Source organism: Perognathus longimembris, chromosome 1 (assembly GCF_023159225.1).
Source record: "Perognathus longimembris pacificus isolate PPM17 chromosome 1, ASM2315922v1, whole genome shotgun sequence".
Taxonomy (NCBI): domain Eukaryota; kingdom Metazoa; phylum Chordata; class Mammalia; order Rodentia; family Heteromyidae; genus Perognathus; species Perognathus longimembris.
In genome coordinates, this window is record NC_063161.1 from 55,903,949 (window position 1) to 56,046,982 (window position 143,034).

General features: G+C 47.3%; 2 protein-coding genes across 8 annotated transcripts in view; both read left to right on the forward strand.

Annotated features, from left to right (window-relative positions):
• Positions 1–40,723: 40,723 nt before the first annotated feature.
• Vdr (vitamin D receptor) lies at positions 40,724–99,623 on the forward strand. Its single transcript, XM_048365660.1, has 10 exons — positions 40,724–41,303; positions 66,506–66,583; positions 68,323–68,470; positions 79,010–79,140; positions 86,408–86,592; positions 87,177–87,288; positions 89,785–89,956; positions 96,675–96,826; positions 97,042–97,158; positions 98,715–99,623. The coding sequence occupies exons 1-10, from the start codon at positions 41,288–41,290 to the stop codon at positions 98,972–98,974; spliced, it is 1,371 nt and encodes a 456-aa protein (XP_048221617.1). The 5' UTR covers positions 40,724–41,287; the 3' UTR covers positions 98,975–99,623.
• Positions 99,624–130,244: 30,621 nt separating this feature from the next.
• Positions 130,245–143,034, forward strand: part of Hdac7 (histone deacetylase 7) — a 44,047-nt gene continuing 31,257 nt past the window's right edge. For 3 of the 7 annotated variants that reach the window (XR_007213721.1, XM_048365672.1, XM_048365685.1), the window contains exon 1: positions 130,693–130,888. Coding sequence is in view for 5 of the 7 variants with exons in the window: in XM_048365672.1 (XP_048221629.1) it covers positions 130,870–130,888 (19 nt within the window). In the remaining 2 variants the exon portion in view is untranslated. Of the gene's footprint in view, positions 130,376–130,690; positions 130,889–142,993 lie in introns of those variants that run through there. The other 4 variants (XM_048365703.1, XM_048365694.1, XM_048365730.1 and 1 more) reach the window with 4 other exon arrangements.

The following is a 143,034-nucleotide window of genomic DNA, read 5'->3' on the forward strand; positions in this document are numbered from 1 at the left end:
GCTATCTCCAGGTGACATGAGGCTATGTAAATAAAGAGTTACTATACTGTATTGTTGAGGAAATGATGGTAAAAGTCAAAACCTTCATATGTTTAATTTAGACATTTTTTATCTTTTTTTTTTTGGCCAGTCCTGGGCCTTGGACTCAGGGCCTGAGCACTGTCCCTGGCTTCTTCCCGCTCAAGGCTAGCACTCTGCCACTTGAGCCACAGCGCCGCTTCTGGCCGTTTTCTGTATATGTGGTGCTGGGGAATCGAACCTAGGGCCTCCTGTATCCAAGGCCGGCACTCTTGCCACTAGGCTATATCCCCAGCCCTAATTTAGACATTTTTTAATACACACATTCAAATGCAATTGTCACTCAGCCACATGAGTTCTAAGGATTCAACCAATCTCAAATCCAAAAATATGTTTTTGGCGGGGGAGGGGAAGTACAGAGGAGTGTGTGTGTGTGTGTGAATGATGCCTTGCAGAAAAGACTGTGAGACTCTTATTTCCAATTAACCACCTGTAACCAGCTGTAGCTCAAGTGGTAGAGCACTAGCCTTGATCAAAAAAAGCTCACGTGCCTAGGCCCTGTGTTCAAGCCCAAGGACCAGAGTTTGTTTTGTTTTTTGCCCATCCTGGCGCCTGGACTCAGGCCCTGAGCACTGTTCCTGGCTTCTTTTTGCTCAAGGCTAGCACTCTGCCACATGAGCCACAGCGCCACTTCTGGCCATTTTCTATATATATGTGATGCTGGGGAATCGAACCCAGAGCTTCATGTATATAAGGCAAGCACTCCACAGCCCCAGGACCAGAGGTTTAAAAACCACACACACACACACACACACACACACACACACACACACACACACACTGGAAATGGAGATGTAGTTCAAGTGGTAGAGCACCAGCTTAGAGCAAAAATGCTAATCAAGGGTGTGAGGGCTTTGAGTTCGAGCCCCAATAGTGGCACAAATTACATATATTTCTGAACTGCACATGTGTAGACTTTTTTTTTGTAACGACTCCCTAAACATTTACAGTAAAACATCTATTAACATAGTGTTTACTTTGGGCGCTGTAGGTATGCTAGAGATTATTTGAAGTCCATGGGGAGATGTACCAAGGTTATACACAAACACTGGGCCACTTTCCCTAAGAGGACTCAGCACCCTTGGGCCTGGTGTTCTTGCAGGTGGAGTGTTAAACCCAGCCCCCTAGGAAAGCAAGGGCCACCTTGGCATTTCCCTAATGGGATCTTTGCCTCCCTTGCCTGACAGTATGGAGACCATGGCAGCTTGCATGGAGTCTGTCCAGACCACAGTGGTCCAGTCCCTGACTACTGTTGTAGGGTGGTATATAGTATATGAGTCTTTCTCTTCTGTGTGCCTCAGTTTCCTCCTTTAAAAGGTGTGTCTGTGGGGGGGGTGTAAATAATCACACCTTACTCATAAGGTTGACAAGAACTTTAAGTCACCATATGTAAAAATAAGTCACTGCTTAGAACAGAACTTCCATTGGTCTAAACCTTCTCTAACAGATAGGCACCAATGGCTCACTCCTGTAATCCTAGCTACTCAGGAGGCTGATATCTGAGCATTGCAGTTCAAAGCCAGCCCGGGCAAGAAAGTCCATGAGTCTATTATCTCCAATAAAATACTCAGAAAGAGCCAAGTGGTAGAGTGCTAGCCTTGAGCACAGAGCGGCTCAGAGATAGAGCCTAGACCCTGAGTTCAAGCCCCAGGACTGACACAAATAAGTAAATAAATCTTCCCATTGGAATCACTAGGGCAATTGTACCTGTGTCTTACCTTCTCATGTAGCCCTGATGAATCCTTTGTGTCCTCCATGGCCCCCCACGGTCCCCCTGCTGTGTGGCATCTCTACTGACTGCTGGGGGGAGGAGGCAGGGTCTGAGCGCCCCCTGAAGGCCCCTTCTCAGCTGCTGTCTGCATGGCTAAGGTTCTTCCTCCCACAGCCAGCCTGAGCCCCAGCAATTTTCCCTGGCAGCTCCCACGTTCTGGACTAACTTTAGGGTTGGTTTCCAGCTGTGGTTGGATTTTTTTCTGTTTGAAAACATATTTTAAGCAGCTGGTGGGGAAAGGGGTGGAGAGGTGGGGAAAGAATAATAAATAAGCATGTGAAAGGAAGACTGTCTACATGGCTTTGAGTTATCACTGCCCGCAGCGTGGTCTCTGGGCTTTGCCAAGTGGTCAGGGAGGGGACACTCTGGTGGCTTTAAAGGCCAGAAAAGAAGACACTGTGCCCCTCATAAGCACCTCTAGTTCTGGCTTTCAAAGTATGCTCCATTTGGACTCTGAGCATACAAGATATAGACCCACAGGAGAGAAGTAGGCTTGAGAGAGGCAGGATTGAGGTTAGACACCAGAAAGAATTTCCTACTATCAGAATCTATTCATATAATCACCTTGATTTTACAAATCCAGACTGTCTTTTTCTAGAGAATTCATCTTGCTTCTCTGCTGCAGTTGTTTATGGCCTCAGACAACCCTGGACCCAGTCCAGGGAGTCTTCATTCACCTTACCAGCATGTAACTTCCCTTTCTCCTCCTTCACTTCCCAGGTTTATCTGCTTCCTTCTTCTCACCCTGGCACTGTTCTTCATCCCTCAGAAGGAGACTTCCCCCTCAAACTCCCCCAGAGTGAGCCCTCCAGAGCAGACAGGCCATAGACACCCCCCACCCCAGGTCAGTGCTGCCCTACGCTGGCTGGACTAGACAGTGGACACAGAGGCCCACTGAAAATTTAGGACAGGAGAGAAGCCAAGTCACAGAGTCAAACAGAAGCCGAGTCAGAGAGACAGGGAGAAAGGAAGGAATGTAAGGCAAAGGAATGAAGGTCACCAGCATGGTGACATTCCTGTGGCCTCTGATGGCTGGGTGGGCTGAGCCCTGAGGGCTGCCTGGTGCCAGTGTGGGGGGCCCAGCGTGGGGTCTTGGGCCTGGAAATAGGGTGGGCCTGCTCTCTACATCCTAATTTCTCCAGGAGACTCCACTTTGGTGAGCGGAGACAAGAAACTGAGGCCCTGGGTGCAAGCCAGGCCCTAGGAGCCTTGAGGAACAGCTGGTGTCCATTTAGAGGAGCCTGCAGTGGTGTGGGGGTGAAAGAGAACCCCCTAGCAAGCAAGGGGGATACCAGTGGACCACCAGGTGCTGAGCCTGGGGATTATCATGAGAAAGTGGCCATACCGTTGGAAAATACTGGGGAGAGGGAGCTCATGGTGTTGCAAGGATGCTGGGAGGAGAGGAAGATGACCCCAAACAGGAAGTCAGGGTGGAAGATGGGCCTGATTTCCCAGAAGTCTGAAGTGGGAAGAGCCCCGGGGAAGCCAATGCTGTTTTGATTGACAGCCTTCTTCCAAGTGTTCCACACCCCTCAGGGCACCTCTGCCCTGCCAGGCAACCTCCAGCAAGAAAAACAGCAGACTGAATTTATAACTGGTATCTGGACTTCATAGATCCTTGCCCCCTAGCTCACTGAAGCCACAACCCTCCACTCTCCATTTTCCCTGAGAAAGAAGATAAAATCAGGAGTGCCAGAGGCTTCTCAGAAAGTACATAAATGACACTATGCCTTCTCAATACTTTTTTTTTAATATTTAGAGTAGGCAAGAAAATGTCTCACATATGTATCATATTTTCTGGTACTGTGAAACAGCACATACATATACATTACATGTATTCATGCATGCATACAGTTAATCACAAATCAAACACCTGCTTCCACTACCCAGGTCAAGATAGAATATTACCTGCATCCCAGAAGTTCCCGTGTCCTCTGCTCTTGAAAGAAGAGGTGTTCTGACATCTGTGACCATCATTTCCTTGTTTATCTCCCAAAGCATTTGGAACTCCTTAGCTCTTATCCACTTTGGATTTCACAATAATCTTATGATTCCCATATTACAGATGAAAAAACTGAGGCTCAGAAAGGTTAATATGCCTAGTCCAAGGCCAGAAACAGAATCATAGGAATAGCTGACCTTCTAGGGTAGTTCCTTGGTCAAACCTGAACCCATAAGAAACTCTGGAACAACCCCAGCACTAGGAAGAGGTACTCCAGTGTCCTAGAGAAGGGAGAAGTCACCCCCCTGGCCAGGCTTGTAACTCCTACAGGGAATTGTTGGCTGTTCTGACTCTTGAGGGCCCTGCTTTGTGAGTACCTGGCAAGAGGTGAGAGATGGATTGGAGGTGGGGAAGCAAGAGAAGCTGGGGCTAATTTGGGATGGGATTGGTTCCTAGAGAGCTTGGGGCCTAGACTGCTACAATCCAAGGGAACTGAGAACAGTGGATATGCACCTGAGCCAGGTGTTGTCCAAGTGTTGCCAGCTCTACCAGGTGTGCCATCCTTGGCAGACCAGGTGTGCTTGAGGTGAGCGTGTGTGGGTGTGCCGAGCTCTACCTACAGACTCAAATTGTTCTGAACCATCTCCCTCACCACCTCTTTTGAATGAATATAAAACCCACAGTACTATGTTTAAAAATTCACACGTAAAAGTCTTTAGGCCCATTATTTAGGCACACATCTCCAAATGTAGAATATTAAGCTTACTGATTTTACCAAAAAGATATTAAAATCTAAAAAATTTTATTTATTTATTTATTTATTTTTGCCAGTCCAGGGGCTAGTGCTCAGGGCCTGAGCACTGTCCCTGGCTTCTTTTTGCTCAAGGCTAGAACTCTACCACTTGAGCCACAGCACCACTTCTGGCGTTTTCTATATATGTGGTGGTCAGGAATCACACCCAGGGCTTTCTGTATGTGAGGCAAGCACTCTACCACTAGGCCATATTCTCAGCCTAAAATCTACAACTTTTTTGCTCACTTACTATGTTTATTCTCATTCCCATTAGAATGAATAGATTCGTTTCACTTTTTTTGTTCTTTTTATGTGTGCCAGTATTGGGGCTTAAACTCAGGGCCTGGATGTTTTCTGTTAGCTTTTTCACTCAGTGTTACTACCACTTGAGCCACAGCTCAACTTTTGGCTTTTTGGGTGGTTAATTGGAGATAAATATTATGAACCTTCCTATGGGAGCTGACTTTGAACCATGATCCTCAGATCTCAACCTCCTGAGTAGCTAGGATTACAAGCGTGAGCCACCTATGCCAGGCTCTTGTTCCACTTTTAACAGCTGGAGGCACTCTGTTATAAGGGTGTGCTACTGTGTGTTTAGTGGGGTGGACACACCACCCTCTGCAGCCCCCTATTCTCTCAGAAGCAGAGGCAAGAGGAAGAGGGAGGAAGGACAGACTGGCTGCAGAATTTCAGCTCCCCTTGACCAGGGAGCCCAGTGCCAGCTGCCCTTTGGCCTCTCGCAAAGGGTTGCAAGCTCTCTGCCCTCTCACCACCCCTACAACTCCACCCACCACAAATCCACACCTTCTTCACCATGTCTCCTGTTCTCTGCCCTTCTCCCTCTTCAATCTTGACTGCCAAGTTTGGGGTGGGGGATTCTGCTGGGTTAGCTCCCTGGCATCTGAGGCCGATTTCAAGGACTCAGGAGGAAGTGAGGCTTGAGAGACCTGGAGTCAGAAGTTTGTGCCCACACAGCCTACCTGGCAAGTGAGCATAGCCTTCTGCCCAGGCTGACCCAGGGGGAGGAGCTATGCTAATAAGGGGCAGGCATTGCCACGCCCAGAAAGCAGTTTCTTGCCTCCTACAGGGCACTAGGGGTGGAGATTGTAGCACAGAGTCTCCGCCCCTGCTACCAATGTCATGGAAAATTTGAAGCCTTGATCTTTGTTCTTGATGACTCCTCCCTGATTTTTATAACTGGAATCTTTCCCTATGTCTTTGTTTTCATCATCCTGGGAGGTGTTGATGGAGGGGAGGGGAGTTGGCTGAGTCAGCAGCTGGGGGTAGGAACTTGGTACTTCCTTGGACCAAGATGACCTCTCCCCACTCCTCCCCTCCTCACCTCATCCCTCCCTTCCCTCTCCTCTCCTTCCCTCCCCCTCTCACACACACCCATCTACAACCAGCACTTCTACAGAAGAGGCCCTGGGAGGGAAGCAGGATGGGAGTGGGGATAGGAGGTGGAGGTTGGGGTGGGGGGACACAATCTTGACTGTCCTTCCTGGGTCAGCTGCCTCCTCTTACCCTGGATCGAGCCCCAAGTTACAGAGCCCAGCACCGGTATTCCAGGCACCTCCAGTTCCCCTAGTGCCCACAGTGACAGTTCCCATCTGCCTTTTCCCTTTGCTTTGGGCTAGCTATACCTAGTGACCTGAGACTCCAGTCCCAAGTTTGTGGTAAGGAAAGAACTCTGTGAGGGTGCTCTCCATCCCCGCCCCCAAGCTGGCCTCTCTTTTTGTGTTCTCCTCCCACCCCCATTTCTCCTTCATGGCCACAGTTCACAGAAACTTCTCAGGTCAGTGACTCTCACCTTCCTTTCCTGCTCAGGAGAACAGGGCCAACCTTGCTTCCCTGGCCTGGCACCTTCATTCTTTCTGGAGCAGCAGGGGAGGGCAGGCAGGTGAGGGGGTGCTAAACCTGGAGGTAGGTCTTCCAGCCGGCATCCTGGCACCCTCCCCTCTGGGGAGCCAGGGAACCTGAGAGGAAGCCTGGCAAGGTCCCAGGAGCCCCAGCCCCAGCCAGGCACCAGTGGCTCACACCTGTAATTCTAGCTACACCAGAGGCTGAGATCTGATGATTGCAGTTTGAAGCCAGCTGGAGCAGGCAAGCTCCTGAGACTCTTTTCTCCAATTAACGGCCAAAAGGCTGAAAGTGGAGCTGTGGCTCTAGAATGTGAGGCCCTGAGTTCCAGCCCCAAATGGTCAAATATATGCATACACAAGTCCCAGCCACATTTGGCGGAGGGGGGGCGGGGAGGAAAGATGTGGAAGCAAACAGCAGGAAGGCCCAGACTATCTCAAAAAAACAACACCCATGACAAAGGGTAAACAAAGGCAGCAGTGGTGCTCACTGGATACTATGTTGAAAATGAACTCTACAACTTGTGGAAGGAGTTGGGAGGGGAAAACTGGGAAAGAGTGAGAGGGAAGGGGTAACATTATCCAAAAAGAAATGTATCCTTTACTTATGTAACTGTAACCCCTCTGTATATAATCTTTATAATAACTATAAAATTTTAAAAAAATAAGCCACCTAAGGTGGGCTGATAGCATCATAGGTGTTGTTAGGAAATCTGCTCACTCTAGGAGAAACTTATCATCTGGTGCCTGTATTTGGGGGCCGGTGTAGATTCCAGCCTTCTAACTCCAGGAGAGGGAGGTTAGAGAGTGGGGGGCCAGGATCTCCTGATTCCTGAGAGTACAGGTAAGCTGCAACTGGCTAGCCATTGTAATCAAGCAGCGAGAGGAAGGTAGGCTTGAAGAATAGGGGAAATACCTCTAGATTTCCCTGTACTCCAGCTTATTATGTGGCTGGAGTCTGGCAGGGCCCTGCTTTGTCCATCTGTTTGTCTGTGTGGGGCTCAGTGTGTAGTCTAGAGAAGACAATGGGCCATGAGCAGAGGAACTAGAACTTGCTGGCCTGGTGACTGAGCCTTTCCTTGGAGATGCTCTGCTCACCAGGAACCATTGATTCTAGCTGTTGACCCGAGAAACTGACAAGAGCCGTCCCAGGCCCCTGTAAGGCCCCTCCACATCCGATCCACATGGCTGCCCAAGCAGGATGGGTTATTATTGTTTCTTCAGATCTTACCAGTGCCTTGTCTGCCCTCTCCAGGAGTTACTCAGTTACCAGGGTTGGTTTTCTATTTCCAGGGCAAAGGCATGCTTCCCCAACCTGAAGCCCTGACACGTTCCTTGCATCTAGCCTGAAGAGGGGCCTGAGTGCTCGATTGAAACCTGCCATCACAACAAACTACAGACCGCCTTTTCATGCGTCGGAAATGAACAATGTCAATGGGCATCTTATATTTTATATATGGGGGGGATGGTGTGGGAGAGGGTCCTAGTCATGGCTGTAGTGCGTGTGGGTCAGATGGAGAAAAGCATGCCAAAGCGTGGCTCCCGTGGGCAGCCCTCTCGGGGAAGGCCAGAGAGGAAGGGGGTGAAGAGCAATCTCAGAGAGACACTAGGTAAGGAAGTAGGGAGTTGGGCCCTGGGGTGGGGTGGAGACTTAGTCCCTGTCCTTCTGAGGTCACAGACAGTTCCAGTTGCTTCCTTCTCTCACCTTTTGTTCTTATTATTTTCCATGCCAGTCCTGGAGCTTAAACTCAGGACCTGAGCATAGTCCCTGAACTTTTTTGCTCAAGGCTAACACTACCACTTGAGCCATAACTCCCAGCCTTTTGGTGATTAACTGGAGATAAGAATCTCATGGACTTTCCTTCCCAGAGCTGGCTTTGAACTGGGATTCTCAGATCGCAGCCTCCTGAGTGGCTAGGATTCTAGTCATGAGCCACCAGCCCAGATGCTTCCTTCTCTTTTGACTTGTCAAATGTAGCTTGTGTCAGTGTACGTTTATTGGATGCCCTAGGGCATGCTGAGCACTATGCCAAGAGCTAAGAGTGTGGAAATGAGCGACATTTGTCCCTCCCCTCAGGTGCTCAGTGCCTGAGTTCTGAGACACCATGCTGCTGGGAGGAAAATCTTCACCTCATTCCCCCCATCCCTACCCCTGACACAAAGCTGGGTGCTTCCGTACTCATATAACCCACAAGGTACAATTACATTGGCCACTTCTCAAACAAGGAAACAGATGTGCAGAATGGCTGATCATGTAGTAAAGATCACATAGGAAGTAAGCCGTGGAGCTGGGATTTAGCCTATTTCCCGATTCTTTAGAGAAGTCGATCCATCGGCAGGATCAGAGATGTCAGAGTTGTCTGGTGGGGTTGGAGGAGATGAATGGAAGCAAGACTTTCCAGGGGCTGGGAATATGGCCTAGTGGCAAGAGCGCTTGCCTTGTATACATGAAGCTCTGGGTTCAATTCCCCAGCACCACATATATAGAAAATGGCCAGAAGTGGCACTGTGGCTCAAGTGGCAGAGTGCTAGCCTTGAGCAAGAAGCAGCCAGGGACAGTGCTTAGGCCCTGAGTCTAAGGCCCAGGACTGGCAAAAAAAAGACTTTCCAAAACATTCCCAGCCAAGGAGGCTGAGATCTGAGGATCCAAATTCAAAGCCAGCCTGGCTAGGCAAGTCCATGAGACTCTTATTTCCAATTACCCACCAAAAAGCCAGGAGTAGAGCTGTGACTAAAATAGTATGGTACGGCCTTGAGCAATAAATTTGCAGGGACAGTGCCCAGGCTCTGAGTTCAAGCCCCAGGACCAGCAACAACAAAAATTTATATGTGTGTGTGTGTGTGTGTGTGTGTGTGTGTGTATGTATGTATATATATGGTGTGTAGTTGTTACAATAATTATATATAATATTATGTATATTACATATTGTTATATACGTGTGGTTGTTATATCCAAGAATTTTCAGAGGAGGGCTGGTTAGCTTAACAGTAGATTGGATGAGGCAGAAATAATGAGCTCAAATAGAATATGGTTGGAATATGGACAGAGAGAACAGTTTAAAGACTTTTTTTTTATCTTCTGTTGATACTAGGGCTTGAACTCAGGGCCTGGGTGCTATCTCTTAGCTTTTTGCTCAAGACCGATGCTCTATCACTTGAGCTACACCTTCACTCCCACCTTTTCCATGGCTCAATGGAAATAAGAGTCTCATGGACTTTTTTTGCCCAGGTTGACTTAGAATCATGATACTTTTCAGATCTTGGCCTCCTGAGTAGCTAGGATTACAGGCATGAGCCACCAGCTTCAGCTGAGTAGTCTTAAGACTTTTAAGGAACAAGACTCTGCAAGTTGACATTCTGAGCCCTTCTACTATGAACTGCACTTTCAGATGTTTCCAAATATAGCAACAGTCTACACTCAATGGACTTTCACTTACCTTGGTGAGTAATGTTTTAAAGAGATTATCAAGGAATATGAATTCCATGCTTACATTTGTAAGTTGAAAGGGGCAATGCCTACAAGACATAAGACACTATGAGGGCTGGGAATATGGCCTAGTGGTAGAGTGCTTGCCTTGCATACATGAAGCCCTGGGTTCGATTCCTCAGCACTACATACATATATATCCAGAAGTAGCTTTGTGGCTCAAGTGGTAGAGTGCTTGCCTTGAGCAAAAAAGTAAGCCAGGGCCAGTGCTCAGGCCCTGAGTCCAAGCCCCAGGACTGGCAAAAAAGAAAAGAAAAGGAAAAAAAGACACTATGAAAGAGAGAAAATTCCAAGAAGCAGAAACTCATAGCACAGTGACTGGAAAAAAAAAAAAAAAGAAGGAAGTGCAACCCCACCCCCATCCAAAGTATTCCTAGAGATGTTAGGGGGAAATAGGAGGAATGTGGGAGTTCCTATTACACTCCAAAAGCCCACAGGAAACACATGTGTGTGATCATATTCACACATGTATTTCCTTCTCTTTCCTAAATTGTGACACAAGCAGAGACATGGCAAGTCAGGTGGACTTGATAAGTGAAGACCACCAAGCTAGAATATTTACATACAAAAATCTAACATTTGCAAGTTATATCTAAATTACAAACATATATGACAGCATATACAGAGTCATATACGTGTATATAGAAACCAATTGACCCAAATATGGTACACATGGGGGAGGATTGCAGTGGTATAACTCTTTTGAATGATTAACTTACAGTTTAATAAAATAAAAACCAGAAAGCTGAAACATGTTTTTACCAAGGAGGAGGGGTACCCAAAAGGGAGGGAGACACAAATAAAGAGAGGAAGGGTGGGATAATACTGTTATAATATTTGATGTACATACGTGGAAATAGAACCAGGTAACTTGAGGGTGTGAGTGGAGTTGGGAGAGATGAGGGAGAAGGATAAGAGGGGTAACATTGATCAAGATGCAGCCAGCCAAAGGTCGCTCATGCCTGTAATCCTGGCTACTCAGGAGGCTGACATATGAGGATCAGGATTTGAAGTCAGCCTAGGGAACGAAAGTCTGTGCGACATTTTATCTCCAATTACTTACCAGGAAGCTGAAAGTAGAGGCGCAGCTCACATGGTAGAATACTAGGCTTGAGCAGATAAAGCTAAAGGATGGTGCCCAGGTTCTGAGTTTAAGTCCCAGTAGCAATGAACACGTACACACTTGTACACATGCACACACACACACACACAAATAACAAACATTGTACCTACAAACTGTTACTGAATTTTAAGGAAGCATGCTAATGTTTGATTGGAAACAAACTTTACTTGATTTCAAAAAACCTGAAAAATATATATAATACTTAAGTATAATAATTTTTAAAAAATCTACTGCTTGTAAAGGAAATGCAAATAAAAACAACCCTGAGATACCACCTCACTCCAGTTAGAATGGCCTATACTCTGAACTTAGGCAACAAAAAATGCTGGAGGGGGTGCGGGGAAAGAGAAACCCTCCTCCATTGTTGGTGGGAGTACAAATTAGTACAACCAATTTGGAGAACAGTATGGCGGTTTCTCAAAAAGCTCAACATAGACCTACCCTATGATCCAGCCATACCATTCCTAGACATTTATCCTGAACAACAGATCCAAGATATCAAAAAGACATCTGCACTTCCATGTTTATCTCTGCACAATTCACAATAGCCAAAATATGGAAACAACCCAGATGCCCCTCCACAGATGAATGGATCCAAAAAATATGGTACCTATACACAATGGAATACTACATAGCGATTAGGAATGGTGAAATATTGTTATTCGCAGGGAAATGGTCAGAACTTGAACAAATAATGTTGAGCGAGACAAGCCTAGAACACAGAAAACAAAGGGGCATGATCTCCATGATATATGACTGTTAAGGTGGGGGGAGAGGGAGACGGTAGAGACCAGGTCTGTGAAACCAAAAACTTCCCACAGGTTTGGGTCAGCGACCCTACACTATGTAACTAAAACCAAACAACTACTCAACATATAAAAGTCAAAAATTGACCTCTCGGGGCTGGGGATATGGCCTAGTGGCGAGAGAGCTTGCCTCGTATACATGAGGCCCTGGGTTCGATTCCCCAGCACCACATATACAGAAAACGGCCAGAAGTGGTGCTGTGGCTCAAGTGGCAGAGTGCTAGCCTTGAGCAAAAAGGAAGCCAGGGACAGTGCTCAGGCCCTGAGTCCAAGGCCCAGGACTGGCCAAAAAAAAAAAAAAAATTGACCTGTCAGTGGATCACAATAGCTCAAAAGCTATGTATGTACGTTCATATATGACTATTGTTGACACATTGTCTATTGTCAATGTTACATTTAAAGCCCTAGGCGAATTTTCTTTGGCGTAGGCCACATGGCTATTGTATATGTTCTTGGCACATTGTATATTGTATATATGTCTACCGACCTAGGGAAGGGAAAGAAAAACAGGATGTAAGATATCACAAGTAATGTACACACTGCCCTACTATGTAACTGTACCCTTTTTGCACAACACCTTGTCAAAAAAAACTTTTCTTTAATTAATAAATAAATTACAAAAAAATCTACTGCTTGCCTAAATCATCTGATTTGGCCACCTTTACTTAGTAAATTAATCAGAAAATTGCCCAAGTCTTGAACTTGCACTGGGTAAGCACACTTTTAGGGTGGCCTATATCCTTGCAGATACAAAGATATGGCCCCAAACCTTATTATTAAGTATATCTCTTCACATATTATTACATCTAATATGTATTCGCAACCAACTCAGGGATGGTCCCAGATTATCTGGGATTCATCTTTCACATCAGCTGATTTTCTGCTGCTACTGCCTGTCACGTGGCTGCCCAAATATGAAAAACAGAAAGACAGCATGCTAGACACTGCTGGGATTGCCTCTGCTGTATTTTTTTTTGCATTCTCTATTAACATGTGCTCCAAAAATGAGATATGTTTGTCATTAGCCTAAATTACAGTGCCAAGGAAAGAGCCCTGCATATGAACAATAAAAGCAAACAAATGGTGAAAGGGCATGTATTACTGGAATCTTTTGTGTCAAAAGAATGATTTTTTTTGCCTTCTATCTGCATGGGGCTTGCTGTACGCATTATCTTTGTCACCATTTGTGCTATGATGGCACACATCTAGGTGTTTCTGAGAAGTCTCTTCCAGCTCTAACATACTGTGATGGCAGGCTAGGGGTGATGATACAGGTCTTGGGAGGCAGAGAAAAGGAGATCAGCCTGTGGCCAGCTCAGGTAAAGTCAGTAGGAAATCCTACCTAGGAAAAAAATACTCAAAAAACCAAAAACAAAATGAACAAACAAACAAAAAAACCCTAAAAAGTGAAAGCTCTGGGACTAGTAGAGTGCTTACTTTCCTAGAAAGCTGAAAGTCTTGAGTACTATCCTCTGCCCAAGAGATTGGCCCTGAGTCCAATCTCTCTGCAGAGAGAAAAAGAAGAGGAGAGAAGTGGAGGGGAAGGGAGGAAGGGAAAGGAAGGGAATAAAATACCGAAATAGCTCCAGAATGTATCACTCAAGTAGATCATTGGGTACAAATGAATCTGATATGGGGGGGTGGGGTGGGGAGTGTCTGGCAGACTTTAATGTGCACACCAAACATGAACTGTCAGGGATCTTGTTAAAATGCAAATTCTGGTTCACTAGGTTCAGGTTTGAGGTTCTGAATTTCCAAGAAGCTGCTGGTTCATGAACCATACAAGCAAAGACATAAAGTACACCAGTCCTGGCATTCCAAGACCCAAGTCTGTCACATAGTTTCTTATCTTTGCTGAAGCTCAGTTTCTTCTTTGGCAACACAGTAATAGTCTTCAAGACCCACTTTTTCAGAGGCTGTCATGAGGCCCCTAGGAGATCATGTATTTGATACAATACAGTATCTCAAACATGTTTATTAGCATTGTTTTGGGGTTGCTGGACTTTGCTCCTGAGCAGGCACTGCTGACCTAGCTAGTAGGACTGATGGACTGATAGCGACTCACATCCTTCCTTCTGTGGAACACTAAGCAAGAAGCAGTCTCCCTGGAAGCTGTTATTTGTGTGGCTAGATGTCTCATGTCTCCTCCTCTGGCCTCTGATTGCTAGTCTGCGTGTGCTCCTGGCCCTGACCCAGGCGGGCCTTATGGCTCCCAGCTGTGCCTGGGTATGGGGACACATTTCTCTTTCTGCCAGCCTATGAGCTCTCCCTTCAGCTCATTCACCACAGGCTCAGGGCTGGCCCTGGCTGGAACTCTGCACCCAGCACTTCCCCTCTTCCACAGGCAGTTGTCACCCTTATGCCCCCTGCCCAGCTGCCCTCAGCCTACTCAGCCCACCCCACCGGAGGGGAATTCATGTGGAGTTAGCAGTGGCTGGGCAGGTCAAGTTGGGAATCAGAACTGCAAGGGCCTTGGTGCCTGAGAGGCAGCATTTGAGGGGAGTCTGGTTCTCAGCTGGATGTGAAAACCTGGTCTTGTTCCTGATCTTGGTCCTGATCTGCTTCAGGGTGTTCATGGAGGCTGAGAACAATGCTTCTGAGCTCATGGCCTGAGGTGAAAATCAGATGGGCCTGGCTTTCTGGGCCCTGTAAAAGCATGCACACCAGTTACCATCATAATGAACCAGGGGATCTCAACCTGCTTCCAAGCCTCAACACCATGGCAGACGATGCTCATGTGTGGGATACAATGTCCATGTGTCCTGCGCAATGTACACCTGCTACCTCTGCAGCTACAACTCTATCCTTTCTCTGTCTGTCTGTCTGTCAGTTTGCCTGTCTGTCTCATGCCAGTAGTGGGGCTTGAACTCAGAGCCATGGAGTTATCCCTCAGCTTTTTCACTCAAGGCTAGCATTCTACCATTTGAGCTATAGCTCCACTTCAGACTTCTTGTTTTCTGGATAATTCGAGATAAGAGTTTCATGGACTTTTGTGCCTGCATTGGCTTTGAACTACAATCTTCAGATCTCAGCCTCTTGAATAGCTAGGATAATAGATGTGAACAAATCTTATCTAGATAAATGAGAGAAGCATTACTATAGGAATAATCTTGATTTGGTCTCATTGTTATTTGTGTGTGTGTGTGTGTGTGCGTGTGTGTGTGTGTATGTGCGTGTATCTGTATATCTGAACTTTAGTCATTTGCTTAACATCAGTAACAATGATACTTGCAAAGTCCCCATCATGACAGTCCTCAAAATCAACCCCATCCCCTGGCTGTGTTACTCAAGTTCCCTGGGTCCCCAGACTTCATCCACATCTTATTTATCTTTGCATCTTCCACAATTGTTATCCTGGCACATAGTAAATATTCAGCCAGGTACCAGTGGTTCATTCCTGTAATCTTAGCTACTCACGAAGCTGAGATCTGAGGAATCTCGGTTCAAAGTCAGCCCAGACAAGAAAGTCCATGAGACTCCACTCCAACTAACCAGCAAAAATCCAGATGTGGAGCTGTGACTTGAGTGGTAGAGTACCAGCAATAAAAAGCTCAGGGAAAAGTACTCAAGCCTTGAGTCAAGCCCTAGGACACACACACACACACACACACACACACACACACACTGAACTTAACTGGGGAGATGGTATCACTTCTGGAATTCTCAGCCTGATGAGTTAGGGTAGGAAACTAGAGGTAATGTGTCCATGGTCTGGGAACAATGCCCTGAAAAGTAGCCTTTAGGTTCCCTCACTTATCAGGAAGTGGCAGGGAGTGTAATGTGGGTGTGTCCAAGGTGGTCCCATGAGGCCTTGCCAGCAAAGGAGGGCATACATGTTCTCAATGTGCTTTTCTTTCTGACTCAGCCACAGGGGACTCTACTAGGGCCTAATCAGATGCCAGGTAATGCCCAGGAATGGGAGGAATTTGAGTACTGTTGATGATGGCATCTTGGAGAGTAACATTGGGGCCATTGCTACCACCTTACTTTCGTTGAACTGACCAACTCATCAGAGACCCTCCTCGGGAGCAGGAAGGCTTGGAAGCCTTCTTACTTGTGAGAAATGGCAGAAAATACTATATTTTCTTAGTAATAGAGGATTCTCAGAAACTAAACAATCTCATTAAAATCCCATTATGTCCATTGCCAGGTGCTGGTGATTCATGCTTGCAATCCTAGTTTCTCTGATGGCTTGTAGTTTGAGGACTGCAGTTCAAAGCCAGCTGAGGCAGAAAAGTTTGTGAGACTCTTATCTCCCATTACCCAGCAAAAAGCCAGAAATGGAGGAGTGGCTCAATTGGTAGAGCTCCAGCCTTGAGCAGAAAAAGTCAAGTGATTGAGAGACTCAGGGTAAAAAAAGAAAAACAAATACAAAAGCAATACTTGCAAAAAAAAAAAAAGTCAAGTGAGAGCATGAGGCCCCAGGACCAGCACTATATGTATACATATACGTGCATCTATATATATACACATGTAGATATGCACATGCCTGGACATATATGTACCTGTATTCACATGTACATGTGTAGTTTTATAAACACATATATAAATGCATGTGTGCAGATATCAACACATACATCCATATATAGTTATTCAGTGGTCACATGTGAAACATTAAATCAATTTCTACACAATTTCCTGTACACAATTATCTTAATTTTTAGTACTTAAGAACAAGGTAAAGGCAGAAATCATGGTGATCCCAGCTGTAAGACACCTGATATTGCTTAAGCTAAGAGATAAAAGCTTACAACCAGAGTGGAGGCTCTTTAGCCCTCATATCTGAAACAGGAACTGAGCACATCTTTACCTGGTGACTTCCTCCTTTAGTTCCAGTTCATCCTAAGCAGGTCATGCAGCATCAACAGGTCAACATTGGCCTGGATGGATAGAGCTCGAAATTGCCAACATGGTCAGCCCCGGAAACAGGACAGGATGGGACCATGGGCAGGTGCCAACGTCCACAGCATAGGGTGGCATGTGCTTCAGTTCTAAGATCCGTGTGTGTGTGTGTGTGTGTGTGTGTGTGTGTGTGTGCCAGTCCTGGGGCTTGAACTCAGGATCTTGATGCTACTCTTGAACTCTTTTTTTTTTGCCCAAGACTAGTACTTTACCACTTGAGCCATAACTCTACTTCCAGCTTTTTCATGGTGAACTGGAGCTAAGAGTCTCATAGAGTTTCTTTGCTAGGCTGACTTTGAACTATGATCCTCAGATCTCAGCCTCCTGAGTAGCTAGGATTATAGGCATGAGCCACAGACTCTGCACCCCTGTTTCTCATTGCCTGGCTGAGAAAAAACCCAGGGTTGGTAGGCTTTTGGGAATGTAGAGGTGTCTCTACCCTCCCCCTTGGCTTGCCTTGGTCCTTTCTCCTCATATGGGAGTAGGAAGGGGAGTTGGGAGCACTGAGGACACCCAGTTCTCAGAGAGCACCCAGGTAGCAGTGCCACCTGAGGTAAGCAAACAGCTCAGGAAGAAAGTCTCCGGCAGTGCTGTGTGGGTGCGTCCCTTCCTCCCCGGCAGTTAGAGTAATTGGGCCGATTACTGATTACCACCATGGCAGGTGAGCTGTGCAATTGTGCTTGGAGTATACTGGGAAGGGGGTGGGGTGCAAGACCTGAACCTACTGAAATGAGTTTAAAACAATCCAAAGCTGGCTTTATTGTCAGGGAACTTTCCTGTGTGTGGTGCTTTGGGGAGGCAGGATCTGCTCCTGGGACACCCTGAGGTCTGGGGTTTGGGGGCTAGGACAAAGATGGAGGGTTTGACATCTGTCAGAGAATCCCATCTTTTTGTGTGCCAGTCCTGGAGCTGAAACTCAGGGCTTAAGGTGCTGTCCCGGAGCTTTTGTGTGCAAGGCTAGCTTTCTACCACTTGAGCCACAGCTCTACTTCTGGCTTTTTGGGGCAGTTAGTTGGAGGTAAGAGTCTCCCAGATTTTCCTGCCTGGACTGGATTTGAACTGGGATCCTCTGATCTCAGCCTCCTGAGTAGCTAGGATTACAGGCATGAGCCACTGGCCCCAACTTTTGGTCATTTGCTTATAGGGGAGGAGGGTTTCCCCTTGCAGATAGTAATATGTTAATAAAGCCTAAGTCAAACAGTCTGTCTTTGGACATCCAATCAGGGATGGTCTGGTGATGGCTATCCGTCCTTGTTCAGGTCCTAGCTACCCACCTCCCACCCCTGCCTGTTCAAATGGAAAGGTCTTTCTGAGGGCCCCATGCCAGGCAGGTGGGTGGCAACACTCCCTGGGGAACCTTGAAGGAACTGGATGGCCTGAGCAACGATACCACTGTGTTCATCTTGCTTGCGGGTTCCAAAGGCTGCAGACACTGCAAGGCATCGGGGCTATGGGCTCAGCTCCCCACCCCCGCAGCTGGCCATGTCAACCTGGCCTTCTTACTCCATCCTGGTCTCCCTGTGTCTGGGGACCATCTAAAAGAAAGCCTGATGGTGCAAAATCCAAGCCAAATCTCTTACTGTGGAGATTTCTCCCCCACCCCCCAGCTTCACATGGAGATTGGGCCATGGGCAGAGTAAACAAATGGAGAGTCAGTGTCCTGTGCCAGGCCACACAGAATCTTCTGGAAGGAGGGGAGACTGAGGGGGCCCTCAGAGGATGTGCCCTTGGCCCTTTGGGATTATAGTCTGCCCTATCTTTTCTCCCAATTGTGGGTCTGATGCTGAAAGTCCCACAGAATAAGAGAGGCCTCACCCTTGTGAGCCAGGGGCTGGGTCAGCTTTTTCAGTGGGTTGAGAGGAGGCAGAGGGTTGTCTAGACTGGACAACAGAGCTTCATGGGATATGTGGTAAGTGTGGTTACTCAAGGGCTCCACGTGTCCTGATGGGCCTGACTCTATAGTTCTTGTCCAGTATTATCTTCAAAGTGTCCGATTGCTCAGAAGTGTTCCTAGAACCTTGCCGAGAGTCTGTGGTTCACACCTGTAATCTTAGCTACACAGGAGGGTGAGATCTGAGGATCATAGTGTGAAGCCAGCCTGGGCAGGAAAGTCTGTGAGATGCATCTCCAATTAACCAGCAAGACATCAGAAGTGGAGGTGTGGCTCACGTGGTAGAGTGCTAGCCTGAAGCAAAAAAGCTAAGAGATACCTTCTAGGCCCTGAATTCCAGCCCTAGTACTGGCAAATAAATAAATGAATAAATAAATCAATACTTAAGATCTTCCTAAGGAGCCTAATTTGGGAAAAGAATGTCCTTATTTAAATCTGGAAAAAAAAAACCTGTGATTCTTGCTGTTCTAGTAAATTTATCAATCCCCTATAATTTTCTTGACCCCAAAGATAACAAGCTGGGTTCTTAAAGAAGGACTCAACCACATCCTTCCCCTGTGCAATCTCCTTCCTGCCCTTCTCCCTGCGTCCCCAGCCGCACAGCCTGGACGGACGCGGTCAGTCAGCCCACAATTCCAGTCCTGGCTTCCCACTACTCTGAGAATGTGGACCCTAACTAGTTCTGACTCCTGTCTCTGGGAAGCCCCTAAGGTCTCTGGGCTGGATGCTGCCACAATGGCATTTGATATCCCCAAGTTCGTTCCCAAACCCTCTCCTCTAGTGGGAGGTGACTATATTCATACAAGGTCCTTTGAGTTGGAGGGTAAGGATGTGAGCTTTTGTTGCCATGGGAACCTTTACCTTTCCTCCTCACCCCCCTTGGTCTCCAGGGGCAAGGGAATAGTCCTGGTGAATGTCCTATGGTTAAGCACAGTCCTGACGAGTCCACACATGGCTCAGGTCATGGCAAAGCTCACATTATGGCAAAGCAATGAGCCTCTTGGCTTTCTTCTTTTTTTCTTTCTTTGTGCCAGTCCTGGGGCTTCAACTCATAGCTTGGGTGCTGTTCTTGAGCTTTTTTTGTTCAGTCTAATGCTCTACCACTTGAGCCACAGTTCCATTTCCCACTTTTTTTTTTTTTTTTTTTGTTAGCTCATTGGAGATAAGAGACTTTCCTACCTCGGCTGGCTATGAATTACAACCCTCTGATCTCAGCCTCCCAAGTAGCTAGGATTACCGGCATGAGCCCCTGGTGCCCAGCTTGGCTACCTTATATGCAGGTTATTCTCTGCTCTTCACTCCTGTTTCCCCTAGATCCACTCCAACTTTCCCTGGTCTGTTCTCTACACCAAGAGGCTGTCTCCACTAGAAGTGTCTCCCTAGGCTCTCTTGCTAGATGGCTTCTAATTGGGCCCAGAAGGGGACCTGCATTTCTAGGATCTAAGGGTGCAGGGGTATGGGGGAGGTGGAGAGACAAAGGCACAGAGAGAGGGACAGAGACAGTCAGAGACTGAGATCACACATCTCCTTCATCAGAGTCTCTCCATATGAACACCGTGCTGAATTAGAATTTCTTCTAAGGTCCGGATAGACACCACTCACCTCCTTTGTTTCTCAGATAGCACATTTTTGTTGTTGTTGTTTTTGAGCTGAACTGGGCTGGCATTAAGGACCTGGGTGCTTTCCCCGAGCTTCTGTGCTCAAAGCTAACATTCTACTCCTTGAGCCAGAGCTCCACTTCTGGCTTTTGGTGTTTGAAGGAGAGAAGAGTGTTATGAACTTACTCTCCTGCCTGCGCTGGCTTTACTTATTTTTTTTTAATTGTAAAAGTGATGTGCAGAGGGGTTACAGTTACACAAGTCAGGTAGTGAGTACATTTCATTTTGAACAGTGTTACCTCTTCCCTCATTTTCTCTCAGTTTTTCCCTCCTGGCTTCCACGCCCACAAGTTGTATAGTTCATTGTCAACACAGTGTCTAGTGAGTATCACTGCTGCATGTGTTCACCATTAGGAAGTGGCCCTGTGGCTCAAGTGGTAGAGCACTAGCATTGAGCACAAAGAGGCTCAGGAACGGGTGCCCAGGCCCTGAGTTCAAGCCTCAGGATTGGCAGAAAAAAAAAGAAAGAAACCTTGGCTGGCTTAAAAAAATATATTGTCAAAGTAATGTGTACAGAAGGGTTGCAGTTTCATATGTAAAGCAGTGAGAACATTTCTTATCAAACTTTTAACCTCCTCCTTTGTTTTTCTCCCACCTTCCACCACCCCCCAGATGTACAGTTGGTTTACAGCATATTATCCTGTAAGTATTGCTGTTGCGGGGCTGGGAATGTGGCTTAGCGGTAAGGTGCTTGCCTTGAATGCATGAAGCCCTGGGTTCGATTCCTCAAACAGAAAAAGTCAGAAGTGGCACTGTGGCTCAAGTGGTAGAGTATTAGCCTTGAGCAAAGAGAAGCCAGGGACAGTGCTCAGGCCCTGAGTCCAAGCCCCAGGACTGGCAAAAAACAAACAAACAACTATTGCTGTTGCCTTTTACTTCTCGTCTCTTCATTTTGGTGTTCCCCTTCCCTAGTTCTGATAAACGTACATACAATACCCAGTGTACTCGGCTGGCTTTAAACTGTAAGCCTCAGATCTCTGCTGCCTCAGTAGCTAGGATTGAACCATTGGCAGGTGTGAACCATTAGGTGTGAACCATTGGCAGCTCTCCTGCTGCACTTTTATGACCAATAGGATCCTTAGGTTGGAGCTCAAAGCTTCCTTATCATCGCTGCCTAATGAGACACCCAGGATGTGGTCCACTGCAAGAAGCCATTCCCTTTCTCTTCATCACTGGCCAGCTCTTTCTTAAGCACCTAGTGGTGATCCCGTTGGTGAACTTGAACATGAGGATCTTGTCAAGGTCACAGTCACACAGCTGTGTCTTCCCACCACAGTTAATGTCTTGCTACATCGTCAGGGATCCTGAGTATCCTCATACAGGAAGGGAAACAGTTCTAAGCTCAACAAAGTAGCAATGACATGAAATAGCAAAGAAAGGAAAGAATATTTGGTGGTGGGGGTGGGGGAAGAGGGAGAGAAAATATGAACATCCCTGATTGTAGTGAAATAAGAGGATCTTTCCCATGGTGGGTAGGAGAGTGAAGGTAGGCACTAGGTAGAGAGGACACAGAGCTTAGTATTCAGGAATAAAAACCAAACTCTTCGACTTGTAGACCAGCCACTCCTTCCCAGTCTGGCTCAGACTCAGCTTTCTAAGCTTTGTATGCCATCCCCTTGGCACTCATGCACCCCAAGTTCTCTCCTCTAAGGTCTCCAAGAACTGCCTATCATGGTGTTCATGCTCTGAATAGAAAATGCTCCTTTGTATTAAGCCATAGAAATTGCTTTAAACAACACCCCTGTGTTATCTCCCTGTTGTGTAGGTCAGAAGTCCACACTGGCTCTGCTGGGCATCAGACAAGGCCAAAATCAATGCAGAGACCAGGTGGGCTCTTATCTGAAGGCTCTGGAACAGAATCTACTTCCAAGCTTGCCAGCCATCAGCACTTCTCTTTAATAACTAATAAATAATAGATAAATATGGCCCCTTCCACCTGCAAGTCAGAAATGACACATGAGCCCTTCTCGGGCCTACTCCTCTGTCGTCATCAGCCAGGTGAACTGCCGTGCTTCTGTAGGCTCATGATTAGATTAGGCTCAACTGGATGATTTCCCTTCTCCCCTGTAATCAGGATGGTGACATGGAACTGGATGAGAGTTCAAGGGAGCATTTAAAATCCTGCATACCACACAGTTTCTCTCTGTTCTGTAAAAACCGTCTTCACAACAACTATCAGTTCTTCTGGCACTTCAGACACTTGATTAGACTTCCTTGCCAGTAGTGGTGCTCGAACTCAGAGCCTCAAGCTCTTGCTCAGCTATTTTATTCAAGGTTGGTGTTCTACTACTTGAATCATAAGCTTTACTTCTGGTTTGTTTTTTTTTTTGCTAGTTAATTGGAAATCAAAGTCTCTGGGATTTGACTACCAGGATTTGCTTTGAACTGTGATCCTCAGATCACAGCCACCTGAGTAGCTACGATTATTGGTGTGAGTCACCAGCCCCTGACATCTCATTGGACGTCTTATGATCCTGTATTAGTGAGCTCATTGAGGACAGGAATTGTGTTTTATTCACTATTGTACCTCTTATTTCATGAATGCCTTTCACTAAGTGGCTGTGCAAAAAACATTTGTTAAAAGATGGGAAGAAAAGAAGGAAGGAAAGAAGGAAGGAAGGAAGGAAAAGAAATGAAGAGGTTATATATCTTCATGACAAACAAGTTAAAGAAACCTTATTTGAAGGATCCCATGTATATAAAGCTATTAGGGGTACTCAGGTCATTTTTTAAGTTTCTTTTTCCTTTTCTTTGTTCTTTTTATTTTGACTCTTCAAAGTTTATTTGGACATTTTTCATACTTTGCATTTGTTTACTAGCCCCCCAAAACAAGAGCTAATGCTTTATACCTTTGCTTTCCAGCAAAGCATATGGTCTAGACAGCAAAAGAATCAGTTCAAGCTGGGCACTGGTAGCTGGTGCATGTAATCCTAGTTACTGAGGAGGCTGAAGTCTAAGGATCCTTGTTCAAAGCCAGGAAAGCCCATGAGACTCTTATCTCCAATTAAACACAAAAAAGCTGAAGTGGAGGTGTCGCTGAGTTGGTAGAGCAGCAGCCTTGAGCAAAAATGGTATGAGACAGTGCCAAGGCCCTGAGTTCAAGTCCCAACCCTGGCCTTCCCCGCCAAAGCCTTCTTCCAAACCTCCCTCACCCACCCCAAGTTCCCATCTCCTCTGTCCCTGTTCACAGTTTCTTGCCCCTCTTTCCAGAGAACAAGTTTTATGGGGCCTGCCTTTTAAACATTTCAGCAGAGCTATCATACTTAGGCAGCGAGTTCACAGTTTAATTGAGGCCTTATTCTTGTAAAGATCATTTTTATTTCCTTCGAACTATTAAGCCAATTTAAAAGCATTTCACAAAACTATGTTTCAAGTAAATGAAAGTAGTGAACTTGTTTGCAGTTCATCCAAGATGAAGAGGAGTTATAATTTTAATTCCCTCAGACAGCAACCACCTCTCTTTTTCTACTAGGCCCTTCTTGTTCCTCTGAAAATTTCGCCTCTTCCCAGATAAAAGCAGGTAAGAAGGTTCAGTAAGACATTTGCAAAGAGGTATCAATATTTTCCCCAGACAGATAATGAGTGAACAAAACAATCTCTCGCCCTACCTTCTGCCCTGAAAGAATGCAGCAAGAAGGCAATTACTGAGTCATTTTCATAGGAAACAGTGAAAATGTCACAGGCACAAAAGAACATTCTGGCTACTTGTATTCTAATTCACTCGTTAGGATGTAATTTAGAGCATTTAGTGAAGTTGTTTTACTGAGCATGGGCAAGTTTTCTGTTCATAAAGCCTCAGCAGAGTCAGGTGCTAGTGGTTCATGCCTGTAATCCTAGCTATTTGGGAGAGGCTGAGTTCAAGAGGATGGTGGTTTGAGGCCAGCCTGGGCAGAAACACCAGTGTTCTTCTTAACTAGCTGAGTGTAGTGTCATCCTCACTATGTGGAAGGCTGAGATTGAGAGAACTGTAGTTCTAAGTCAGCCTGGCCAGAAAAGTTTGTGAAATTCTTTTCTCTAATGAACTAGCAAAAAGCTAAAAGTGGAGATGTGGCTCAAGTGGTAGAGTGTCAGCTGTGAGTGGAAAAGTTGAGTGAAAGATTGAGGTCCTGAGTTCAAGCCTCAGTAGTGGCACACACACACACACACACACACACACACACACACACACACACACACACACACACTGAGGGGAGGAACTGGAGACATGGCTCAGCAGTATAGTACCTATGCAGCAAGCACAAAGATCCTGAGTTCAAATTCTACTACCATTAAAAACAAAACAGAAAATAAAAAAATAAAAATAAAAACAAGTGGCAGCAACAACAACCAACATACTATAAAGCCTTCACAGAAATAAATGAGTCTAATGTTAGGAACAAATGGACTGAGAAATACCTTAATTCAACTATATATCCTAAAAGAAATATCACATAAGTTTTGAGTCAATCCCGCCTGGGCCAAGGTCTCAACCTACTTATTACTTTAAGGGTCATTTCTATCCTCGTTTTTATTATCCATCCACCTTCACTCTGTAGCCAGGATATTTCTGACTCTATAACTCACTACACTGGCTCCCAGACAGAACCTAAAATTTGTTTACATATAAAATCTACAGCAAAATCTCCCAAAGCATGAGCAATGTTAAAATTTTCACCAGATGCTTCAGGGGTGTTTCTGATAGGTTTGGGGAAACCTGCATGCCACGTTTCTGGCTTAAAAAGTTCCAGTACAGTTTCACACACAAAACGTCTTGAGAAGTCCTGCATTGAAGAGATCTACTTAATGTTGGTCAGTTAGTCAAATGCATTTCAGTGACTACTAGGTAACAGGTATAATTCTTAGTATCAAAGCAGTAGCAGTGAGTAGGCTAGATAAATGGCTTTTGATTTTGATTAAAGCGCAGATCATAGCCATGTAAACCTTACAATTTCAGATGACATTAAAGATTAGCATAAAGAATGATGTGGTAGGTGTAGCTACTTCAGATAGGTGCCACGTCAGCTAGGGTCTCTCTGGATGAGACATTTGATCTGAAACCTCAATTACAAGAAGCCAACTGTGAGGACAGGGAGAGAACCCATACCATAGAACTAGTAAAAGTCCATCTTCTCAGGTAGGCATCAATTTTTTATGTTTGGGGAGAAATCAGAGATAGTGAAGGGTAGCAGGTATGGTTTAGTACCAGTTACTCTCGAGGCATAGGTAGAAGGATCATTGTCTGAAGCTGGTCCTGGGCAAAAGGCACAAAATTCTTTCTAAAGCAAAAAGGGCTCAGAGCATGCCTCAAGTGGTAGAGTACTTTCCTAGCAAGCATTAGATCCTGAGTTAAAACCCCAGTGCCACCATTAAAAAAAACACAAAATGGTAAGGAGGGCCAGATCATCCAAGATCTTGTCAGCTGCAGCATGACATTTATTTTATCCACCAGCATTCCCCAAATTTAGTTAGTCACAGACCTTTTATTTCCCCCAGTATAAAAATGTTTATTAGCAAGCTGGGCACTGGTTGGTCATTCTTGTAATCCTAGCTACTCTGGAGGTTGAGATCTGAGCATTATGGTTCAAAACTAGCATAAAGAGGAAAGGCTTTAAGATGTTTATCTCCAATTAATCAGCAAAAATCTAGAAATGGAGCTGTGGCTCAAGCGGTAGAGTACCAGTCTTGAGCAAATAAAGAAAAAAGAAAAAAAAGCTAAGCTACAGCACCTAGGCCCTGAGTTCAAGTTCCAGGAGTAGTGTGCACATGTGCATTCCAAAGAACCCTTTTGCAGTATATCACAGTTTGCGAAGCACAGGCAAAGATCACTCCTCTGAGAAGAATTGCGTTCTAACTGGTTAAACAGATTAAAGTCCTGGTACAAAACCTCAGATCTCAGCTAGCAGATGGCAGAGTACTTTCCTTTCCTCATTTGATTTCCATTCCAAATCATAAAACATGCCCTAGCACGCAAAAGCTATTTTCCCAGTTTGCAAAGGTTATTCATGTCAATTACTGTTTTTATAAGTTTCAAATATTTTATAGCCTATTTGCGTCTTGACTGTTGGCTTTATTATTACATGCTAAGTTTCAAAATCTGTAGGCTTGAATGGCAGGAAGGAAAGGCAAACAAATCAAGATCCCCATGTGTAGATAAGGAAGCAAGGCCATGAAGGCTCTACTTGTTATCATAGAGTTAAAAATTAAGGTCATTATTGGGCTTTGAGACTCATTCCTATAATCCTTGCTACTTAGGAGACCTAAGGCTCTCAGTTTGAAGTCAGCTTGGCAAGACTCTTATTTCCAATAAACCAGCAAAAAGCAGGAAGTGAGGCTGCTGGATCAAGTGGTAGAATACTGTCTCTTTGCTTTTTGCTCAAGGCTGTCACTCTACCTCTTGAGCCATAGCTCTGTTTCTAAAATTTTGGCTGATCAATTGGAGATAAGAGTCTCACAGACTTTCCTCAGCCTTGAGCAGGAAATGCTAAGGGAAAGTGTGAGGTGCTTGCACACAGACACACACACACACACAGACACACACACAGACACACCCCAAATAAAAATAAAGGCCTATCTCTACAGAGAGATTTCAATGGTGTGTGTGAGCCTGATAAAAAAGGAATTGAAATCAGAAATTAGGAAGAACCTCAAGACTAGCAGAACTTGGGACTGCGAGGAGTTACTGAGAAATTGTGTCAAATGTTCTGAGCATCTCGATGACTCCTCATGGGTGGTGGAGATGCTAAGCTCACTTCCTGGAATCTCATTTTGATTCAAGGCCACAAAAGTGAAGGGCAGGAGGGTAAAAAAATGAGATGAATGGGGGCTGGGAATATGGCCTAATGGCAAGAGCCTCCTACACATGAAGCTCTCAGTTCGATTCCCCAGCACCACATATATGGAAAACGGCCAGAAGGGGCGCTGTGGCTCAGGTGGCAGAGTGCTAGCCTTGAGCGGGTAGAAGCCAGGGACAGTGCTCAGGCCCTGAGTCCAAGGCCCAGGACTGGCCAAAAATAAAAAATAAATAAAAAATATGAGGTGAATGGATAATTTCACACTGTAGGAAATTTAACAAGAAATAGTGTCGCTGTGATAGTGAACTCAACTACCAAGCCAATCATTCATAACTAAGACAGAACAAGAGCTGGGCACTGGTAGCTCATGCTTGTAATCCTAGCTACTCAAGAGGCTGAGATCTAATAATCATGGTTCAAATCCAGCCTGGGCAGGAAAGTCTATGAGACTCTTATCTCCAATTAACCACACACACACAAAAAAAGCCAGAAGTGGAGCTGTAGCTAGCAAAATGAAGCCCAGGGACAGTGCCTAAACCCTGAGTTCAAGTCCCAGGACCAGCACAATAAACAAAAAAAGTAATAATAACTAATTAGAACTAAAGCACTTGCCTAGCAAGAACCCCTGTACCACAAAAAACCCTCAAAAAAGCCAAAACAAAATAGAACAAAATAAATAAATACCCTGATATTATTTCCTGCATTGCAGACAACTGCTAAGTATATCCTCTGTTATTAATTAGTTATTATTAGGTTTTTCTTTTTGTTGTTGTTGCTTTTTCTTTTGACGGTCCTGGGGCTTTAACTCAAGGCCTGAACACTATCCCTGAGCCTCTTTGTGCTCAAGACTACCACTTGAGCCACAGCACTACTTGTGGCTTTTTCTGATAAGAGTCTCATGGACTTTCCTGCCCAGGCTGGATTTGAACTGTGATCCTCAGATCTCAGCCTCTTGAGTAGCCAGGATTAGTGGTATGCGCCACTGCCTCCTGGCTTTATTTCCTTTATGTGTGCCAGTTCTGAGTCTTGTACTCAGGGCCTGGGCACTATTGCTGAGCTTTTGTGCTCAAGGCTAGTGATTTGAGCACTTGAGTCAAAACTCTACTTCTGGCTTTTTACTGATTAATTTGAGATATGATTCTCATAGACTTCCTTCTCAGGTTGGCTTTGAGCCATGATTCTCAGATCTCAGCCTCCTGAGTAACTAGAATTACAGGTATGAGCCACCAGTACCCAGCCCCCCACGCTCCGCCTCCCTCCCCCTAGGATCTTGAACTCTTTGTTGATGACTGTTGTGCTATTCAGCAATATTCTTTTTTTTTAATTAGCATGTCATGCAATATTTATTTATTTTGAGACAGGATCTTGCTATAGAGCCTATGTCAACCTCAAATTCAGTTTAGCCCAAATTGGCATCAAATTTGTAACCTGCCTTCTTTAGGTTTTTTGTTTTGTTTTGTTCTGTTTTGTTTTTGCCAGTCCTGGAGCTTCCACTCCAGACCTGAGCACTGTCCCTGGCTTCTTATTGCTCAAGGCTAGCACTCTACCTCTTGAGACACAGCGCCACATCTGGCTTTTTCTGTTTATGTGGTGCTGAGGAATCGAACCCAGGGCTTCATGCATGGTAGACAAGCCACATTCCCAGCCTCTTCTTTAGATTTCTTTTTTAACCCGTCTTGAGGCTTGAACTCAGGGCCTGAGCACTGTCCCTGGCTTCTTTTTGCTCAAAGCTAGCACTCTACCACTTGAGCCACTTCTGGTTTTTTCTGTTTATGTGGTGCTGATGAATTGAACCCAGGGCTTCATGTATACAAGGCAAGCACTCTTGCCACTAGGCCATATTCCCAGCCCTTTAGCAATATTCTTAATTCTCCTTCTCTGGACCTGTGGAGGATTGGCCTTCAATGATTCCTGAAGTTAGTCATGTGACTTGCTGCTGGTGGCTCATGCCTATATTCCTTGCTACTCAGAAGGCTGAACTATGAGGATTGCCCTTCAAAGCCAGCCTGGGCAGGAAAGTCTGTGAGACTCTTATCTTCAATCAACCACCAGAAAACCAGAAGTGGAGCTGTGGTTCAAAGTGGTAGAGTGCTACCCTTGAGTGAAAAAGCTCAGGGACAGCATCCAGGCCCTGAATTCAAGCTCCATAACGTATGAGGGAGAGAGAGAGAGGGAGAGAGAGAGAAAGAGAGAGAGAGAGAGAGAGAGGCCAGCAGATACTTCTTTGTGCTCTTTCCCTTTCTACTGAGACACAGTGTAGTCAGGCTGAGATGCACCAGAACCCTGAGCCCATAGAGAGAACATAATCTCACCTTGAGCAAGAAAACAAATGTTTTTCATGTCAAGCTACATATCAAGCTTTGATGTTGTTTGCACAGCATAACCTAGTTGATATTGCTTCTTTTTAGTCTACTTGTGATCAAAGAATGCAATTAATATGAAAGTAGCTCTTTAAAGCTCTTGGAAGTAGCTCTGGGGCCTAACATGTAGCTAGTATTCATAACCATGTTGTGCTATGGTATCCAAAAGATTTATTCTCTAATTCTCGCATGAAATGTTCTGTACATGAATATTAAATCAAGTGTAATTGTGTTCTCTATCGTTTTCTTTTGGTGGTACAGGTTTGAACTCAAAACTTGAACCACACTTCCAGTTCAGCTTTTTGGTGGTAATTTTGGAAATAGTCTCTCAAGGATGTTTCTTCCCAGGCTGTCTTCAAACTATAACCCCCCAGACCCCAGCCTTTCTGAGTAGCTAGGATTAGAGGTGTGAGCCACCAGCATCTGGCAAGAGTCATTATATTATTTTTTATTTCTATAAATTCTTTGTGGTTATTTTCCAAGTTTCTCTTGTTAGTCTGTTTTTGTTTTTACTTCTTCTTGTTTCTTTGAACTAATTAAACTTATTTTACATTGTGTCTGAGATTTTTAAACATCTGAAACCTTTATGGATCTCTTTATGAGGTTCTCAATCAGTGCAAGTTATTTTTGTGGGTGCTTTCTGACTTTGACTGTAATTCTTCTTGACATGTCATTAGTGACCAGTCTTCAAGTGCTAATGGAAGTGAATTTCCTGAAAAGTTTGTTAAATTCTGCAGTGACATGAGGAGTAGCGAGATCACTTTAAATAAGTGTTTTTTGTTTGTGTTTAATTTATTTATTTGTTTTACCAGTACTGGGGCTTGCACTCAGGGCCTGGGCACTCTCCCTTAGCTCTTTCACTGGAGGCCAGTGCTCTACCACTTGAATCGCACTTCCACTTTCATCTTTTTGTTGGTTAATTGGAAATAAGAGTCACATGTTCTTTCTTGCCAGGGCTGGCTTTGAACTGTGATCCTTAGATCTCAGCCTCTTGAGTAGCTAGAACTATAGGCATGAGCCACTGGCCTTTAGCTTCACTTAAGTTCTGTGCTTGGGATTTTTGTTGTTGTTGTTTTAGTTTGTTTATTTAGACTGTATACCTAGAGAAGGACTGACCGTTGGTCATGAATTCTACAGAGATATTATTTTTCCTACCATCGAAAATAACCCAGGCTAGTTTTGCCCCTGGATGAGAAGGTTATTTCTCTTTCTCATTACCTGGAGAGTCTGGCTATGCATACATTGAGGGTCCAGCTTACATGAAGGATTGGCTTTGTGTCCTGTTCCTTATGTCCTTTCCTTGTGAAGTTACTGGAGTGAAAGTTCCAAGAGTTCTAGGGAAATGTTCAGAGTAGAGGTGAGCCTTGGTCTCCTGGATTCCAATCTCCTGTTCCTACTTCTACTTTTCCCTAATTGCCCTGAGAATTGAACTCAAGACCTCACACATGCTAGGTAGGTGCTTGACCACTAAACTATATCCCTACAGCTATTTGTTAATTTGTGTGTGTGCTGATGGTGCTGGAACTCATGCCTTCATGTGGCTTTTTCCATTCAAGGCTGGCTGGCATTCTACCACTTGAGCCATACTTTCACTTTTTCCTTTTTTTTTTTATGGGCTGTGAGGCTTGAACTCAAAACTTGGGTGCTGTCCCTGAGCTCTTTTGCTCAAGGCTGGTGCTGTACTACTTTGAGTCACCACTTCACTTCTGGTTTTGGGGGGTTAATTGGAGATAAGAGTCTCACAAAGATTTTTCTGCTCGGCTGTTTTGAACCACAATCCTCAGATCTCAGCCTCCTGAGTATCTAGGTTTACAGGCATGAGCCACCAGTGCCCAGCTACACTTTCAGCTTTCTGGTGACTTATTAGAGAAAATGATCTCTCAAATTTGTCTGCTTGGGCTGGCTTTGAAATATAATCCTCAGGTCTTAGCTTCTTGGTTGATATTACTTATTTGTTTGTTGGTTGGTTTGTTCATTTATTTATTTTTGAGACAGTCTCACTGTGTAGCCGAGGTTGGCATAAATTCCGGGATTTTCCTGTCTTAGCTTCTTGAATAGCTGGGATTACAGACTCATTTGTGTTGAGTTCTGCAGATGACTTTCTTTAGTGCCAGATCCTTCAGGAAATGTACTGTATTACTGTTAGGCATAGCCTCTCTCTCATTGACACATATAGTTCCTCTGGTCTAACACCAGTTCCTCCCAGTTGCCCTCTGCTTCCAGTGTGTAAGGCTGTTTGGGACACAGAAATAACACAGCAATAAATAGTTAATTGCTAATGATCAAATGTCAACTTATCATCTAATGAAACAAGATAACAAGTGATTCAACCATTATTAAACATGAGGCAGGTATTGTGTTACATGCAGAGCTTTGAAAAGTTGATAAGTTATAAGTACAGAATGAGCCTTCCTATTTGGCCAGAGTACACTGGAATAACCTAATGTCCAGGAACAGAGAGAAGATCATGTGGATATAGAGCCACACTAGGCCAGACTTTAAGCTTCCAACATGGTGGACACTGCTGACTCACTTCAATGTCCCTAGGAAGCTAAAGTAGAGATTTTATTTGCCTCTGAGATTCACTTCTAACTCCCATGAAGAGCAAGCATAAGGCTCCTGGGAAGAGAAACTGAGACCAGAGTTTTGGGGGTTTTTTGCTTCTTTTTTTTTTTTTTGTCAAATATGCAGAAAAAGATCGAAGCCTGGGCACCAGTGGCTCACATTTGTATTCCTAGCTACTCAGGAGGCTGAGATCTGAGGATCACAGTTTGAAGCCAGCCCACGCAGCCAGTCCATGAGACTCTTATTTCCAATTAACAACAAAACGCCAGAAATGGAGCTTTGGCTCAACTGGCAAAGGACTAGCCTTGAGGAAAAAAGCTCAGGGACTATGTGCGTGCATGCGCGCGCGTGCGCGCGCGCACACACACACACACACACTTCACAGTGAGACTAAAGGAGGATACTCTTAGGAGAGGAACAGCAAGGCCCAATACTCATGTGCATCTGATCATATAAAATAGTCTTTATGGAAATGAATTCCAGAACATGGAAACTTTTTTTTTTCTTTTTTGCTGTTTTTGTTTTATTTTTTTCTTTTTCATCAATTGTGGGGTTTGACTGCAGAACCTGGGCGCTGTCCCTGAGCTTTTTCTGCTCAAAGCTAGTGCTCTACCACTTTGAGCCACAGTGCCACTTCCAGTTTTCTTTTGGTTAATTGGACAGAAGAGTCTCACAGACTTTCCTGCCTGGGCTGGTTTTGAATCATAATCCTCAGATCTCAGTCTCCTGAGATTCCAGGATTACAGACATGAGGCACCAATGCCTGGCTTTGTTTTCTTTTCTTTATCTTCTGTTTGTTCATTTATCTGTCTTTCAGAGTATAAGGGGAGGCAAAGAAATGGAGGGACAAAGGGTGAACAGATGCAGCAATAATACTTATTGGACACTGTTGAAAATGAGCCATACAACTTGTGGGTGGGGGTGGGAGGGATAAACTGAGAGAGAGAGGGAAGGACCAACACTTTCTTAAACAAAATGTACTCTTTACCTGACTTATGTAACTGTAACCTCTCTGTACATTACCTTTGTAATAACAACAAAAATGTAAAAAGAAGTTCAATGAGACAGGTTCAGTGGAAGAAGGGTTTGACTCTTCATTCCATTCTTTCTAGTCTGGATGCCATTCAGAGATTATTGATCTGTCCTTGAGGGTATGAGCGGAAGGAAGGTCCTTGGTAATAGCTAACCAAGACTAGAAAAGCTGCTCTCCTGTGCTAACAGTGGTCCAATAGCCACCACCCCTTCTGCTGGGAGCCTGTCCCTATTTAATCTGGTAAGAGGTTGGCTGGTGGCAGACCACTGATAGCTGTAATACTAGGTGCTGACCACCGTGTCACTTCTACCTGGATTTTCCTTAGCTTCTCATCCAAGAAGACAAGTGGGCCCAAAGATGTAGTAACTCGAATGTCAGTTCTTCCAGCTGTCACGAAGAAACTCTTGACTGTTGTGTCACGTACACACACTGTGTACACACATTGTCTCCTGACACTGGAGCATGCAAATACACAGTGCCTGCCACAAGGAGCTTCTGATCCTGTTACCCATGTGCCACCTATGCCTCCCTGGTTGTCATTATAGGAGCCTGCCCAGCTCCTCACCTTCTCTGGGAGCTCACTATGAACATCACTTTCCTCATCTGGGAAATGACAGTACCAGAGAACATTGGGGAGTCAGTCTCTTTTGCAGGGAAATGGTGGGGTCTGAAGAAAATGATGTCAAGTGAGGTAAGTCAGGTTCCAAGAGAGACAAAGAGTATGTGATTTCTCTCACGTGTGGAAGTTAGATCTAAATTAGAAACATATGTGAAAACATATACAGGGTCATATGCATGCATATGCAACCAAATTCACTAAAGTACGGTATACTCAATGGAGGATTCCAATGGTGCAACTCCTTTGAAGAACTGACAGTTGAACAAAATGAATACAAGGAAGCATGAAACATGTTTTATTGGAAGTGAGGGCTTTAAGGGGAAGGGGACAGACAAATTGAGAGAGGAAAAGATGAGTGGATGTAGTCATAATATTGAATGTACATAATTTGAGAGTATGAGTGGGGTTGAGAGAATTGGGAGAGAACAATGGAAGGGTGCTATTGATCAAAATGTTGTAAATTGATGTGGTGGTTTGAAAATCCTTCGTACAGTCACTTAAAGATAATTTTTAAAGTAAGTAACAAAATAATAAGTCATTTATTGGGTAAGAATATCATTTGAGCTGGGTACTGGTGGCTCATACCTCATAATCCTAGCTACTCAGAAGTCTGAGATCTGAGGATCAAGGTTCAAAGCCAGCCTGGGCAAAGAAGCCCTTGAGGTTCTTATCTCCAATTAACCAGAAAAAAAAAAAAAAACAACTAGAAGTAGACCTGTGACTCCAAAGGTAGGACACCAGCCTTGAGCAGAAAAAGCCAAGTTAGAGCATGAGGTTCAGAATTCATGTTCAGTACTGCCCCCCCCAAAACAAATACTATTTGAAGTGTAAAGGTATATTTGCTACCATTGATGACAAACCTCATCCAAAGTATGTGTGTAGGTATTCATGCATTTTAAGTCAGGTGCTTATAACTCAATACCTGCAACCCTAGTTACTCAGGAGGCTGAGATCGGAGGAATAGATTCAAAGCCAGCTCAGGCAGAAAAGTCTATGGAATTTTATCTCCAATTAATCAGACAAAAAAGCCAAAAGTGGAGGTATGGCTCAAATGGTAGCACATCAGCTTTGAGCAAAAAGTCAAGCAAGAGGTTGAGGCCCTGAGTTCAAGCCCCAGTACCAGCATAATCCTAACCGCACCCCCTCCCCCCACCCCACATACAAAGCACTTTGAGATCATTTCTTCACTGCAGAGCAACAACAGATAAGATAACTGTCATTTGGCCAAGAATAGCTCCCTCTGGAAGTGGCTGTGGACACCAGAGGCTCACACTTTACCAATGGTGACATCTTCCACTTAGAAGAACAGCAAAGCAAATGCAGCACAAGGGGCAGCCATGAGTTGAAGTGCATTTGGCCCAAGCTAAAGAAAAAAAAAAAAAGCCAAAGCTGTCAACAGCCACATCTGGCTGGATTTGAGGCCGCAGGGGAGAGATGTTTAACACATTCTTGGGCAGCTTACAGAACATCTTTCCTGCTCTTCTGGAGAAAACAAGTAGGCATACCCAGGGTGAATCCTCCACAGGACTTTTGCTCATTGCTATGAAGGAAAGGACTTCATTGCCCCATGGTCCTCCCTGGACACTCTCTTCTGCAGAAGGGGGGATTTTTGAAACCCCCACACGAGAAGAAGTCCAATGTCACCCGGCTGCTGAGATGCTTATTCCCACACCCCAGAGCTTCACCACTTACCTCCATCCTCATGAGTTCCCAGGACACTCCTCCCTAAAGGCACAAAGGAAGAATTCTCTTCCACACCCAAAAGCCTTACGGATGAGGTGGTCTTTCACACATGCAAGACATATCATGGTCTCAGCTATAGACACCTGGAAACAGGAAAGGACCCAAGCCTCTAATTTATTCTGGTTCCAATGGTTGGGTTTGAGGCTTGGAGGAAGAATCATCCCTGTCTGCTAGGGTTTGGACAGCAGCCCAGCAAGCCCCGGGGGCTTGGGAGAAGAGCTCTGAGCTGTTTCTCTACTTGAAGGTGCAGGTGGGAGGCTTCACCTTCCTTCCTCAGGCCCCAGGCTGTGTGTTACCATAGCAGCAGCACTGCCATTGGAAGGCCAGCAGGTTGCCAACCTGGGATCCAGGGTGTGGGAGCCGGTTGGAAAGACCAGTGCCAAAAGCCCCCGGGATGGAGACATGAGCTGGGCTATTGGGAATGGAGCCCTGGAGCTAGGGAGATTTGGAGTTAAGATTTGCAAGTACCCAACTTCTCCTATAGTAACCTCAATCTGTAGGAGGGAAGAGGGAAGAAAGCAGGAAGGATGGAAGGAAGGAAGGAAGGAAGGAAGGAAGGAAGGAAGGAAGGAAGGGAGGGAGGGAGGGAGGGAGGGAGGGAGGGAGGGAGGGAGGGAGGGAGGGAGGGAGAAAGGAAGGGAGGGAGGGAGGGAGGGAGGGAAGGAAGGGAGATCCAGACAATAGAAATCACAGCAGGGAGGGGCTGGGGATATGGCCTAGTGGCAAGAGTGCCTGCCTCGTATACATGAGGCCCTGGGTTCGATTCCCCAGCACCACATATACAGAAAATGGCCAGAAGTGGTACTGTGGCTCAAGTGGCAGAGTGCTAGCCTTGAGCAAAAAGAAGCCAGGGACAGTGCTCAGGCCCAGAGTCCAAACCCCAGGACTGGCCAGAAAAAAAAAAAAAATCACAGCAGGGTAGCTCTTGTTTCCTAAAACTTGCCAGGTGCTGGTGGCTCATGCCTTAATCATAGCTACTCAGGAGGCTGAGCTATGAGGATTGCTGTTCAAAGCCAGCTCAGGCAGGGAAAGTCTGTGAGACTCTTACCTCCAATTAACCACCAGAAAACCAGAAGTGGCACTGTGGCTTAAGTGGTAGAGTGCTAGCGATGAGCTGAAAAGCCCAGGGTGCCTAGGCCCAGAGTTCAAGCCTCATGACCAACAAAAAACTTATCTATATGCATGAGACACCAGGTCATGCTAAAAAAAGGATTTTTTACTACAGATTTCAGCTAAAAGCTTTCAAAACACTGTCCTGAGAAGATCCTTGTGTTTGATTTGTCCTCACTGCCTACAGCTTCTTATATTTATTCATTCCATTTTCACCATCTGGAACATCAACAAGGAGTTTAGTCCTAGATCTACTTTGCCTTAAAAAACAAATGAATTCACCTTTTGTGACCTCGTTTTTTAAAAAATATCCAAAATAAGAGAACTCAGTGAGAAGACAGCCTGGTTTTCTTTTGCCTCTGTGACTCGGTGTCTCTCCAAATGTCCTTGGCGTAGGGGGCCTAGCATGGTAGTGCACCCTGTAATTCCAGTAACATGGGAGGCAGAGGCAGGATGATCGCAGGGTGAGGCTGGCCTGAGGAAAAAGCACAAAAACCTATCTGAAAAACGACTAAAGCACTAAAGGGCTTGAAGAGGGAATGTGGCTCAAGTGGTACAGAACCTGTCTAGCAAGTATGGAGCCCTGAGTTCAAACCTCAATACTACCAGAAAAATAAATTCCTTTGGAGTTTTTTTGAGTGAAAGGCTTCCCTTCCATCCTCCTATAACCATAACCATAAAATATTTAAGGGGAAAAGGGCCCTAAAACAAGAGAAAGCAAACAGTCAGATGGGAGTGTCCCATCACCAGTTCAAAGGACACACTTTTACCTGGAAAGCAACCTCTGAACACTTAAACCTTCTGTCTACAAAACAGAATCTGTGAGAACCTCAGAAAGCCATGATGTCGGCCAGCCTTGAAGACATTATCCAGCTTGTGGAAAAGTGGGAGCCCACACAGCGAGAATAAACCAGCCCTGTGCCCTGATTGCAGCTGCATCTTCTCTGCCTGCCTGCCAGCACCAGAGGCCAGACTCAGCCTTGTGGAATGAGATGCCCAAGGATAGCCTCAGACTGGCACCTGGCATCTTTCCTCCCAGGGAGCAAGAACCTGGTGGGGCTCATTATCTATATAGATGGCTGCATCTATGGCCTGATAGTGTGGTGTCTTGCATGTCCCGTGTGCCTATACATATCCCATGATGCACTTGACCGGAGACGCCCATGGAGGGTTCCTCAGAAGAACACCACCAGCCATCTCTACCAGGGACACGGGAGAAGACAGGAATGGCTACCTGTAGGGAAAGCAAAGGGAAATGTGTTTTCTGTAGAGGAAGAAGGCATGGTTCACGCAGTCGTCTAGCTGGAGGAATTTAAATCTACTCTCCATGTAGTACAGGAATCATGCTGCCAGGGAGGCTTGGAGAGAAGGCAATGTCCTTCCAGAGGAAGCAGGGGCAAGAGGCAAGCATTATAGTAGAACAAGGAAGGGGTGGCATACTGGGAAAATGTATGAGATTCTTATCTCCAATTAACCAGCAAAATGTTGCAAGTGGAAGTGTGACTCAAATGGTAGAGCACCAGTCTTGATTGAAAAAGCTAAGAGACAGTTCCCAGGTCCTGAGTTCAAGTCCCAAGACTGGCACAGAGACAGAGAGAGAGAGACAGAGAGACAGAGAGATAGAGACAGAGACAGAGAGACAGAGACAGTGATAGAGGAGACAAGAGGAGAGGGGAGCATCCAAAGTCCTGGATTCAAGTGACTTTGTCATGTCTCAGCTTCAAAAATAGCAACAATTGCATACATCAGGTGTACAATAGGGAGAGTATTTTTAAATTTTTATTATAAAGGTGATGTACAGATGAGTTATAGTTACATAAGTCAGATAAGGAGTACATTCTTTTAGGACATTGTCACTCCTTCACTCTCAGGAGAGTATTTTCTATTCTGCGGTTATAATAGGTTGGAATGAAGATTAAATAAGATATTTTAAAAGTATTTTTGTATTTTACAACACTTCATACATGTGAAGTATCAGCTTCACTGCTATAGCCAAGAGCTATTAAAAAAAGAAGGCCACATAGGCAATAACTATGGCATACTTAATACTCATATACCGTGTGTGTGTGCGTGTGTGTGCGTGTGTGTGTGTGTGTGTGTGTGTGTGTGTGTGCATTCTGGGCTTGAATGCAGGGCCTGGGCACTGTTCCTTGGCATTTTCAACTCAAGGCTGATGCTCTACCACTTGAGCCACAGTTTTACTTCTGGCTTTTACTGGTTAACTGGAAGTAACTGTCTCATGGACTTTCCTCCTCTGAAAGCTTTGAGTATCAATCTCAAATCTCAGCCAATAGAGAACGATTCTTAGCCCAAATTTTCTATAGTCAGTTTTTGTAGTCACTCACAATCTCAGGTCTCAAGTTGTGCTGTAGTTTTCTTCTTTTCTCCCTCCTTCCTTCTTCCCTCCCTCCTTCTTCTTTTCCTTTTCCCTTCCTTCCCTCTCTCTTCCCTCCCTCCCTCCTTCTTCCATTTCTTCCTTCCCTCTTTTCCCTCCCTCCCTTCTTCTTCCTTCTTTTCTATCTCTCACTCCTTTCCTTCTTTCCTCCCTCCCTTCTTCCCCTTGCCTTTCTTCCCTCCTTCCCTCCTTCCTTCCTTTCTTTCCCTCCCTCCCTCCCTTCCTTCCTTCCTTCCTTCCTTCCTTCCTTCCTTCCTTCCTTCTTTCCTTCCTTCCTTCCTTCCTTCCTTCCTTCCTTCCTTCCTTCCTTCCTTCCTTCCTTCCTTCCAAACAAGTCTCAGCAGGGAGGAGAGAACTGAGAATAGAGGCTGGGAAAGCTGAGTTTAAATGGAGCTTGGATGAGAGTCACAACATCTGGACGTGTGCTGATATGTGGGATGATGCACCTCCAGGCTCTGCTACTCTGTGCTCTTGTATCCGAACTTTTGGAGTCTAGTTGAACTCCTCAGTCATCCGCAGCAATAACACCTCGGGATTTGCCATCCTTGCAGAGAGAAGAGCCCTGAATGGGCAAGCGCTCTCCACCTACTTGATGAGCAATGGCCAGGTCAGCTCAGGTGGAGGTGACGCACCTGGCTGGGACGTTCTCAGCTGGTTGGGCAGAACCAAGACAGCGGGGGTGGGCGGGGGGAGAAGGGAGGGTGGCAAGGAACACCACCGAAGATCACCAGCAGACACGTGGATGTGCTCTGTTCAAAACCATCCAAAACTGCTCCATTGGGGGCAGCAGTAGGCCTTGCCCCATACGCAATCGTGGCAGGTTTCACCAAGCAGAGTCTCCAAGGCGACCGTGCTGTGGTTGATCCCAAGTTAAGATGGTTACAAAGCCTGTACAGAGCGGGGCAGGAGAAGACAGGACCTGTGGGCGTGATGTGGGCGTGGTCGTAGGCGTGGTCTGGGCGGGGCGGGCCTCTGCGGGGCGGGGCCAGGTGCTGGGCTGTCTCTGCTTGTCAAAAGGCAGCAGCCGAGCCCAAGGCACCGGGAGGGAGCGTTGAGCAGCGTGTGCACCCGCCGGACCAGGTGCGGACCCGGGAGAAACGGGGATGGGGGGCTGGGGGTCTGAGCCAGGGTAGGATTCGAGGACAGGGTTTTAGGAGGGAGGAAGTCTCTCGATCCGAGTACTCGGATGTCAGCACTAGAGCCTCCAGTCGGAAGAGCAAACTTGGAGACGGTACTTGCCATGAGGTTGGAACACGGAGCCGGCACAGAGGTCTGACAAGGCTGAAGTCGGTGCCAGGCTGGCGAGGGGGGAAGGTTAAGACACCCCTTGGTGCGCAGGCGGCTCAGCTGCAGAAACTCGACCCCAGGACCCTGCCCACCACCATTTGGGTCAACAAGAGACAGCGTCTCCTTCCTCCGTGCGGCCCCTTGGCGTGGAGTGGAGAGATGGGAAGGGTCGCGACATCCCGGGCGTGGATGCTGCTAACGGGGTCTTCTGGGAGTCAGCCTGGGTAGCCTCACTCAGAATCTGTGCCATCCATGCGTGCTCTTCTCTAGTTGGGTAGTTTTCCTGACTTTTTTTTTTTTTAACCCAATGATTTGAGACCTAATTGGCTCTAAAGCACTAGATTTTACTTTTTCAGGAGATGAAACTTTGGGGTGGGGGGCGGGTAGTGGTAAGCAGGTGAATGGAGGAGACGATCTTAGGAAGTGGACCAGGAGAACTGAACATGAGGTGTGGGTGAGGATTCCGAAAAAGAGTTTAGTAAGGAATCGCTTCGGTCACCGACACCAGCGAGTCAGCAGCCCCCCTCTTCCAGGGATCAGGGGTTGAGAACCATTCTGCCCAGGCTGGCAGAGCCAGGGATCTCTGAGCCTAGGCCCTTCTTGCTCCTCCTTCTCCTCCTCCCTGTGGTGAGTGAGTCAGCCTCCTGTCTGGGCTCAGTTGCAGCCAGAGGGGCCAGAACCCAGGCAAGCAGTTGGGCAGGCATTTTCTGAGCATTGCAGGAGTTCCCCTGGGCAGAGTTCAGTTCTGTGGAAGGCTGTCTTCTTCACCCCCTAGCAAGGGAGTGTGGGGGAAGGGAGGAGGGGCTCAGACACCCAACCCAGAAGTGGTTGTTTGGGTGGCTCTGAGCTGATTCAGGAAGGGGATGACTGTAAAGGGATTATAGCTTTTGTGGTGAATCTACATCTCTTACCCTTCTCTGGGCTCAGAAGGCATATCCCAATACTCCCTTTCTCCCACCTTGTTAGCTAGGAGATGGGCATGGAGAAGAAATTGAGATGGTTGTAGAATCAGAAATCTGCAGAGAATACTTTGGCCCAGGCTAAGGAGTAGAGGTGGTTTGCTGATGTAGATTTTCTGGACCTAGGAACAACTCTATGAACCGAGAGTGTGGTATGTTGGGGGATCTTCCTCTCAAACAAGAGCTAGAGGAACTCTGGGCCTTTCTGACATAGTTTGGGGTCTAGCACACAGCCAGACCATAGGTCAGCAAGGATGATACTTTTTCTCTGGGTTTGTTTTGGGTAGCAGAGAACCCTTGGACAGAGAACAAATGCCCAGACCCCCCCCCCCCCATAACCTCCCATTCTATAGACCTGTTTGAGAAGAAATCCAAATCCAAGGAGGTAAGCCAGGCTGGGGAGCAGACTGTTGGATTAGCAGTCTAGGCTCTGGCTGAGTCTCATGGCTTTAGATTTGGCTGGTAGTGACCAAGGATGACTTTGCCCCTTACCAAGATTTGTTAAGGGGGGAGGGAGGAAGTGAGACAGAAAAATGAAGTAAGAACACAGAGAAAGGAAGAGGGTTAGGAAGTTTCCTCATCCTCGCCCATCACTTGTACATCAGCCTTTTATATTCAGAAGCGGGGAGAGGGAGGGTCTGGGTGTTGTTTAACGTGCTCTGATTATCTGCGGCTATGTTCCCTCATTCTTCTTTTTGTGTTCTGCCTCAGAACTGGTCTCCTTTCAGGACTGAGTCCTAGATGAAGTCTAAGAGAACTTCCCAGACCCTTATCCTCTGCCCCCCCCCCCACCCAGCACAGACAGCAGGTGTCAAAAGCCCTTCAATAAAGGAAAACCTGGGCAGGCTGAACCAAGTGGTTATCCAAGACAGGAGAGAAACTTGTGGTTGTTGCAGTCTTTACCTCACATCCTAAGGATGCTGGGGCCTCTGCTAGAAAGCTGCTATCACTTATGCATCAGTGGGGTTCTCAAAGGCAGGGAGCAAGGGCCAGGAGAATCTGGAAAACATTTAGGTTTGTGTCTACACAGAGTCTGAGGGATCCTGCTTCTCTCTGTCACTTCTGAAAGTCTATTTGGGATGCAGATAGAGGGAAGTAAGGAAATTACCAGATTTCACCAAGAGCCTTAAGCCAGTAGCTCATACCTCCAATCCTAGCATCTCAGAAGGATGAGATATGAAGATGGATGTTCAAAGCCATTCTGGGCAGACATATCCATAAGATTCTTATCTCTAATTAACCAGGAAAAAAAATCCAGAATAGTGGAGGTGTGGTTCAATTGGTAGAGTACCAGACTGAGCAAGAATACCAAGCAAGAGCACAAGGCACTGAGTTCAAGCCCCAGGATTGGCGCGCGCGCGCACACATACACACAGAGTCTCCTGTGTGTCTCAGTTTAGTGCCAGACCTACTGAAATGTGACAGGAAGCAGACCCCAGAGGACCAGCTTTATGATTAGGACTCCAGGAGGAAGAGCAACTCACAGACTCTCTTCCTACCACTGCCTAAATCCAACTGGGTTGATGCCTAGCTGTTGCTCTAAACTACCAGAGCCTTACTTTGAATTAATGCTTCTGTCTGATTGCTCCTTAACCTTTTCCCATCTTTCTGGATATGAGAGAAAGAGTGGCTGTATAGTGTATCATCCAAACCGGGATACTGTTGAGAGTAAAAGAGACTTTGTGTGGGTTAGCCAACACCATTGACATAAAGCAAATCTGTCTAGGGCAAACTGGAACATTTGGTCATCCTAGTGAATAGCCAAGCCACACACATTAATGGTGGACAATAGGGACAGGGGGAACTTAACATTTGATGGGGGAAATAAGGATAGGTAGCTGGCATGCATGGCTCACACCTATAATTCTAGCAACTCAGGAGACTGAGATCTGAGGATCACAGTTCCAAGCCAGTCCAGGCAGGAAAATCTGTGAGATTATTACCTCCATTTAACTACAAAACAAAAACCAAACAAACAAACAAAAACCTAAGCTGGAAGTGGAACTGTGATTCAAGTGGCAGAACACTAGCCTTGAAAACAAAAGCTCAGGGACAGCACTCAGACCTGGAGTTCAATCCCCAGGACACACATACACATGCAAAAGAAAAGGAAGGAAGGAAAGAACAAAAGAAGGAAGGAAGGAAGAAAAAAAGAAAGAGGGCAATAAAAAGAAAAAGGAAGGAAGGAAGAAAAAAGAAAGAGGGCGGTAAAAAGAAAAAGGAAGGAAGGAAGAAAAAAAGAAAGAGGGAGAGAAAAAGAAAAAGGAAGGAAGGATGAGAAAGAAGGGAGGGAGGGAAGGAATGAAGGAAAGAAAAGAGACAGAAAGAAAAGGGAGGGAAAGGAAAGGAGAGGAGAGGAAAGGAAAGGATAGCTTAATTCCGGAAGCAGCCCCAACACCCCAGCCTGCTCCCTGGGATTATCAGTTAATTCTAGTCTCTTCCCTGAGGGAAGCACTGCTCCCTGCCACCCTGTGGCAGGACCCAGCCCACTACTTGTGTGACTTCCTTTCACCCTTGACTTGTGAGTGGCCTCACCTCTGGTTTTTTCTGCCCCACCCCTACCTCATACAGGGACAGGAAGGCCTGCCAACTCCTCTTCAGTTCCCCCGAGGAACTGGGATGTGTGATAGAGCCAAGACTCAGCCCCATGCTTCCTCTTCCCTCTTCGCATCATCTCCAGCCCATTGGTTTTTTTTTCCTTATAGCTTCCTAAACTTCTGGGGAGCCAACTGTCCCATTGCACAGCAAAGTCCAGTTCAAAAGCGAGTTAACAACCAGGAAGGGAAGGGTGGCTAAACCTTGTCCAGGCAGATAATGAACACAGGTCACTTGTCATCAGGATCCCAGGAGGCATCCAAGGTCGAGACCAGAGAAGAGAGCAGATGCTCCACATGAGATGGAGTTCATTCCCACAGAGTGCTAGAACTTGCCTCTCCCATCTGGTCTGACTGTTGGGGAAATGGTCCAGGGTGGGGACAGATGGTTCTTGCTCAACCCAAGCTATAGGCGTTGGTGGCAGCAACAACATCCTGTGGTGGTGACATGTGCCCTTCCTTATGAGTTCGTGGGTCTCAGGGACCAGATGCTCAGAGAAAGATCCCTGGGGAGTGTCTCCCAGTGGTTCAGCGATGGCATGTGAATGCTTAGGGCATGGGGGAGGAGGGGGAGGGGGGACTCCTTCATGATTGAGTAGTGACTTGCCTCCTTTAGTAGAAAGAAATTTGTTCTCATCAGGATCCACAAAGGATACGAAGTGAATGTTTCTTAGGAAATCCCACCTTTGAAACAACAGGGGGCAGGGGCAGAAGGTGGTGAGACCCTTTGGCTGGCTAGGGCAGGCAGGGCAAGGGTGGCTGGTGGATACATGGCAGAAGCAGTAGGCAACTCCGTGAGTCTCGGCGTGTGTCATGCGTTTGCAAACCTGCCCTGCAGGTCCCGTGCCAAAGGAATAGACTAAGCAGTGTTCCCAGAACCAGATGCCACACAAAGTCCTCATTCTGTGCAGAGGAGAGTCCAGGTCCCTGCCTGGGGTGTGGGCAGTTCTGCCAGCGGGGAAGTGGAGTTTGGGCAGGACTCAGGAGCTTTGTTCCTGGGAAGCTGTTGCCTCTCGCTGGCCTTCTGATGACAAGTTAAAGCATTGAGGTGTGTTGTCAGGTGAGACATTCCAGGCTCTAGTAGAGACCCAGGAGGCTCAGGGCTTTGCTAGAGAGACATTTACTGTGTGCCACCTGCTGGCACTGGAGTTAGAGCTCCAGGAACAGTAGCTTACTCCCTTAGTACCTGGCACGGAGCTACTTACATGACAAGTACCATCTCCCAGTCTTGTGAGTCAGGAACCACTGCTTTGATGACCTGACAAGTGGGGAAACTGAGGCTTGGTGAAATTAAGCCAGGTGCTGAGATGAGCCAGTTTGTGAAGGGTAGTTCAAGACTCACATTCAGATCTGCAGGATGCCAAGGCTTGTAGCCTCCAGAAATTCTACCACCTCTACCTTCGTGGGACAGCCACAGGCCCTGTGTGCCATGCCTGGCACTTTTGGAGGCCTCGGATAAATGCATACAAGCACCAGGGTTAGAATTACTAACTAGTTTGAACAAGTTGACCTGAGAGCAGGCTTGGTTTGCCCAAAGGTTACTTTAAGGACGGTGGCACCTCTGCCAACACCTTTAGACCTCGAAGCCTCTGGCAGTCATAGGCACATACTCAAGTTAAAAGCAGTTTAAAAGAATCTGGAAGCATTGTACAGAGAGCTTACAAGACTTGAATGACCTGGAAGGCAAATAAAAAAATACTCTCCATTTTATCCATAATCTGCGCTATGCTAAGAGAAACAAGATTAAAAAGACCATTGTTGCGCTGGGAATGTGGCTTAGTGGCACAGTACTTGCCTAGCATGCATGAAGCCCTGGGTTTGATTTCCTCAGCACCACATAAACTGAAAAGGCTGAACGTGGCACTGTGGCTCATGAGGTAGAGTGCTAGTCTTGAGCAAAAAGAAGCCAGGGACAGCATTCAGGCCCTAAGTTCAAGCCCCAGGACTGCCAAAAAGAAAAAAGAGAAGACCATTGTCCCATTGGCAAATGGGGAACTAGTTTCTCCTTGCCTACCTGACCCCTACCCCCTCCAATTCTCCAAGCCCCTTGCTGTCCCTTAAGGGCCTCTGAACCCATTATCTCTTTAATCTCAGCAGTCTAGTTTTGGTGCACGTTTTTTTTTGGGGGGGGGGGGCAGTCCTGGGCCTTGGACTCAGGGCCTAAGCACTGTCCCTGGCTTCTTCCCGCTCAAGGCTAGCACTCTGCCACTTGTGCCACAGCGCCGCTTCTGGCTGTTTTCTGTATATGTGGTGCTGGGGAATCGAACCTAGGGCCTTGTGTATCCGAGGCAGGCACTCTTGCCACTAGGCTATATCCCCAGCCCCAGCAGTCTAGTTTTGGAATAAGTGCTATGATTCTAGACTGCAGATGGAAGGAGTGTTGTAAGTTTTGGAGGATTTTTGTTGCTGTTGTTTTTTGCCTGTATTGTGGCTTGAACCCACAGCCTTGCACTCTCACTCAATTTCTTTTGCTCAAGGCCCTCTTAGATCTTTCTGCCTGGACTGGCTTCAAACCACAATCCTCAGGTCTCAGTTTCCTGAGTATTTAGAACTTCATGTTAGTTCAAAACTACTTGAAACAACAGAAGAAACAGAATCTGAGTTATACATGGGTTCAAATCCTGCCTTCACCACTTTCTAGCTAGCAACTGAGGGCACATTTCCTAATCTCCACAAATCTCAGTGTCCTTATCTGTAAACTTGGGGTTTACAGTTTCTGTAAGACTGTGTGTGGGATAGATGAGACAAATCAGGGGCCTGGCACAAACTAGGCTCCCGGACATGGGCAGATATGGCCCGAGACACTGGGAATTGAACAGTACGAGAGAGGAGATGGAGACTCTTGCAAGTGTTTTCAAACTGATAGCCCTGAAATCTGTGCCTTGCTAGAGGATCCATAGAAACTCAACAATGGCTGTTTGGCATCTGGCTAACCTCAGATTTGGTCAATTGATCTCTCTTTATGCAGCTGTGTGCTAGATCATACGCTTCCAAGGATTTCTTAGCTTTTCTGGGACTTGGGTTCTTCAGTCTCCTTTGTTATTATGATTGTGATTTTAACTGTGAAATAACATTCTCACAGGGGTATACAATATACATATGTATGGATTACAGAATAATATTATATAACTCTCTACTAAGTTCCTAAATTAGAAATGTTCAGAGTGTCTTAAAAGTCCTTTGTGGCTTAGTGGTAGAGTGCTTACCTAGCATGCATGAAGCCTTGGGTTCGATTCCTTAATGCCATATAAACAGAAAAGACCAGAAGTGGTGCTATGGCTCAAGTGGTAGAATGCTAGCCTTGAACAAAAGAAACTCAGGCACAGTGCCCAGGCCCTGGGTTCAAGCCCCAGGGCTGGCAAAAAAATAAAATGTCCTTTTTCACTGGATACCAGTGACTCACATATGTAATCCTAGCTACTCAGAAGGCTGAAATCTGAGGATCCAGGTTCAAAGTCAGCCCAGGTAAGAAAGTCCATAAGATTCTTATTTCCAATTAACCACAAAAAAATGTTGAAAATGGAGCTGTGACTCAAGTGGTAGAATGCCAACCTTGAGCAAAAAAAGCTAAGGGACAGCATGCAGGTCCTAGAACACAAACACACACATTTTCTCTCCCCGCCTCCCCCAGGTAGATTTTGGTTATTTCTTTGCTTTGCTTTATAAGTTATCATCCATATGTGGGGTTTTTTTGTTTATATTTTTATTTTTGTTTTTGCCAGTCCTGGGGCTTGAACTCAGGGCCTGAGCATTGTCCCTGGCTTCCTTTTGCTCAAGGCTAGCACTCTACTACTTGAGCCACAGCTCTACTTCTGGCTTCTTCTGTTTATGTGGTGCTGAGGAATCGAACCCAGGGCTTCATGCATGCTAGGCAAGCACTCTACCACTAAGCCACATTCCCAGCCCCATCCATATGTGTTTTACAAAACAATATATTGTTATGTTTTACCTGGCCTTGAAGTTTACATCCATGCATCCTCTGTGCTTCTTTCACTCAATATCACTTATTCCACCTTTGATGGTACTGGAGTTTTGAACTCAGGGCCTTGACCCTTGCTAGGCAAGTGCTCTACCTTTTCAGCCACATTTCTAGCCCTTTTACTTTTCACTACTTTTTCAATAGGGTCTCACTTTTTGCCTGGGCGAACCTGGATATTCATGCATCATATATAGCTGAGATATGTCAGGTATACACTATGGTATCCAGTTTTCATTGGTCTCATGAACCCCATGAACAGCCTGGCCTTAATCCTTCCGATCTCAGCCTTTTATGTACACCTTTTATGCAGCTGGAATGACAAGTATAAACCACCATTGTCCAACTTGTTGGTTGAGATAGGGTCTTGCTAATGTTTTGCTAGGGCCGGCCTTGAATTGTCATCCTCCTCATTCCTGCCTCCTAGATAACTGGGGCAACAGCTGTGCACCACCAAGCCTGGTCTGCATTCTTTTCACCACCTGATATAGACTTCATCTTTAAATTGAAAAAGGCACATTAAATGCAGCCCCTTTTAAGTTGAGACGGTATTGCTCAGGGCCAAAGGAGCTGGTTTCTGGCTGATGTGTGTATTTTGTGATGCAGTGTTCATGGGTGATCCCATAGAGGCCACAGCCTGACTTGGAGGGCTGGGCTTCCATGTGCAGTTGAAGCCCTTCCACCAATACCGGACAAGGCGTCCTGTGGCTCTACATTCTGCTCAAAACATGGTAGTTTCTTTAGATCAGTCAAGAGCCTGGGGTCAGCCTTGAGTACCCACACACCAAACTGCATATTGGTCATGTGGAATGCGAAGTGTATGTGTTTTTTTCCGGTATTCATTTTAGGGAAGGACATAAAGTATCAGCACCATGTGTGAGCTAGCTAATCGGTACGTAGGGCTGGGACACATTCATTCAGGGCTTCATGATTATTTAAGAGCTTCAGGTAAGATGGACGAGTGTTTAAAAACCTCGAATTGGCCAATTGTGTGGAGTCTGGTTTTGGACTTGGGCTTTGGGGCTTGTCCCATCTGTGAAGGAGGGAATGGAAGTAGGATTGAAGGAAAGGGACAGAAGGTTACCAGGGGAAAGGGAGCCAAAGATGTGCAAAGAATCCTTTTCCCTGCCAAAATGGAACAGCCTGCCTGGCAGTGCTGAGGAGCTGAGCTGTTAGATGCCCCCAGCATCCTGGTAGCCACATAAACAGCCAGCTGCCCACCCACCCAGCCACCCACACAACTAAAGAATGTGGCTGGCTGGGCACTAGCCTGGGCCACCCCAGCCTTAAAGTCTGTAATTACTCAGCCAGTCTGTGCCTGTCAGTTCCAGGGGCAGGCAAGTGCTTCTGCCCTGGGCTTCACTTTGCCTGCCAGACCTAAGCTAGGCTCCACAGAAGGGCCCTGCCTCTTTTTCTCCCCCACCCCCACCCCAACACCTCTCACCTCCACCCAGAGCTTCTCCCCCTACACCAACCTTTGATCCTTAAGAGGTTACTATATTATCTAATCGTTGAAAATCATTTTAACCTGGGGTTAGTACAACTGCTATGGTCCAGGCATTGTGTTATATGTGTTTATTTTCCTTCCATGTACTTTCTCACTTATGCCTTTCAAGAATCCTAAGAAATAGGTAATTGTATCCCTATTTTAGGAAGTGAGAACTGAGGTTCTAGGAGATCCAGAGGCTAAATATTTTGCCCAAAGTCATCAAGGTGGTAATTTCAAGTAAATTTGAATTTAGGTCATTTTAAGTGAAACAGGGATGTCCCTTTTGTCACTTGCCCCTGCTGTTTTTTTTTTTTTTTCTTCAGTGTGTCCTGGTTGCCTAACTTAGTGTCTTCTACACCTTCCTGTCCATAGAAGGCTAGAAAATAGGCAGGCAAGTGGTGCCTGCCCAAGTGAATGGGGCAGTTCCAAACTGGCCAGGAAGGTTCTGGAAAACACCTTCAGGGCAGAGTTCTTTGTTCCACACGGCTCTGAATTTCCGGATTTCTGCCAGGGGTGGGAAGTTACCTCTGCCCAGCCTATTTGGCAAGCACACTCATATCTTGGGTGCCATGATGTTCGGCAGTGGAGGATGGGATGCCTCGGGTAAAATTCCATTAGAATGAACTCCATTTGAGATCTGATTGGCTTTGTTGAAATCCTATGTGCAGCCTGAGAAACTGGAAGTGAAGAGGAGCCAATGTGAAGCTGGGTGTCTTTTAGTAAGGCCCTCAAAGTTTTGGATCCTCGAAGGAGAAAGGAGGAAAGAGATTCAGCCTGAGTCCTTCTTCAATGTCAAGTGCCTGAACTGTCCTGGGCAGGCCTGGGTGGGGTGCATAATTTCACCTGAATGACAGTGCTGTCATTCTGTTCAATTATCCTCTATGCTCATGGAACTTGAGCCCCAAGAACAGATAGGAGTCTTAGCACTGAAGTGTCCCAGTTCAAGCTAGTACTTAATGCATCACAGATCCACTCAGCAGTTCTTCATTGGATGGAAACATGTTTAGATGTTTCTCCTGAGCTGGAAAGAACTGTTGTGTGGTGTGGTTAAGTCATCTTAACAAACTGGACTCAAAGCTGATTGATGCTTGTAATCGTAATTACTCAGGTGAGACCTAAGGATCGCAATTAGAAGCCAGCCTATGCAGGACCGTCTGCGAGACTCTTATCTCCAATTAATCAGCAAACACCAAGACATGGAGCTGTGGCTCAAGTGGTAAAGCACTAGCCTTGAGCAAAAAAAAAAAAAAAAAAAAAAAAAAAAAAAAGAAAGAAAGCCAAAAGATAGCACCCAGGCCCTGAGTTCAAGTCCCAGTACCATCCACTCACCACCAACCCCAACACCAACAAAACCAAGCTGGGCTCACTCAGCTCAGTAGTATCTCAATGTATCAACTATACACAGTAACAAGTACTAATATTGCTGACAGGTGCTTTGTGCTACTCCTGCATGCATGACTTGAATCCTTCAAGCCTGAGAGGAATGCACTATTGTTTTTCTCATTGCACACAGGAGGAAACAGAGACTCAACACAAGTAATTGGTTCTGGTCACACTGCAGCAGTTTTTTGAACTGCATCTTCTGATCATAGAGTGATGCTGTCACTGTGGGATGGTACACAGAGGCAGGGACAGGGCAGTTAGGGAGCCAGAGGGGGACAGATCTCAATTCAGTGGACCACAGGCATCAGCCAGGTCTGGCTAGGTAGCTTACCTTAGACCAAAACAGCTACTGGAAGTATAGCCCGGTGTGGCCACGAGAGCTAATTTTAAAAAAAAGAAAAAAGAAAAAAGGAAGCTGGGCATCTAGATTTTTTCCAAGAGTGCAATTTCTCTGTTTTAAAGCCTTGAAAATGAAGTTTTAAAATTTGCTGTCACCATTGTGAACGGTGGGCAACAGGCCACATCTCAGCCAGATTTGGCCTGGCTTTTTCCCTTCCTTCCTTCCTTCCTTCCTTCCTTCCTTCCTTCCTTCCTTCCTTCCTTCCTTCCTTCCTCCCTCCCTTCCTTCCTTCCTTCCTTCCTTCCTCCCTCCCTCCTTCCCTCCTCCCTCCCTTCTTTCCTTCTTTCTTTCCTTCTCTCTCTCTCCCTTCCTCCTCTCTTTCCTCCTCTCCCTCCTCCCTCCCTCTCTACTTCCCTTCCCCCTTTGCCCTTGTCCTTCCTTCCTATTTGTGCCAGTACTGGGGTTTGAACTCAAGACCTCATGCTCTCACCTGGCTTTTTCCTTCAAGCCTGGCATTCTACCACTGGAGGCATACCTCTGTTCGTAGGTGTTTTGTGTGTGTGTGTGTGTGTGTGTGTGTGTGTGTATGTGTGTGTGTGTGTGTGTGTGCTGGTTAATTGCAGATAAGAGTCTCACAGATTTATCTGCACAGGTTGGCTTCAAACCTTGATTTTCAGATCTCGGAATCTTGAGGAGCTAGGATTACAGGCCTGGGCCTCCAGTACCTGGCACATCTTGTGTGCCTCTATCTTTGAGCAGTGGGTAGTTACATAGAATAGGTGCACATACATACAGGGGAGCCATTTTAGAAAAAATCCCCTTACTAAAGAATGAATGACCAGGGGCTGGGGATATGGCCTAGTGGCAAGAGTGCTTGCCTCGTATACATGAGGCCCTGGGTTCAATTCCCCAGCACCACATATACAGAAAATGGCCAGAAGTGTCGCTGTGGCTCAAGTGGCAGAGTGCTAGCCTTGAGCACAAAGAAGCCAGGGACAGTGCTCAGGCCCTGAGTCCAAGCCCCAGGACTGGCCAAAAAAAAAAAAAAAAAAAAAGAATGAATGACCACTCTTTGGAGAGTTATCAACAAATCTTTAAGAGTGATACCCCTGAATGAATTCCACCTTCCTCCATTCCTCCCCTCTTCTCTTTCACCCTCTCATACTCTGTCTAAGCAGAGATTTTGCCCCCCCCCATATATATTAGAAGCAAAGTCATGTGAGAAAAATAAAAAAGAAACTGACAAGTAAAAAAAGAGTCTCTAAGCAAAACAACCAACCCTTGGAAAGTTTGGAGATGAGCTGAGGATCGGTGGGGCCTCTATGCAAGTCCTCTGTACTTCACAGCAGTGTGGAGGGTACTGAGGATGGGGGTCAGTGCTCTACCACTGAGCCCGCCAAGGAGTTCCCCCACATCCAATGTACATTTGGCTCTCCCAGACCAACAGAGGGACACCTCACACCATGAATTTGTGTCTCTTTATAGCTTCTACTTCTTACCTGAATTTATTCTTCCTTTATACTTAAATACTTAGAAGAATAATAGTAAAATAATAGCTGATGTTTTAATAAACAGTTTTCATAACACCTGTTTTATTTTTGTTGGTCATGGGGCTTGAACTCAGCTGTTCCTGAGCTCTTTCTCTCAAGGCTAGTGCTCTACTGTTTTGAGCCACAGCTCCACTTCTGGTTGTCTGGAAATGAGACTCTCACGGGGACTTCTCTGCCTGGGCTGGCTTTGAACCATGATCCTCAGATCTCAGCCTTCTGAGTATCTAGGATTACACAAGTATTAGTTACCAGTGCTTGGCTTCATACCACATTTTAAATATTTTGTCTTAAGCCTGGCACCAGTGGCTCATGCCTGAAATCCTAGGTACTCAGGAGGCAAAGATCTGAGGATCATGGTTGAAAGGCAGCCTGGGCAGGAAAGTCTATGAGACTCATCTCCAATTAAGCACCAAAAAAGCTGGAAGTAGAACTGTGACTCAAGTGGTAGAGTGCTAGCCTTGAGCCAAACAAGCTCAGGGACAGTGCCCAGGCCCAAAGTTCAAGCCCCAGGACTGGCACAAAAATAAATAAATAAATAGTTTATCTCAACGGATACAACAAACATACAATTGGCAGACAGGTGTAGTATTCTCTTTTCAGAGGCTCGGTAAAGTAGCCATGTTTTCCTTCCTCCTGCTTGCATTCTTGGAGAGGGCAGGATCTATAGAAGGACATGCGCTCCCAGCTCACACACCTCACTCTCCACCCACGTTTCCAAGTAGTTGAAGGAGGGTCTCACATCAGTGCGTGAACCCCATGGTGAGTGGTTCACCATAGTTCCCACCTCTCTGAGAAGCCTGGCTGCTGAGGGAGCAGGGTGTGGGCATGGAAAGGGCCCTCAGCGGATGGTGGCCCATGGCCAACTTCCTCCCTAAGCCCACCCCCACCATCCATCATAGTGAGCCATTACCCTGAAAGCTGGGCAGAAAATAGCTCACTCAAGGGAATTATTTTTGTCTCTGTTAAACTTCAATCCAAGGCTCCTGAAGAGTCTGGCTGCAGAGCTATTTTTCAGTTCAGGGGGAGTTCTGGGAAAAGAAGGGGAAGCAGTGGGTGGAGAAGCCACCACCTCTCCTCTTCCCCCTCCCCCACCCCTTGGGGGGGGCAGGAAAGGGCCACGGCCACTCTAATTCTGCTCATCAGCTGCCCAACTGGCAGTCACTCGCGCTGACACAGTACGGCCTAACCAAGCAGCGGGAACTGGCTTTCCCCCAACAAATCTTTTACCTGAGGCAGACTCTGAGCTGACCCCATTCAGTTTCTTCTCCAGGATGAATGCCTCTGTGGAGAATAGAGGCCCACATGGGCAGCAGCCCTTCTTCATGGCAGCTAGGAGGGCTTCGGGACTGCTAGGAAAGAGGAAGCTTATTTCCCTGGAGAACCTGGGTTTAGTGTAACCTTTGTCCCGAGGGAGCATTCACGGGAAGCTGCTCTGGGAATTAAATCTGTTCCCTGGGCACCAAAGGGAAACAAGGAAGAGGGAGATGGTTAATGGGGAAGGGTTGGGAAAGGCAGGTTGTCGTTAGAGTTCATGTTTTAGGACAGCTCTTTCCTACCCGTGTGTGGCAATGAAGGACAGTTCTCCACATAGATTATACATTATTGTATCTTTTTGTTCTGGTCCTGGGGCTTGAACATAGAACCTGGATGCTGTCCCCTGAGCCTTTCACTCAAGGTTAGTGCTCTACCACTTGAGCCACAGTTCTACTTTCAGCTTTTTAGTGGTTGACTAGAGATGAGTCCCATATACTTTCCTGACTAGGCTGGTTTCAAACTGTGATTCTCAGATCTCAGTCTTCTGAGTAGCTAGTATTTCATTGTAGGCCACCAGCACCTGGCTGGACTGATATATTCAAACAGTAAGATTATCTTCAATCATAGTTTTAAGGGTAAGATGAGGCATGTATTATTATCCAGGTATGAATTTCACAAATTATGGGTTGGCCTGTGCCTATACATAGATACAATTTTTTCTCTAGGTCCATAGTACAGGTTGTGGGCATGTGTGTGTGTGTATTTGTGCTTGATGCCCTTCCTTAAGAGTGATTCCTGGCAACAAGCAAGTGACCTTTTTGGCCAGGACTGCTGAAAGAGCTGAGTGGCCTGAAGGCAGGTTTGGAGATCCAAAACACTGTGTGGTATCAGCTCTTACTGCGCCCAGCAACCATACCTGACACCCCTCTCCGCTCTCCCCCAGAAAAAGAGTGATGAATGAAGGAATAATTGACTGGTGAGTTATTCAACTTCCATCTGTCTTTGTTAAACTATATGTTCCTTAGATTTTTCTCTCATGGAAAACACCTTTTGCTTCCTAAGCTGGGCTGATTTTCCCAGAAGTCTTTCCTCTGTCTTTCCCTTCAAGCTCAATAACTCACGCTCTGATTCCAAGCATTAATGACTCTCCCAGCAGCTCTGGGTCTACCATAAAGGACCCTCAGCTGGCTGTGGAAGAGACTTTCTGCTTGGCTGACCTCTGCAAAACTTTCTCAATGAACCAATGAAATCTTAAAAGTTTGGTACTCTGCTGGACTCTCCTCTCACTTCTCACACCTGTAATCCTAACTACTCAGGAGACTGAGATCTGAGGATCACAGTTTGTTTTTGCCAGTCCTGGGACTTGAACTCAGGGCCTGGGGACTGTTTGCTGAGCTTTTTGCTCAAGGCTAGCACTCTACCACTTTAACCACAGTCCCACTTCTGGCCTTTTCTGTGTATGTGGTACTGAGAAATGGAACCCAGGGCTTCGTGCATTCTAGGCAAGCGCTCTATCACTAAGCCACAATCCAAGCCCCTGAGGATCACAGTTTAAAGCCAGTCTGGGAAAGAAGTCTGTGAGATTCTTATCTGTAGTTATTTATCAAAAGGCTAGAAGTGGAGCTGTGGCTGAAGTGGTAAAGCCTTGAGCCCAGAAACTCAAGAACAGAGCCCAGGCCCTGAGTTCAAGCCCCTGAACCGGGACACTCACACTGAAAAAAAACTTGGCACACAGAATTCAGTGTGGGGCTAGGAAGATGGCTTAGTGGTTGTGTGCTTCCCTAGCATGCATGAAGCTCTGGGTTTGATTCCTCAGTACCACATAAATGAGAAAAGCCAGAAGTGGTGCTGTGGCTCAAGTGGTAGAGTGAGCAAAAGAAGCTCAGGGACAGTGGCCAGGCCCTGAGTTTAAGCCCCAGGACTGGCAAAAAACAAACCCTCAAGTTTACTGCAAGTATGCAGTAGAGCAAATAATGGAATCTAATTCCTGTGGGTTTTTAACATAAGCATGATCTCTTTGTGGTCCTTACCCACTCACTCTAATCATATTGGACTGACCTGTTCCTTGTGCCTTCCTTTGTGCTTCCCAGCCTTTGTGTGGACAGCATCCCCTGCCTACAGCCTGGCTTTCCCTCCTACCACCACCAATTTGAACTCTTTTGCTTCTTTCTTGGCAGATGGGAAAGGGACCATCTCCAAAGAGCTGACTTTTCTCTCTTCTTACCAAGGCTAAGGGCTCTCCTACATGTTCCTGTCCTTCCTTGTGTTTTTCTGTCCAGTAGCATTGGTTAAAATACTCAGTTGAATGGTTCTGTAGAGCATAAGCTTCAAAAAGGCAGAGTATGTTTTCTCCCCGTCATGTCTCAAACTTCCAGTATAGGCCTTGCTATGTAGTCAGTGTTCAGAACTAGACAAGTGGGGGGGTGGGGGGACGAGGGTCATCATCAAACACTAAGCTGCAGCTAGGTGCTGGTGGCTCACGCCTGTAATCCTAGCTACCAGAAGGCTGATATCCAGGGATGGCAATTTGAAGCCAGCTCCAGGAAGAAAGTCCATGAAACTCTTATTTCCAATTAATCAGCAAAGAGCCAGAAGTGGAGTGACAGCCTTGAGTGAAAAAGCTATAGGACAACACCTGAGGGCCAGCACCTGCACAAAAACAAAACAAATAAATAGCCAGCTGGGCGCCAGTGGCTATAATCCTAGCTACTGAGGAGGCTGAGATCTAAGCATCTCAGTTTGACAACAGCCTTAACAGAAAAGTACCCATGAGACTCTTATCTCCAATTAACCAGTCAAAAAAATGAAGTGGCACTGTGGCTCAAAGTAGTAGGGGGCTAGCCTTGAGCTGAAAAGCTCAGGGACAGCACTCAGGCCCTGAGATCAAAACCCACAACTGACAATAGATAGATAGATAGATAGATAGATAGATAGACAGATAGATAGATAGATAGGTAGGTAGATATTAGATAGGTAACCAAAAGAATAAATAAATAAGATGATCCATCTCCCCCTACACCAAATAGCCAGAATTACAGAAGCCTCAGACAGTGGAAGAATGTAAAAATGTGGCTTTCTGGCCAATGTTTGTCTGGGCTTTTAGGACTGAGCTAGTATCTGCTTAATCCGACCCAACCCTACCCCCACAGCCCTTCTTGGGGTCCTGCAACTCTTCCTATTGTCCTGGAGTTCCCAAGGATTGTTCTAACAACAATAGCTAATTGTTCTTTTGTGTCCAAGACTGGGACTAGAACTTGGTATCTGACACTTTTGCTTATTAGCTGGTGCTCTACCACTTGAGCCATGCCTCCAACTCTGATAGCTAACTTTTATTACCTTGCAGTGCATCCCTTCTGAGTACTCCTCAGAGATCCATGTACTTCATCCTCACTGTAGCTTTGAGATCCAGGGACCACCATGGCTCTTTTTATAGATGAGAAGCCAGGAATGGGCTCTGGGGGAAGCTGGACACTGATTCTGGAGCGAAGAGGGCCTAGATGCTCAAGGTGGCTGGAAGTAAGCTAGGCTGAGGATCCAATGCTGGGGACCACCAGTATCTTGGAAATATAAGAAAACTCAGTGATTCCATGATCACACCAGTCAGGAAGGAAAATAAAGAAATGCAGCCTGTCCAGTGGTCGCTTGGGACAAGGAGGGCTGGGCCTCAAAGGGGTCTGCCTGAGGGAGAGTAGACTCGGGCCTTGAGGACTCAGGCTGAGGGTTCCAGCAATGATACACTTATCCTGGAGAGAGGCACCCAGGACACCTAGAGCTGAGCTTAGGGATGTCTCAGAAGAAAGAAGCAGCTCAGTTGTCCTGAAGTCAGAAAGAAAGCAAGAAAGAGTGGGAGAGGGAAAGAGAAAGAGAAAGAGTAAGAAAGAGGGGAAGGAAGGAAGGAAGGAAGGAAGGAAGGAAGGAAGGAAGGAAGGAAGGAAGGAAGGAAGGAAGGAAGGGAACCACAAAAAAAAATCTCATTTAGCTATCAGCTACATGGGCAATATCAGTCATTGGATCCAGAGAAGTCAGGACCTACTTTCTCTGTACTGTTGGTGCTCACTCTTTGGGACTGCCTCAGTTTCTTTTACTTGATCTCCACTAGCATCAGGCAAATAGCCTCCTTGTCTTACCATTTTTGCCTGGATCAAATATCTTAGCCAAATACCCCCATCCAAATATCCCAGGAAAACCTGAGTAGAGAAAGATCTAGCTGGCATATCACTTTCCTCTAAATATTTCTTGGCCATTCTAAGGCCTTGCTTCCTGTCTTTTCATTTATTTATTTATTTATTTATTTATTTATTTATTTATTTATCTATCTATCTATTGCTGGTCCTGGGGCTTGAACTCAGAGCCTAGGTGCTGTCCCTGTGCCTCTATGTGCTCAAGGCTAGCACTCTACTATTTGAGCCACAACGCCACTCCCAGCCTTTTCTGAGTAGTTCATTGGAGATAAGAGTCTCACAGACTTTTCTTCCTGGCCTGGCTTTGAACAGTGATCCTCAGATCTCAGTCTGCTGAGTAGCTAGGATGATAGGCATGAGCCACCAGCACCAAGTTCTTGCCTCATGTCTTTAGCCATGAAGGCAGAAACCAAGAGCTGGAATTGGTCAGGCAGGAAGAAAGGAGTGATGCTTGCCCACCTTTCTGATAAGAATCTGTCCGTGGTGGGTGGCCCCGCCGCAGTCTGCAGTAAGGACTTTTATAGGGTCTTGCCAAAGAATGCTACACCTACCCTAGAAAGCTGCCCAGGTCAGCAATCAGATTTCTCAGAACGTAGCCAGGGTGGAGGTAGGCAAGCACTCTCCCTCGTTAAGTGGCCTTGGACAAGTCAAGTTTCCTCAGATGGCCTCAGTGTCCTGAGCTGTAAACCCAGGGAGCTAGGTTTTACGACCTATAATGGGAACAGCGCCCTATGCTTGACTGGCCACTGTAGCTTCCCACACTCACTAGCAGTGACGGGGCCTGCCTGCCTGTTACCTGCAGAACAGTAATCGGCCTAGAAATCTTGTTGACAAAGCTGAGGGCAGAGTTTCCACTGGAAAAAAGCAGCTTGCAGAAATAATGGTTGCCGATAAAACATGGAAATTGATCTAAAGTAAGCAGGGGCTCCACTCCACTGCCTGGGGCCTCTGTGTGCTGCTAAACTCCAAGAAGCTGCTAAGAGAGACTACAGTCACCAAGACAGAGTCTTAGTGAATGGCAGTTTGTAGCATCTGTCAGGAAACCCTGTACACCCTCATACTGTATGGATATCAGTCCATAAGTTATTATTTTTGTGGGGGCAGAGCTGCTACTGGGGCTTGCACTCCAGTCTTCAAACTCTCACCTTCAAACTCTTTTTCTCTAAAGACTTGCTGCTCTACCACTTGGGCCACACCTCTACTTCTAGCTTTTTGCTGGTTAATAGGAGATAAGAGTCTCTATGACATTCTCCCCCTACACAAACACATTTAAGTCTGGCTTTAAATTGTGATCCTCAGATCTCAGCTTCCCTAGTAGTTAGGATTATAGGCATGAGCCACACTACTCAGCCCAGTCCATAACTTTTTTTAAAAAATTATTTTATTTTTATTGTCAAGGTGATGTACAGAGGGGTTACAGTTACATACATAAGGCAGTGAGTACATTTCTTGTTCAACTTGTTACCTCCTCCCTCATTTTTCTCCCACCTTCCTTCCTCCCCAGTCCCCCCACCCCCGAATTGTACAGTTGGTTTACAGCATATTGTATGGTTTTTTTTTGTTTTTTTGTGTTTTTTTTGCCAGTCCTGGGCCTTGAACTCGGGGCCTGAGCACTGTCCCTGGCTTCTTTTTTGCTCAAGGCTAGCACTCTGCCACTTGAGCCACAGCGCCACTTCTGGCCATTTTCTGTGTATGTGGTGCTGAGGAATCGAACCCAGGGCCTCACTAGGCCATATTCCCAGCCAGCATATTGTTTTGTAAGAATTGCTGTTGCATTGGTTCACCTAGTTCAAATAAACATATACACAATACCAAGGGTACCAAAATCAAATACTGGGGCTGGGAATATGGCCTAGTGGCAAGAGCGCTTGCTCTCGGTTTGATTCCCCAGCACCACATATATGGAAAACGGCCAGAAGGGGCGCTGTGGCTCAGGTGGCAGAGTGCTAGCCTTGAGCGGGAAGAAGCCAGGGAAGGTGCTCAAGCCCTGAGTCCAAGGCCCAGGACTGGCAAAAATAAACAAAAACAAACAAACAAACAAAAAACCAAAATCAAATACTGTGACAACAGGGGTAAAACCATAGGAAATAAAAACAAAAGAAAAAGGCATAATTTCACATAGTATGTTGAAAATAACAACAATGATAAAGCACTTCCATGGCTTTCATCAGCTCCACAAAGATATTCCCCAAACAGTTGATTAAGAGCCATCTTCATGGTTAAACTTCCATGAACTAGCTCATAGGATGAGCTTTCTGAGCATAGAACCATCTATAAAGTATCCAAAAAGCATGGGAGACAGTCGTCTATCAAGAAAAATATTCATATATGGGCTAAGAATAAGATTGTTTTGCTAGAACATTCTAGAAGGGATTTAAGACAGATTAGATGAATGATGCTAACTTATCTTCCAATCTTGAAATTTCCTGAGATGACTGGTTTGTATTGAGTCTTACTTTGGACTATTGTAATGTCAACCATTCTTGTTCATACTTAAAATATGTGTGTATAGAGGAGATGCAGATGCTACAGGGCAAGAAGTAGTTTGGGCTGGGCATTGGTGGCTCATGCCTGTAATCTTATTCAGAAGGCTGAGATCTGAGGATCTCAATTCAAAAATCAGCCTAGGAAGACAAATCATTGAGACTCTTATCTCCAATTAACCAACAAAAAAATAGGACGTGGAGGTGTGGCTCATGTGGTAGAGTGTCAGCCTTGAGCAAAAAAGCAAGTGAGAGCGTGAGGTTCTGAGTTCAAGTCCCAGTACTGGAACATGTGAGCACACGCGCGTGCGCCCCCCCTCCCCACATATACATGCTTGTATGAAGCCTGTTTATACAGCACACTTCCCCTTTCCTCATTTTCTACCTCTTTTCCTACTTCTTACTTCTTCTGGGAAGTAACACTGAGGTTTCTAGGTTCAAGGAGAGAATGGTGTAGAAGGAAGAAACAATGTCACTTTAGCTGTCACTCTGCCATGCCTTAGTGATGCGTTAGAATAAAGAGATGACAAATGAAAAGCTAGTGCTCATCATTGCATGTACAGTGTCAAAGAATGACCAAAATAGCAAGCAAAGGCATGTGCACACAGTCCATGTGCAGTTGAGGTTGCAAATACATGGACCTGGCTACTCTAGAGTCCACCGGATGGCTCACATTGGAGGTGCCAATTTTAGGGGGAAAATGTTCTCCTCTCCACAAAAATGATTTAGTTTTTCATCTATTTCTAGGAGAAGTGAGAGATTTGAATGTCCATAATTTTGAGTGTGTGTGCCAGTCCTGGGGCTTGAGCTAAGGACCTGTGCGCTGTCCCTGGGCTCTTTTGCTTGAGGCTAGTGTTCTACCACTTGAGCCACAGATTCATTTCCAGCTTTTCTGGTGGTTAATTGGGGTTAAGAGTCTCATAAACTTTCCTGCCTGGGCTGGCTTTGAGCCGTGATCCTCAGATCTTAGCATCCTGAGTAGCTACGATTATGGGTGTGAGCCACCAGCACCTGGCAAAAGTGAAGGGAATCAGATTATTTGTTTTGGATTGTTTTTTCCGTCAACAATTTTAAAAGCTGAGTTTTGATCACTCCAGCTACAAATGGGCACCCATTCTCCATTGGGGTACATGAACTACACATCTTTCATGCCTTTCCTGTCTTAAGAATGCATTTGGGGACGAAGGGGTCTGATGAGCAGGCATGCATGGCGTTTGTCTATAAATTTCATTATTATTCCCTGACCTCATTATGGTGGGTGTTCTGATCTTGAAGTTGCTGGGAAACTTTATTACTTATTAATTTTAGGTGCCAATAGTGGAGCTTGAACTCAGAGCCTCATGCTTTGGCTTGGCTTTTTTGCTCAAGGCTGTCCCTACCACTCTACACATGCCTCCACTTCCGGCTTTCTGTTGCGTTATTGGAGAAGAGTCCCATAGACTTTTCTGCCCTGGCTAGCTTTGAACCACAATCCTCAGATCTCACCTTTTGAATAGCTAGGATTCTAGATGTGAGTCACCAGCACCCAGCTTGAAAAATACTTTAGTGGTCATCCTCTTGTCTACTCCTGGACCTTCCTCATAGTCACAGCTCTACCACCTTCAAAAGTCTAAGGAGGGTCCAGTCAATGTGGTGAGTTCAACTGAGCCCAGGGTGGGGTGTGTGTGTGTGTGTGTGTGTGTGTGTGTGTGTGTGTGTGTGTGTGTGTGTGTGTGTGTGTTAAGAACTTTGATCCTTGCTTTCCTAGGACTCTACCCAAGGGAATGACCATTTCACAGAATCTTCTGGAAATTGGGTACCCACTAAGTGAGCTGGTGGAGGCAGTGGTTGTGGCTTTAGTGCCTGGCAGGAACTGTGTGATCTCATTTCTTGACAAAAGAAGGTCATGACTGGGGTCAGGGTGAGGAAGGTGATGCTCTGGGGAAAGCCCCAACCAAAGCAGTGGAATGTTCTGTACTCAGAACATGATTTCTGGTTGGGGTGGCAGGGTGGGGAGGGGACTTGTACGATGTGGAAAGTGAGATATGCAGGGTTCTTTTTTTTTCCAATTGTCTTCTTTTCTTCACATGTTTTTGCCCTACTTGAATGAGACTATGAGATTGTGAGTAGAAAATGGATCCTGACCTCAGGATCTGGCAGTGTGGGGTGTGTCCTGCAGGATAGAAATAAACAATAAAAAGCAGGAGTTTGTGTGTGTGTGGGGGGGGGGGGGTCCTGGGGCTTGAACTCAGGGCCTGGTTGCTGTCCCTGAGTTTTGTTTTATTTTCTTAAAGCTAACACTCTACACTTGAGCTACAGCTCCACTTTTGTGCTTACTTGGAGATAAGTCTCCCAAACTTTGGTGCCTGCACTGGCTTCAAGTCGTGATCCTCAGATGGCAGCCTCCTGCACAGTTAGGATTGCAGGCCTGAGCCAGCAATGCCAGGCTTGCATTGTTCTCTGAATTAGTAGGTGTGAATGGTGTCCAGGGTCTAGGATTGGAAACATGGCTGAGATATTTCCCTTAGAAAATGCAGAAGACTGATCATATAAAATAGTATTTATCGAAACGAACCCCAGGGAATGGAAACAAGAGATTTTTTTTCTTTGTTGTTTTTGTTTTCTATTCTTTTAGTCTTGTTTGTTTGTCTGTCTTTGGTAGTGTAAGGGGCAGCACAGGAATGGAGGGACAAAGGATAAACAAACTCAGCAGTGGTACTCTCTAGACACCATGTTGAAAATGAACTACGCAACTTGTGGGTGGGGAGGTCAGGGAAAAATGGGAGAGTAAGGGAAGGGGTGACTCCTTACCTGACTTATATAATTATATAATTGTAACCTTCTGTGTATCACCTTTATAATAACAATTCTTTTAAAAAGTGCTAATTAAAAAATAATAAGAAAGAAAATGTAGAAGAGTGGAGACTTAGAAGTAAGCTGCCCAGTCTTAAATTGCAGCTCCAAAGTAAAGCTCTGTCTCTGCTTCAGTTTTCCTATCCCAAGACAGAGATAAAGCCAAGTACTGGCAGCTCACACCTGTAATCCCAGCTACTCGGGAAGCTGAGATCTGATCACCATAGTACAAAGCCAGCTCTGGCAGATCAATTCTTATGTCTAATTAACTGCATAAAGCTAGAAATGGAGGTGTGGCTCAAGTGATAGAGCACCAGTCTTCAATGGAAAAAGCTAAGAGCGAGTGCCAAGCCCTGAGTTCAAGCCCTAGTGCTGGCATAAAAAAAAAAAAAGACAGGGATAATAACAGAGCTCACCTGACAAGGGTGTGGTGGAGGTTAAACCCCAAGCGTGAGGACCTTGGAGCAGGTCCCAGTACAAAGCAATAGGTGTCTGCTTTGATGGCTATCACTGGCGATGGGAGGAGAGAGCAGGAGGCAGAGAAGTTCTTGGGCGTTGTCATCTACCTGCCCTCATTTGGCTGTACCTGGTGCCACTACTTGCCTGGCCCCAGACCCTGGCAAGTCAATCCAAGTACTCTCAACTTTGGTTTTGCTGTCTGTAAAAATAAGATGGCTCCCTAGCTTCTAGACTGTGAGGATGAACAGGCCTGCATTTGTAGGTTTGAATCAAACTAGAGGCGTATGTGTGTGTGTGTGGGGGGGGGGGGGGTCCTGGGGCTTGAACTCAGGGCTTGGGCTCTGTCCCTGAGCTTTTGTGCTCATGGCAGGTGCTCTACCACTTGAGCACTGTATTTGGGGGTTGATTAATTAGAGATAAGAGTCTCATGGAGTTTCCTTCCCAGGCTGGCTGCGATCTGCAGTCTTCAGATCTCAGCTCCCTGAACAGCTGGGATTACTTACAGATGTGAGCCACCGATACTCAACCAAATAATTGTTTTAAGTTCAAGGGTGATGGTCTATGTGGACATCCCCTCTGACCTCTGAAAACTGTAGGGGCTGAAGACAGGAGAGCAGTGGTCCTTTCTGTGCCCCAGCCTTCCTAAGGGTCCTTTAAGGAGTCTGAGAAATCTATAAGGCCATCAGATAGAATCCAGAAAGCTGGGAGACGTGGGCTGTAGGAAGCAGGGGACGTGCGGGAGAGCCTGGCATTGAGTAGCCTGTCTGCTCCCAGTAGGCATAGCTCCTTTCCACCCATGGCCATGGGAGTTCCAATCACTTCAGAGCTCCAAAGCTGGGCCTTTCCTCGAGGGGCCCCTGGGGACTGCCATGTCTGAGGGGTGGCAAAGGCTTCAGAGGCTGGGAATTCTACATTTGAGTTCAAATCTTGACAACCCCTTAAATTCTCCTCTTTCCTGCCTAATCAGACGGGGACATACACACACACACACACACACACACACACACACACACACACACACACACAGAGAGAGAGAGAGAGAGAGATCTAAAGGGAAATAATAGCTTGAGGACTATACCTCCCCATCTGGGATTTGGCTTAAAGGCCTCTGCTAAGTCTCAGGAGCAGGTACCTGGAAAAAAAATATATGTATGTGTATATATGTGTATGTATACATATCTATATACAGATACTGTCCAGTCTCATCTTGTATTGGCATTAGGGAGGGAGGAGAAGTGTGTGTGTCTGTGTCTGTGTCTGTCTATCTCTCTGTCCATCCATCTGTCAGTCTGTCGGTCTGTCTTGTGAGTACAATTTTGCTAGTCCTACTTGATGAGCTGCTGTGCTGGACTTGGGAAATCAGCCCTAACCCAACCTGCTGATGCTGAGGGTGTTAAACACATCTGGGAAGGAGCTAAAATTGGCAAGAACACATCTCGTTAGAAAGCCATACAACTGCTCCTCCTTCTCCCCCTCCCCCCCTCCCCCCTCCCCCGCCCATGTCTGCACACAAACGGGAGATCCCAGACACTTGCCTTTGAAGGCATCTCAAAAGGCCAGAGGCCTGGGCTGCTGTCCCAGTCAACACCGCACTGCACCCAGCTCCAGCAAGGCTTCTGTGCAATCCTGCCTGAGGCAGCCTTCTCTTCCCCACACTCAGCCATGCACCAGGGCAGCCCATGCCTCTGCTTCCCAGAGCATGCCTCCTATCTGAGAGCAGGGCAGGGAGCACAGCAGGCCTCCTTACAAAGAGGTTCTCTCCCAAAGGTGCAACGCCTAGGTGAATCTGATCACACAAAGTAATAGTTATTGAAATAAACTCCAAGAAATAGAAACAAGAGGGTTTTATTTTTTTTGCATTGCTGTTTTTTCTTTTTGTCTTGTTTGTTCATTTATCTGTCTTTGGGAGGGCAAGGAGGGAGCCCCCAAATAGAGGAACAAAGGGTGAACAAATGCAGCAGTGGTGCCCACTGGACACTATGTGGAAAATGAACTATATAACTCCTGGGTGGGGATGGGAGGGAAAAACTGGGAGAGAGACAGAAGAAAGGGGTGACCTTGTCCAAAAAGAAATACAGTCATTACCTGGCATAACTGTAACCCCTCTGTATGTCACCTTTATAATAACAATAAAATTATTTTTAAAGGAAAATAATCTGTGCACCAGTGGCTCCTGCCTATAATCCTAGCTACTCAGGAGGCTGAGATCTGAGGATTGGAGTTTAAAGCAAGCCCAGGGAAGGAAAGTCTGGGAGACTCTTATCTCCAATTAGCCACTAAAAAGCTGGAAGTGGAACTGTAGCTCAAGTGGTAGAGCACCAGCCTTGAGCAAAGTAGTTTGGGGACAGCAACCAGGCAAAGTAGCTCAGGGACATCAAGCCCACTTTAGGACCAGCGTGTGCATGCATGCGTGCACACATACACACACACACTCTCTCTCTCTCTCTCACACACACACACACAATCACACACAATTCCTCCAGTCCCTCAATACCTCCTGAGAGCAGGAGGGAAGTTTTGGCATCCGTAGTTCTGATGATCACTCTCACATCTAACATGCTTCGTGCTGATTTCTACCTCAAAGAACAGCCAAGCCTGGCACCTGCCCAGCCACTCCTGCCAGTGACAACATGGCAGTTCTACACACACGCATGCACACACACGCATGCATACACGGGCATGCATGCACACACACAAGTCACTTCTGTCAAGTGTTGAGTCCTTGATCTGGGACCCGATGAGTTTTCTATGGTTTGCTGGGCTCCTTAGAGGAATGATGCTTTAGATAAAAAGTCTCATCTTCTTCCTTTCAGAGTCCTTTTGTGTGGACGCGTCAGTGGGACCTCGCAGTAGACCCTTGAGTTCCACTTACCTGCCCCCTACTCCTTCAGGTAAGTATAACACCCTTGTCAGCCACACCTCCCTGGCTTACTTTCCAGGAGCAGGGGTGGGTCACAGTACAGAGGAGGGGAAGCAGGGAGTCCTACCTGTGTCCTTGCATGTGTAGGACCCGTGCCATCAGAATCTACAGCTGAGATCCACAGGCATGAAGTCTAGGATAAGAGCTTGGAGAGACTTTGTTGGCTCTGGAACAGGATCCAAAGGGCTGCCTTATAGGTTCAATGTTTTCTATCTTAGCTCCCATCTTCTCCTTCTCCTGCCTTCCTTTGCCTCTGCTTGTCTCTCCTGCAGCTTTCAGCTGTCAGGTACCTAGAGTCCTAGGCCCCTTCTCCACATCTGGATTCTGACCTGAGTGCTGGCTGGATCCTCTCTCAGATTCCTTATAATAGCCTCTTCCCTGTGGGTCTCTGGATGGGGATCCAGTCTTTCTGTCCAGCCGGACTCCAGTACCTGCGCTCTCAGCCCCAGGCCAGGCCACTTCCTGAAGTGAAAGACCACACTGTGCATATGGTAGCATTGTGCTGTCCTAACTCACTTATGTCATGACCAAATAAGGCCATATGAGGCTGAGCTTGTGGGACTGAGTTGAGAAATGAGGAGTTCCCATCTCTTCAATTCTCTCCTTCTATATCTCTGTGTCTCTGTTTCTCTCTCTCTCTCTCTCTCTCTCTCTCTCTCTCTCTCTCTCTCTCTCTCTCTCTCATGCCAGTAAAGGACGCTGGTGGCTCACACCTGTAATACTTACTCGGGGGGCTAAGATCTGAGGATCATGGTTTGAAGCCAGCCTGGTCAGTAAAGTCCCTAAGACTCTTACCTCCACTCATCAGAAAACTGGAAGTGATGCTGTGGCTCAAAGTGGTAGAGTACTAGCCTTGAGAGAAAAAGCTCAGGGACAGCACCCAGACCCTGAGTTCAAGGCCTATGACTGACAAAATACAAAACAAAATAAAAACTGTCTCTGACAATTAACTGTATATGATTATGTATAATTATTTGTATATGATTCACATTACTCAGAAATACATTAAAAAGAGTGTTAAATGTTATTGAACACAAAAAATGAAGGAAAATATTTTCATCACCTTGATACCCAAACACCAGGGACAAGAGACCTTAGTATGACCTGCCGGGCTGTGAAGAGCACGGCCTGGAATAACAAGGCTCAGGTTTGGACATTAGAAGTCTCCATATTTTCATCTTGGATGACAAACTGGACAAGATCGAGATTCAGATCTGCCTCCTGAGGCTGAGCAGAGCTTGTGAGGTACCTGTGCATGTTAGAATCACCAATAAACTAAAAGACTATTTGGTTTGTATGTTTGTATATATGTATGTGTGTGTGTGTACATATAGTGTGTATGTGTGTGTGTGTGTGTGTGTGTGTGTTGATTCTGGGGCTTGAACTCAAGGCCTAGGCAGTGTCCCTTGGCTTTTCTGTTCAAGGCTGGTGTTCTACCACTTGAGTCATACCTCTACTTCTGGCTTTTTGGTAGTTAATTGAAGGTAAGCATCTCATGGACTTTTCCTACCCAGGCTGGCTTCAAACTGCGATTCTCATATCTTGGCCTCCTGAGTAGCTAGGATTATAGGTATGAGTCACAGCCACTAGTGTAAACGCAGGCTACAGTCTGAATCCCAGGCCTGGCTAAGCTTTCAGGGACAGCAGCAGGGGGATAACACAAAAGCATTGACTTTGGTCCTGGCTGTGGCATGCCTTTTGTTCTTGCAGGGATGGAGGCAATGGCAGCCAGCACTTCCCTGCCTGACCCTGGGGACTTTGACCGGAATGTACCCCGGATCTGTGGGGTGTGCGGAGACCGAGCCACCGGCTTTCACTTCAACGCTATGACCTGTGAAGGCTGCAAAGGCTTCTTCCGGTGAGTTTTCTCAGGCTCCACCCCAAGAGGAACAAAGAAAGAAGAAACAGTTTTCCCTTGGAGAGAACCCCTGGGCTTCTGTAGACCATGTGACTCTCACAGCCAATGGGAGCAACAACACCTGGCCAGGAGTGTCTTCTGCCTCTCCTCTCAGGTGTAGATGGCTCCATTGACCTCCCAGGAGATGCTTTTCTGGGGTGATTATGGTTTTTCTTATTAGCCCGTGACATGAGAGGTGCCATTGGCTCATGCCTGTAATTCTAGCCACTCAGGAGGCAGAGATCTGGGGATCCCGGTTTGAAATGAGCCCAGTCAGGAAAGATCATGACACTCTAAACTCCAATAACTAGCAAAAAGCTACAGGTGGTAGAGCACCAGCCTTGAGTGAAAAAACTAAGGGACAGCACCCAGGCCCTTAGTTCAAGCCTTAGAGGAGCTGGGAATGTGACTTAGTGATAGGGTGCTTGCCTAGCATGCATGAAGCCCTGGGTTCGGTTCCTCAGTACCACATAAATGAAAAAGGCCAGAAGTAGTGCTATGGCTCAAGTGGTAGAATGCTAGCCTCAAGCTAAAGAAGCTCAGGGACAATGCCCAGGCCCTGAGTTCAAGCCCCAGGACTGGCAAAAAAGAAAAGAAAAAAGTTCAAGCCTTAGTACCAGTGCCAAATATATATATATATCCCTTTATCCTCTGCACCAACCCTTATGTCTATAGTTGCAAGCAAACTTCCTCCTCCACTGATGCTGGAAGCTTTCTTATCAGTCCGGCAGGTCTTTGGGGGAAGCCTCGAGCTTGGCTTCAATGCTTGCCTTCCTGTCCAATCCAAACTGCTCCTCAGAGCAAGGGTGATTGCATTCCTGACTGGGTCACTGTGCCTGCTCTGTGCCCAGCTCTTCACCCATGGTTCACTTATGCTAGGTGTGAATGGCAACCAAAGATGGCCCAAGCCATGCAAGGAATGTACTAGAATTCCTGTTTAATCAGTCAAGACTAGTGTCTCCAGCCTCCGCTCTTCTCATGTGAACACAGGACCACAAAAGCTAACAGTATGGAGAAAGCACTAGAGAGTCCCAAGGGTGCCCCCATTGCAAGCCAGGAAGGGAAATGGGGAAGGGATAGATTATGGGGTAGAAATGGGAACCATGAGAAATTAGCAGTTGGAGGAAGAGAAAGGAATAGCCAGGAAAGAGTTTTGTGCTAGTTTAGACTGGCAGTGGCTAAGACCAGGATAGGGCTCTGATAATAAAGAGAAGCAAGAATAGCCAATAGCCTATAATTCTAGCTGCTCATGAGGCTGAGATCTGAGGATCACAGTTCAAAAACAAGCCTGGGCAGGAAAGTCCAAGAGACTCTTATCTCCAATTAACCACCAGAAAGCTGAAGTGAAGCTGTGGCTCAAGTGGTAGAGTGCAAGCTTTGAGTGAAAAAGCTCAGGGACAGAACCTAAACCCTGAGTTCAAGCCTCAGTATTGACAAGCGGTGGCAGGAGGGGCGAAGAAGAAGAGGGAGAGGGAAGGGGAGGGAAGGAAAACAGAGTCACACAGACAGACAGACAGACAGACAGACAGACAAACAGAGAAGCAAGTGCAAATCAAGTCCAAAATGATGATGCTGAAATCTTCTGGCTCCTGTCTGAACTGACAAACTCTCCTGGCCTGGGTGGCTGAGTGATTCTAAGTACAGGCCATTATTATGTGGGACTCTACCCTAGCTCAGGAGCTCCGCTCACCTACTCTCTACCCAGGAAGGAGCCAGTAAGCTGGAGCTTTCATAGCTTGAGCAATCACTGAACAGCAAGGGCTCTGTGGGTGCTAATTGCCTATTTGGCCTGGCACAAGCAAGCTGTGCCTTTGGCTTTTGGGTAGGCTGTTTCCCAGCTTGGAGAACCAGATCAGTAGCTTCTCTGGCTCTAGGTACTGGTACCACATCTATGGGTCCTCAGGGCTGACTGTAATCCATACTTCTCATAGTGTTTGAGTCCTATGAGAAGTATGAGTCTCCTCCAAATAAAACGTGACTTTAGTTTCTTAGGAACCTAATCTATATTTCCCCCCAGAACAGTGGCCCAGTATTTGCAAATCCAATGTTCATGATGATTTCTGTAGATTATAACCTCTGTGAGTAATGAGAATCTATTATATATCTATATCAGTTCTCCTTCCCCACCCCATCCTGGGGGGCCTAGGTACTGTCCCTGAGTTTCTTCCTTTTTTTTCCCCTCAAGACTAGCACTCTACCTCTTGAGCCACAGCACCACTTCTGGCTTCGTGGTACCGAGGAATTGAACCCAGGGCTTTATGCATGCTAGGCAAGCACACTACCGCTAAGCTACATTCCCAGCCCTCTCTTCTTTCTTCCGCTGTGCCTTCTCCTTTTCTTCATCTAAATTTTATTTATTTATTTATTTTTATTTTAGTCTGGTATTGATCATTACTTAAAGATTCTGTTGTCCCTTTTACCTATCTTTGTTTGCTTGTTTTTGGACTCTGTGTGTGTGTGTGTGTGTGTGTGTGTGTGTGTGTGTGTGTGTGTGTGTACTCACGTGCATGTACCGGTACTAGGGCTTAAACTCAGGGTCTGTGCACTGTCCCTTAGCTTTTTAGTTCAAAGCTGGTGCTCTACTACTTGAGTCACAGCTCTACTTCTGGATTTTGCTAGTTAACTGGAGCTAAGAGTCTTTCCTGGAGATAAGGACTTTCCTGCCCAGGCTGGATCCTTGATCCTAGGATCTCAGCCTCCCGAGTAGCTAGGATTACAGGTGCCAGCGACCAGCACTTAGCTACTTACATCTGTTTGTGCAAGGTTGATCCCAGGAAGTAGTTTCCTTGGGAGACCAGAGATGATTTTGCCACGTCCTGGATCTCAAGGAGCACTCTCAACCCTGGGGTGGCAGTTCTCAGAGAAGGGTTTTGCTATAGTGATGGATGGCTCACGAACTCTCATCCAAACCCTGGGGACAGGCCATCCTGTCTGACCATGAGTGTTCTGTTTGGCTCCTGAGATAAAACTGGACTGCTCTAGAGGCTAGTTATGGTCATCTAAGCCAGATCAAGACTCAAGTCAAACCAAAGGGTGATGAGAAATCAAACCAAAGGGCATCAAAGGTTGGAAGGTTGGACCACATTTCTGTTTTTACAGCCAGGAATTTGAGGTCCTTGCAGGCCAATTCCTCCCAAAAGCAAGTTCATATTGCATCTGCTTCTGCACTTCTGGGGATGTGGATCTCACCTGAGGAAGATGGTATTTCCAGAGTGTAATAAAGGTCTGCACAAGTAGATCCATAGGGGGCCAGAACTTCTTGGCTAATGTTAACAGTCAGTATACTAAGTAAGGGCTGGAAGAGAAAGATGTTTAGATTGACTAAAAACTAAATATAAACACATACAAATATATCATATATATGATATACATGTGTGTTTATCATACATATGTATAAATGCACATGTGTATAAATGCATACATATGCATATGTAGATATAGTTATACACATGTGTGTCCATTTTATATAATTATATTAAAATAATTATATAATGTATAAATAGATATTAGTTCATATATAATATATGAATTGCATATAATGTGTATTACACAAATAGTATATTTATGTGGATGATCTGACCCATATGTATGAATCTAAGTGATTCTCTGATCATGGATGACGTTGTATAAGGTCCAATATAAAAGGAAAGGTATAAAAAATAATAAAAGGAAAGGTATAAATGACAGAGAAGAGTATCAGAGAGATTACTTTGATGAAGAGAACAAAGCCAATGATGACGTTTTACAGATGACTGGATAGAACTGGATATGGAATTCTATGGTAGAGTATGTGCCTAGACTGTCAAGTCCTTTTGGTTCATCCCTGGGAAAGAAAAGAAAAGAAAGAAAGAAAGAAAGAGTAAGGGAGGGAAGGAATGAGAGAAGACAGAGAGGAAAGAACAAAGGAGGAAGAGAGAGGAGGGAAAGGAAGGTGAGGGGACAGTAGAGGACTGGAAAAGAGAGGAGAGAAAAGAGAACAAGAGACTAGAGGAGGGGACTGAAAGGAAGGAGGAAAGAAGAAAAGAGAAGAGGACAGGAAAGGATGGGAAAGAAAAGGGATGGGGATAAAGGACAGGAAGGGGGGATAGAAGAGGAAGGGAGGGGAAGAAAAGGGAGAGGAGGAGAGGAGAGGAGAGGAGAGGAGAGGAGAGGAGAGGAGAGGAGAGGAGAGGAGAGGAGAGACTGGGAAGCTGTGTGCTGCAAGCTCCAAGATAAAAGGGACAGTGTGGAGTCCAGTGTTTTTGTTTGCTGGCCCCACAGTCTGCAGGGACCTTGCTAATTATGGGTCTTGTGAAGGACAGGAGGAGTAAAACACAGGCTGGTGAGGATCCAGGAACATGAGGAATGTTCTGGCTTTCAGGAAGATCACTCAGCTGATATTTGTAGCTCTTCTAAGAATTCTGATGTGAAAGGAAGCAGAGAAATGGGGCAAATGTCCAGCCAATTAAATCTCAAAGTGCTTAAGTGCAGTAGAGTAAATAGAAATTATGGGAGGAGCAGCCACATAGGGCACTCTAGGGGCACAAATAAATGACTCACCAGGAAGTCATTGTTGCTGGACAGAACTTTGGCCAGGTCCACTGATCTCCCTCCACATGTGCCCCGGGATGTGGATGAGAGAGCCCGAGTGTCTATGGACCACCCAGGAACCATGTGCAGGAGCTTGGGGACAGGAAGGCAGAGCATGTATTTGGAACAGGAAGGTCTGTAAAGTTGTTAAGAAAGACAGTTGTGGCTGAGTGCTGGTAGTTCACACCTGTCATCCTAGCTACTCTGGAGGCTGAGATCTGAGGACCGCCCGTTCAAAGCCACCTCCCAGTAAGAAAGCCTGAGATCCCCAATTAACCACCAGAAAACTGGAAGTGGAGCTATGGATCAAAGTGAGAGCCAGCCTTGAGCAAATAAAGTTCAGGGACAACGCACGGGCCCTGAGTTCAAGCCCCATAACTGATGGAAGGAAGGAAGGGAGGGAGGGAGGGAGGGAGGGAGGGAGGGAGGGAGGGAGGGAGGGAGGGAGGGAGGAAGGGAGGGAGGAAGGAAGGAAGGAAGACAACTACAATAGTATGAAGATCTTACATTTCTTTTTGGTCATTGTTTTTGTTTCTTTAGGAATTTAACACTCTAATCTTTGTTCCTTTATTTAAATTCACTCTCAGCGTCCCCTAAGGATTCTTTTCTTCCTTCCCCTCCCTCCTTATTTTTTTTTTTATGCCAGTACTGGGGTTTGAATTCAGGACCTGGGTGCTGTCTCTGAGCCTTTTTGCTCAAAGCTGGCACTCTGCCACTTGAGTCATAGCTCCACTTCCAGCTTTGTTTTTTTGTTTTTTGTTTTTTGCTGGTTAATTGGAAAGAAAGTTTCGTGGACTTTCCTGCCTGGGCTAACTTTAAAACATGATCCTCAGATCTCAGCCTCCTGAGTAGCTAGGTTTACAGGTGTGAGCCACCGGTGCTTGGCTTAGTGGGCAATATTTGACAACTAGAACTGATCTGTATTTAAGGCATACAACACAATGTTTAGCTGTATATATACACTATGAGCTCATGGCCACCACCAAGCGAGGTAAAATGACTATCACTTTGCACACAGCGTTTTCATTGCTGAGGGTCCCTGCAGTTCCTCTATCCTAACCAGGCTTTGTGGCCCTCAACTTCAGACACAGCCCACCAGGGGTACCTGACCCCATGTGGCGGGCAGAGCTCCCCATTTTTTACCAGAACCTACTGTCCCAGACTTGAGTCTCTAGCCCCTGGCACTTGGTGCTTCTGTGAACTTCTTGTCTCTTTCGTGTTTTGGTGAATTGGTCTCTGGCATGAGAATCAGTAAATGTCCTCTCTCACCCCTGGCTTTCTAGAAACTGTGTCTATATTTAGTGTGGCCGCACCACCCCTGGCCCTTTTCCTGAGCTAGGGTATAATTGCCAACCAGCCAGAGGATGACAGGGTTGGGGCTCAGAGAACAGCAAAGACATTGAGCTCCCTTAGAAATCCAAGGCTCTTGTTTCTCAAAACACCAAACCAGCTCCCAGGCAATTAGCTTTGGGAGGAAGGTGGGGTAGGGTGTAGGTCTTCAGGATAAAGCACAGAGCCAGGGCTGGGTGGTCTGGCTGTCTTGACTCTTTGTGGGCAGAAACTAGATGACAGCCATATGTGTGGAAATGCTCTTAGGAGGGAGGGAAGGGAGGAAATTGGTCTCCAAGTCAAGAAGACCTGTGGCTCAGGAAGCATTGGAGCAGACACGCCTGAAATCCCTGGGCTCGAGGTCCAGGTTCCGGGAAGGCCCTGGCATTGGCTGTTGGAGTAACTGAGCTTTCTGTAGCCTGAACACTGACTGCTGAGCACTACCCAGAGCGCGAGGTGTCTCTACCCGCCCTGTCACCAACCCCTTCTTCTCATTCCGTGTTTAGAGGACTCTGGAAGAGCTGATTATTCATATTCTCAAGTAAGAATAACAATTTTAAAGCTCCAAGCTTTACCAGTGATTCATACTGGTAATCCTTGCTAATAGTTCAAAGTCAGCTTAGGCAGGAAAGTCTATGAGTATCTAATCTCCAATTAACCGGCAAAAAACAAAAACAAAAACTACAAGTGGAGCTATGGCTCAAAGGGTAGTGCTGTGAGATTCTATGCCTAGCCCCAGAAAATGCTCAGGACTTTACTTTCTTCCTCCTCCTTTTTCTTTCCTTTCACGGTCCCAGTTTCCTCTTCTATCAGCTCTTCTCCTTTGCCACACTCTGGGGCTTCATACTAAACTCATACACTGCAAATGAGAGCAGTGACTAAGATTTCTACCCTCAAATCTTGGTATTTTGGTGCTGGTACTAGAGCTTGAACTCAGACCTTTTGCCTTTACTTGACCTTTTTGCTCAAAGTTGGCACTCTACCACTTGTGTCTTTTGATAGTTGGATATAAGAAATTCTCACAAACTTTGAACCTTAGTCCTCAGATCTGTCTCCTGAGTAGCTAGGATTGCAGGCATGATCCACCAGTATCAACTTCAAGTATTTACTTTTAATTCAACTCTACATATTTTTTATTGCATTCTGACCCCCAACTTCCCCATTCCTGTTGCCAAGTACAGTTGGACCAAGTGGCTATCTACAACCTGTTACATGAAAGCCCAAAATTGGGCTGCAGAGTTAAAGTGACATGAGAAAGATCCCTTTTTATATAAATGAGAAAGATAGTAAAGCTCCCAAATCTCTTTTCTGGGGAAAAAAAAAAAAAAGACTTGTAGTTGGAGGACTGCCCTGCTCACGTGTGAGGCCACAGGCAGGCTCCTCCTAAGGAAAACAGTTAGGGCTCTAAAGACCCTGAGGGCCCCCTCCTGGGGTCTCAGGAATGACAGAGGGCGTTCTTGAGGCCCTCTCCTGTGCCTCAGGAAGATCTTGGCCCCACTGGACACTGGTTAAGGCTTTGGCTGGTGTTGCTGTCTATGGTATTGGGCCCAGGGCACCATATTAGCTCTTCTTGGTTCCCAGGACACTGGAGGCTTCACAGGAAGCGTTCTGAGCCAGCTAGGACTGTGGTGGGAGGAAAGAGCGGCCCCTCAGGCTAAATGCCTAGCTATGGTAGGAAAAAAAAAAAAAAGGAAATGAGAGTTTGTTCTGAATTAGAAACTTCTGGTCATAGGGTAGGTTTAGATGGTTGTGGGCATTTGTGGTAACAGGTGAAGAAGCCTCAAGAGCCACAGGGGGAAGGAAAGGAAGGAGAAGGAAAGGACACCCAGCCCATGTTCTGGAATAGACGGATGTGCCTGTTGTGATCCCCTCTGTGGAGCCCTGACGCTTCCCCTGTGCTTTCATAGTCTGCTGTCCCTCAGGAAAGGGTCAGGCCTGTAGTGGAGGTGTAGAGGTGAAAGGCATTCATTTCCATGATGGCGGAAATGACTCACCAGGCTCTCTGCACAGCTGCCACCTGGGGCAGGACTAGGCTTTAGCCAGGATAGATTTGGGACCAAAAGATCCCTAACAGCTTGGTGTTCTCCACCTCCCCCTACCCCCAAGCCCAAATCTGCTGTTACCCTTTGGGTAAAGAAGGTCATCAGATGAGTATACTACAGCCAAGGTCAACAGCAGCTACTTCCTCCGCCTGCTGGGTCCCTCTCAGCCTCCAGCTTTCCTCATGGGCCTCTGCTTGGAACTATTTACCTGTGGGCTGTTCCAAAGTTGAAAATAATGCAGGAAGTCAAAAGCAGAGCCTCTGGATCCATAAGACTTCCAGACTTGAGAGCCTTCATTTCTTGCTGAACAGCCTTATTGATAAGTTTCTTAACCTCAGTGGTTCCCACTATTAAATGAGGAGTTACTGTGGATCCAAGATTCAAGTGACCCAAGAGCCTTTGCTTGCCTGCCGCTGCTGCAGAACCTTCTTCAAGTCTCTCTTCTCCATTCAGTGGGCTGGCTCCATCTAGTCTCAGAGTGTGATTGTCCTTTATCCCATTGTGTTCCAGTGTTTGGGCTTTATCTTTAAAAGGCAATACGGGGGTTTGAACTCAGAGCCTTGCTCTTGCTAGGCAAACTCTACTGCTTGAGCCATGTCCCCAGCCCTTATCATTTTCATTATTTTTCACTTTTTGTTCTGGGTTCGTCTGGACCATCCTCCTCCTTCTTACACTTCCTATGTATCTAAGATGGGATATCTTGAACTTTTACCTGGAATTGACCTCATACCTCAATCTTACCAATCTTAGCTAGGATGACAGGCATGAGCCATGTACTAGGGCTTGAACTCAGGCACTGTCCCTTAGCTTTATCACTCAAAGCTGACACTCTACTACTAAGCCACAGTTCCATTTCTGGCTTATTTTTTTTTGTGGTTTATTTCTTTGCTCAGCTGGCTTTGAACCCTAATCCTCAGATCTCAGTCTCCAGAGTAGCTAAGATTCCAGGCATGAATCACCAGGGTCCTGCAAGTCCCTAAAAATCATAGCTAGCATCTGAATCTGGAGAGGAGGAAGTCTCTCACTCATCTCAGGGAGAAAAAAAAGGGTGGAGTGGAATCTGGCCTTAAAGATGCTGTTGCTCATGGAAAAGGTTATCTGCCACTATCTTTCCGGAGCTATGTCTTGCTACCTACTTTGAGAAGACATAGAGCCGAAGAGTGCCAGAAGGTGAGAAGTTGCCAGAAAGGCATCTTGAAGGCGATGTTCTTTATTCAGCTTCCCAAAGTTCTCATGGTGTGCTGGCAGCGAAGAAGAACTTGGAATTAAGCAAAGGAGTCCTTAAGTTTGTACATGCATGCAGGGACATGCATGCATATGCTACACCACACACCTGCATATGCATGCACATACGCACATACGCAAACACACACACACCATGTAGTTTTACATGGGCAGAGGGCAGGGTGCTACCTTCCTGGCTAAGGACTGTTTTGTAGGTTTCTGTTTTCACAGAGCCCTTGCTTTGCTGCCTTTTAGAAAGCCAAGGTCAAGTTGGACTATATAGTGAGATCTTGTCTCAGAAAAAAAAAAAAAGGCCAGGCACTGGTGACTCATGCCTGTAATCGTAGCTATTCAGGAGGCTGAGATCTGAGGATCTTGATTGGAAGCCAGCGGGGTAGGAAAGTCCATGTAAGATTCTTAACTCCAATTAACAGAGAAAAGCTGGAAGTGGAACTGTGGCTCAAGTGATAGAGTGCTAGCCGTGAGCAAGGAAGCTCAAGAACAGTGCCCAGACCCTGAGTTCAAGCCTAATACAAAGAAAAAAGAGGAGAAAAAGGAGGAAGGGGAGGAAGAATGAAAGGGTGAAGGAGGGGAAGGGAAGGGAAGGGAAGGGAAGGGAAGGGAAAGGAAGGGAAGGGAAGGGAAGGGAAGGGAAGGAAGGGAAGGAAAGGAAGGAAAGGAAAGAAAAGGAAAGGAAAGGAAAGGAAAGGAAAGGAAAGGAAAGGAAAGGAAAGGAAAGGAAAGGAAAGGAAAGGAAAGGAAAGGAAAGGAAAGGAAAGGAAAGGGAACTAAGGCTAGATCTCATTTCTCACCAGATCATCAGACCTCTTCTCTTTCCATACAGCTAGAACTATGGTTTGGCCTTGAGCCTTTTCTCCTTTTTCCATGTACCAGTGACCCATCTATCCCTGGGTTGCAGAATGTTCTGGACTCTAGAAGACTGAATGTTGGGACTAGTATTCTTGCCTCTCATTTGGAAGCTTTTCTAAAATACTGTAGAAAACTATCAGGAAAATGTATTGGTATGTTTCCTGTGAAATTTTTCAAAGGGGAGGAGAAGAAAGGGCTGTAAAAGTATGTAAAAAGAAGTCATGAGACTTGAATAAGCAATAAAGTGAGGAGGTGGAACCTATGGGCACACCCAGTCCTGTATAGGGCAACAGAGGTCACAGGGTGGTCCAGGGCCAGGCTGGGCCTGCCACCCACTATGGGAGAAATGGAGGGTGAGGAGCTCATGGACAGGTTACTATGGTTACCACCCTGGCAAGCTGTTCATAGTCAGGGCCAAGGATTCAGAAGGTCAGTGACTCAATGCAGATGTGTGCTCTCTCTACAGGCGCAGCATGAAGCGGAAGGCACTGTTCACCTGTCCCTTCAATGGGGACTGTCGCATAACCAAAGACAACCGGCGCCACTGCCAGGCCTGTCGGCTCAAACGCTGTGTGGACATTGGCATGATGAAGGAATGTGAGTATCCGGGGCGGTGGGCAAAGGTCATGGTTGGACTGGGGTCTTGAGAAGACTTTAGTTACTGGTGTGTGTATGTGTGTGTGTGTATTTGTGCACACACACACACGTGAGTGCCAGTCCTGGGGCTTGAACAACAGGGCCTGGGTGCTATCCCTGAACTTTTGTGCTCAAGGCTATCACCTTAATCCACAGCTCCATTTCTGGCTTTATTCATTTATTTATTGGTGGTTAATTTATTGGTGGTTAATATAAGAGTTCCATGGGGTTTTCCTGCTCCAGCTGGCTTTGAACCACCATCTCAGCCTTCTGAGTAGCTAGCATTATAAGCATGAACCACTGGGGCCTGGCAAAAGTGGCAGATGTTCAGGAATATTCTGACCACTCTACCCATAAACCCTGAGCTCTAGAACCATTATTTGGTAACCAGAGAAGCCACTGAATTCACAGGATGCCACAGAGACTGGAGGCAGGGTCCTAGATCGGCTGGGAAGGAGAGTCCTCTGCATAGCCATCCCTGCTCTACTTCCCCCGACCACTCCTGTGTGGAGTTTGCACCCAGACTCCCATCCAGCCCTAAGACAGAGCCCATGCTCTTCCAACCTCGTGATCCTTAGAGTCTCCAGGGGAGGCTTAGATTCATGCACCCCTCCTTCTGGCTATGGGACTATTTGGCGGGGGGGGCGGGGAGGAGAGGCAGAGGATAGATTACACATGTGGCAGGAGCAAACTCATAGGACAAGGTTTATGGAATGGGAAATTTCTTCCATTGCCATAGCTGAGAATCAGCAGCACAGTGGAGGCCTTCACCCCGGATCTCCTACTAGAGGCTTGATTAAAGCTCTGCACTCTTTATCTCGGCTCTCCAGCCAACACTGGCAGACTTGGAAGGAGTTTCCAGGCCCTCCTTCTTCCCCCACCCCACCCCCCCACCCCCCCGCAGCATGCTGGCAGGCCTGGACACGCCAGTGGCTCCCACCCAGTCTCTGCCCCACCCTGATCCTGTGTTTATGCTGGAGAAGAGAACAGGGAGGCCCAAGGCCTGACACCTTATGAGGCTCCACACACATTTTTGGTGGGGCCTGCAATGTGTGTGGAGTGCTCTCAGGTGGGCACAAACAAGGTATGATACCACATCTGCCCTGCCTCTGGGAAGCAGTGGCCTCTTTGAGGCATGGAGCCTGGGGTTCTGAGGATTCAGCCATCCAAGAATGGCAGGGAGCCAGGTGCCCGTGGCTCACACCTGCAATCCTAGCTACTCAGGAGTCTGAGGTCTGAGGATAACAGTTTGAAGCAATCCTGGGAAGGGAATTCTGTAAGACTCTAATTACCTAAAGGCTCAAAGTGGATCTGTAGCTCAAGTGGTAGAACACAGCCTTGAACACAAAAAGCTCAGGGGTAGCTCCCAGGCCCAGAGTTTGAGCCTTAGGATGTTCCCTCTCCAAAAGAAGGAGGGGGAGGAGGAGGAAAAGAAGGAGGAGGAGGAGGAGGAGGAGGAGGAAGAGGAGGAGAAGGAGGAGGAGGAAGAAGAAGAAGAAGAAGAAGAAGAAGAAGAAGAAGAAGAAGAAGAAGAAGAAGAAGAAGAAGAAGAAAGAGAAAGTTACACTGCTAGGCATAGTAAAATGCTATCCCAAGAGTTAGGGTCAACCTTGCTAATGCCTCCGAAGCCCCTGGCCTGAGTCTCAACAGGAAGAGCCTGTCCTATTAGCCTAAAATTTAGGAAGAATGCTCAGATCATCTGAGATTGGGGTCACAGAGTAAGTTGGAGGTGAACTGGGACTAGAACCCCACTTGTGTCCCTCCTAGATCCCTTTGAGTCCCCACGGATTACAATATCCATGGTAAGGAGCAACATCAGGCCCACATGCTGTGTTTGGGGTAGGGGGCCCTTTCCCAGGAGCACCATACCACATGATAGAGACAGTCAGCCAGAAGTGACTGCCCATTTCTAGATTCGCTTTGTATCTTGGCCCCAGGGAGTTCTGTGACCCTGTCCTGCTTGCCTGCTCTCCTGTCACCAGTGCAAGAGACACGAAGCCTTGTGCTCCAGTTAGAATAGGAATGTCAGACCGGCCAGGCGCCAGTGGCTCACACCTAGAATCCTAGCTACACAGGAGGCTGAGATCTGTTTGAAGCCAGCTCAGGCAGGGAAGTCTGTGAGACTCTTATCTCCAATTAACCACCAAAAAGCTGGAAGTGTAGCTACAGCTCAAGCAGTAGAGTGCTAGCCCTGAGTACAAAAGATCAGTGACAGGGCCCAGGTCCTGAGTTTAAACTCCAGGGCTGACACTAGAAAATAAAAAGGAAGGAGGGAAAGAGGGAAGAAGGGAAGGAAGGAAGGAAGGAAGGAAGGAAGGAAGGAAGGAAGGAAGGAAGGAAGGAAGGAAGGAAGGGAGGGAGGGAGGGAGGGAGGGAGGGAGGGAGGGAGGGAGGGAGGGAGGGAGGGAGGGAGGGAGGGAGGGAGGGAGGGAGGGAGGGAGGCAGGGAGGCAGGGAGGCAGGGAGGGAGGCAGGTCTGCCCACCACAAGACCAGTTCTTTCCACTGCACTGAAGTCAGGCTAGCACCAAAGAGATCCTGCTTAGACTTCCTTGGTATCTCGGCCTGGAAATCTTGTCTCAGAATTCTGAGAGCTCACTGATCAAAGCTGCTTGCAGATCCCCTGCCCTGTCTGCTATCTCTAAGGCCTAGCCTATCACAGAGACCACAGTGTCTTACCATTTGTAAAACTAGCTAAAAAGCTGAGTTCCAGAAGGGGAACCCAGTAAGGGAACAAATTAAGTTGATGGCATCAGATTTCATCATAACAGAGGTCTGTCTGCTTCCTGTGACTTGGAAATCAATAACTCCTTTAAGCATATTATTTCATAAATCATAATCACATTTGCCTATGTAAAAGATGTGTGGATTATTCCATTTCTAATCAATGTCACCTTGATAGACACTCCCCAGTTGGGCCACCCTGTCGCCTTTCCCATCTTTACACAGGGGATGTTGGCTGCTATCGGATGCAAGTGACTGTGGAAAGGTGTTGTGACATTAACCTGGAATCTTCTTTGGGTTTTTTTGGTTTGGTTGGGATTTGTTTATTTGTTTGCTTGTGCTAGTACTGGGGCTTGAACTCAGAGTCTGAGCACTGTCCCTGAGCTTTTTCACTCAAGGCTAATGCTCTACCCACATGAGCCACAGCTCCACTTCTAGCTTCTTGGTGGTTAATTAGAGATAAGAGTCCCACAGACTTTCTCTTTTGCCCAGGCTGGCTTTGAACTGTAATCCTCAGCTCTCAGCCTCCTGAGTAGCTAGGATAACAGGTGTGAGGGCACCCAGCCTTCTTTGTCTTTTTAAATTCAGTTATTGACAAACTTTACTACTTACATGTTTCACACTCTTCAGAGGTACTGCAACATGTTATGAGTTCCAGTTCCGTGGTGGTGGCCACCATGCCACTGAACAGCCATAAATGTTACAGTCAGAGGCAGGTAGCATGGTGGTTGTGGCTGTTGATGCCAGATCCAGCTCTACCATGTTAGCTGTGTGATCCTGGGCAAGACATGTGGCTTCTCTGACCTCTGTTCCCCCATCTGCAAAATAGGAGCAATAAGAGCACTCGCCTTAAGGAGTTAGGATAAGGAGCAAGTATATGTAGTCAGTGTACAAAAAGTATTTACAGGCTGGGTGCTGGTCACTCACACCTGTAATCCTAGCTACTCAGGAGGCTGAGATCTAAGAGGATCACAGTCAGCCCAAGCAAGGAAGTCTGTGAGACTCCTATCTCCAATAAACCACCACCAAAAAGCTAAAAGTAGAGCTGTGGCTCAAGTGGTAGAACACTAGCTTTTAGGAAAAGAAGATAAAGGACAGTGCTTGAGTGTTGAGCTCAAGCTCCAGGATAGGTGCGTGTGCATGCGCGCGCACAAGCACACACACGCACGCACACAGATACTGTGTTTACTCAGTGACCTGGCATGTCAGGTGTGCCATTCATAACACGGCAGGGTTTAGGCACCCTGGTGCATTCCTTGATGCCTTTCCATGAGCCCAGGACAAGGACTTGCACATGGAGGCACAATCTGTGTTGATATGCTTGATATCTGGCATTAGACTGTAAGACCAGCTCTGTAGTCATGAATCCCCCGGGCTGTGGAGAAAGGTCAATAATTATGATGACCCTTGACCTTAAGTAACTTTTGGGGTAGTGAAGGAGATCTTTTAAGTTCTCACTGTAGGCTTAAAAGTGTGGCAGACTGGGCTGGGGATATGGCCTAGTGGCAAGAGTGCCTGCCTCATATACATGAGGCCCTGGGTTCGATTCCCCAGCACCACATATACAGAAAATGGCCAGAAGTGGCGTTGTGGCGCAAGTGGCAGAGTGCTAGCCTTGAGCAAAAAAAGAAGCCAGGGACAGTGCTCAGGCCCTGAGTCCAAGCCCCAGGACTGGCCAAAAAAAAAAAAAAAAAGTGTGGCAGACTTAGCTGGGCTCCAGTGGCTCATGCTTGTAATCCTGGCTACTCAGAAGGCTGAGATCTGAGGATTGCAGTTCAAAGTCAGCCTGGCTAGGAAAGTCTATGAGGCCTACTAAATCTCCAATTAACCACCAGAAAACTGGAAGTGGCACTATGATTCAAAGTGGTAGAGCACTAGCCTTGAGTGAAAAAGCTCAGGGACAGCCCCCAGGCCCTGAGTTCAAGTTCCAGTATAGCAAACAAAAACAATCCAAAACAATGACTTTATGGCAAAAGAGGGCTATCATCTGGCCACTAAAGAAGGGAAAGGACCTGAATGGATGTTAGGGAGAGGATACACAGCTGGCAATGTGACTGCAAGTGTGAGCAGAGCATCTTCACCTGTCAGCGATGCCCATACTCCTGGAACAGAAGCTGTGCCCAAGGATGCTGGGAAATGAGACTAGAAAGTTAGGAAGAAGCCAAACCATGAAAGGTCTTGAGCCTTGACTCTGGTTTAAGTAAGCAATGAGGAGCCAAGAAACTTTTTTTTTTTAAGGGAAGGGAATAGAGCCAGGCACCAGTGGCTCACATCTGTAAAGCTACTCAGGAGGCTGAGATCTGAGGATCTCAGTTCAAAGCCAGTCCAAGCAGGAAATTCTGTGAGATTCTTACCTCCAATGAACCACCAAAAAAGCCAGAAGTGGAGCTGTGGTTCAAGTGGTAGAGTGCTAGCTAGCCTTGAGCATAAAAGCTTAGGACGGTGCCCAGACTCTGAGTTCAAGCTCCAGGACTGGCACAAAAAAAAAAAAAAAAAGGAAAATAGCCTCATAGAATCACAAGGGGCTCCCAAAGTGAGCAAGGCTCAGAAGTATGCACGCGGTGTGACTGGCCTTCTCCACATCCTTTCATCACCAGCTCTGCCCACTCCTCAACTGAGCGGGAAAGACCAGACAGCTAAGTTTGGCTTCCCCCAGCAGGGGCCTTCCACCCTTGCCTTTCCCTGGGAAGTCCTCTGCTCCTTTCTCACCCACCCTGCGTGACCTCTTAGGGTCTGAGCAGACACCCTCTGTGGGCGGAGAATTGGCAATGTTTTGAGCAGGTGAGTCAATCATGGGTGTGGCCTCCTCTCGGCCCTCCTCTTGCTAGGGCTCACCTAGGCCATGGAAGGGAACACTCCATCTTTTGCCATCTACCTCTCTTCCCTGCTAGTTCTTTGGCTCAGGGTGTTTATTCCCACTTACCAGAGGCTCTTCTTCACCCCTACCTTGCCAGCTTCTCTCTCTCTCTCTCTCTCTCTCTCTCTCTCTCTCTCTCTCCTCACACACACACACACACACACACACACACACACACACACACACCCTCCTAGAGAGTCCTAGGCCAATGGGCTTTTCTTGAAGCCACCCACTTTGGGCTCATGGTTCTTTTCCCTGCCCTTGTGAAACTCCCCAGTTCTGTGGGCAGATGCCCTGGCAGCACCAGCACATAGCAAGTAGGTACAGGCTGAGAGCCCCGGTGCCCACTCCTGCCATTAAGCTCTGCAAGCCCTGGCCAGAAGGTCTGTTTGCCCAGTTGTCATGCCAGGCACCCCTGCCCCAACCCAACCTTCCCAGGCAACTCCCCAACACATTATGGCAGGTAGTACTTCCACAGGAACCCCTACACAGACCTGCACGTAGGAGAGGTGATCTATTGCCCACGAATGACTTAGAGAGAGGGTCCTAGATGACAGTGATGGAGTGCTAGACTCTAGGAACTTCAAGAGGACTCAAAACCTTCCTTGAGCTGGGCGCCAGTGGCCCATGCCTGTAAGGAGGCCGAGATCTGATCACAGATTGAAGCTAGATGTGTAGCTAGTTCTCAAAGCAGATGGTCCTTTGAGATAGATGTTATCGCTCCCCTACTTACACATACATGCACGGATGCAAAAACGTACATGCACACATGCAAGCACATATATATGCATTCATGGACACTCATACATGCACTCTTTATAGAGGAAAGAACAAGAAAGAGGCCTTATCTGGGCATCAGTGGCCCATGTCTGTAATCCTTGCTACTCAGGAGGCTGAGATCTGAGGATCATGGTTCAAAGACAGCCTAGGCAGGAAAGTCCGTGAAGCTCTTATCTCCAATAAACTACTCAGAAGAGGCTAGAAGTGGACCTGTGGCTCAAGTGGTAGAACACTAGTCATGAACACAAAGAGGCTCAGGGACAGTGCCCAGGCCCCGAGTTCAAGCCTCAGGGCTGGCAAAAAAAAAAAAAAAAAACAGAGAGAGAGAGAGAGAGAGAGAGAGAGAGAGAGAGACCTCCTTATAGACTATTCCACTTCTCAAGCTCTTTTCTTTATACACCTGTCTTTTCCTCATAGAAAACCTACTATTTGCCAGGCATTCATTTGCCAGTTCATGCCTGTAATTCTAGCTACTCAGGAGACTGAGATCGAGGATCTTAGTTCAAAGCCAACCTGGGCAGGAAAATCCCTGAGACTCTTATCTTTAGTGAACCACCAAGATGCCAGAAGCGGAGCTGTGGCTCAAGTGGTAGACCTCCAGCCTTGAGAAGAAAGAAAATAAAAAGCTCAAGCCCTAAGTTCAAATCCCAATACCAGCACAAATGGATGGATGGATGGATAGATGGATGGATGGATACCTAGTGTTTCCCAATCAGTGGGCATCAGAGACTCCTGGAACCTCAGGGTGCCTAGAGAGTGTGAGGAGACAGCCAGTCTTCCTGGGCTGGTACTTCAGCAGCAGAGGAAGCTTTTGAGGGGGAAGCACCAGGCTAGCTCTCCCAATTCCTCTTCTTGCCCCATTCCCCCAGTCATCCTGACAGATGAAGAGGTGCAGCGCAAACGAGAGATGATCCTGAAGCGGAAGGAAGAAGAAGCTTTGAAAGACAGCCTGCGACCCAAGCTGTCGGAGGAACAACAGCACATCATCACCATCCTGCTGGAGGCCCATCACAAGACCTATGACCCCACCTATGCTGACTTCAGCCAGTTCCGGGTATGTCTGCCGGATGGCCACGGAAGATGAGCCAAGTTCGTGGACCATCACCAATGCAGTCTGGCCACAGAGATCAGGGAGGGAGGGCCATGGTTGGCACAAAAGCAGGAAAGGGACAGATGCTATATCACAAGAAATGTACACACTGCCCTACTATGTAACTGTACCCTTTTTGCACAACATCTTGTCAAAAAAATCTGTGTTCAATTAATAAATAAATTAAATTTTAAAAAATGGGGGCTGGGAATATGGCCTAGTGGCAAGGGTGCTTGCCTTGCATACATGAAGCCCTGAGTTCGATTCCCCAGCACCACATATATAGAAAATGGCCAGAAGTGACACTGTGGCTCAAGTGGCAGAGTGCTAGCCTTGAGCAAAAAGAAGCCAGGGACAGTGCTCAGTCCCTGAGTCCAAGCCCAGGACTGGCAAAACAAAACAAAAAAAAGGGGACAGATGCTGGTCTGACAGGGAGGCCCCCACCTCCTGTAGACCTTCCTGGAAGCCATTGCGGTCAGTGGTCAGGGCTAAGGCAAGGAAGGTGACCTCAAAATGGGAGCCCCTAAGACCACATCTTTCCCTTCCAGCCTCCAGTTCGTTTGGATGAGAGTGAAGGAAGCCATTCTCCAAGGTCCACACCCAGCTTCTCCAAAGACTCATCCTCCTCAACTAGTGTAGATCTCTACACCTCCTCTCTAGGTAAGCGGGACTTCCCCCCACCAACTAAGCAGGCCAAGGAGCCTGCCCACCTGCTCTGCAGTGGCTGGATGGAAGGCAGTGTGTGCACATAGCAGCCCCTCCCTTACAGAAGAGGCCCAGCTTGCTCTGGGCCTGTGCTGAGAAGAGACCATGTTGTGGTGCCAGCTGTGCAAGGTAGACCTTCTGAGACCAGACTCATCCTCTAATCCACACTCTGCCAGGGCTTCCTCTGTGAGTGGTGATCTGATTTCTTCAAGTAATTTTTTTGAGTTGTGTGCCAATCCTGGGGCTTGAACTCCAGGCTTGGGCACAGTCCCTGAGCTTTTATGTTCAGGGCTAGTACTCTGCCACTTGAGCCACAGATCCACTTCTAGCTTACTGTTAGTTAGTTGGAGGTGAGAGTCTCATAGACCTTCCTGCTTGGGGTTGGCTTGGAATCTGATCCTCAGATCTCAGCCTCCCACATAGCTAGGATTACAGGAATGAGCCACCAGGAATGAGCTCTATGTGGTGTTTTGATTATGGGTTCTTTCAAAGTTGAAATGGGCATGGGAAGGACAATGGTTGGGGTTGGGGTGGATTCCCTTGCCTGAGCACTGGGAAACCATCATGGCCCTGGGCAACTTGTCGCCTCCAGCTTACCAGAAATTTTTCTTCCAATAGTCCCTTCTTACCATCCTCTTCTCATCCTGCCTCAACCTTTCTCCCTGTACCTCTCACAATGGAGTGTAGGAGGGTAGGGAAGCTTTCAGATGGGATCCTCCCAGACTTGGTAAGGCACCTGTGCATGAATGGAGAACAGATGGAAAGAGACCTAATGCCAAATGGACAGAGGTAGCAATTGGAGCAGACATAGTGTCTGCTCCCTCAGGAGTGACAAGAGGGAAGTGAGCAGGTGCTAAAGAGAAGCACTGAATGTCAGAAGATCTGAGGAGCTTCTGAATGCTGAGATCTGAGGATCTAAATTCAAAGCCAGCCAAGGCAGACCTACCAAGGAGACTCATCTCCAATTAAACAGCAGAAAGCCAAAAGTGGAGATAAGACTCAAATAGTAAGAGTGTTAGCTGTGAGAGAAAAAGTCAACTGACAGCATCAGGCCCTGAATTAAGTGCTATTCAGTATAGATTGTTATTAAATTGTATGGATAGCCATTGAGTATGGATAGTTATTAAGTAAACTATTAAATATTAATAGTTATTAAGGATTGTGTCATTTTCTGGAACATTATAACACGTTGAATTCCATTATCATTGGGTATCTAGACTTTTGGTAAGATAACACACTACTTGTAGAGTAAGTTTTCCTTATAATGAATTTGTAGAAGTGGATAATGAATTTGTAGGTCTGAGTCATCAGTGCCCATCTCCATTTGTTTTGTTTTTGAGACAATCTCACTTTGTGGCCCAGTCTGACTTTGAACTTACCATGTAGCCCAGACTAGCCTCAAACGCTCCATCCTCCTACTTCCACCTTCTGAGTGCTGGGATTACAGGCATGAGCCACTATGCCCAGAAATGGAAGGCTTTGACGTTTACCGTCAGATAGCTATGTAGGTTATCTGCACAAATGTACATTTTTCCTTAATATTCATCATGTCATAAGAACTGCCCAATCCCCTGAATCTTTACAAATACCAAATCAATATTTAAATGTACTTGTTTCTAAATTATAGGTGAAAATTATAGATGTTTTACTTTGCTGTTCTTTGATCACTAGCAAGATTGAGCCCCCTCTCTCCCCATGGCTTTATTGGTCGCACATTCTTTTTTGGTTTGGAGGGAGAAGTGCTGAGACAAAGTCTTCTTGCTACATAGCCCAGGCTAGGCTTGAACTCAAGATCCTCCTGCCTCTGCCTCCCAAGTGCTGAGATCATTTGGAACAACACATAGTCTGCCTACCATTGCTCAAGGAAGTTTTGTTTTTCCAGGTATCTGCCTCTTAGAATTTTTGGGTTTTCTACTACTGCAACTTGAACTCAGGGTCTCACACTCTTGCTTGGCTTGTTTTGTTCAAGGTTAGCATTCTCCCACTTGATCCACACTTCCACTTCCAGCTTTTTGTTTGTTAATTAGAGATAACAGTGTCACAGGCTTCCCTGCCTGGGCTGGCTTTGAATTGTGATCCTCAAATCCCAGCCTCCTGAGCAGCTAGGATTACAGGTGTGAGCTACCAGCACCCAGCTTGCCTCTTGGATTTTACCAATTCATACTGCTAAAATAAGAGACACAGACACAGGGGTTGGAGGCATGGCTCCGTGGGTAGAGTGCTAGCCAATGAGCGAAAGTGTCCGATACTGAGTTCAAATTCCAGTCTTGGACCAAAGAAAAAGAAAAGAGATGAGACGGAGACATGCGGAAGACTCCTGGGCCGGGGCTGAAGAGTTAGTCTGGAGGAAGGCGACCCCTGGTTCTGCAGCTGTGATACATGTGTTTCTCTCAGAGGCAAGCAAGAGGGTCTCGGCTTTCAACAGCTCCGCCCTGTCCTCTTCTTCCCTAGACATTATGGAACCCTCCAACTTCTCCTACCTGGATCTGAATGAAGAAGACCCAGATGACCCCTCTGTGACACTGGGTCTGTCCCAGCTTTCCATGTTGCCCCATCTGGCTGACCTAGTCAGTTACAGCATCCAAAAGGTCATTGGTTTTGCCAAGATGATCCCAGGATTCAGGTAAGAAGCTTCTGGAACATCTGGGGGGAGCAGTCAGAATCCATGACTGAGCTAGAAAAAGGCCTGGAGATCATAAATCCTCTGCTTTCCTAAAATAGACTTAGACTTCCTAAGTGAGAGTCTGGGAGAAATAGAGCAAGAATCTATGTTTTGGATATTTAGCCCACCCAGCATTACTCGGGAGCTCACCCTGACAAGCTTTCCATCCCACACTTTCTGGATAATGAAATGAAAATCCAGTGAGGTTTAGTAGCCAGCCAGAGTCTCTTTCTGGCATCAGAAGCAGGCCTAGAGTTCACTAGAGTGGACAGTGCCTTGTCCACTCCTGCTGTCTGGACTCTAATCTTTGCATCATTCATTCAACTTCAACTGACAGTATTCCTCCACTCCCAATTTTGAGAAGTGCTAGATGAAAGCATATGGCAGGCATATAGACTTGTTTAAAAACAACAACAACGGGCTGGGAATATGGCCTAGTGGCAAGAGTGCTTGCCTCCTACACATGAAGCTCTCGGTTCGATTCCCCAACACCACATATATGGAAAACGGCCAGAAGGGGCGCTGTGGCTCAGGTGGCAGAGTGCTAGCCTTGAGCGGGAAGAAGCCAGGGACAGTGCTCAGCCCTGAGTCCAAGGCCCAGGACTGGCCAAATAAATAAATAAATAAATAAATAAATAAACATTGCTGAGTATCAGTGGCTCACTCCTCTAATCCTAGCTACTTCAGAGGCTAAGATCTGAGGATTGAGGTTTGAAGCCAGCCAGACAAGAAAGTCTTATTCTCCAGGTAAATACCAAAAAGTTAGATGTGGAACTATAGTTCAAGTGGTATCATCTTAAGTGAAAAAGCTAAGGGACACCATCTTGGCCTGAGTTTAAGTCCCAGTGCTGGTATCCAAACATTAAAAAAAAAAAAATTAAATCCGGGAATCCAAGAGGGATGGAAATAAATCTTACTGGCATATATGGCCTGGCCATCCTTCATCCACATTCCCTTCCCCACCCCTTCGGTCCTGGGGCTTGAACTCAGGAACTGGGCACTGCCCCTCACCTTTTGTGCTCAACACTAATATGCTACCATTTGAGCAATAGCTCCACTTCCAGCTTTTTTTGTACTTTAGCGGCAGTAAGAGTCTCACAGACTTTCCTGCCCAGGCTGGCTTCAAACCATGATCCTCAGATCTAAGTCTCCTGAGTAGCTCAGATTACAAGCATGAGCCACCAGTACCTGGACAAATTCCCATTTAAACACCATTTCTGGTCATAATAGATACAAGTTCTACTGGATTAGAGATTCTCCTTTATAGATCCATGCATAGAAATTCTTCTCCTTTGTTCCAATGTCCTAGTGTTTTAAAATATAGTGTGTATAATACTTACATCTGAATATTCATGCAGCATTAAATATTGTTGAAACAATAAAGAGCTGTCACTTTTAGTAGATACATTGTGAGACAATTCCATATCCCAATAATTAATATATGTACTAGAATATATATTTAGATCCTTATTCTTTCCAGTTCATTGTATCCATTGCCATAAAATATATGCACAATGTAGTTTAGAATTAGAAAGGACCAGTACTGGTAGCTCACCCCTGTAATCCTTGCTACCCAGGAGGCTGTGATCTGAGGACCAGGGTTCGAAGCTAGCCCAAGCAGGACAGTCCATGAGACTCTAATCTCCAATGAACAGCTAATCCTGAGAGCTGAAAAATGACTTGACATTGGTCAACTTCAGCTGGAAACTAGCATGAGCTGTCCTTTATTGCCTGTGTAGGAAAGTGATCAGTTGGTTATTCACAGGGCTAATCTCAGCCACTTCCCAGTTTCTTTCTGCCCTTAGACAACTGACTTTGTTATTTTGTGTGTGTCACCAGCACTTCAGCCGGAAAGTCTCCAGTGCTCTTCTGGTCTTTACCTGAACCCTCTTATTGTATTCGCTTTGGGTTGCAACATAAGTGCAAGGGCCATCTGGCATACTGGCAGGAACAAGTGACTGTATCTTTGGTGAACCCCATGTGTTACTGGGCCTGGTTTACCTAAACCCAGAACCTTTCCTTGCCAACTGCCAAAACATTCCATGGAGCACAAGTTCCAACTCCCTCCTCCCTCCTGTTATTGTTTGCAAAGTCTGTGTCTTCCAGACTCTTGTTTTGTGTAAATAGCTAGAGATGAAAACACGCTACGGTGCCAGTCTGCGCAGTAGCACCTGGCTGCCATCCTCGTTTTAATTATCTGTCAGGCTTCGTCCTTTCTTGCTCTGGCGGGAATGTGGACGGGTGGTCCCTGAGTCCCTCAGATGCTGATGTTTGGTGGTTGTAACTGGAGGCTAGGGTTGGACACTTGGGAAAACTGTCCTGAAAAGAAAATTTCTCATGCTGGATGCCTATGTCTCACGCCTGTAATCCTAGCTATTTAGGAGTTTGGGATCAAAAGATCATGGTTCAAAGCCAGCCTAAATAGGAAAAGCCCCTAAAACTCTTATATACAGTTAGCAACTAAAAAACTAGAAGCAGAGCTGTGGCTTAAGTGGCAGAGTACCAGACTAAGTAAAAAAGTCAAGGGACAGTACCCAGGCCCTGTGTTTAAACCTCAGTATTAGCACAGAAGCAAACAAACAAACAATTAGGCCTAGGTGAGAGCTTTATTTTCCCAAGAAGTTGAGGACCAGTGGTTGGGTCCTGGTGGCTTTGATCTTGCTGCCCGCAGGCAGCGGCCCCTCCTCTTGCAGGTATGGGAAGGCAGGATGAGAAGTGTGTGTGGGTGAGGGAACAGGGGTAGGATGAGAATCTGTCGGGCAGAGGACCAACACAGGGTGGGACTGGATGGGCTGTTCGGGGTGTAACTATGCCACAGCAGCCTTTGGCCCTGCTCCCTCTTCCCACCTCCTGTCCTTCATCCTCTAGGGATCATCCACAAACTTCCTCCCTTGGTAGTACAAAAGAAATTCATGGCCCTGATGGCTCATGCCTATAAACCTAGCTACTCAGAGACTGAGATCTGAAGATTGTGGTTCAATGCCTGCCCAGGCATGAAAGCCCATGAGACTCTTATCTCCTATTAATTACCAAAAAGCCAGAAGTGGAGATATGGCTCAAGTGGTAGAACATTAGCCTAGAACAAACGTTCAGGGACAGTGCTCAGGCCCTGAATTCCAGCCTCGGGACTGGCACAAAAGAGAAAGACAAAAAGGAAGGAAGGAAGGAAGGAAGGAAGGAAGGAAGGAAGGAAGGAAGGAAGGAAGGAAGGAAGGAAGTCACTCAGGGAGGGAGGGAGGGAGGGAGTGCCTGGAGAGGACAGTGTCCTCTAAGCAACCGAGGATGCATGCCGGTACCCAGCACCTTGGCTGTACTGACAAATAAGGGGCACCTGGGACCCAGTTCCAGGAGCCAGATGCCTCAACTTCATTTCTAGGGACTCCTCCCTGAGTTCAAAGCCAGGGGCAAGGGATGTCATGTCCTTTCTGGTGCATGCATTCATCCAATAAACAGCTTTCTTGTATAAACTATGGAAGAGCGCAGTTGACTGGGACACAGTCCCTGCCCTCCAGGGATGCAGAGACTGATGGAAGAGATAGACAGGTAAACAATGGCTGCAAAGAGATAAAGGGCTGGGCAGAAACCTGCTTCCAGGACTGTGGGAACCTTGGTAAGGAGGGGCTAGACCTTGCCGTGAGGGTGGGAAAGACCAAGACACAGCAGTGCCATGCCCAGACACATCTCAGATGCCCAAAGTGGCCACAGCCATGAAGTGACAAGGAGTCAAATGTCACCACAGTGAGGGAGGTGCTACATGGCCTGGCTGCAGGAGGAAACTTCCTACCCATTTCGCCTAACATCAACTCTGTGCACCACCACTCTAAACCGTGAACCACGCTTAGAAATCCCAGCAGAGCACTGGTGGCTTGCACCTGAAATCCCAGTTACTTAGAAAGTTGAGATCTGAGGAGCAGGGTTTGAAGCCAGCCTGAGCAGAAAAGTCTGTGACTCTTATCTCCACTAAACTAAAAAAAAAAAAAAAAAGCCAGATGTGGAGCTGTAGTTCAAGTGATAGAGAACGAGCCTTGAGCACAAAAGCTCAGGGACAGCATCCAGGCCAAGTTCAAGCCCTAGGACCAACATATTCTCTCTCTCTCTCTCTCTCTCTCTCACACACACACACACACACACACACACACACACACACATACACACAAATGGGATGGTGATCTTGCCTGTTATCCCAGCTACAGCAGGAAACCAAAAATAGGAAAATCCTAGTCCAGGCAGGAAGTGACATCTTATCTCAAAAATAACAGCTCAGAAAGAGACAGAGGATAGCTCAGCAGCAGATGGCTTCTCAGCAAATGGAAAGCCCTGTGTTCAAATCCCACTACTGCCAAAAATATCCATTAACCATGGTGAAAAGGGAATTCTCATGCTAATGGGAAATGTGTCTTCTGCATACCTTCAGAGTACAAAATTATAACAAAAGGGTAAGTGGATCATAGCTCAATAGAAGAAGAATTAAGCCAGGTGCTGGGGACTCACACCTGTAATCCTAGCAGCTCAGAGGCTGAAATCTGAGGGTCATGGGTCAAAGCCAGCCTGGGCAGGAAAGTCTATGAGACTCTTATCTCCAATTTAAAAAAGACCCAGAGTGGAGCTGTGGCTCAAGTGGTAAAGCACTAGCCTTGAGCAAAAGCCCAGGGGTAGAGCCCAAGCCCTGAGTTCAAGGCCAGGACCAGCACAAAAATAAATAAATAAACAAATACAAAGACCAAAAACAAGTAAAGAGTCAGAAACAATCTTTTATAAAGCTGAAAGGAAAAGTGGGAAAGTAAAAACACAAGCAAAAGCAATACACAAACTGTAACCCAAAGTTTAACCTTAACTGTACATCACCTTTACAATAAAAATTTAAAAAACAACAACAATGTACAGTGGGTTGTAATTCTGCCTGCAGTATTGTAGTGTGGGGGTTGGATTATGGAGCAGAATGATGAGGTAGAACATTAAAGAACGTTAACAGAAGGACGGATGCCCCTTCCTGGGGCTTGCAGCATGCTCAAAGACATGGGGTGTGAGGCTACACAGCATCTGAGCACACAATGCCAAGGTTGCTAGAATGGAGGGGTGGGTGGTAGAGGCTGCGATGGGAAGTGAGGCTGGGAAAATGGATGGAACCAAATTAAAGAGCACCAGCTTGATACTGAGGGCTGGGGTGGGTGGGTGGGGAGGCAGTGTTTGAAAGTTAGTAAGGAAACATAGTTCAAGTAGTAGAGTCCCTTCCTAGCAAGAACAAGTCCCTAAGTACCAGTGAGAAGGAGAGAGAGAGAGAAAGAAAGAGAGCAAAACACAGAGGGATAGAGAGAGACAGAGAGACTAGATTCCTGGGCACATGAATGACATTTTCTTGAGGCAGAAGTAGGAAAGATGGGTGAGAGACTTGAGAGAGTTTAGGATTCTCATAGGAGTCTATTGTGGAGGACAGTCGAGTCTTGAACCAGAGAAGCTGTGGTGGAAACAGGATAAGGCCAAGGCCAATTCTTTCTCCTGGAGAAAGAACTGATTGAGTTTACTACTGAGGACTACAGGACAGGAGGAAGGAGAGGATATCCACTTCTGATGACTCCTGCTTGTCATCCTAGCTACTAAAGAAGCTGAGATCTGAGGATCATGCTGTAAAGCCAGCCTGAGCAAACAAATCAAGACACTTACCTGCAATTAACCAGCAAAAAAGCTGAAGTGGAGCCATGCCAGTCTTAAGGGAAAAAGCTAAGGGACAAGTGCCCAGACCCTAAATTCACACCCTAGGGGTAGGAGAGGGAAGGGAAGAGAAAGGAAAGGAAGAAGGGAAAGGGAAGGGAAAGAGGGAAGGAAAGGAAGAAGGAAAGAGAGAGGAGGGGAGGGGAAGGGAGGGGAGGGGAAGGGAGGGGAGAGGAGAGGAGGGGAGGGGAGGGGAGAGGAGAGGAGAGGAGAGAAGAGGAGAGGAGAGGAGAGGAGAGGAGAGGAGAGGAGAGGAGAGGAGAGGAGAGGAGAGGAGAGGAGAGGAGAGGAGAGGAGAGGAGAGGAGAGGAGAGGAGAGGAGAGGAGAGGAGAGGAGAGGAGAGGAGAGGAGAGGAGAGGAGAGGAGAGGAGAGGAGAGGAGAGGAATCATAGACAGTGTCAAGATGAACTTATTCATGCCATAACTTGGGAGGCTTCTTCAAGTTCTCTTCCTGTCCCTAAAAGCTCCAGCTGCATAAGTCACTGGCTTTCTTTTGTCTTAGTCACTGAGCTGTTTCACTTCTCACCTTGGTACACAGCAGTCTTGAATTGTTCTCCCTCAAGGAATATTCTTTTCCTTTCCAACCAGGCTACAAACCCCTTGATGAAGCTGGGCATCAATGGCTCACACCATAATTCTAGCTATTCGGGAGGCTGAGATCTGAGGATCACAGTTCAAAGCCAGACCAGGCAGAAAAGGCCATGAAACTCAATTAACCACACACACAAAAAAAGCCAGCAGTGGAGCTATGGCTCAAGTAAGTCGTAGAGCAGTAGCCTTGAACACAATAAAGCTCAGGGATAGAACGCCCAGGCCCTGAGTTCAAGCCCCAGGACTGGCACAAAACAAACAAACAAAATCTTGATCAAGGATCTGAGTATGTACTGCTTACCTGGCAGGTCGAAACACTAAACAAATGTGTGTGGTTTGTGACGTGAAGGTCACTGACACCCCTGCCCTTCCCCAAAGGGATCTCACCGCTGACGACCAGATTGTGCTGCTCAAGTCCAGTGCCATCGAGGTGATCATGCTGCGCTCCAACCAGTCTTTCAGCATGGACGACATGACCTGGGACTGTGGCAGCCAGGACTACAAGTATGACTTCACTGACGTGACCAAAGGTGCGGCTGGAGTCCTCCTCCACCTTTTCTTCTGACTCTACCTCACCTGCCTCTACCTCACTCAAGACCTGGGGGTCTTGAGTGCCCACCAGGCACATGGAAGGAGACTAGGCAAACACTCCTTTAGGGAAAGAAGAGCCAGGGTCAGGGCTGGAGGGAGAGGGGTGGTCAGCTCTCCATTTCTGCCCACAGAACTTGGCTATTCTCCCCCACAGCGGGACATAACCAGGAGCTGATTGAGCCCCTCATCAAGTTCCAGGTAGGGCTGAAGAAGCTGAACTTGCACGAGGAGGAACATGTCCTACTCATGGCCATCTGCATCGTCTCCCCAGGTATGCAGCCCAGCAGCAAGGGTTGCTGGGAAAGTGGGAACCTGGGAAGTGAATCACAAAAGCCTAGTAAAAGCCAGAAGAGCAGTGTGGAGGAAGAACTGAAGAGAAGCAAAAGGAAATGCCCACTGTGTGGGAGAGGGGGCTCACTGTGGTCCACCAGGGGTCCCTCTTGCCCTTTGCTTTGCCTTACAGAAACAGAAGGGGGTTCGTGGGTTCTGAAGAACCAGATAAATGGGTCACAGGCAGGCCTGGGTGTTCCCAGGCTGGAACTGGGCTGAACTTTCTGTCATCCAAGGTTCCTCTGAGACCAGGCATAAAACCCTGGAGACGCTGGGTACTGGTAGCTCATGCCTGTAATCCTAGCTACTCAGGATTACAGTTCAAAGCCAGACTAGGCAGGAAAGTCTGTGAGATTCTTAACTCCAATTAACTACCAAAAAGCTAGACGTAGAGCTGTGGCTCAAGTAGTAGAGCACTAGCTTTGAGCAAAAAAACTCAATGACAGCACCCAGGGTCTGAGTTCAACCCTAGGATGGCAAAACAAAAAACCCTGGAGAATGACAGATGGGTCTGCCTAGACCGTTTGGAAGCCTTGTGTGGTGACTCTTGATCTCTTCTTATTATTTGGGGTGAGAAAATGGCAAAAAGGCTAAGGAGGAAATTCTTCTGGTCTTGCTGGTGATGTAGCTCCACCTCAGCCTGAGCCATGTTCAGAGGACAAGTAAAGAAAGAGTCTGTGCCTAGGACTGTGTTCTTACCTCCTTCTGTAGGCCCAAGGCAAGGGCATAGCCTCCCCTTGTCTCCTCTCCTGGTTCATGTAGCGAGCACTAACTTATGAGGTACTTGCTAAGTGCTAAACACTGGGATAGGCATAGGGATTCAACAGCAAAGGACACAAACTCTCCCTTTCCATGAAGCTTAGGGGGGGGAGCACATGAAACGAACATGATGTAACATGAATTCCTAATATGATGAGAGTTTTGAAAATCAAGGTATGGCTGGACACTAGTGGCTCACACCTGTAATCCTAGCTGCTCAGGAGGTTGAGATCTGAGGATCAAAGAAACCAGCCTGGGCAGATAAATCGGAGAGACACTTATCACTTATCTCCAATTCACCAGTTCCTCCCCCCCATAAAAAAAGAGAAGAAAGTGAAGGTGTGGCTCAAGTGGTGGAGTGCCAGCTTTAAATGAAAAGAACTAAAGAACAGTGCCCAAATCCTGAGTTCAAGTGCCAGGATCAGCAACCAACACCAACACCCCACCCCCCCCACCCCCCAAAGGACACGCTGAATTCCAAGCAGATGGAACTACCTGGAATAGAAACAGAGGAAGGGGACTGACTGAAGTGGAGCCAGGTTAGATGGGCTCGTGAAAGGACTTGATCCAAAACGCAAGGGATCCCCATGTAGGGTCTGTAGGCAGGATGGTGTCCCAAGTCAGTAGTCACACCGGGTGGCTGCTGGAGGTAGTGCTGGGGTGGGGTGGGGATAAGATGGAGCCATGGGGAAACCAGCTCAGAGCCCCTGAGTCTTCTCCTCCCCGCCCCGCGCACAGACCGCCCTGGAGTACAGGACCGGAAGCTGATCGAGGCCATCCAGGACCGTCTGTCCAACACGCTGCAGACCTACATCCGCTGCCGTCACCCGCCCCCGGGTAGCCACCTGCTCTACGCCAAGATGATCCAGAAACTGGCCGACCTGCGCAGCCTCAACGAGGAACACTCCAAGCAGTACCGCTGCCTCTCCTTCCAGCCCGGCAGCAGCACGAAGCTCACGCCCCTGGTGCTCGAGGTGTTTGGCAATGAGATCTCCTGACCAGGCTGGCCTGTGGTGGGGCCTGGGTAGGGGTTCTCCTCCAGGCGCCCCGTGCCCAAGCCTCCGGCTGGCCGCCGCCCAATAGCCCTTCCCACTCCTTCCCGAATTCAGACCCTCCTCTGTCATGGCCTCTCTTCCCCCTGGCCCAGTCTAATTCCAAGTTCCCTTTTTCTGGAGGCCGCAGGCTATCCTTTGTTCCTGAGATCTCAGTCCTGAGAGCTTGCTGTTTATTTGACCAAGAAACTGAAGTGGGCACCAAAGGTAGAGGCTGGAGGCTGGAGGCAGAGTCTTGCTCCAGGACACCCCACCACCCCTTTAGTTGACTGGTTGCTGGTGCCCAAAGAAGGCAGGCAGGAGAAATGTGCCCCATTTCTCAGGAACTGAGACACCTGTACTTTCTCCAGCTCCAGGCCCACCCATCCAGCATCTGGTGGGGATTCCCCTGCCCCTGCCCCAGTCCCTCACCATCTCTTCTCTCCCCACTGCCAGTCTGTGCTGATGTCCCAGCTCAGTGGAGCACACACAATCGAGTCTCCTCTGTCTGCCTTCACACCCCTGGCCTGCCTTGAACCCTGATAGCCCAGAGTGACCAAGCACAAGATATTTAGGGTGATGACCCCCACATGTCTGCCCCCCACCTCCTCTACCACCTCTCGGCTGAAGGACACGTAGCAGTGCCACTTTCATCCTCTTGCCGTGGTCATTTGTCCACAGGCAGCAGCTCCTCTGGTAGAAAGGGCTTCCTTTTCATCTCTGGAGCCACTGACCCCAAACCCCACCCAAGAGACCCCAGGAGGTGACCTGCTAGGCCCAGGCAGTAGAACGCAGATAAAAGCCACCCTCCAGAAAGATCGTAGATGGTGGCTCCCAGACTCCCTGTCCCAAATCCCAGGGCTCCTGGGTTTGAATCAAAGGGGAGAGCTGGGCTCAGCTCTTCTCCCAGCCACTCATGTGGCTGAGCTCAATTTACCCTTGGGTTGCAAAAAAAACCCAGCCCTTTTCCCACTCTTCACCCTGCAGTGCCCTACTGCCTGCAACAGTGGGCCCTCCTACTTTGGCCCCTTCTGGGCCTTTCCCCACTGATTACCAAGGGTAGTTCAGATCAGCCCAGTGTCTCCTCCCTCTTGCTTACCTGTGGGGCCTCAGCCTCTCCATTGGCCAGGCAGATGGAGAACTGGCAGCTGCCTGCATGTGTGTCCATGCTTACTGTTCATCTCATTCTTCATCTCGCTGTGGAGACAGAAGAGGTCCATCCCTGGGGTGGAGGCAGCTGGATGGAGTGTGCCAGGGGCTGGAGTGATTTGAGGTTGGTTCCTTTCCAATTCTCACTTCACCACCCCAAAGGAAAAGGGAGAGTCTGTGAGGTAGGCAAGCAAGATGTCCACCCAACTCCATTTCCTCCGCATGGTGCCCACTCATCCCTGGTGAACTCTTGGCTGAGCATGGGTTGCAGGGATGGGGTTCTCCCAGGAAGACTCATGGACTGTCCTCAAGATGACTAATCGAGCCAGACACAGTGGCTCACACCTATAATCCTAGCTACTCCGGAAACTGAGATCTGAGGATCATGGTTCAAAGCCAGCCTGGGCAGGAAAGTCCGTAAGAATCTTCTCTCCAATTAACCACCAGAAAACCAGAAGTGGGGCTATGGCTCAAAGAGGTAGAACACTAGCTTTGGGAGAGAGAGAGAGAGAGAGAGAGAGAGAGAGAGAGAGAGAGAGAGAGAGAGAGAGAGAGAGAGAGAGAGAGAGAGAGAGATGATGACTGGTTGAAGTTGGGCACAAAGCTGCATCAGACCCACAAGGAGGAGGGAAGGCCAGTGAGAACATGGGTATCCCAAACCCCAGAAGATCTCTATCTACATCTTTTGTTCTCTGCAAGCCCAAGCAGAACCAAACAACACTGCAAGAGCCATCGGTGTCCACCTGGTCTCTCATTTCCCAGAATGCCTCAGGCAAACTTCCCCCTACCACAGGGCAAAACAGCACACACACAGTTCTATGTTCAGAGTATTAGCTATGGCAAGAATCAGACTCCCTTTGTCCTAATATTGGAGGTAGCAGGCTCACTGATTCACAGCTATTTCGGGGGAGAGGGGAAAACTTATTGTGAAAATATTGTACATTCATGATTACTGTTGTTACTTTTTGAGTCTATGAAAGTACCTTTGATTTTACCTGCAGAATGCATTGATTGAGCTTACTATTCAGGGGGAAGAAAAGCTTGGAAAATGGCTAAACTAGTTCAACCTCTTGTTAAGGAAACTGACACCTAGAGGAGGGCGTAGCTTACCCAAGCTCATATAACTAGTTAGAAATAGTGCCAGAACTGAAGTCAGTTGGGACTCACAGTCCAATATCACGAGAGCCTTTTGCACTACACCCTGGCTTTGAGCTCAGATTCCGTTTCTCATTTCCCCTGACAGCTGATCTACTCCTCTAGGGTGAGGCCTTAGATCTGGAGAAAGTAGAGATCTGGGATTCATTCCTTCCTAGCTCAGGTTGTAACCCCAATGATCCATGGGAGGGGAAGAAGGAGCCTCTGACTCAATGAGGATCTCCCCTCCCCTGCCCCCCCCAACACACTGTGGTCTTATCAGCAAAGTACACTGGTCTTTGTTAAGTCCTTACCTTCCCAGTCCTCCCTGTGCTCTGCCCTCTTCCCCAAAGAACATCTGCTACTCAGCCCAGGGGCCCCAGCCACCCAAGCCACCCAAAGAAAAGCCATCCATGAGAGGGGAGGACACAGGAAGAAGGACAGGTGAGGTGGGAAGGGACTGGGTCGGGAGGAAAATGGCACCATCTGGTGTGTTTTAGAATGAGAGTTTGAAGATAGGCTTTTATAAACAACAAGAATATTGTTGGAAATGACAGGGACATGTGGCCTTACATGAGAAATAGACAAGATTCCCCAATACAGGGAGTCTCCCATTGGGCAACTAGAAGAATCCAAGTGAGGGCAAATGGAAAGGGTGGGATATACCACAAATTTGGTGAAAACCAGACATCACACATCAGGAGGACGCTTTAAAGATCTCCTGAGGAATGTCCAAGTGAAAAAAAAAGTTTGCCAGAAACTTGTCAAATAAACCAATGGTGGGAAGGGGGAAAAGCTTTGCTTATGGTTATAAAAATTGCTCATACTTCCCATTGCACTTAACTTTGTGTAAATACTGCTGTAAATAAAAGCTTTATGAAAACTAACCTGCTTTAACCTTACAAGGACCCTGTGGGTGATAAGCTGTTACTACCCTTGTTATGCCAGATTTCCGGTCCCCAAAGACCACCAAGGAGCCGATATCAATGCAAACGCACGAGAGTCTTTATTGCAAGCTCGAGCCTGGACTCCCAACCATCACTGACACAGCAGATCAGGATTGAGAGCCCCGACCCTCAGATAGGCAGGGTTTTTATTGTGATTACAACAGGGGCAGGGTATTTCCAACTTGGCAGATACTTGATTGGATGACATTTAGCAAGCAAGACTTGTCCTATTTCCATTGGCTATCTACCCTTTCAGTTACCTATTTTGGCTTTGATAATGGGAAGTGGCCTCGATATCAGGAATTGACAACAGGTGGTCATATAGCACTGATGCAGGGGGTTAGTGCAGGGGGTAGAGCAAGTCACAAATGGGATAAGCAAGCCGTTTACAGAAGCAGAATATTGCGGTCAGGCTGACCTAGTACCAACTTTATATGAACAATTGCGACCATGTTTTCCCATTACCACTAAGCAAGCTTGAGTGGGCTAAAACAATCCAGTACTCAATCATAAGTAAACCAACCCAACAGTTACCATGGCATTTCTATTACTATTATGGTTATTTCTATAGTCTATGACTATGATCAATTTTTTTACTGTCCGTTACCATGGTTGGTACCCAGGTACAGAGGGGACCAAGGGCTCCCTACATTTTTAAATGTCAAACTATAAGAAACTAGTCTCACGGGTGGGGGTGCAGTCCTCTATCATGGAGTCATTACCAGAGTTTAGAAGCTGTTATAATTTTAACACTAAAACTTATATTTAGTTACTCCAGTTTTCAGGTCAGCCCTTACATTCCCTCCTCTTTTACTGGTTACTAGGGAGGCCAATCATGGCCTCATTGTCATACATTTCTATGTCTTCCATGTCCAGGGTCTGATACTGAGACCTGAATATCATTAGCTGTACTGTACTCACACAATCTCTTACAAATGTAGTGAGCCTGTTAAGAATACAAGGATCAACCATTAAAATAAATATTACCAACATCAAAGGTTCTGCTACTGAGGTTATTAACAATGTCAGCCAAGGGGACCAGTTAAACAAAGACTCATATCATCCCATGTTTTTAGCTTATCAATGGATGCATGTATTCCCTGATGTCCAAATCTACTTGAGCAGTGAGAAGGTTATAGATGGCTCCAGATGACTGTCAGGCCATCTTTTATCTTTTTTTTTTTTTTTTTTTTTTTTTTTGCCAGTCCTGGGCCTTGGACTCAGGGCCTGAGCACTGTCCCTGGCTTCTTTTTGCTCAAAGCTAGCACTCTGCCACTTGAGTCACAGTGCCACTTCTGGCCATTTTCTGTATATGTGGTGCTGGGGAATTGAACCCAGGGCTTCAAGTATAAGAGGCAAGTGCTCTTGCCACTAGGCCATATCCCCAGCCCCCGTCTTTTATCTTAACCCAAATGGGATAGGAGGGAATATGGCAGCAACAGGCAGCAGTGTCTCCCAGTGGCTCCAGTAGAATGTCACGGCTTCTGCTGGGTTGCCTGCAACTTTCTGCATAGACTGGTTAAAGAAGTCCCCTAATATTTTCCTGGTTGCCATTTATGCCCTTAAAGTATAGTATAGGAGGGCCGTCCAGTTTTTGCCAGTCTCAAGGGCTAATTTGGTTAAGGTCTCTTTTCCTCTCTACTTGACCTGAACTTTGTGGGTGATAGGCACAATGTAATTTCTAATTAATCCCCAATGATTTACCTAATAGCTACATTACCTGAGTGATGAAAAGAGGGGCCATTGTCTGAGACTATGGCTACCGGGAGCCTAAACCTGGGAATTATCTCCTCTAGCAGCTTCTTTGCTACTGTCTGTGCTGTTTCCCACTTGGTTGGGAAAGCTTCCGTTCATCCTGAAAAAGTATCTACAAAAGCTAGCACCTTAGAAAAATTGATTGGGTGCTTCTGGTGGCCCAGAGACCACCGAAAAGAGCCTGGTGATAAACCTTTAGCCACTCCCTACCTGCCAACAAATTCAGTGGGGAAGGGGACGTCTAGTGCCTGTGGCTTCTTTGAGAAGGGAGGGTCGAAGTGGGAGTACATTTTAACAATTATACAGACTTTTTGGGGCTACATCAGCGTAGCCTTTTAACATTTTAGTTTGCAAAAGCATTTTCCTGACTGGCTGGGGAAATGGATCTCTGATAACCTAACGATGCCTAAATTACCTTTGTAGGACTCAGGTAGGTCTCGATAAGGACACAATCTCAGGTCCACAAGTTTCCTTTCCTGAACAGATATGCCAACTCAGAATTTTCACTGCCAGTTAGGGCTTTGAGCAGATGCAGGGGGTTGGGATGTTAAACTATTCCCCCATTTGACAATCTTAGCTTTACTACCCACTATCAGAGTTGACTGGCAAGTTCCTGCCCAGTAGACAGACATGGGTATTAGAAAGGCATGCTTACAAACTATTCTTCTAGGACCTCCCAGCTATGATTAATTTTTAAGGGCCAATCACACATGACTCTAGGATCTGACACCATCTCTGCCATCCAAGGAGTGGCTTACTGCCTCTGGATGCTCCAACACTTTTGTCCCAGGAGTGGCTTTTCCATTCTGAGGTAAATGCACCATTGGCATATCTCTTGATCTGTCACTGGACTTGGACTCAGGGCCTGAGTGCTGTCCCTCAGCTCTCCAGTTCAACGCTAGCACTCTGCCACTTTGAGCTCCACACAAATCTATTCCCAGCACTATGCTGGCTGATTAGAGATGGAGACTCTCACAGGGACCTTTCTCTGCCTGGGCTGGCTTCGAACCACAGTTTTCAGATCAATGAGTCTTACAAAAGGCCACTTTACTCCTATTAAAGCAACAAGATGGTCCACACAGAAGTAGTTTTTAAGCATGATCTTACCTGGAACTTATTAAAGGCCAAAGTTACATTTGATAAACTTGTAAGAATCATCTGTCCTTTACTGTAGTCCTACCTGGAAACTGTTATAAAACCTGCAAGGCAAACTGGAATAGCAATTTAAAAAATCATTTTGGCAGCCTTAATTATTTATTTTGTCCAATTTAAAACAAACAACTTTAGGACAACTTTATTTTTAAATCTCATATTTAGAAATCCATTCCTGATTTTTTTTTAATAGTCTAACATTAACCTCTGTTTTAACAATTACACTTTAACTTTCAATTGTATCTGAAGAACTCTGAAATCTAGAGGCACTGGTCACAGTCCCTTGCCTCAGAGTGGCCCGTTTAAAAAGGGCCATTTTTTTTTCTGCAGTCTGAGTTACTGCCTAGAACACCTCTGAACTCAAATGACAGTTTTCTCTTAAGCTAAGAATTACAAGTACCAGAATTACAAACACAAGAATCTAGATTTAGCATCTTTGTCCCTTTTTTAAATATATATCCAAATTGCAACATAACCTAGAAATCAAATTACATTGTACAGATAAACTTTTAACTCTCTTTTGAAAACTTTAAAAAAAATTTTTTAAACCTCCCAAGGGGCAGTTTTCGATTTCAATAGCATCATCACATCACCTATTTTACCATCAGGTTTTTATGTCTACCTGTAAGGAAAAGATACAGGACAAAGAAAAGCCTCCATTTGCCCATCCTACTTCGTGAGGCTTGATGAATTGCCTCTGTGCCAGCTTGCTCTTTTATCACCATGTGTGCATTCTCCCTAGGGCCTGTCCCATCATATGGACTGGCTAAGTTGCACCTTTGCCAGATCACCCCTCACTCCTAAGGATAGGCACACAGGCTTGTCCTAAGTTTTTCTGTCCTGATTACAGTGTAAATAGCCTTATGCATTAAGATACCAGATTTTTAAAACTGCAAATTAAAGAATCCTTAGATATCTTTTAACTTTTTTTTAAACTATGCACTAATTCTTTAAAACATTTGATAAGGCCCAAATCTGATGACCTTTGAGTTTAAACTTAAACTCACCCATTTTTATATTATACTGACAGTTTTAATCTTGAACATGTTCACACTCACACATGCACACACATACACAGGTAAAAGATCTTAAAGCGCGCAAAATAAATATCAGCTATAAATTTTCCAGTGGCAAGAGGTATTTATGCCAATCTTACTCTTGCAATAACCATCCAAGATTTAAGACAAAACTTTTAACAAATGATTTTAGCATTTTCTAGCCTCATTTACCAGGGCTTGTTAGTTTTAGCAAGACATTTTAGCACACTAAATACTTTTCTGCTGAAGATAGCTGGAAGGGGTTTCCCTGGGCTAGGACTCAGCCCACCAAGTGCCCGACTTTTCACGTCCCTAAAATTGTCCGTCAGAAGAGAAGTAGGAGTTGTCTGAGTCTGTCCGTCAGAAGAGAAAGAGGAGTTGTCTGAGTCTGTCCCATCTTACCATGAGTTTCAGAAAAGTAAATACAAACAGCCAAAAACAAACACCAAAGAGACACACAAAAAGACATAATGCAGATTCCTCCCGCCCAGAGGAGGAAGAACAGACTGGGGAACGTCGGCCTTATGCCACTTCGTTCCTACCAATTATACAGAGTGAGGAGGGAAGCAGATTCCTTATGAAACAGATTCCTTCCGCCCAGAGGAGGAAGAACAAAATTAGGAAGGAACTTTATTCAGACGGAGGCCTGGAACGTCTTCCAAGACCCCCGGTTGACGACCCACCTGCGCGTCCGCTTAAGTCTTATGCCAACCTTACAGATTATTACTGATTTGGGTGCCACAACAGACAAGACAAACAAAACAAGACAGACAAGACAAACAAGACAAACTCACCGATCAGTGCCAGACTCTCCGGTTCAGGTGTCCTGGGGTCTTGGGGGATCCCGGATGAGCCCCCAAGCTGCTATGCCAGATTTCCGGTCCACAAAGACCACCAAGGAGCCGATACCGATGCAAACACACGAGAGTCTTTATTGCAAGCTCGAGCCTGGACTCCCAACCATCACTGACACAGCAGATCAGGATTGAGAGCCCCGACCCTCAGATAGGCAGGGTTTTTATTGTGATTACAACAGGGGCAGGGTATTTCCAACTTGGCAGATACTTGATTGGATGACATTTAGCAAGCAAGACTTGTCCTATTTCCATTGGCTATCTACCCTTTCAGTTACCTATTTTGGCTTTGATAATGGGAAGTGGCCTCGATATCAGGAATTGACAACAGGTGGTCATGTAGCACTGATGCAGGGGGTTAGTGCAGGGGGTAGAGCAAGTCACAAATGGGATAAGCAAGCCGTTTACAGAAGCAGAATATTGCGGTCAGGCTGACCTAGTACCAACTTTATTTGAACAATTGCGACCATGTTTTCCCATTACCACTAAGCAAGCTTGAGTGGGCTAAAACAATCCAGTACTCAATCATAAGTAAACCAACCCAACAGTTACCATGGCATTTCTATTACTATTATGGTTATTTCTATAGTCTATGACTATGATCAATTTTTTTACTGTCCGTTACCATGGTTGTTACTCAGGTACCAGAGGGGACCAAGGGCTCCCTACATTTTTAAATGTCAAACTATAAGAAACTAGTCTCACGGGTGGGGTGCAGTCCTCTATCATGTAGTTATTACCAGAGTTTAGAAGCTGTTATAATTTTAACACTAAAACTTATATTTAGTTACTCCAGTTTTCAGGTCAGCCCTTACACCCTCACTGGCCAGAGAGAAGGACTCACCTCAAACCACAAGTGACAGAGTTGGGATTTGAACACTTGACACCCAGCTCCAGAAGCCATTAATTAACTTGACATTCAACTGATTTCTGTGAGATATGGGGTCTGACAAGTGATGGACACTCTTGCTAATTAGTTTCTGTGTGTGTGTCTGTGTGTGTGTCTCTGTGTGTGTCTGTGTGTGTGTGTGCCAGTCCTGGAGCTTGAACTCTGGGCTTGGGCTCTGTCCCTGAGCTTCTTTTGCTCAAGGATAGTATACTACCACTTGAGCCACAGTGCCACTTCTGGCTTTTTCTGAGATGAGCTTTTTTGTTTGTTTCCCCCCCACACCCCGACCCTTGGCTATGATTCTTTGTTTGTTTTTGTTTTTTGCCAGTCTTGTGGCTTGAACTGTCCCTGGCTTCTTTTTGCTCAAGGCTAGCACTCTACCACTTGAGCCATAGCACTACTTCCAGCTTTTTCTATATATGTGGTACTGAGGAATTGAACCCAGTGTTTCGTGTATATGAGGCAAGCATTTTTACCACTAGGCCATATTCCCAACCCTCCCCCGCCCCTTTTTTTTTAAGATAAGAGTCTCGTGGACTTTCCTGCTTGGCTGGTTTCCAACTGTGGTCCTCAGATCTCAGCCTCCAGAGTAGCTAGGAGTGCCTAGCTACTAGTGCCTGGCTGTTAGTTCTCTCTTAGTGAGGATGTAAGATATCTATTACCAAACTGGTCTCCAAAGTGAGGAAATTGGATGTGAAGACTCGCTTACAAGGTGGAGAGATTTGGAAGCGCTGTACTAAAGAGTGTTGTATGTGTGGGAAGTACTTGATCCAAGGTATCCAGCTCAGCCGGGTGCTGGTAGTTCATGCCTATAATCCTAGATATTCAGGAGGTTGAGATCTGAGGATCCTGGTTCAAAGCCAGACAGGCAGGAAGGTCCCAAAGATTCTTAATCTCCAATAAGCTCCTTTTTTAAAAACCAGAAGTACAGTTGTGACTCAAGTGGTGGAGCACTAGCCTTGAGCAAGAGAAGCCAGGGACAGAGCCCAGGGCCCCAGGACTGCTGCAAAGGAGGAGGAGAGGAGGAGGGGGAGGAGGAAGAATTAAGCCCGGCATTGGTGGCTCAAGACTGTAATCTGAGCACTCAAAAGGCTGAGATCTAGAGGACTATAGTACATATAATGTACTAGTGTTACCAGTGGTTACCAGGCAGGGAGACCCTGAAATACAGCTTGAAGTACAGGGAATTCATTGAAGAGAGGACTCGGGATTGTCTGTATAAGCAGGGATACCCTTCTACCTCTATATCAGATAGTCAGAGGATGTGGGCCTTTCCCAGGATAGACTGACTTTCATTTGACCTTGATGGAGACCATTCTTTTTGGCCCCATGACCAATAGAACTAGGATTTTCCCACCACATTTTGCAACACCAGATGAAAAACCTTTTGCACTGAGCTGCTCTGGCCTGGGGAGGAGCCATAAGCATTCTAGGCCTTTCCTTGTGGCTCTGGAGAGAGGGCCAACAGCAGTTTCAGGAGTCCCCTCTCAGGTACAGGATGCATTCCCAGCTATAAGTCTATAGGTGTCCCTCTCACTCTTGACCATCTTGAGATTCACCACTAGGGGGTGCTACTGCCCCACAGGGACAAGCCTGAACCAACCAGCCTGCCACCCATTCCTAACTTTTCCCCTTCTCTCTATCCTGCTATACTTGGTGGCAGTCACCCTTTCTCTCACCAGTGAGGTGAATGAAGGATCTATCCTCTGGCTTCCCAAGCCACCTGTGGGGTCACAGCAGCGGGATTAGATACTTGCAAGGCCCTTCAGGGCTGAGTTCTTGTACTTGGGATCTTTGAGCACCACCTATTGGCAGAGAGAACTCTGGGACATTCCTTCCAATGTTTTAAGCACAGATACCACAGAGCTCAACACTGGGGGTGGGGAAGGGGGTGGCTCATGCCTGTAATCCTAGCTGCTCAGGGAGCTGAGATTTGAGGATCTCAGTTCAAAGTCAGCCTAGGCAGGAAAATCCGTGAGACTCTTCTCCCCAAAGTGGAAATACAGCTCAAGTGGTAGAGCACCAGCATTGAGCAAAAAAGATTAAGGGAAGCCAGGCAGTGATAGCTGACCCTTATAATCCTAGCCAGTCAGAAGGCTGAGATCTGAGGATCCCAACTCAAAACCAGACTGTGCAGGAAAATGTGAAACTGTTGCCTCTAATTACCCACCCAAAAAAAGCACCTGGAAGTGGAGCTATGGCTTAAATGGTAGAGTGCTAGTCTTGGGCAAAAAAAAAAAGCTCAGGGACAGTGCCTAGGCCCTGAGTTCAAGACCTAGTACTGGTACACATACCAAAAAAAAAAAAAAAAAAAAAAAGGATGATCATTGTCCCCAAGAAAGACAGTCTAGCTGGAGAACATAAACCCCACCAATAAACCATCACAAGACAGTACTACAAAGGTTAACAATTATCCCGGTGCTGGTGGCTCATGCTTGTAATCCTAGCTACTTAGGAAGCTGAGATCTGAGGATCCAGGTTAGAAGGCAGCCCAGGTAAGAAAGTCTGTGAGACTCTTATCTCCAGTTAACCACCAGAAAACTGGAAGCGACACAGTAGCTCAAGTGATAGAAGGCTAGCCTTGAGCAAAAAGAGCTCAGAGACAGTGCCCAGGCCCAGAGCTCAAGCCCCATGACCAACAACAACAACAAAGAGCTAACAATTCACACAAGAAACTGCTGGTCCAATCCCAGCTCTGCCATTTTCTGCTGGTGTCAGCTCAGGCAAGTTGACTTCATGTGTTTGAACCTGGGCTTCTTTTTCTAATGGTAATAATAATTGTAGCTACCTGTACAGCTGCTCTTGTCAGACCGTGATCTAAGGCGTTTTTCATGGTACCTGGTGTGTTGTCATCAGTCTTAAAGACTGGCTGACATCCAGCTGGGTGGAGAAATGGTCAAATACATTTTCATGAAGATGAATTGGGCACAGGTGACTCATGACTGTAATTTAAACTTCTCAGGAAGCTGAGACTAGAAGACTGCAGTTTGAAGCCCATTTGGGAGAAAAGTCTGTAAGATTCTATCTTCAAATATTAGCAGAAAGCCAACAAGGCACCGGAGGCTCACACCTATAATCCTATCCATTCAGGAGGCTGAGATCAGAGGATGGCAGTTCAAAGCCAGCCTAGGCAGGAAAAGTCTTAGAGACTCTTCAGTTAGTCACAGAAAGCCAGCAGTGGAACTGTGGCTTAAGTTGTAGAACGCTAAGCACCTTGTACAAAATAGGAACAAGCCGAGGCCCTGCATTCAAACCCTGGAACTGTCACCAAAACAAAACAAAACAAAACAAAAGTCAGGCTGGACGTATGGCTCAAGTGGTAGAGTGCCTGTTGAGAAAGTACAAGGCCCTGAGTTCAAACCTAGTACAGGCAACATAAAAAAGCTAGCATCACACCCATCCTTAGAACACTGATCTTTCTGGACCCTCTTGACCATATTAAGATTATTGTCTTTCTCCTCTCCTCCAGATTTCAGCCTTGTTGCTAGGGCCTACTGCTCCAAGGAATATCAATTAGAACCTGGAGGCGGTGTCATTAGGTCATCTGGCCACTAGGGGGCAGGTATGCCACTTGTTGCTCCAAATTGGCCCCAATCAAACCAGCCATACTTGCAGAGAAGAGCGTGAGAAAGAAGTGGGAAGGAAGGTAGAAAGATCATCGAAAACACAAGAAGAGACTGTGGTTGCTGTTGTCCCCAACATCTTTCAATTATGATCTTTCTTTTCCATCCTCAGTCCTCACAGAACCAACCCCCTATTTCCACCTGTCCCCACTAAGCGTGTACTACTGACCCATAATTAATGTCAGCATTCAAGAAAGGAGTAACTCCAGCCCAGAGAATCCATGCACAGAAAAATCAAGTTTTTGTGAGATACTGGTTGCTCACGCCTGGAATCCTAGCTACTCAGCAGGCTGAGACCGGAGGATGGCAGTTTGAAGCTAGCCCAGTCAGAAAAGTCTATGAGACTCTTATCTCCAATAAATCACCAAGAGCTGAAAGTGGACTCAAGTGACAGAGCATTAACTTTGAGCAAAATAAAAATAAAATAAGCTCAGGTACATCATTTAGGCCCTGAGTTCAAGTCCCAGGGCTGGCACACACACACACACACACACACACACACACACACACACACACACACACACACAACACCAAGAAAGGAAGAGTTCTCAAATCAGCTCCGCATTCAACCTATGTCACATGATCACTGATAATGTCCTCTAGAAAAATGCCCCTAAGTACTTGGGAGAAAATAAATGTAAAAATCCTGTGGGGTTTTTGTGGGGAGGGGAGTACTAGGCATTGAACTCTGGGGCTTGTGCTTGCTGGGTATATGCTCTACCACTTGAACCATACTCCAGCCATTTTTGTGTTTGTTATTGTTTCAGGTAGAGTCTCAAGCTTTTGCTGGTCTGTGTACTGACATCAAACCTCAATCCTCATACCTATGCGTCCCATGTAGCTGGGATTATAGATGTGAGCCAGCACACCCAACTCATTGAGATAAGGTCTGCACTTTTTGCCTGGAACCAAGATCTGCCACCTCTGGAGTGGCTGAGATTTTACAGTTCCCCTTGAAAAGTTTGAGACCCAAACTATGTAACTCTTTTTTTTTTTTTTTCTGATTCTGGGACTTGCACTCTGGGTCTGGGCACTGTCCCTGAGCTTCTTTGTGCTCAACGCTAGCTTGCTACCATTTGAGCCACAACGCAACTTCTGGGTCTTTCTGAGCAGGTTTTTGGCAGTAAGAGTTATACGGACTTTCCTGCCAGGGCTGCCTTTGAACCATGATCCTCAGATCTCAGCCTTCTGAGTAGCTGGGATTACAGGCATGCACCACTGGCACTGGGCTCAAACTATTTAACTTCTGTTCTTTGATTCTGGCTTTTGTTCCTTATCCTTCTGTTTTCTCAACAAGACAAGCTCCTGAGATTCCCAGCTCCAACTTCATGTCTTTCACACAGTGTCCCCCTGATAATCAGCTTCCCAGGCTCCTGCTTAGCCAACTTGGGCAGAATCCCATGCTCACTCTCTTATAGAACTAAAGCACGCTGTGGATTTGAAATTTCTGTTTACCAGACTGGAACAAATTTGGGATTCCATAGATGTGATGGAGCACAGGATGGACGGATAAAATGCCAGCAGCAGACAAAGTGTGCTGATCATGGCTGTCAGCATCTACAAATGCTAGTCTTCCCAGAAAACTGAGTGAGGAGTTCAATCATCCAGAGGGCGGGCTCTCTGCTAGAAAAGGAAAGATGAGCAGATTTATGTAAATAGATTTATGTAAATGTAGCCCTCTGCCTTTGAATCCACCAGGGGCTCAGAACCCATATGCTGATGCCCAGTCTTCCCAGGGCCAGGCTCCAGTAGCTCATGCCTGTCATTCTAGCTACTCAGGAGGCTAAGATCTGAGGATCTCAATTCAAAGTCAGCCCAGTCATGAAAGTCCATGTAGCCCTTGTGTCCAATTAACCAGGATAAAGTCAGAAGCACAGGTGTGGTTCAAGTAGTAGAGTGCCAGCCTTGAGTAGAAAAAGATGAGGGACGGCATCTAGGCCCTTAGTTCAAGCCCCAGTACTGTCGAACACACAAAAAGTGACAGCCCCTCTGCCACTCTGACCCCATGCAGCTAATTCGAAGTCCTGGGAAGGCCTGTGGCAGCTGGGGTGAAGCAATGGCAGGGGTCCCAACCTGGTCCCCCACCCCCACCTCTCATCTCTCCCACTGCCTACCAGGATGGCCAGGTGAGACAAGCTATCTTGATCAGTGATCTTGAGCACTAAGTACCAGAGCAGGGGGCTGGTGCTCTTCCTGCTTCCTCCTTTCCCCCCTTACCCCACTGATTGAAATGTCTTCCTATCTCCCCCCCCCCTCCCAGGGGCCCCAGAAGGGATGAGGGATTGACTATGAAGCAGCCCTTTTTGATTACAGAGGGGATGGGAGCATGGTGATAAAGGGGATGGGGGAGAAGCCAGCTCCACTTCCTCCCTGATAGGGCCCCTACCCCATGAGGCTGGCTGACTTCTGCTGAGTTGACAGGAAGGACTCAAGATGGTGGATGGAGAGGGTGGTGGGCAGGATACGGTGCCTTGGGTCACATCTTCCTTCACCTTGACCGTTTGTGGTTGGTTGGTTTGGATGTTTATTTATTCATTCAGCAAACACCAACCACAAGTTCCCCTCCTCTAGGGAGGGCCACAGAGGCAGATTGAGCTGCATGGTTCTCCCCCAGCTTCCCAGACCTAGAGCGGAGGAGCCAGTCTACGAATGAGGCCACCCAAGGGCTCCCTAAATCTTGTAGTGTTTGTTACTGGCCAGCTGACCTGGGGCAGGGGGATTGCTTGAGTTCTCTGGTCCTATATCCCCCTCAGTCCCCCCAATCCATGATTGGCAACATATACTCTTTGGAACTAGAATATGGAGGAAGTCCCTGGCAGACTGTCTGGCCAGGCCTCTTCTGTGGAGGAAGTTAGGTCAGCACAGACAGTGTCTAGAAGGGACAGGATTCGAACCCACTCTCACCTACATTTAGTGGCCTGGAGTCTATTGGCAGCTTGGTTGGAGACTGGAGGACCCAGTGTGAGAGCCAGCTGCGGGGTGTCTCAGCCCAAGGCCGCCAGTATCTCAGCCCTATTATCTCCTCTCACAAAGCCCTCTCCACCCATCAACCCCCAACCGAACCAAGATTACACTCTCAACTGTCTCCAACTGCTCTGATTCGGGGATAAGGTTAGGCCTGATCCCCCTGCTGCATACCCCTCCCTGAGCCACCGAAGAGGAGGCTGCCTGCCTCCCAGGGAGTGGGGTTCTGAGGGGCAGAAGGCCAGGCAGGAGTGAGAGCAGGGAAGGAACGGACAGGACCTGGGTACAGAGAGATGCTCTGGGAGGGGGAGGGTTGCCTTGGCCCCCGCTTGGATCTTGACATGCCTGCCTCTCCACTGGCCTCCAGGCTCCTTCTGCCGTGTCTCCCCTCTCAGGATGCTCTTCCTCTGCCCCCCTGAGCCCCAAAGCTGCACACCTGGCTCCCACATCAGATAACTCAACCACAGCAGCTCTCCTCACCCCAACCCTACTGCTCTCAGAAGACCCTCTTGGCCTCTCACCCTCTTCCTCTTCTGCCTCCCCTCCCCCCATCTTCTAGCTCCTTGATGCACCTAAAAAGGCCCCAGAGAGGGACAGGTGGCCCCAAAAATTCTCCTGGGAAATGAGGGCATAAGCAACAACCTGCTTCCCTAGTCCAGCATGTGGAAAATAGAAACACTGTTCTCTAAGCCAGTCAGAAAGAGTGATGGGGGAGGGAGCTGTGGGTATTGAGGTGTGTGTGTGTGTGTGTGTGTGTGTGTGTGTGTGTGTGTGCATGTGTACTGGTCCTGAGGCTTGAACTCAGGACCTGGTTGCTGCCCCTGAGCTTTTCTGCTGAAGGCTAGCATTCTACCACCTGAACCACTGGCTTGTTTTGGTGGTTCACTGGAAAGAAGAGTCTGCTGGACTTTCCTACCTGGCTTTTCCCTCTTAATCTTTTCCTTCTTGTTGTATGGTTGCTCCTTCTAGTTGTATGCACTCTCACTTCACATATTTTTGCTCATGGCTAGTGCTCTACCACTTGAACCATGCCTCCAGCATGTTAGACTAGTTAGACTCTTATAGAATTTTCTGCCTGGGTTGGCTTCAAACCTCCATCCTCAGATCTCAGCTTTTTCCTGAGAAACTAGGATTAAATCAATGAGCCACTGTTACCCGGCTTCTTGTATGGGTTTTGGGTTTTTTGGGGGGGTGGGGGTGGGGGTTGTTTGTTGTTTGTTTTGCTTTGATTTTTGCTGGTCATGGAGCTTGAACTCTGGGCCTAGGTGTTTTCCTGAGCTTTTGTGCTCAAGGCTAGTGCTCTGCCACTTGGGTCACAGCTCCACTTCCAGGTCTTTGTTGACTAATTGGAGATAAGGAATCTCATAGACTTCCTACCTGGACTGGCTTGGAACCACAATCCTTAGATCTGAGTAGCTAAGATTACAAGTGTGAGCCACTAGCACCCAGATGTATAGTCAATATTACATGGGCAGATCAATATTCTCAAAATAGATAAATAAGTTACCTAAAAATGATACAATAAATTAATATTCTCCTATGATGCTATGTCTCAGTCATCAACATCTTTTTACCAGCTTCATAATTTTCTATTAAGTGGAAATACCTTAAGTGACTTCACCATTTTCCGTCTGTAGGTGTCTGAACTGTTTCTAATTTTCCACATTATGAATAGTTTGATAGTGAACATCACTATGCAAATACTCTTTCCCTATCTTTCACTCTTGTCTACAGAGATCTGGGCTAGGGCTCCCTGGGTAGAGCTACGGGAGTAAAGTAAAAAACATTTCAAAGCTCTTACCACACACTGCCAAAAGACAGTCTGTCACCCACAATGGGCACATTTGAAGTCAGCCTGAACCCAAGAACCTTCCAACAGCTCTGCTTGCTGGCTGTTTCCTCTCTCCTGGAAGAGTCTTTTCCTATTGTCTGTTCATGCTTTCATCCCTTCCATCAGTCTGCATGTTTCCTGGCTGTGAGAAGGATTGGAAAGTGTTATCAGTTGCAATAAGTTCAAATCTCCCCCTCCTGACTTTCTATGTGAATGTGTGGGTGCATGTGTATGTGCATGTGTGCACATGCTAGTATTGGGACTTGAACTCAGAACCTTGTGCTCTCATTTGGCTTTTGTTTCCCTTAAGGCTGTCATTCTACTGTGTGGAGCCACACCTTCACTGCCGGCTTTCTAAGGGCTAATCGGAAGTAAGAATCTCACAGATTTGCCTGCTCAGCCTGACTTTGAACTTTCATTCTCAGATCTCAGCCTCCTGACTAGCCAATGGTGCTGGGTTCCTGTTCTGCCTCTGTGGAGGAAGCAGTGCTGGCCTAGCTCCTCCCAGCAGGTGACACATGGGCTCCAGGCTGAGGAGGCAATGATAGGCCCTGACAGATGCAGGTACACACTTAGCAGATATGGGTCAGCCAAAGCAGAATCTCGGTGGATGATCTCCCATGGGCAAACAGAGCAACAAATGTCTGGATCATTCCCTCAAGCCTTGACTTCATGAGGCAGCGCTGGGGCTCAGAGCTCTGAATTTGTTCGATATAGAGATGACCCATTCTTCTGATGGGTCCCCAAGGACTTCCCAGAACTTTGCATCTCTTTACTCCTGGAGGCTCCCCGTCATTCCCCCTTGGGCCAGATCCTGAACCCCTATTCATAAGGCTGCAGGCTGGGACAGGGGAGAATGATAGAAGGGATGACTGATTAAGATTCATTGTAGCTAGGTGCCAGAGGCTCACACCTGGAATCCTAGCTACTCAGAAGGCTGAGACCTGAGGATCATGGTTCAAAGCCTTAATCATGCTAGCCTTGAGCAAAAGGAACTTAGGGACAGTGCCCAGGCCCAGGGCCCCCACACATGGTTTATTGTATACATAAACCCACATGTCAGATTGAAACTCTGTGTGTGTGTGTGTGTGTGTGTGTGTGTGTGTGTGTGTGTGTGTGCCAATATGGGGCCTTGAACGCAGGACCTGGTTGCTGTCATGAGCCTTTTCGTACTCAAGACTAACACTCTACTACTTGAACCACAGCACTACTTCTGGCGTTTTTCTGAGTATTTATTGGAAATAAGAATTTCCTGGACTTTCCTGCCTGGGATGGCTTGGAACCATGATCCTGAGATGTCAGCCTCCTGAGTAGCTAGGATTACAGGTGTGAGCCACTGGCACCCAGCTTCACTTCCAGCTTTTTGGTGATTAACAGGAAATAAGAGTCTCATGAAGTTTTCTATCAGGGCTAACTTCAAACCATGCTCTTCAGAACTCAGCCTCCTGAGTAGCTAGAATTATAGGTGTGAGCCATAGGCTTGAAACTTCTTTTGCCTAAGTATTTGACAAAAATAGTAAAAAAAAATTAAAAATTAAAAAAAGGAGGTGAAGGAAGAGGGATGGGGATATAGCCTAGTGGCAAGAGTACCTGCCTCGGATACACGAGGCCCTAGGTTCGATTCCCCAGCACCACATATACAGAAAACGCCCAGAAGCGGCGCTGTGGCTCAAGTGGCAGAGTGCTAGCCTTGAGCGGGAAGAAGCCAGGGACAGTGCTCAGGCCCTGAGTCCAAGGCCCAGGACTGGCCAAAAAAAAAAAAAAAAGGAGATGAAGGAAGAGAAGGAAGAGGAGGAGGAGCAGGAGGAACAGGATGAGGAAGTTGAAGGCATCCTTCCTTCTGCTTAGAGTCCTCTCTCCTGCCCACTTGGGCTTCCATCCACCTGCAGGCTGGGAGGGGATGAGAGAGGGAAATGGGAAGTGGGATCACCTTGAACCTGTGCCTCCAGATACACTTCCTGGGTCGGAAGCCCATTTTGTTCTGCATTTCCAGTGCCTGGCCTTCCTGCTATCCCACTGATAGGAGACCAGGAGGGGACTGGAGATGGCAGGCACACCCTCATAGGCTGTCCCTCTCTGCAGACTCTGGAGTGCAGCCACGGGAGGGCAGGAGCTGTGCCTGGTCTGTGTGGGCCTGCCCCTCCCTCCAGCAAAGCTCACTCCATCTCTCACAGGTCCTGGCTGAGATCCGAAGGCTCCAGGCAAGTGGGGGAAGGGGAGCCACTCCTACTTTCCCAGCAGCTGCCACTGCCTCTTCCTGTTTTGCTAAAACTCTGGCTCTGGACCCAAGGCGGGGGAGGGGGAAGTGGCCTGTAGCGCCTGCTCCCCCAAAGGTCAATCTTGTTCCCCAGGTCCTCCTAACTAGTTATTTATAGTTCCCTTATCCCGAAGCCCTCCTGAGGAGTTGGCTGTCTCTCTCTCTCTCAATGTCAGCAGCTGTGGCCCGCACCCCAGGGATGCAGCCAGATGTGTGGATCTCTCCAGATGTGCAGCACCAGGGTTTTAGAGGAGGAGACCAGGTCCTTTCTGCAACCTGGCATCCCCTGTAGCCCAGTCCAGGCTCCCCTTCATGGTGAGACAACACCTGTGGCTCTTAGGAGGGTCCGAGACAATTGTCATTATATTTACCCAATTTCCACAGCCAGGTGAAGCAAAACCTTGTGCACTCTGGAAAAAAAAAAAAGGAGGGAGGAAGCCCAAATGGATTCATTTGCAATAAATCAAGTCAGGGCTTATGTTGAGTGAGACTTCATTTGTTGGACAACCCAGGGTTAGAGAGACAGAAGAGACCAGACCCTGTCTTTCTATTCCTGATGTTGGCATCTGTGCTGTATCTGTAACAGACAGAGCACAGCGTGCGTCAGGCTCTGAGCTAAAGCACTGCATGTCCCGATCTCAGCAGCCTCCCAACAGCCTAATATGGCAGCACTGCCCGCCCTGGTCTGCCGATGAAGGGGAAAGCAAAGCCTCCTCCAGGAGAAATTGTAATGCTCAGATCTCACAGCAGGGATGTGGCAGACTTCAGCCTAGGCAGCTCCACTCTTCATCCTTGCTTTTATCCAAAGTGCACCATCCCCTACCTTTGTTCATGCTTTGTGTGTGTGTGTGTGTGTGTGTGTGTGTGTGTGTGTGTGTGTGTGTGCTGATAATGAGGCTTGAACTCAGGGCCTTGGGTACTGTCCCCTAGCTTCTTTTGTTCCAGACTGGAGCTCTACCACTTCAGCCACAGCTCCAATTGTGGGTTTTTGGTGGTTAATCAGAGATAAGAGACTCATAGCTTTTCCTGCCCAGGCTGGCTGTGAACCACAACCTTCAGATTTCAGCCTCCTGCAGAGCTAGGATTACAGGCATGAGCCACCAGTGCCTGGCTCTCCAGCTTCTTTTCTTAAACTGTGTCCTGGTGCCACCTCCCCGCCCCCAAACAGGAATAGGAATGTGATAGTAATGTTGGTTTGGTTTGTGTCCCTGGGAATCAAACTCAGTGAGTCTGACAGTAGAAGCTTGATAAGGTCTGGGCGCTGGAGGCTCAAACCTGTAATCCTAACTACTCATGAGGCTGAGATCTGAGAATCTCAATTTGAAGCCAGCCCCAGGAGAAGATAAACCCAAGAGACTCTTTAATTCCAATAAATTTGCATAAAGTAAGATGTGGAAGTGAGGCTCAAATAATAGAGCACCAGCCTTGAGTTAAAAAGCCCAAGTGAGAGGGCTGGGAATATGGCCTAATGGCAAGAGCACTTGCCTCCTACACATGAAGCTCTCGGTTCGATTCCCCAGCACCACATATATGGGAAACGGCCAGAAGAGGCGCTGTGGCTCAGGTGGCAGAGTGCTAGCCTTGAGCAGGAAGAAGCCAGGGACAGTGCTCAGGCCGAGTCCAAGGCCCAGGACTGGCCAAAAAAAAAAAAAAAAACCAAGTGAGAGCTGGGCGCTGTAAGGTTCACCCAAAGGAGATCACCACATGGTTTAGACAGAAAAGAGTTTATGGGGGAAGAGCATGCTGCCAGCCTGCACCAGATGGAGCAGGGGGCACAAGGGATGCAGGGGAAGGGAAAAGGAAGGGAAAGGGACAAGAGGGAGGGAAAAGGGGAGGGGACTAATGATGGACCTTGATTATATAGGGAGAGGGCAGGGAGGAGGCACCTGCACAATGACCTCAGAGCCTGGGGGACTGGTGCACACACACACACACACACACACACACACACGAGTGCGTGCACACACGCATGTCAAGTGACAACAGGAGGCCCTGAGATCAAGCCTCAGTAATCACACATACACACACACACACACACACGAAAATCTTATCCTGCATGGGTGAGGTTTCTTAAGATTAGGAAGGCCTTCCCCAGTTTCCTCCCAGTGTAGCCATCCTTATTTCCTGCCAGTCTCATTTCCTTGCTCTTTTTGCTGCTTGCATATAGGGACAAAAGCCAAATAAACCCTAACGACACTCCTAAGTAAGGGATCTCCAGGTTGGGACTTAATTCTGGGACCAAGATGCCTGCTTGGAACCGCCATCCTCAGATCTCAGCCTCCAGAGTAGATAAGTTGACAGGTGTTCAGAGAGGGGCCATTTAGAGTTAGAACACACAGTGAGAGACCCTCCAGCCCATACCACCACAAGGGCCACCAAAGATCTTGCTAGGGTCCCTGGCAAGGTTGGATGTCAAACAAGCCAGTGAGTGGACCATGCCGGCCCTTGGAAGCCCACTGGAGCGAGTAATTGTGCGCTGGCTGCAGAAAGGCATTTTGCAACTCTGATGAATTTCTTCTGGTTCATGATTAGACTGTGGCTGGGTGGCTGCTCCCCTGACCATAATCTTTGTTGGCATGGGCATTTGGGGCTAGGCTGCCAGGCTGTGAACTAAGTACCACAAGCCCAGAGACCAGAGCTCACCTCCCCCAAACACTTAACCATGTTGCCTCTAGCAAGCTATCCCCACCCCCTCATGCCTTCAGCTTCTTCACCTACTTGAGGAATGGCTGGGATTCAGAGAACCATAAATATAATCACTCTTCAGCAGGGGAGTTGCAGTCTGGGACTCTGGGTCTCTTAAGCAGTTGTGATGTTGTTCTCTCTCTCTCTCCCTCTCTCTCTCTCTCTCTCTCTCTCTCTCTCTCTCTCTCTCTCTCTCTCTCTCTCTCTCTCTCTCTCTCTCTCTCTCTCTCTCTCTCTCTCTCTCCCCCCTGTGTTTTGTGCCCATCCCAAAGCTTGAATTCAGGGCCCATCCCAAAGCTTGAACTCAGGTCCCAGGTGATTTTTACACTCAAGACTGTTGCTCTACTACCTGAGATATACCTCTACTGTCTTTTTGCTAGTTTGATTGAATAAAAGTTGCATGGACTTTTCTGCGTGGGCTAGCTTTAAGCTGTGACCCTCAAATCTCTGCGTTTGGAATAGTTAGATTACAGGGCGGGAGCTACCAGCGCCATTACTTATGGAGTTTAGATGTCACATCAGGTTTGGGGGATCTTGTAGACCAGCTAACCTTGTAGATCATTTGTAGCTCTCTACTCAACAGCAAGGTCATATCGTGAGGTTGGCTGCTCTGGAGTTTTATCAGAGGGCAGGTGGTGGGTAGTTGATCTTATCATCATCATCATCATCATCATCATCATCATCATCATCATCATTATTTTTTTGCGAATCCTGGGGTTTGAACTCTCAGGCCATAGGGCCTGTCCATTAGATTTTTTACTCAAGACTGGCACTCTATCATTTGAGCCACAGCTCCACTTCTGGGTTTGTTTGGGGTTTTTTGGTGGTGGTGGTGGTTAATTGGAGATAAGAGTCTCATAGACTTTCCTGCCCTGGTTGGCTTCGAACTGCAATTCACAGATCTCAGCCGTTTTTTTTTTTTTTTTTGCTGGTCTTAGGGATGCTTGAACTCAGGGCCTAGGCACTGTCCCTGAGCCTCTTTGTGCTCAAGGCTAGTGCTCTACCACTTGAGCCACCACTTCTGGCTTTTTCTGAGTAGTTTATTGGAGACAGGAGTCCCTCAACTCTCCTGTCCTGGCTGGCTTTGAACTGTGATCCTCAGATCTCAGTCTCCTGAGTAGATGGGATTACAGGCTTGAGTCACTGGTGTCCAGCCACCATTATTATTATTATTATTATTTTGCTGCTGATTTGCTGTTATGAAAGGATGAGGTAGTGCCTCTGTCTGCGTGTTCCGTCATGAATAAGGCCCTGGTCCAAGAGGTCCTGGCTTACCTCAGGGCTGGGAGTGGGCCTGGGAGAGGAGGGAGGGGTAGGCGGGGCCAGCCCTGGTGGGTGGGGCCTCTTGGCACCGATGACTCCCTTTCTCTCTTGGGTGGAGTTTGACTGGATGGGCTTTGGCATCAACTTGTGGGGCTGGGAGTCTCTCCCCACCCAGCCTTCCTCCTCCACTTTCCCAGCTTAGCTGCTCAGCCCTGGGGACTGCCCCTTCTACCCTTTTCTTCCTGACTTCTCCCCCTCTCCACCTCCCTCCCATCTTGGCCAACTTCATTCTTGAGTTTGGCTGTTTAATCTGTTTGCCGCCTTAGCCTTGCCTTTGCACATGCCATTCTCTTTACCTGGAATGCCACCCCCCCTCCCCTCTTCTGGGCGCCTTCAAACTCCAGGCAGACACTCAACACACTCCTACTGCTTCCAAGCAGTGTGCTAGCCTGCCTGATCTCTCTCTGTCGCTGTCTCTCTTTCTCTCTGTGTCTCTGTGTCTCTGTCTGTCTCTCTCTCTGCCTCTCCCCCCACCTCTCTGGTTGGTCCTGGGGCTGCTCAGGACATGGGCACTGTCCATGAGCTTATTTGGTCAAGGCTAGTGCTCTAGCACTTGAGCCACAGCTCCACTTTCAGCTAATTTTTAGTGATTAATTGGAGATAAGAGTCTCACGGATTTTCCTGCTCAAGCTGGCTTTGAACTGTGATCCTCAGATCGTAGCCTCCTGAGCAGCTAGGATTATAGGACTGAGCCGTGGGCACTGGGCATGATGCTTCTTCTTTACTGTGTAGTCTGTTATATTTGGAGTAACAAAAGAAAGAGGCAGAGGTGATCTAAATCAGCTCCCTCATGGGACAGATGATGAGATCCAGTTTGAGAGAAGGTGTCCAAGATCACACAGACTTGAGAAAAAAAAAATCGTTTTCGTGGTTGGCTTTGCAAGAGGCTTTCACTATTTGATTTCCTTAACACATTGTGATCATTGTGAGGGCAGGGGCTGCATATTTGCTTGCTTGTTTACTTATTTATTTTTGTGCCTGCACCAGGATCTGAACTCAGGGCCTCATACTCTCACTTGGCTTTTTCTTTCAAGGTTGGCACTCTACCACTTGAGCCACAGCTCTACTGGCTTTTTGCTGGTTAACTGGAAATAAGACTCTCACAGACTTCCCTGCCTGGTCTGGCTGCCAGAGTAATCCTCAGATCTCAGCCTCTTGAGTAGCTAGGATTACAGGCATGAGCCACGAGCTCCCAGCTTGTTCTTATTTTAGTGTTCTTTATCTCCATATTGTGTGTGTGCACATGCAAGCTTGTGTGCACATATGTGTATATGTGTTTGTGTGTATATTTATCCAAAAGCTAGAAAAAGCAATTATAATACTTCACATGTTATTGGGACAAATTCACAGTAATACCATTTAAGTCAGCAGGGAGACAGCAAAAAACTAAAACACAACAACAAAAGGGACAATGGAGCATATTTTTGCCTCTCTTTCTTTTTTTTTTTGTATGATTTCATACAAGCTCTATGAGGTTGGTAGCTAAGATCTTGCTATTGTACAGAACAGGAAACTGAGACTTAGAAAAGTATCACCCAGGAAGTTCATGGCAGAACTGGGGTCTAGAACTCAAGTTCCCTAGCTCCCAGCTAACATCTTGATACCCACAATGCCTCTCTTCCAGCTTTGTCCTAATGTTCCTGGTTGGAGAGCTGAGGTCATTAAAGGAGTGACTTCTCTCTTGTGCATTCATTACACCTTCTTTCTTTTGAGGGGTGAGGAGATCCTGTCTCTGGCGTCCTGCCCCTCTGCATTTGGTCTCAGACTTTCCTCCTGTATCCCACACCCCACAGGTTGCAGACATATAGACGCATGTATCACACTCAGAACTGCAGGTGTTTAGGGCAACCAACCACAGGGGAAACCACATCACCTTTGTTGACACTGAAGGGAGGTGAGGGGAATGGAGTGGGGGGAGGGAAGGAGATTGCTGAGCTCTCCACCTGCCCCCTGGTGATCTCTCCCCACCCCCAGCCTAAGTCATCTGGATTGCTAGCCATAGCTAGACCATCTTATCTGTCTGTCAGTCCGACTACCTACTTCTCTACTATCTGTCATTCAGCTAAGTCACTATCTATCATCTATCTACCTCTTATCTGTCATCTACCATCTATCTCTGTCATCAATCACCTATTTACCTATTCCTGCCAGCTGTTTACCTACCTCTATCATCTATTCATCTATTATCTATCTTCTGTTGATCTATCTCTGTCAATTATCTGTATATCTTCTATTTATCTATTCTTATATATTATCTGTCAACTATCATCTATTTATCATCCATCATCTATATATCTATATCATCTACTCATTTATTTTTGTGCCAGTACTGGACTTGAACTAAGAGCCTGGATGCTATCCCGTTGTTTCTTGCTCAAGACTAGTACTAGCTCTACCAATTGAGCCATAGCTCCACTTTCAGCTTTTTGCTGGTTAATTGGAGATAACTAGCTTTGAACCATAATCCTCAGATCTCAACCTCTTAAGTAGCTAGGATTACAGATGTGACCCACCAGCATTGATTTATCTACTATGCTGATTTATCTATTCAATTATGTCCTAGAAGCATGTATCACTTCTGTCTTATACCCTGAAATCCTAGATGAAGGGGTCCGCTTGCCTGCACTCCAAAGCGATTCCCAAAGCTTGCTGATCTCACTTGAGCAATGCAATAGAGAAAGATAGGGAAGCAGGTGTGGTCCGCCCCCTGGCTTGGGTCAGTGAGATGGGAAACTTGGCGCCTAGGATGACACACAGAGACCCACTGGGTCCTCAAGGAACCTGCCTGGCATAGCTTGTCCATTGTTTTGACCTGCTAGGAGAAATTACACAGGCTCTGAATCAGACACACTGGCAATCAAATAATTTATTGGCTCTGTGGCCTTGGGCGAATCATTTTGTCTTTCGGAACTTTAGTTTGCTCAGTGAAACAATTGAGAATAATAATGAGATGTAAGTGAAAAGACCTTGAAAAGCACATGAGACATAAGAGACGCTCAATAAATCCTAAATTACTTTCCCTCCCTCCCTCCCTCCCTCCCTCCTTCCCTTCCTCCCTCCCTCCCTGTAGTCTGAACCCTTTATTTGTAGTAGTAGATCTAATCTCTCTTATTAATCAGCAAGCCCCAAACGCCATGCATTGCATTGGATCCCAGGCCCAGAAACTGGAGCGCAAGGCCCAACCCAATCCCACGCAATGGTTGTCCTCGGAGATCCTGCCAAGGCCTTGGGGAAAGAGCACGTCTGGTTGGCTTTGTGAGGAGTGCATGTGGCTGGGGGAGGGCTTGTGGCTGTGGCCACCACCTCTAGAAAGTTGAGACAGGAGTGGCTTCAGAGCCTCAAGGTTTAGACTTGATGACTTTCTGGAACGTTGAATCCTAGCCCAAAAGTAAGCTCCCAGTAATATTTGTTGAATGGATGAATGGCCCTGTAACTTACTTGTTGTGCAACTTTAGTCAAGTTTCTTCATCTTTATGGGCCATACTTTATTCATGAGCATAACAAGGATTATTGTTACGAATAAATGATCTAATGTTTGCCCAGGGGGTAGCATCAGGGCTGCTACCTGGTAAACATCTGGGGGAAAGGCAGCTCACTAAGGAAAGAAGGGAAGCAGAAGAAAGGGAAGGCCAAGCAGGCTCAGAACCCCAAAGGGAAGCAGAGGTGGGTTTCCACAGACTTTGTACTGACCAGAGACCCCAGGGAAGCCTGGAGCCTTTACAACATCTTCCCATGGTAACCAAGGTAGAAGAGAGAAGAGAGAGAGAGAGAGAGAGCCCTTGCATTTTTCTGTCTCATGTCTCTAGGGGCTCCTGGAGGCTAACATATCCTAGCAGGGAGCATGTGACTTAGAACCTGGCTTAGGACTCCATCTTGAGGTGGGGGTTAGGAGAAGGGTGAGTAAATCTGGCAGGGGAAGGAGGGAGCCAGTCCAGCATCCCAGATGCAGGTCATGTGTGCATTTTCTGCCTTCTTCTCTGACTACAGTTGGAGGACAGTGAGTCCTGGTGTATGCAGAAAACCACAAGTTAGACACTATGGTCACAGGTAAGTAGCCAGACATCTCTTTGTTCTGATCACTCAGAAGTCAGTGATCAGAAGCTGGGTGCTTGTGGCGCACACCTGTGACCCTAGCTACTCAGGAGACTAAGTTGTAAGGATCCCTGTTTGAAGCTAACTTGGACAGGAAAGTTTGTGAGGCTCATTTCTCCAATTAACCTCCAGAAACCAGAAGTGGTGCTAGACTTGAGTAAAAGAGCTCAAGGACAGTGGCCAAGCCCTGAGTTCAAGCCCCATAACTGACAGAAGAAAAAAAAAGTCAGTGGTCAGGTTAAAAATAGATTCATAAGCTGGGTGCTTGAGGTTCACACCTATAATCCTAGCTGCTCAGGAGGCTGAGATCTGAGGATTGTGGTTTAAAGCCAGCTTGGGTAGAGAAAAGTCTGTGAGGCTCTTATCTCCAATTAACCAGCAAAAAAACTGGAAGTAGAGATGTAGCTCAAGTGGTAGAGCACCAGTCTTGAGTGAAAAGGCTAAGAGTCAGTGCCCAGGCCCTGAGTTCAAGCCCTTGGGTTGGCACACACACAACACAACACACACATGAACAAAAAACCAAGGATGAAATGAAATGAGTAACAACAAGAGAGAGGTTGGCTGTCTGCAGTAACAGGTGGCTTTTCTGAAGGCTATAGGTGTTAGGGAGGGATCTGGGAGGGAGATGGTCTGATGAGAAGGTCGTGTATATCCTACCTGAATTGGAGGAGCAGGCATCCTGCAGAGTCCATGAGACATAAGAGTTTATTGGGGTTGTCCAACTGGAGAATAGTCCTTGAAATCCATGACCATCTGTCCTAATTCAACAAATATCCTATCTACAATGAGTCTGAATTTTGTTGAAAGAACTGAGAAATGTAGGTCATGACTTAGGCAGTTGTTGGATCTTTCAGGCTGGCACCCACTCCTGTGTGCTCTAATCCCAGAAGAAGGAAGTTGAGTACTGGTGGCTCATACCTGTAATCCTAGCTACTTAGGAGGCTGAGATCTGATGATTGAGGTTTGAATCCAGCCCCAGCAAGAAAGTCTGTGAAATTCTTCTCTCCACAAAACAAATTAAAAGCTGGAAGTGGAGGGGTGGCTCAAGTGATAGAGTGCCAGCCTTAAGTAGAAAAGCCTAGTAAGCTAGGGGCCCTGAGTTCAAGTCCCAGCACACAAGGGGAGGGGGAAGGAGTGTGAAACAAGTAGACTATGTGAGTGATTAGTGGCTATATAGAGCATGTGCTGGGTAATACTCCTTTAAGAGATGGGAATATGGCCTAGTGGCAAGAGTGCTTGCCTCCCATACATGAAGCCCTAAGTTTGATTCCCCAGCACCACATATATAGAAAACGGCCAGAAGTGGCGCTGTGGCTCAAGTGGCAGAGTGCTAACCTTGAGCAAAAAGAAGCCAGGGACAGTGCTCAGGCCATGAATGAGTTCAAGGCCCAGGACTGGCAAACAAAACAAAACAAAAAAGAGATGGAGAGAATCAGCTGGGTTCCCATGGTCCTGTAATCCTAGCTACTCAAGAGGCTGAGATCTGCAGATCCTGGTTTCAAGCCAACTTAGGCAGGAAAGTCTGTGAGACTCTTATCCCTAATTAACCACCAGAAAACTAGAAGAGGTATTGTGGCTCAAAGTGGTAGAGCACTAATCTTGAGCAAAAGAGGTCAGAGACAGTACCCAGGCACTAAGTTCAAGTCCCTCAACCAAAACCAACTCCCCAAAATAAAAAACAACTGAGCTTCAAGAGATGGAGAGAATCAGAAAAAGCCTCAGGATGCTAATCTGGAGGGAGCAAGGAAGGGGCTGAGGAGGGCAATCATTTAGGAGGGAATATGAGAGGCAAGAGAGTAAGAAAATACCAGAACATGATGAGCAACTTAAAAGCCTGGTTCCGCTTTAATAATAGTAGTAACAATAGCAGTAGCAGCTAATATCCTGGCAGTAAGTACCAAAGCTACAGGGCAAGTGTGTGTGTGTGTGTGTGTGTGTGTGTGTGTGTGTGTGAAGTGCTCCTATATCATCTGATGGCTTGGATGTGAGAAAAGTTTATTTATTCATGTATTTAACTTGTTTATGTGTGCTGGTCTTGGGACTTGAACTCAGAGCCCGAGTGCTATCCCTGAGCTTTTTTCCTCAGGGCTAGTATTCTACCACTTGAGGCACAGCTCCACTTTAGCTATTTTGGTGGCTACTTGGAGATAAAAGTCTTACTTTTCTGCCCTGATGGCTTTGCATTGTGATTCTTAGATCACAGCCTCCTGAGTAGCTAGAGTTGTAGGCATGAGCAACAGGTGCCCAGTGTGAGAAAAGTTTGTGAGTATAGATTTGCAAGTACAGAGGGCTTCCAGTCTTCTGCCTAGGCCAGGGCAATGGGAGGTCAGCTTTTTATCATCACAAGTTGTAAGTAGTGAAACTGGTACTGTGAGGGAATAAAAAGTCTGTGCTTACAAGTTGATCTTTAAGCTGGATACTGGTGGCTCATATCTGTCATCCTAGCTACTCAGGAGGCTGAGATCTGAGGACTGAAGTTTAAAGTCAACAACAGGCAGAAAAGACTTTTATTTCCAATTAACCACCCAAAAGTTGGAAGTGAAGCTGTGGCTCAATGGTAGAGTGTTAGCCTTTTGTGAAAGAAGCTAACTCAGGGCCTGAGCTCAGGCCCTGAGTTCAAACCTCAGTACCTGCCTGTGTGAGACACACAAACACATACACACACACACACACACACACACGTTTATCTTCAGCATGACCAAGCCCTTGTAAGCCACTGTGGACTCCTGTGCCCAGCCTGACAGGACTCTGCTTCTGTGTCTGGTTCCTAGAATTGAGGGGGATAGGATGGGGTTGGAAGGAAGCCGCTTCCTGCTTTTGCAGTGGCACCTCATGCTACAGAAGAGTCCAGTATTCCTGGGTCATGCACTTCTTCCCTTCTCAGGAGTTTTCTGACCCAGCAGATAGCTGGAGGGGACAGGGCTGACAGAGTCAGCCAGGAAGCACAATGGGGAGGTCCTCAGCCCCTGATCCCTGAAGCTGACCTCTCTCCAGCCTCAAGGGGAGTGGAGAGAAAGGCAGGGGAGGGGGCACTGCTGTGTAAAACTGGCCCTGAGCTGAGTTTATTAGCTGAGGGAGGGCTGGAGGCGGCTGCATTCCGACTCACAGACTGGAACATTTCTGTGATCCGCTGTAATGCACTGGGGGACACTGACATTGCTGAAGTTTGACTCATAGGGACTGGGGAGGGGGGAGAAGGGTGTGTGTGTGTGTGTGTGTGTCTGTGTGTTTGTGTGTGTATGTGTGTGAGAGAGAGATGAGGAATGGAAGAGAGGAAGAAGAGAGGAGGGAAGGAAATCCCCTGAGAAATGTATTTTTTTAAAAAAGAAAACTTTCAAAATCCGCACTGCTCCCCCCCCACCCCCTTTATTCTTTTAATAGGAACAGGCTGCACCCTCCTGGTCCCCTCAGCAAGCACTCAGGGGGGGAGGGGGAGTATGTGCCAGTGGGGGAGGGCTGGGCAGTGATTCAAATCAGATCCTGGAACTTTCCTGAGGCGTGTGTGTGTGTGTGTGTGTGTGTGTGTATTGGGGGTGTCCATCGGGGATTCCTCGCATGGGACTCCACGAAGTGTGTCCCTTCTGTGGATGTAGGTATGGGCACGGGAGTAGCTGGGGGGCTGGAGGGGGGAGGAGATCCCTTTGCAAAGTGACTGTGTCCACGATCCTAGCTCCGGGTAAACATGGATGCACGCTCGCAGACGTGGTGTGAGGCAGGGTGCGTGCGCTCAGGTACCCGGGTTTCCGGGAATTGTGCACTGGTCGGAGCAGCCGCCAGGCGCGCGCGGTGGCCCGGACTTCGGGGTCCCGCGCGTTCCGGGTTCGGCGCTGCCTCCCCTGCCGGCTCATGGGGTGTGCAAGCCGGGGTGGCCGTGCGCAGCAGCGTCGGCAAGGCTGGGGTGCCGTGTCCCCGGGCCGCGAGGGCCTGCCCCTCCCTCCCCTCCCCCTTGGCCCGCTCTCCGACTCAGATAAAGCATTTCCTTCCATTGTCATCCTACCCGGCCGGCCGGGCTGCCAGGGCCCTCCCCCTCCCGGCCCCCTCCCTTCCTCTCGCCGTCTCAGTCTTGCTCTGCAGCCTCCGGCGACCAGTGGGGGGGGGGGTGTGAGGCCGGCGCCCCCAGCCCCCATATCCTGCCATGAGCCCTCCGATTTGAGGGCCCTGGCCCCCTGGATGCACAACCCCGGCGCTGGTGAGTACTGGGCGCCCCCCCCCGCCCCCCCACCCCGCCTCTCCGCCTTGCGCGCAGCGCCCAGCGCCGCCCGCCCAGGTTCCAGCTCGGGCTTGGGGCTCCCGCCAGCCCAGCGGGGGCTCCCGATCCTCTGTGCACCCCGCGATCGTGCTCGCTCCGCCCGGCGCTGCGGGGTTCTAGCTGGCTCCCAGCTCGGGCTGGTTCCGGGGCCGGAGGACTCGGGCCTTTCGCGGGTAGCCCACATCCGCCTGCCCTGGGGCAGCGACAGGCCCCGGAGAGAGGCGGTTGGAGGCCCCGGGCCGCTGGTGTTTGGGGTCGGGCGTTTCATCACGGCCCCCACCCCACCCCCACGGCTCCCCGCGAAGACAAGTAGGGGGGACCCGGGAGGCCGGGACGGCAGCCGTGGCCCGGGGAGGGGGCGGTGCTCCGGAGCGGAAGGTTTTGGAAGCGCCAGGGCAAAGGGCAGAACCCACTGAGTTGGGGCCGGGCTGGACATCGGCGCCCCATCCTGTAAAGCCCAGCTGGGCTCCGCTCAGGTTCTGAAGATTGGGATAACGCGGTTTCCTGGAGGGGTCCTGGGCTGGGATACAGCGCCTAGCATCGCCCCCACCCCCTTACCCTCATTCCACCCTTCAGGGTAAACAGACACCTGTGCCCAAGTGAGATGGGGACCGCAGTGCCCGTGGGGGTACGGCCCGCAGGCTGTGTGCGGAGGGGTGAGGAACTGGATGCCCCCTTTTACCCCTGGCCCAGGTCTTGGTGCTGGGGTGCATTTGGCAGCGAAACTGGGTTTCCAGGACCCATTTCCAGGGCCTGTAGGTTTGGATCAAGCTCTCTAGGGCCCGAGAGTCACCCAGTTTCCCTCTCCCTCTGCCTGCCTGTTTGGGTTTGACCTCAGCCAGCCGTTGCCACTCCTCATTCCTTGTCCTTGCTGGTGGCATGAGCAAAAGCCTCCTGCATCTGGACACAGGCGGTCTTGCTGTTAACCAGCCCTCCCTACACCACGACTTAAACATCTGCTGGAGGCCCAGCTCTGCCTGCCAGTTTCTAGAGTAAGAATGGAGCACTGATCCTCAGCCTGCGCCCCCCTTTGGGAGCTCAACATCTGGACTCAGCCATCAGTCCCTTTCTTAGACTTGCACCTGGACCTGTGGGGACCTTCCTCAAGGTCGCGCCCCTCCCCCCCACATTGGGCTCAAAGACTATGTATGCCTCAAGTTCCCACCCTCTAATGGGGCACTTGGGTGGCCCAGTTCTCCCCAGGGAAGGGGCTGCTAGGGTGCCAGATATACTCCCTTCTCATGCCAATCCTCTTTCTACTTCTACTTCCCAGGTCCTTCTCCATTGGGGGGTGGGGGTTACTGGGGCTTGAACTCAGGGCCTGGAAGCTGTCCCTAGCTTTTTTTTTTGCTCAAGGCTGGCATACTACCACTTGCGCCACAGACCCACTTACAGCCTTTTGCTGATTAATTGGAGATAAGTTTCACAGACTGTCCTTCCTAAGCTGCCTTCAAACCAGACCTCAGCCTCCTGAGTAGCTAGGATTAGAGGTATGAGCCATTGGCACCCAACTTCTTCCATTTCTGCAAACTGTGCCTTCACTCCTAATTGCTCAGCACCTTCTCTTCCCTCCCTGCACTGTTTCCTTGACACCCCTCCATCATTGAATATTAGGTTATTTTCTTCTCTGCTGTCACTGCTGATGGTAAACTGAGGCATACAACAGTTTCATTGTGTCCACCAAGTAAACCAGGACTGGACCCATTGAGACTTGTCAGCTGACTTTTTAGTCCCTTGATGTCCTCTCTGCCTAGCCAAGCCAGGGGTGCAGTCTAGCTCAGAGCTGCCTCTTGGTGTTACACTCGGAGGGGCTGGGTGGGAAGCGACATGTCAGTGGCCTGGTGAGTCCTCTTCTCCCTTAGCCCAATCTAGTGGATAACCATTTCCATGGTGACCAGGAGCTTGTGTTGGGATCCTGAGGCAGGGAAGGCTGCATTTCTAGCTGGTTGACTCCACTTTATGATTCTATTTCTTCATCTCTAAAATGGGGAGAAAATTCCTAGTTTACTTCTCAGAGCACAGAGGAGGAGGAACTGGTCACAAAGAAATGAGTCCAATGTTGGGGCTATGATGTCCCCCCCCACCCCAATTTGCGTTAGAGATAATGAATCTCAGCTTTAGTGCTTGCTGGCTTTTGGGCCAGGGACTTAGAACTTTCTGGATTCTAATATAAAAGTCCTTGGGCAAGTAAGAAGCTCTGTGGGATGGGATTGGGATTGAGGATCCTTTTTACTGCTGTCAGTATGCTCTCCCCAGGACCTGCAAGATAAATGCCTTCATAGCCCCATCTTCTCCTTGTCCTCTTTCTCCTGGCCTTTCCTTGAGGGCTGGTAGCTTTGAAACTGGCAGTGTCCTGAGAGAAGATGAGCTTATGCAAGGCTCAGGGTCACTCAGCCAACCAACGGATGCAAAAGGCCTTCTCCCTCTGCCAGTGCCCATTCTCCTGGCCCTGGCCCTGCCCCATCTGTTAGTCAGATGTGGGCTGGGGCCCAAAGTGGACTATATTTGAGTTGCTTGGGGCAGGCCTAGAGTAAGGCCTGGGGCTGGGGTAGGGCCTGTCCCCTTGGAGTCTCAGGCTCCTGGGATTGTGAGTTTGTGTATTTTGGATTTGTTCACTAGATGGGGCACTTCCTCTGGGGCAGGAAGCTTTGATTTCCTGTGGTAGGGGACTTGGTAGGGATTGGAGGTGGGGGCAGCTCTGGGCAATCCCTGATGTTATTTGTAACCACCAGAGAGAGTTTCTCCTTGAGGCTGCTTGCTTCCCCAACCCTAAGGAGGCAGGAAGGAAGGCGCTGGCCAGGAGTCCCTGGCGGAGGCTGGAGAAGGAGGCTGTGAGAGCTGCGAGGTGGGGGTGGGCAACACCACAGGAAACTCGGTCAGCAGGTGATCCTGCCGGGTATTGTGTTTCCTTATAATATTTTCCCCTGTTTCTGTGGTAACCATCCCTGGGGGGTCCTAGGTCTTAGGGCAGCAGGAAGGCCCTCCCCCCCTAGACAGCCCTTTCCTCAGAGGAATCCCTAGATCTAGCAACCCCCCCTAGCCCTTTGGGCTCTCCAGGACCAGGGCCTGGGAAACTAGGTGAGTGGCCTGAATGGGTACTAACCTGCAGGCTATCCCTCTGGGGTCTTGTAGGCAGGAAGGAGAGAGGGTGCTGGAGTTTCAGTTGCTGGCCTCAGCCTCTGGCTCCCCCTCATTCCATTTTTCCTCTGTGCCCTGCCAGCCTGGAGCGTGGGTACCATGTTGCCTGGGGCAAGAGGAAGAGAGGTAAGGATGGCAGAAGTGGAAGAAATGTGTTCTTCAGGTCATTTCCCAGAGACAAAGTAAATTCAGGATAATGTCTGTTGCTGTGGTCTCCGTGTGGGGTGTGCGTGGGCACTGGGTGTGCTGGGGGGGGGGGGTCTGTGTGCTTGCATTAGGCTGCGTTATATCTTGGTGGTGGTTCTGTAGCAATCTGTCCTCCATGTGGTAGCTCCATGTTGGCTGTTCTCTGGGCATGCCCACACATAATACAGATGTGTGTCAGCTGCGGTTGAGGGCTCTGTGTGGAGTATTGAGTTTATGGACATGTTTTGAAGGGTTGTGTACCTACTCAGCAATGGCTTTTTAAACAAATTTAAGTAGTTGTGCAAAGGGGTTTCACTTCAATATAACATTTATAAGTACAATGTATTTGATCAATGTCACCTGTTCTATCCTTCTCCTCCATCTTTCCCAATAACATTGTGTGTGTGTGTGTGTGTGTGTGTGTGTGTGTGTGTGAGAGAGAGAGGGGGGGGTTGGGGAGGGAGAGAGAGTACTGGGGTTTGAACTCAGGACCTCTGCTGTCCCTGAGCTTTTTTGCTCAAGGCTGGCACTCCAGCAGTTGAGTCACAGCTCTACTTTCAGGATTTTGGTGGCTAATTAGAGAGAGTGTCTCATAAACTTTTCTGCTCAGACTGGGTTTGAACCCTGACTCTCGGAGGATTTCAGGTGTGAGCCACTTGTGCCTGGCTAAGCAATGGCTTGAAAAGCATTATGTCATCCATGGTTCTTAAATGTCATTGCTTCGATCATTTGATTCAGTGTCAATGGGGAATATATTTAAACATCACTAGGCCCTATTCTAGATTACCTGTCAGAAGCTGTGGTATGGGGCTCCAGGACTCTGAATTTGTGTGTGTGTGTGTGTGTGTGTGTGTGTGTGTGTGTGTTACTGAGACTTGAACTTAGGCCTTCGTAGTCTTGCTTAGCTTTTTCGCTCAAGGTTGGTGCTCTGCCACTTGAGTCACACCTCTACTTCCAGCATTTTGCTGGTTAATTGGAAATGAGAGTACCTTAGATTTGTCTTCCTAGGTTGTTCTCAAACCCTGACCCTTGGATCTCAGCCTCCTGAGTAGCTAGAATTTCAGGTGTGAGCTATAGGTACTTGGCAGGACTCTAGATTGTAACATGCAGTTCAGATTATGATGGCTGGCAGCTCACACCTCTAATCCTACTGCTCAGGAGTCTGAGATCTGAGGATTTCAGTTCAAAACCAGTCAGGGCAGGAAAGTTGTAAGACTTTTTATTTCCAATAAACTATTTAGAAAAAGTCAGGAGTGACACTGTGGCTCAAGTGGTAGAGAGCTAGCCTTGAGCCAAAGGAACTCAGAGACAGAGCCCAGGCCCTGAGTTCAAGCCCTAGAACTGGCAAGTGGAAGAACCAAGACACAAAGTCCTCTAAAATCTGTTCTGGATTTCAAGCTCACTGGAGTATCCTGTGGGTGCCCGTGTCACACATCCATACTCAGGTGATGAAGAGAACCAGACGAGACTGGTATAGATGTCAGAGACCGTCTCTGACAGGGACCTGACTTTTCCTCTGAGGTCCCCATTTTCTTGGCCTTATTAATTGTATTTTATTATTTCATTTTTGGTGCCAGTACTGAAGCTTGAACTCAGTGCCTGGGCTTTCTTTCTTAGCTTTTTCCCTTAAGGCTGGCACTCTGCAAACTTGAGCCAAATCTTCACTCATGTCATTTTGGTAGTTAGTTGAAGGTATGAGTCTCTTGGACTTTTCTGTCCAGGCTGGCTTAATCTTCAGATCTCAGCCTCCTGAGTAGCTGGGATTACAGACATGAGCCACTGAAGCTAGGCACCTTGTTCTTAGTACGTCTGTCCTTCTTCCTCCTCTTGGGAGGAAATTTTGAGATGGTTGCACACCAGTCCTCAAAGGTCCATGTTGACAGGTAGGGAACTTCATTTCCTGAGCCGTCCATTCAGCAGATCACCCATTCATTAGATGCTTGCTGGGCCTTGCTATGTGTCAGGGACTGGGCAAAGATGCAAGGTGAACATGAAGGCACCTCTGACCTCAGGGAACTTCCACTCTTGTGGAGGAAACAAATAGGAACAAGTAAGCAAGTAAAGGAATGACTCTGTGTTGACTGGTTACACATTGTGATAAGCCCTACAAAGGAAATGAACCCCACACAGCAATAAAAGAAAACACAACAAGGTGAGACTTCCTTAGGCCGGGTGGCATGGGAGACCTGGGTGAGAAGGTGACATTGGCACCTTCTCTCACCTCCCCAGACGGGAAGGAAGCCCAGAGCGCCGCCTGAGCCAGGCATGGGAGCTGCCTGGATCCAGGTGAGAGATTTGGGTTGAGAGCATTGGCTGAGGATTAGATCTGGGTTGCCAGGTACAATCTCCTATCCTCAAACTGCCTGGGAGAGGGAGGAGAGAAGCAGGGAAAGCCGGACAGAGCCAGAATGGAGGCTAGTGCATTGCTTAGGTGCCCTGTGTTCATACTGAATTTTGGAAAGAAAACAGCCTCTCTCCTGGAGTCCCAAGCTCCACCCCATTCCTGACCAGCTTGCTTTTACATTCCTCTTACCTCATTCCCTCCCATCTTCTGGCCAGGGCAGCTCTTGTGCAAAACCCCCCGCTTTAGGGTCTAGCCTGGCTGGCTCCCTGGCCATTGGGGTTTATTTACCTGGCTCAGGGGATCACCAGGAAGAAGAGGGGTCAAAGCCTTAAAGAGGATCTGTGTCTAAGAGCTAGGGTGCGGCCCAGAGAGAAAGAGCTCAAGTGGGGAACCAAAGCTAGCAGGGCCCAGGATAGGAAAGCTCATGGAGGAGACTGAGTTCAGCTGGCTCTTTTACTGGGCTCTGTAGAGCCTCTCCTAGCTCTTGGCCCTGTTGCCCAAATTGGATAAATCTTTGAGATCAGAGGGCAGAGGGACTGGTTTAAGTCACCTGCTCTACAATGATTGGAAAGAAAAGCCCCTTGGGTCCACCTGCAGCCCTGACAAGGGGTTCCCTTGCATATCCACTGCTTGGGTTTCACATTCCTGCCCTTCAGATTCTCACCTCACCCTCCCCTGGATTTCTCTGGGTCCAGCAGTGGAAGATGTGTGTACCTTCCCTTAGAGACTAGAAGATTCGAGGATCCTCCAAGGAAATAAAGAGGAGAGCTCCCCTCCCTGCACTCCCTCCCCCTGCCAGGGGTTCCCCTGGGCCCGGTACCCTCTGGACCCTGGGCTAGCTTGCCTTTTCCAGAAGAGGAGGTGGCACCCACTGTCTCTCCTACCTGCAGTTGTCTCCTCAAGTTGCCTGAAGGGGTGGGGAAAGATGATAGAAGCATTAGGCCTGTGCCAGGGCGCCTGGTGGCTCACCCCTATAAATCCTAGCTCCTCAGGAGGATGGGATCTGAGGATCACACACAGAAGGCAGCCAAGGCAGGGAAGTCTGCGTGACTCTTTTTTTTTTTTTTTGCCAGTCCTGGGCCTTGGACTCAGGGCCTGAGCACTGTCCCTGGCTTCTTTTTGCTCAAGGCTAGCACTCTGCCACTTGAGACACAGCGCCACTTCTGGCCATTTTCTGTATATGTGGTGCTGGGGAATCGAACCCAGGGCCTCATGTATACAAGGCAAGCACTCTTGCCACTAGGCCATATCCCCAGCCCCTCTGCGTGACTCTAATCTCCAAGTAACCGGCAAAAACCCAGAAGTAGAGCTGTGGTTAAGTGGTAGAGCATCAGCCTTAAGTTCAAAGGCCAGGGGACAGTGCCCCGGCTCTGAGTTCAAGTTCCAGGACCTGCACCAAAAAAGAGGTGGGGGACGGGAAGGGAAAGAAAGAAAGAAAGGAAGGAACTCTAGGACCAGCCCCAGAAGCTGGGGTTGCATTCAGCTTAGCTCCCTGCTGAGCACCTGTGGCTCCACTCCAGCAGTATTTCTCCAGCCCGGGGAATCCTGGAATCCTGGTCCGCCTGCTCTCTCCAGCACCCTCTCCGCCCACTGCAGGGTGGCTGAGCAGGGCAGGTGGGACGGCAGGTACAGGTTTGGAAAGAAACTGAGGTGGGGGAATTCGGAGATTGGTTTGTAACCGTCTTGTTTTGTGTTACCCCCACAAACTTGCATGTCTGGGGCATCCGCTGTGCCCTCCCTGCCGTTCAGGTTGTAGACTGCTCTCAGAATGACTGATTAGTGGCACCAGGTTAGGGCATGGGGTGGGGTAGGGGTGAAGGGGGAGCCCCAGGCCAGAGGGGAGCTGGAGGGTTAAAAATAGCAGTAGCCGGGTTTCGGTTAGCAAATGTGGAGGCGGAGAGCTGGAGGCGGGGCTAGGCCGCCAGCGAGGCTGTGCTTCCCCCGGGTCCAGGCAGTGAGTCACCGGGCAGGGCTGGGGCTGCCACTGAGCGGGGTCAGCCCACCCATCCCACAGCCTGGGGCTGCGTAGGCCCCCAGGGGTCCACAACCAAAGGTGGTGTGACTCTTCCAGGCCTCTGGGCTGTCTTGGGACTTAGGCCAGCTCGAGGTTGTGTGATGAGATGGAAAACCTGGGTTTGAGTCCCAGCTGTCTGGCTGTGAAGCCTTGTGCAATCTTTCCAGGCTTTTTCTTTTTTGAATTTCTTTTTTGTTTTCTCATTTTGGGGTGAAACACTCTGTGGATCTTAAAACACCTCACAGATGTTAAATCTCACCTCAGACACCCATGGTGCTCATTTGCAAAGTCTGGCAAGAGGCTCTTCCTCTTCCAAGAGAGATCTGGAGCTTGAGGGCTCATGCCTGTAATCCTAGCTATTCAGGAGGCTGAGATCTGAGAATCAGGGTACAAACCCAGTCCTGGCAGAAAAGTCTGTGAGACTCCTTATCAACAGGTAACTAGCAAGAATCCAGAAGTGGAGAGATATGGCTCAAATAAGTGGTAGAGCACCGTCCTTGAGTGAAAAAGTCAAGTCAGGGTATTCAGAACCTTTTCTGAATTCAAACCCCTGTGCCAGACAGAGACAGAGAGACTGAGACTAAGACAGAGGGACTGAGAGACTTTTGCAAGCAACTGAAATGTGTCCTTGGGCCCCTTCTCTATGCCTCAGTTTCCTTTTTTCTGTCTAGAAAGATAGAACAATTACAGTTCCAATCTCTTGATGTTGCTCTGAAGTGAGAGCAGATAATGAGAGTATAGTTATCTCCATGCCTGGTAGGAGAGTACACACTGAATACTCATCCTTATTATTGATGTTATTGTTCATACTTTTGAAGGTCAGGAAGAGAGAATGTTGGAGATATAAGGAACAGAAACTGGGCCCAGCCCCAGTTCACAGGAAAAACCAGGCCAAATTCCCTGCTCCAGATTCCTCCACCCATGAAGACTGGGAACAGCACGAGTCTGTAGCCAGAAGGCACAGGGTGGACCCCTGCTTCTCTCCTTCACTCCCTTCCCAGTATGGCAGGGTGAGGGGGGACCCCAGGGCTGGAGGCCTACTGGCCCCCAGGAGGGATTGCCATGCCAGCCCTGGGAGGGGCTGGGACAGGCTGCCTCCGTGGTCCAGATGTGGGATACCTTGCCAGCATTTGCTCTGTGACCTTTCCTTTAGCCCCTCCCTGGCAGCTTTTAAGAGGCTGGAGAAGCTGAGGAGGGGTAGGCTGGTCAGTGATGTCAGCAGTGTGTATTCCCAGCACAGAGGCCCTGGAAGAGGCATGAGGCATTGCTTTCAGGAAATGATCATTATTCAGCCCACAGGCATTCATTAAGTAAGGCCTGACTTTATGCCTAGCCTGGGCTAGGCCCTCAGCCTGATTCACGAGAGGCTGAGGTGTCTAGGTTGTAGATAACGTGACACACGACCTCAGAGGCTATGGGGTCCAAGAACATGTGGGGGCCGTGAAAGCCCATGACCTAGCTTTCATAAGAACCTTCTGTCAGGGGTTGGGGATATGGCCTAGTGGCAAGAGTGCTTGCCTCATATACATGAGGCCCTGGGTTCAATTCCCCAGCACCACATATACAGAAAAACGGCCAGAAGTGGCGCTGTGGCTCAAGTGGCCGAGTACTAGCCTTGAGCAAAAAAAAAAAAAGAAGCCAGGGACAGTGCTCAGGCCCTGAGTCCAAGCCCCAGGACTGGCCAAAAAAACAAAAAAACAAAACAAAACAAAAAAGAACCTTCTATCACATCTTCACTTTACTCCCCTGGGTGGCACGATCAATGTGTATACATTTGTACAGGTGTATGCTGTTTCCTAGCAGAAACATTCTGGGTATAGGAAAGAATCAGATTAGCAGCAAGTATTTTTTTTGGTTTTTAATAAATAAATAAATCAAAGCTAGGTGCTGGTGGCTGATGTCTGTAATCCTAGCTACTCATGAGATATGAAGCTTGAGGTTCAAAGCCAGCCCAGGAAAGTCCACAAAACTCTTATCTCCAGTTAACTACCAAAAAGCCAGAAGTGGAGCTGTGGCTCAAGTAGTAGAGCACCAGCCCTGAGTGAAAAAGCCCAGGGACAGCACCCAGGCCCTGAGTTCAAGCCCCAGTATGGTCACAAGAAAGAAGAAAGGAGGAAAGAAAGAAGGGAGGAAGAAAGAAGAGAGAAAGGATGATGAGAGAAGGAGGGAGGAAGGAAGCAAGGAAGGAGGGCAGAAAGGTAGGAAGGAATGCAGACTGCAGGCAGAGAGAGATCACTGCTAGAGGTTCCACTTTGTGTGGCTTTTTAGTTTCTTTGTTTTGTTTTTGTTTTTTCTTTCCTGGTCATGAGGACTGAGTGCTGTCCCTAAGCTTTTTCACTCAAGGTTAGTGCTCTACCACCTTGAGCCACAGCACCACTTCTGGTTTTCTAGTTAATTGAAGATCAGAGTCTCACAAGACTTTCTTGCCCAGGCTGGCATTGAACTGCAATCCTCAGATCTCAGCCTCCTGAGTAGCTAAGATTATAGGTATGGTCTACTGTCACACTTTTTTTTTTGGACCAAAATGAGATTACACTACTCTTATGCTCCCCCCCCCCCCCCCACACACACACACTCAGCAGTCTCTACCTTCCAGGACAGAAAATGTTCATCTCATCCAGTCGCTGACTGGCCAGAAATTGTTCTTACAGTTGCTTTGTTTAAATTAGTACCCTGCACCATGTTGAATTCCATGTTGACCCTGTTGAATTCCATGAAGTTGGTGTGATGGCATCCTGGCAAGATTTCTGATCTGGAAAAATCTGTTGACTTAAGTGTAAAGGAGGTAGTCCTGGCTGTGGAAGGGAATCTAGTCACCTAGAGATGCTGTCCAATAGACTTCTGCTATCTTCCAAAAATAACAGGCAAAGGGATGGGGCAGGATGGATTGGGGACTTCTGGGAGTATTTACATTAATATTCATGTGGCATCTCAGAGTGCCAGCATTCCTAGCTTGTTGCTATTCACAGACTCATATCCAAATGCCAGTTTGATTGGTTTGCATTGAGTATTTCCTCCCACCACCCCAGGCCAAGGAGTAGTAGGCCTCTGCCTTTCTCTACCCCCCAGCCAGGGGTAAGCAGTGGCTGTCTCACTGTTTGTAGCCCCCTACAGCCTGCTCTGAAGGGAGGGACTTACTTCCCTTTGCCCCAGTGGATGTCTCCACCCCTTCTACCTGCGCAAGGCCCTCCTAGGAGTAATGGTTGGGAGTGAAGGAGAGGCCATCTCTTTCCTAGGAAATTTACTCCTGAGTACCACTTGGATCAGTGACTTGCTCTGGTTATGCAACTTGAATTTTCTACAGGGCTTGACAGTTTCCAGAGTCCTCACACAGCAAGGGCCTCTTCCAAGGCAGCCCTGGGAGGTTTGCAGTTTAGTTCGACCCTGCTGGAGGCAGTGTTCAGGAAACACAATGCAATGGTAAAACGCACATTGAAGAAGCAGAGAAAACCTAAGAGGAGAGAGGAAGCGTGGCAGTCTCCCGGTGACAAAAGGCATGCAAGGGACCCAGGCAGAGACCATGAACCCTGTTTTTATTTTTGTGATGGTTGATGTGCTTTGGAGGGAGCACAGCAGGTCTTGTGGGGACCCACTAATTCTGGGAGTCACATCCTTGGACGTCCTGTCCCCAGTGGCTCCTGGTGGCCCCATCTCGCCATCTACTAGCTGAGCGAGTTGTTCCTGCCAGCACACTGGTTATGAACTGAAGTTCTAGAGTTCCATCCATCCCTGGGACCTCAGGACGTGTGTGTGTGTGTGTGTGTGTGTGTGTGTGTGTGTGTGTGTGTGTGTGTGTGAGAGAGAGAGAGAGAGAGAGAGAGAGAGAGAGAGCGCATGTGTATACCAGTCCTCCAGTCCTGGGCTTGAACTCAGGGTCTGAGTGCTCACTCTTTGACCTTTTTCTTTCTTTCTTTCTTTTTTTTTGCTCAAGACTAGTGCTCTACCACTTGAGCCAGCGCTCCACTTCTGGCTTTTATTTTATTTATTTAGATATATTTTGTGCTTAATTAGAGATAAGAATTTTGTTTTTCTGCCTGGGCTGGCTTCGAACCACAGTCCTCAGATCTCAGCCTCTTGAGTAGCTAGGATTACAGGTGTGAGTTACCTGTTCCCAGAAATTTTTATTAAAATTATTGTTATATTATTTTGCAGTACTAGGAATGGAATCCAGTGGCTCATGTATATCAGACAAGTACTGTGACATGAACCTACTCTGCCAGCCCTCTGCAACTTCCTTATTTATTTTTATTTTTTGATGATGTACTCAGAGCCTACAGATCAAGGCTGGCGATATACCAGTTGAGCCACAGCTCCACCTCTGCCCTTTTGCTGGTTAATTGGAGATAAGAGTCTTTCTCTTCTGCCCAGGCTAGCTTCAAAGTGTGATCCTGTATCTCAGCTTCC

Bases quoted from the DNA above. Each gene is read 5' to 3' on its own strand.
- Vdr (XM_048365660.1), top strand. The intron at 87,289-89,784 runs GTAAGCGGGACT...CTTCTTCCCTAG, and splicing joins TCTCTACACCTCCTCTCTAG to ACATTATGGAACCCTCCAAC. The intron at 96,827-97,041 runs GTGCGGCTGGAG...TCTCCCCCACAG, and splicing joins CTTCACTGACGTGACCAAAG to CGGGACATAACCAGGAGCTG.